A 134,657-nucleotide genomic window follows, 5' to 3' on the forward strand; every position below is an offset into this window, starting at 1 on the left:
GAAGCAAAACGTGCTCTTTCTTAGTATCTGTCTGCAGAAGCAGGTCATCTACATATTGTACCAGACAATCGGGTCGGGAAAAGTTTGCTAAACCATTTGCCAGCTGTCGGTGGAAAATGGAGGGGGAGTTGTAGAAGCCTTGTGGAAGGCACATCCACGTACATTGCTGTCCCTGGAATGTGAATTCAAATTTGTATTGGCACGCTTTATTCAATGGAATGGACCAAAAGCCATTGCTAATATCCAAAACCGAATTTTATTTTGATTGCAGTCCCTATTTGAGCATGGTCTCGGGACTCGTTGTTACGGTGGGGGCTGCTACTGGGATTACTTTGTTTAAAGCCCGATAATCAACGGTCAGTCGCCATGATCCATCGCGTTTCCTGACAGGCCAAATTGGGGCATTGTTCGTGGAGGCTACTGATCGGAGTATGCCTTGGTCAAGCAGACTTTGTATAACTTTTGAGATTTCTCCCTCTGCTTCTTAGGGAAAACCGTACTGCTTTTGGGATCTGGTGTCGGGACCTGTAATGTTCACTAAGCCAGCAATCTTGCCACAGTCGTGTTTGTGCTGTGCAAATGCTGCTTTGTGTGGCTGCAGGGCATCCCTGACTTGCTTGTCCTGACTAATGGCTCGAGGGTCGAACCAGAAGTCTCCCACTGCGCAAATTGTATTTTCATAGTCTCCAACTGTGAGCGTGGCGGAGGATCGTGCGGCCTCTGCCATTCTCCACACACATTTGTTTCCGGGGTCAAATGATAGATTGTGGGAGCTCATAAAATCAATACCTAAAATGTGTTCGGCTGTCTGAGGTAGGTCGACCAGAACTACGGGGTGCTAGATATGGTGCAAGAGGGAGGGATTCAAATTCCTGGGGCATTGGGACCGGTTCTGGGGGAGGTGGGACCAGTACAAACCGGACGGTCTGCACCTGGGCAGGACTGGAACCGATGTCCTGGGGGGGGGTGTTTTCTAGAGCTGTTGGGGAGGGTTTAAACTAATGTGGCAGGGGAATGGGAACCGATGCAGAAAGTTGGAAGGTAGTAAAACAGGGACAGAAGCAAAAGGAAGTAAGGGGAAAAGTGCAAGGCAGAGAAGACAGAGTCAAAAATCTAAAAGGGCGACAGTACAAGGTACAGTGACTGAGGGGAGCTCAGTGAATAGGCCCAGTAATAACAAAAGGAATAAAACTGGAGATGTTAAGATACAAAACAGAGGTAAAAAAACCAACATAAGTGTCCTTTACCTGAATGCTCGTAGTATTCGGAATAAAGTAATTGAGTTGATGGCACAAATCATCGTAAATGACTATGATTTAGTGGCCATTACTGAAACATGGTTAAAGGATGGTCACGACTGGAAGTTAAATATCCGAGGGTATCAAACTATTCGGAAGGACAGAGTGGATGGTAAGGGAGGTGGTGTTGCTCTGTTATTTAAGGATGACATCCGGGCAATAGTAAGGGATGACATCGGTGCTATGGAGGATAAGGTTGAATCCATTTGGGTGGAAATCAGGAATAGTAAGGCGAAAAAGTCACTGATAGGAGTAGTCTATCGGCCACCAAATAGTAACGAGATGGTGGGGCAGGCAATAAACAAAGAAATAACTGATGCATGTAGAAATGGTACAGCAGTTATCATGGGGGATTTTAATCTACATGTCGATTGGTTTAACCAGGTTGGTCAAGGCAACCTTGAGGAGGGGTTTATAGAATGTATCCGCGATAGTTTCCTAGAACAGTATGTAATGGAACCTACAAGGGTACAAGCGGTCCTAGATCTTGTCCTGTGTAATGAGACAGGATTGATTCATGATCTCATAGTTAGGGATCCTCTCGGAAGGAGCGATCACAATATGGTGGAATTTAAAATACAGATGGAGGGTGAGAAAGTAAAATCAAATACTAGTGTTTTGTGTTTAAACAAAGGAGATTACAAGGGGATGAGAGAAGAACTAGCTAAGGTAGACTGGGGGCAAAGACTTTATGGTGGAACAGTTGAGGAACAGTGGAGAACCTTCCAAGCGATTTTTCACAGTGCTCAGCAAAGGTTTATACCAACAAAAAGGAAGGACGGAAGAAAGAGGGAAAATCGACCATGGATATCTAAGGAAATAAGGGAGAGTATCAAATTGAAGGAAAAAGCATATAAAGCGGCAAAGATTGATGGGAGATTAGAGGACTGGGAAATCTTTAGGGGGCAACAGAAAGCTACTAAAAAAAGCCATAAAGAAGAGTAAGATAGAGTATGAGAGTAAACTTGCTCAGAATATAAAAACAGACAGTAAAAGTTTTTACAAATATAAAAGACAAAAAAGAGTGGCTAAGGTAAATATTGGTCCTTTAGAGGATGAGAAGGGATTTTTAATAATGGGAAATGAGGAAATGGCTGAGGAACTGAACAGGTTTTTTGGGTCGGTCTTCACAGTGGAAGACACAAATAACATGCCAGCGACTGATAGAAATGAGGCTATGACAGGTGAGGACCTTGAGAGGATTGTTATCACTAAGGAGGGAGTGATGGGCAAGCTAATGGGGCTAAAGGTAGACAAGTCTCCTGGCCCTGATGGAATGCATCCCAGAGTGCTAAAAGAGATGGCTAGGGAAATTGCAGATGCACTAGTGATAATTTACCGAAATTCACTAGACTCTGGGGTGGTCCCGGCGGATTGGAAATTAGCAAACGTGACGCCACTGTTTAAAAAAGGAGGTAGGCAGAAAGCAGGAAATTATAGGCCAGTGAGCTTAACTTCGGTAGTAGGGAAGATGCTGGAATCTATCATCAAGGAAGAAATTGCGAGGCATCTGGATAGAAATTGTCCCATTGGGCAGACGCAGCATGGGTTCGTAAAGGGCAGGTCATGCTTAACTAATTTAGTGGAATTTTTTGAGGACATTACCAGTGCAGTAGATAACGGGGAGCCGATGGATGTGGTATATCTGGATTTCCAGAAAGCCTTTGACAAGGTGCCACACAAAAGGTTGCTGCATAAGATAAAGATGCATGGCATTAAGGGTAAAGTAGTAGCATGGATAGAATATTGGTTAATTAATAGAAAGCAAAGAGTTGGGATTAATGGGTGTTTCTCTGGTTGGCAATCAGTAGCTAGTGGTGTCCCTCAGGGATCCGTGTTGGGCCCACAATTGTTCACAATTTACATAGATGATTTGGAGTTGGGGACCAAGGGCAATGTGTCCAAGTTTACAGATGACACTAAGATGAGTGGTAAAGCGAAAAGTGCAGAGGATACTGGAAGTCTGCAGAGGGATTTGGATAGGTTAAGTGAATGGGCTAGGGTCTGGCAGATGGAATACAATGTTGACAAATGTGAGGTTATCCATTTTTGTAGGAATAACAGCAAACGGGATTATTATTTAAACGATAAAATATTAAAGTATGCCGCTGTTCAGAGAGACTTGGGTGTGCTACTGCATGAGTCACAGAAGGTTGGTTTACAAGTGCAACAGGTGATTAAGAAGGCAAATGGAATTTTGTCCTTCATTGCTAGAGGGATGGAGTTTAAGACTAGGGAGGTTATGTTGCAATTGTATAAGGTGTTAGTGCGGCCACACCTGGAGTATTGTGTTCAGTTTTGGTCTCCTTACTTGAGAAAGGACGTACTGGCGCTGGAGGGTGTGCAGAAGAGATTCACTAGGTTAATCCCAGAGCTGAAGGGGTTGGATTATGAGGAGAGGTTGAGTAGACTGGGACTGTACTCGTTGGAATTTAGAAGGATGAGGGGGGATCTTATAGAAACATTTAAAATTATGAAGGGAATAGATAGGATAGATGCGGGCAGGTTGTTTCCACTGGCGGGTGACAGCAGAACTAGGTGACATAGCCTCAAAGTAAGGGGAAGTAGATTTAGGACTGAGTTTAGGAGGAACTTCTTCACCCAAAGGGTTGTGAATCTTTGGAATTCCTTGCCCAGTGAAGCAGTTGAGGCTCCTTCATTACATGTTTTTAAGGTAAAGATAGATAGTTTTTTGAAGAATAAAAAGATTAAGGGTTATGGTGTTCGGGCCGGAAAGTGGAGCCGAGTCCACAAAAGATCAGCCATGATCTAATTGAATGGCGGAGCAGGCTCGAGGGGCCAGATGGCCTACTCCTGCTCCTAGTTCTTATGTTCTTAGTTATAATGTTCCCTATCTGAATGGCTACAGGGGCTGTGATGTGTCCCTGTTGTAAGTGCCCTGTAAAACCGCTGAGAGTAACTGTGTCCGTGGTGGGTCATGTGTCACGCTGAAACATTGTGGAGGAATTTATCATGGTACGGGACCCTCCTGTGTCCCAAAGAAATTCCACGGGGTGTCCTCGGACTGTGCCTGCCACTACCGGTCTCCCGGACTTGTCCCAAAGGGTGTCGCAGACCCAAGTTGGGGAGTCCGAACACCGTCAATCGGTGCCGTTCATATCTGCGTTATCAGAACGGGAGCTAATACTGTGGATTTGCTTTGCCCTATTCTTATTTAGGGTGCCTGTCTGCTGGTTTCTCTGCTGCTTCTGGGGCGCATTGCACTCTTGTGCGAAGTGTCCTAATTGGCCACAATTATAACACTCCTGGGGTTTGGTCTGCTGTGGGCTGTTCCTTCCCTCATTTACCTATGCGGGGTTCTGGTGCGTCCTACCTGGATGTCTGCCTGCTCTTCCCCTGCTTTACCATACGCTGATTTACCTTGGATGGACTGCTCCCAAGCGCGGGACAATCTTTTCAAAACCCATTTCTCGTTGTGGGCCTCGTCTGAGGGGTCATAATTTGCGCAAGCTCTCTGTCCTGCCTCTATCGCATGAGAGACTATGATGCGGGTCCATTTGGCCATATTATCTGGGGACAAATGGGCGCGGGCTAACTCTCCAAACACCGCTGTAAAATGTATCCACAAGCGTCCAGCAAACGCTGTGGGGTGCTCTGTCTTCATTTGCCTACACTTGTTTCGGCCTTCTACGGGATCTCCTTTGTTATAGCCAATCGCGTATAGGATCGCTGTGTGCATTTCTTGGAGTGTGCCTCCTCCTACATTTTGTGGGTCGGGAAGGGCTGCCATGACTGAAGGGTCGAGGCTTAAAACTGTGAGCTTCACGCGCTCTTTTTCATCCAGGCCGTACATGGTCACCTGCTGTTTTACTCTTGCAAAGAACTGGTGGGGGTCCGATGTAGGTAGGAACGGTGTAATCTTATCCCACACGTGCTATAATTGAGTGACGGTTAATGGGGTGGTGTATAGGAAATCTGGGTCCCCTTCTGCTGTGGCTCTGCACTGTGTGGTTACAGGTTCATAGGGGTGTGTTCTGCCTGTGCAGTCGGGGTTGGGGTGCTTTTATCTTCTGGGGTTTGACCTGTGTACATGTGCCATGTACATATCTGTGGGCAGTCTCGTTTAACTCCTGCCAATCGGGGCCATTTTCTTGGTCTAATTGGGGTCCAAACGCGCTCTAGAACCCATTTTGGACAGAAAGCAGGGATTGCAGTTCTGCAGTTTGCTTCTGGCATTTTGCGTGATCTACCGCAATCTGCCTTTGTTCCATCGTGGAAGTGTAGGGTGCTCGTAGGGCTGCTTTTAAAGCGTTACACTGTTTTTGTAACTGTTCTGTTTCCTGTCTTACCAACACTACGCGTTGCGTGTCTTGGTAGGCCTTATCATATTGGGACTGAAAGCTGCTCAAATGGGCGAGACAAGATTGGTGTGCCCATTTGACATCCTCCATCTCCTTGTCGTTCGCCGCTATCTGCTCTCTCAGTTCCCTGTTTTCTTTCTCATACTCACTCACGTTTCCTTCACTATTCTTATCTCTCTCTTCAATCTCTCTGCGGAGCATCTTCACAACCTCTTCTGTGCCTCGTAATTGTGCCAAGCAGGACACGATTGCCATCGGATTGCAAGCTTTCCCTCAGCTCTTCTTATGAATCTCTGTCAGGTTCTCCCACCAAGTATGCCCTATACTTCCGGGACCTGTTTCATCATTCACGCAGAATTCGCTCCAAAGGGGACATCCTTTCCCTTTGAGGCATTTTCTGATTTCCTCGTCCCATACGGGACACTGTCCGACTCTACTGGTCGCTGCGACCTTGAATTCCTGGGGGTTCATAAGGCGTTACATTGCCTTCATTGCCATTTTTCTCACTATCTCTGGGGTCTACTGAATTTGGAACAGGGGGTGATAAAGTGGTGATGTAAACACGGGTAAGGCTGACACTAATTTCCAGCCTACAAAATTCCCAACAGTTTTACGCAACAAAATCTCTCAGGTTTAGCTTATATCCCTGTTAGCATGCATGCAAATAACACACTTCCAAATTTTGATAGTTTGATCAGTATTCATCTTGCGCTTGTGGTTTTTCTTTTTCCGATTTTATTCTAATTCAAATTTGGGTTCTCTCAGAGTGACGAGGCCACTTCTAGGTCGAGTCCCACCAGAGTCGCCAGTAAATGTTGCTATATTTATTTGGTTATAAATATGGAAGTCAATATGGTCGCCTTCCTTAATCCTGATTATGTTTACACTTCGCCAGGTCTCTTTCGATACTGCTACAAGGTTCAAACCCGAATACTGATCAAAGAGCCAATGCACCAGTTAGTTAGTTCAAAGTCAATACTATTTATTTACACACACAGTAAGATCTACTCATGCACAAAGTACTACAATCTAAACCATCTCTTAACGCTAACGCCTATACTTAACTTCGGGTGCCCAGTCAGTCAGAGGAACAATGGCCGTGGTTCGGATCTGAGGTCTTTGGGTTTGAAGTGGTACAGGAGAACAGCTAAGGTCATCCGTCTGGTAGCGAACATTGACCTTGAACTTACTTGCTTCTGGTGCAGCTGGTGGAAGGGTCTCTCCACTTTGAGAGCCAATTCCAAGAGAGTGATTCTTTCTCAGGGGTTTCTTCTTATACCCGAAAGGGCTTCACGTGCTTTTGGGCAGGCCTCGAACTTGGCCCCACTTAATTGGGCCGCATCTTGATCACTGGTATTGATCTTGACCAATAAAGGGGTAGGTGCCCTGATGGCTGGGCGTGTAGTAGGTGGCCGTTGGCCTTGCTTTGTTTACGCTTTCGGTTTGGGGAACTAGCGCCGGGATGTTTGGAGCTGTATCGGTTGCTTGAGTGTCTTTCCTTTGTTCCCGGAAATGGGCCATCAGTATGTTAATTGACCTACAGTTTCAGTCTCGTCTGGGAGCTGCCTTCTCCAATATGCATGCAAGCTCTGTGCCTGCTTGCTTTTCTAACATTGTCCACAGTTCCCTACATTCTTTGCGAGTGTCCATTTTGTATTCTGGAAGTGGCCATCCCAGATGGCTACACAGTGCCAAGGTGGCATTAGGGATGCCAGGATATCACTCTGCTTCTTAAAAGTAGCCATTAATTGGGCATTCAACACTTCATTAGGCCTAAGGGCTGGCAGGCGAGTTAGCACCTGACCCACCCTCCTGTTTTACGGGCAGCCGATCAAGAATGAGTGAAACAGCAGTGGGGTAGCTGCCAGACACAACAAAAAAAGTGTTAATGGTGGCATTAAGGACCAAAGAGATGCTAATAGTGACATATAGGTAAGGTAGCAAAATTTGTAAATAGAAGAACAAATGTCAGTGCTCACTGAAAGCAAAACTGAAAAACAAGGTGACAAAATGGCCCTGTTGGGTGGCAATTTGCATTGGGACAAACCAAGGAAGCAACAAACAAAAAGGGGGGTTAAGATGAAGGGGAAAGTTGATGTAAAATCCTGTCTAAATCACCTGTTGCCTGCAGGATGTGCACACGCCATGATTTTAATCCGATTGAAGGAATGGGAGTAAGCATTGTCAGAAGCACCATTTAAAAGATTAAAAAAGACATCAGCGGAGGCTTATGACAGCCTCTTGATTTTAAAAGTAGTGCGTTTATTGTGCATTGTTACAAGTGTCAGCAAAAAAACCACCATTTAAAGTTCTCTACTGGATATTACTGACATTTGATCTCACAGCGTGGGAATTACTCACACTGGAGTTTTAAATGAACTTCCAGAAAAATAATTCCACAGGATAAATTCTGAACCCGCTCGGTCTGATATACTTGATAAAATATTCTTCCAATAAGAAATGTACAGTTGAGAACCACACCTTACGTCGTAAAGTAATCCAGTAGATGCAGTGCACAGAATATTAGTTTGTTTAGAGGGGAATCTTTCTCCACAAAAGGCAGCAGGAATGGAGTTACTATTTTTTGGGCTACTTCAGTTGCTTTTATCAGTGATCAATCTTCCCCATTGTTAGAGCTGGATGAGCAGAAAACACAAAACAATATTATAAAACGTCAGCCATCTTGGGCTGTCTGCGCAATAGCAGGGGAAGGTGGAGCAAAATTGAGGGAACATGAGTTTTCCGTCTTCTGTTAAGTGCCCAACAGCAATTTAAAATTATTTGGATTCTTATACTTTTATACCCACCACCACAAATGCAATTTAAGGGTTATTTATTCAATTTGCCTCCGCAGCACAGTGTGCCAATTATCCATAGAACTCGGCAGTGTTACAAAACTGCTCGGCAATATAAAACTGATTTTTAAAATACTTCTTTGTATTTTATACATTGTACTCCTTTTCGGTCGATAAAGTAGATGTTGTAGCTATCTCAGATGGCCACCTGCAAAGGACCATGGGAATTATGGCCAACCCAGGACTGGCAGCACCCCCCCACACCCCATGAATCCGGTCACCACACAGCACAAGTCATCGGATCTGGAGGAGCCCGATTGCGTTTACACCACCCTTTATCCATCACCTAATTGAGAGATGCCTGCTCGAAAATTGATCCATTCGAACCCACCGCAGACCCACATAATTTCTTTGAGAGAGTACGCCAGCAAAAGGTTAAGTACGGTCTAGATGAACTAGTTAAACTTATAGTACTGAGCCTTGACCTGTCCGTCAGCTCAGCTTTGCCAGAACCACAGAGTGTAGGAGGAGGAACCCTACAGGAGTTGAAAATTGCCATTTTAGATGCGATCGGGTACAACAAGGGAGACCCTGGAGAAGGTTTAAACCGCTGTAGGCAAAAGAAGGGAGAGCATCCAACCGCATTTGCAGGTCGCCTCTGGATCTATTTTAAGGCAATATTTGGGGATTTGAACTGCGCACACTTAAATGAAGACGACACCACTAAATGGACCCGCACTTTAGTCTCCCACGCCACAGAAGCAGGTGTGTGAATTACGACCCTGCAGACCACACAAACAATGAAGTGTGGGTATTAAAGAGATTCTCCAGAGCTTGGGAATAATCCTTACACAGGAAGGCAGATGAGGAACAGATAGAAGCAAATATGCACCCAGTCAGGACTAAACAGGACCCAGCATGGGTAAATGAGGGTAGACATGAAGGACAGCACCTCATAGCAAAGACACCACATGGTTGCTATAATTGTGGACACATGGGACATTACGCCTGTGAATGCTGACAAAACCCCCCGAACCAGCAATCGAACGCCCCACCTAGGAACAATGTTAGGCCCATACATAGTGTTAGCGCCCATTCAGATAATTCAGCAATCGACACCACAGACTGACGATGTTCGGACTCCCCAACTTGTGTCTGCACCACACACTCTGGGACAAATCAGGCCTAGCAGTAGTCACAGGCACAGTCCGGGGACATCCAGTAGAATTTATTTGGGACACAGGAAGGTCCCGCACCACTTTAAACTCCTCCACAATGTTTCAGCATGACAAATAGCCCACCACAGACACCATCACCCTTAGTGGATTTACCGGACACGTACAGCAGGGATACGTCACAGCCCTCGTAGATATTCAGATAGGAACCATAAGCACCAGACACCCCGTTGTTTTAGTCAACTTGCCCCTAACAGCTGAGCACATTCTAGGAATCCATTTTATGAGCTCCCACAACCTTTCCTTTGATCCCGTGAATAGATGTGTATGAAAAATGGCCAAAACAGCGAGAGCCCCCTCTACGCTCACAGTAGGGGACTATGAACATAGGATTTGCTCAGTAGGACACTATTGGTTTGATCCACAACAATTAGTACAGACCAGATAATTAGATAGGTCCTCAGAAAACATAAAGCTTCCTTCGCCCAACAAAACTGTGGGAAGATCCCAGGAAGGGTCACGTCCCTTGGGATCAGGACGTGACAATTTCACGTCCCGATCCCAAGCTACAGACGCAATATGGTTTCCCACAGCAAGCCGAGGGTGAGATTTCAAAAGTCATCAATAGCTTATTAGATCAAGGAGTAATTCGGCCGGTAGCCTCAACAAATAATGCCCCAATTTGGCCTGTGAAAAAACCCGATGGTTCTTGGCGACTGGCAATCGACTACCGAGAAATTAACAAGGTCACCCTTTTGCAGCCCCCAACATTGCCACAAGTCCCGAGATCATGCTCAAGCAGGGAGTACAAGCAAAGTACTTCACAGTGCTGGACATCAGCAATGGCTTTTGGACCATCCCACTAGACAAGACCTGTCAATATAAGTTTGCTTTCACATTTCAAGGGCAGCAGTACACATGGACATGCCTCCCGCAAGGATTCCACAACTCCCCTTCCATCTTCCACCGCCAATTGGCCAACGGACTTTCCAAATTTTCCCACCCCAAATGCCTTATAAGTATGTGGACAATTTACTCCTACAGACTGACACAAAGGAGGAGCATATAAAGCTTATTTCGGAATCACCAAGTCGTTTGTAATCCATTGATGCAAGGTCAACCCAAAAAAAGCCCAGATCTTAAAAGAAAAGGTCCTTTATTTATGCGCCAGTATCAACCACGGGAAGAGAGAGATCAAACAGAAGTGAATTGAGTCAATAGTTAAATTGCCCCTGCCCCACAATACCACTGCACTCTGGTCATTCTTAGGATTAGTTGGATATTGTGGGAACCATATAGATATATTTGCCACAACAGCCCCACTCTCAGAGATCCTTAAAAGGAACACCCTATGGGAATGGCTTCCTCAGCACACAGACACTATCGATGAATTAAAACGCGCCCTAGGCACAGCCCCCGCTTTGCAAGTTCCAGACCCACAATCTCCCTATACCATAGAAGTAGCAACCACCGACCGAATCCTTTCAGCAGTACTCCTACAGGAAAGACATGACCGCCTCGGACCAGTAGCCTATGCCTCACAAATTTTAGATCCCGTAGAGTAAAGATTTTACAGCCTGCGAATGGTACTTGCTTGCAGTCTTTTGGGCAGTACAGTATTTTGCATACATCACAGGCCTGAACCCAGTAACGATTTTAACCGAGCACACCCCAATGCAGCTAGTGTTAGATGGTAGGTGAAAGGACAGTTCAGTCAGCCCGATCAGCAGCTCGCTGGACACTGTTGTTACATGGAAGGGTCAAACATACAAAGACCCACACATTTCTAGCAGATAACCTTCAGTATGCAGGGACCCCACGTAAGTGCCAGATCATAGCAGCTCAATACCACACAGGACCCTTTATTCTGAAGTCAAGTGTACACACGAGTAGGAAGTAAAATGCAGAATCAACACACCATAGACAATGCTTTAAAGATTTATGTAGACGTTCCTCCATGATAGAAAATGGAAAGAGAATAACTGGTTGTGGAATTTAAGTAGAAGACGCACAGGGACACGCATTAGAAGAAATATCTTTAAAATTACCCAGTCACCTAGGATCACAAGCAGCAGAACTAGCAGCCATTGCATATGTAGTGCAGCACCCCGGTTCCTTTCCAACCCCGCAGACATATATTCGGACAGTTTATATGTGTGAAATATCTTGACAGAATTCCTGCCCGTGGGAATCTCGAGGATTCATATCTGGTGATGGTAAACCCTTACCTCAGCCCCATTGTTGAAACACATTCTTTGGACAGTTAAAGACCACACGTACAGTATTACTAAAGTGAGAAGCCATCGTCGTTCCTCCCCACCCGGTAAGGTAAAGGCGCCTTAGCTAAGTCAGGATCATGCCATGGTTACTTTTGGCAACCGCCGAAAGTGAACCGATACACGCAGTCTAGGTTTCTCAGACCAATATTGAGGATCTATCGCAGGCCCAAAAGGCAGATGACACTCTCAAACAAGTTTTAGACGGTAACATCCCAGCCCCCTACGACAAACGCAAGGACTCACTGACGGTACAGGACGGTATAATTTTGAAAAATAGAATTCATGTGGTCCCCACCTGGGACGGAAACCAGATAATTTGCCAGTTTCATGACGGACACAGACATCAGGGGCAGGGGCAGCAGGGTAGCATGGTGGTTAGCATAAATGCTTCACAGCTCCAGGGTCCCAGGTTCGATTCCCGGCTGGGTCACTGTCTGTGTGGAGTCTGCACGTCCTCCCCGTGCGCGTGGGTTTCCTCCGGGTGCTCTGGTTTCCTCCCACAGTCCAAAGATGTGCGGGTTAGGTGGATTGGCCATGCTAAATTGCCCGTAGTGTCCTAAAACGTAAGGTTAAGGGGGGAGGTTGTTGGGTTACGGGTATCGGGTGGATACGTGGGTTTGAGTAGGGTGATCATGGCTCGGCACAACATTGAGGGCCGAAGGGCCTGTTCTGTGCTGTACTGTTCTATGCTCTATCAGGGGACAGGCAATACCATTGCCCATTTAAGACCTTTGTGCTGGTGGCCCGATTTAAAATCCGATGTAAGACATTGTTGAGAATTGTTCAATCTGTGCACAGAACAATCCTGAAAGGCGCAACAGATATTTACACGCTGGGGACTCCCCCGCATCATTGAGTCAGACCAAGGTTCCCATTTCACCGGCAGTCATGCAAAATGTCCTAACGATTTTTGGAATCAAACAAAAATTTCATATCGCGTATCACCCCCAATCTAGCGGCATTGTTGAGAGAATGAATCGCACTCCCCGCATCGACCACCAGCTGTGAGAATCTCTGCACTTAAAGAATTTTTTTTTCGGCAACGTCTGGTCTCTCAAAACGTTATTTAAAAAACAAAATGAGGGAGTCACACCTGGTGACGATCATAATGGGAAATTGGATTAAGGAGAGAAAGACAAGTAAAATGAGGTATTAACCTCAGGTAATAACATATTATGCTTGCACCCCCAGGATCACATGGAACACAGAAGAAGACAAGATGAAGCAAGGACTGAAGACCTACATTGTAGTCATCGCTGGACTCCTACAACTAAGCGCGTTACAAGCCTCTGGACCACACACACCAGCCCCGAACACCACCACACAACATGACCCCAAAATGCATCCGGTCAGTTAAGCTCAGGTAGTGGAGCCCGGACACCACACCACACATAGAGATAGACACTGAAACCCCCACTTGGTGTGAAAACATTGCCAAATGGTACCCCCTTTTGAAATGAAATGAAATGAAATGAAAATCGCTTATTGTCACAAGTAGGCTTCAATGAAGTTACTGTGAAAAGCCCCTTTTGATACACAGTAGAGGCCCTTCTGGTAATTGCAATAATCTGAAGTGTCATCCAAACACTGAAGACTCCACAAATTGCGAAAAAGAGCCTCCTGCTTCCCTATATATACACTCCGAGCCCCCTTCCTTGGAATTCCTCCAACTCAACAAATGTTGTAATCGCTGATAAAAATAAAGACCGTATACCTCTCTAACTTTGATAGATTAAGTAGGAATGTGATGCTGCTGTTTTAAAATCTTGTATTGTACACAAGTTCTTTTTGATATTTGCCAGCAGCATGAGAGTAGCTTAGATAGTGTTAGTTAGATATTCAATTGTGCGGAACAGTGAAATGTTTTATAGCGACCCGTTAGAAATTATGAATGCATGATGTGTTAATAAAAATGTTAGGTAAATGCTCCAAAAACATTGGACAGAGTAGTGTAGAACCTGTCCTTGACCAAGGGCAACCGGCACACCAGGGATGGATAAGGGATCAACAGTGTTCTCCACCATGCTTCGCGTTCAGGATCAAAAGGACGGGATGTAGCCATCTCAGATGGCTATCTGCAAAGGACCATGGCAATTATGGCCAACCCAGGACTCAGACAGACTCAGAGCTTGTGTGTGCATTTGCAACCCAGATAGCTAGACGCAATCGAAACCCCCACTCGTTTGCATTCTAATGGCCCATTTCCCATGAGCAAAAGAACTGTACTCAGGTAACCGATACAGATACAGAATAATCGGCGCCACTCCCTTTACTCAGGAAGCCCAAACAGCCAAGGTCAATGACCGCTAAGGACACGCCCAGCCATCAAGGCACCCTCCCCTTTATTGGCCAAAATCCATGGCAGTGATCAAAGCCTGTTGAATTATTGGGTACAAGTTAAGGACCACCCCAAAGAGCGTGAAATCCCAGAGAGATAAGAAGAGACACAGCCATGTGCTTGGTCTCTCCTGGATCTGGCCTGTGCCAACCCAAGTGCAGCATAACGACCAGACAGACAAGTTCAAGTCCAACGATCGTTACCAGACGGATGAGCCCAGCAGAAACAGAACCACTTCTTCTACCCAGCCATGCAAGATCCGAACAAAGGCCTTGTCCATCTGCATAGAGCCGGTTGCCCTGAAGTTAAGTCCAGGTTATTGTAGTTGTTAGGTGTAGTTTAACTTGTAGTGTTTTGTGTTGCATGTCGAAGTAATCCTTGTGTGTAAATAAACCACCTTTGAACTTGAACTGACTAACTGGTTGTGTGGTCCTTTGATCGATATCCGGTAAAGCCTTGTGGTGGTATCATTTGATACCTGGCGACTCTAAAGAGCATCATTATTAATTGGCAACAATGTGCAAAGATTTCCCTCCCAATTAACAGGGGTATGTCACATTACGTTATGCCACCGTTGCAACTTTGCTCCCTGTTTTATATGAGCAGCTTCAGTAAATGCATCGACTGGATATCAACGGAAGATTCTGGATCATCACACTTTTTAAGTTGGATTCTCTTTATTCCACTTTATTAAAAAAATGTAGAAATAGTCATGTTTACATCCTCCTTGACGAGAACAGGATACCCATATGAAATTAAGGCAATAAAGGTGTGGAAATGAAATGGATTTAAAATACATTACCATCAGTTATAATGATGTGTTCGGTATGTAAAGGCAGAGACTAAATATGGTTTATGAATATGCCCGCGTTTAACTTAACAAATGTTTAGCTCCAACGTTTCAAATTGCAAGTCTACCAGACGACAACTGAGGGCATTCAGCACAGTGAACTAAAAGGGCCACTAAGGTTGTCAGGGTGACAACAGCAGATCCTGGAGCGAGAATAAGTGCTCGCTCATTTAGGAAGAATGAGGATATTTTAAAAATTACATTTTTATTATATTTACCACAAACTGAATGTATAGGTAGATAGTACTTTAAGGATTTATTTCTACTAACAACTTCTATCCAAATGATCAGGCAGATTATTGCTTAATTGACAGCCAACGAAGGCTAGACTATGCATCATTGGTTGGGTCTAGAAGCCGGAATGGATTTTATATTAAAGCCATTTATTAGCTTGCATTGGACTGGACCTCCTAAGAGGCAACACTACAGCAGCAGGCATAATTAATCCTCTGTTTCGGTCGTGCTACAACATTGCCACTCAAATAAAGTTCCATTCTTGAACCAGCCTTCATGCATTACATCTTGATACTAGAAGGTGCCGAGGGAGGTTTCACCCAGTGGTGAGTTCCTCTTCTGTAGGCAAGCTGTCTATTGTCTCTGGCACTTGGGTTATCAGAACCCAAACAAGTCATCTTTATCTGGGGCTCCAGGATCACTTTTTTCCCAGTCCGAAGGAGATAAGAATTCTTCTACCTGCATGTCCTGAGGGCTCAGCCCAATATCCAGAAGCTGAGGATTTGTCCGAGACTGAGCCAGCCTTAAAGAGAAAGAGGGAAAAGAAGAAACAGAATTTTACATTGCGCCTTTCATTTATCAAACTGTGAGATGCTATTTGTGCACCAAGTCACCAGATCTTTCAAAATTCAGTATATCTTTTGGAGGGATAATTCTTAAAACAAAAGCAGCACTTCTGATCCAGAGTGGGATGCTTACAATGATGCTACAGCCAATGTGACTCCAAATGAATGTGATGAACTCTTTGTCTCAGATTCCAAAGAAAGTCAATTTGAAAACACTTACTGTGGTTAAAAGGCATATTTGTACGATGACTTCTTTCAATAAACCGTGCCACATTAATTTAATATGAATTATTGACATTGTGTTTCTTCCCCCTCACAGTTCAAAATGGCAACCACCTACATGCATGCTTCACATTTTATTGTCACCGCATAAGTCAACCCCAGTTTTTAGAAGGATTTTTGAAAGCTTCAAAGGTCCACTTAGTTTTATTTTTATTTTGAGTTCATTTCTTCCAATTAAGGGGCAATTTAGCGTGGCCAATCCACCGAGCCTGCACATCTTTGGGCTGTGGGGGCAAAACTCACACAAACACGGGGAGAATGTGCAAACTCCACACGGACAGTGACCCAGAGCCGGGATCGAACCTGGGACCTCAGCGCCTTGAGACAGCAGTGCTAACCACTGCACCACCGTGCTGCCCTAAAAGTCCACTTTATAAGCTGTGATCTATTTACAAGACTGGCACAATGTCACCATGACTACAGCTGGTTTTGCACTGATGTAGTAGACTACTTTGCTCTCTCAATCAGTTGCATGAATATGGCCATTGATAGAAACGTTGAGGTGGGGTCATTTGGGACTGATGGTCACAGCAGCGGCGGGAGCAGTAAATAGAGATTAGAGTGTCGAGGTGGGGAAAAGGTGGGCACAGATTTAAGAGACAAGAACATGTTCAAGGGCTTTGGAAGGGGAAAAGAATAGAAGATGGGGCAGCTATTTGCAAGAACAGAATTTTTTTTTTGAGGTGGAGATTAATAAAGCTGTTTGAAAGTGATTCCAGTGGGCAGAGTAAATGGAACTATTCACAAAGTCAGTGGGCATGGAAATCAAGGAAGTGATTGTGGAGGTGGTGAACAAAGCGAAAGGTGCCGATTGGCTAAGTTTCAAGGGAGAGGAATTCGGGAGAAAGCAGTTAACTGCTATATTCAAAGATGTAGTAGCACTGGATGGATCTTGTGAACTGCTGTCAGGTCACCACATAAAATGAACAAGCAACATTCGGAATTCTTCCCTTTCAGCAGTAGGTGTCACATACCAGATAAGAGGAAGGAAAATAAAAAAAAGAGCATATGCCGCCTCAGTTGCTGGTGGTGAGAAAATGAAATTGTGTCAGAGAATCGTAGAACCCCCACAGTGCAGAAGGAAGCCATTCGGCCCATCGAGTCTGCTCTCACTCCCTGAAAGAGTGCCACTCCATCCCCATAACCCAGTAACCCTACCTAACCTTTTTTGGACACCAAAGAGCAATTTAGCCTAGCCAATCCACCTAGCCTGAACATCTCTGGACTGGGGGACGAAACTGGAGCACCCGGAGGAAACCCACGCAGCCACAGGAAGAAAGTGCAAACTTGGGCAGCATGGCGGCGCAGTGGTTAGCACTGCTGCCTCACGGCACCGCAGTCCCAGGTTCGATCCCGGCTCTGGGTCACTGTCTGCGTGGAGTTTGCACATTCTCCCTGTGTTTGCATGGGTTTCACCCCCACAACCCAAAGATGTGTAGGCGAGGTGGATTGGCCACGCTAAATTGACCCTTAATTGGAAAAAATGAATTGGGTGCTCTAAATAAAAAATAAAAAAAGTGGAAACGCCAAACACTTACCCAAGGCCAGATTGAACCTGGGCCCCTGGTGCTGAGGCAGCAATGCTAACCACTGTGCTACCATTTCGTCCCTGGTTCTTTGTATTTGCATTTCTAAGAAAAACTCCTTATTCTCCCAGCTGAATTATACACACATTGTCACTGTCATCTAGACAAAGGAGTTAGTTTGTGCAACATAAACACAGAGTTAACGCACACATTGCTCTCCCATAACCCACCAGTAGCCCATGCGAAAAGCAGCCGATGTGCTCCTTAATCCAAGCACAGGGGAATACAATCTGCTGCCCCGTTGCCTTCTTCACTGTAACAACCCTCATAACAGAACATACAGTGCCGAAGGAAGCCATTCGGCCCATCGAGTCTGCACCGACCCACTTAAGCCCTCACTTCCACTCTATCCCCATAACCCAATAACCCCATCTAACCTTTTTGGTCAGTAAGGGCAATTTTGCATTACCAATCCACCTAACCTGCACGTCCTTGGACTGTGGGAGGAAACCGGAGCATCCAGAGGAAACCCAAGCAGACACAGGGAGAACGTGCAGACGCCGCACAGACAGCGACCGAGTGGGGAATCGAACCTGGGACCCTGGCGCTGTGAAGCCACAGTGCTAGCCACTTGTGCTACCGTGCTGCCCAAATAGAGTGGCTTTCAACTTGTTAAAGTCCTCCACCAACAAAAAGAGATTGGACTGCTGTCAAAATTATTTATTGCAATATGCCACGGCAAAATCACAATAGGAGGCCATCGGGAAACAAAACCCATTTAACAGGAAGGTGTATTTGAAGTCTTCCACATTCAGTATTTATAGCTCATGGTTCCTTCAAGCACTGAACTATTTTGTCTAAGTCACTGATCTAGAATTAAATCACCCCCTCCAGATTGAACAATTTTTAAATTAATGAATTTTGAATATTTATTATTCAATACATTCCTAGGTTCAAATTAATAATTTTTCTAAAAATTAGTCAAAATGATGCATTGCACTCCTTCTGCACAACAGGATAAATTAGTCAGATTGGCAACAGGCAATTGAACTCAGCAGGGTGACAGCATTCACAGTGTGAAGCACAAGTACAGAGAACCGGAATGCTTTACAGATGTATTAGTTGCTATACACAGTGCAGAGACGATCATCTGTAGAGGTGGTGGGCTGAAAGTCTGGAACCATAGAATCCCTACAGCGCAAAAGGAAGCCATTCAGCCCATCAAGTTTGCACCAACCCTCTGAAAGAGCACCCTATCTAGGCCCACTCCCTCCCCCTATCCCGCAAACCCATAATCCCACCTAACCTACACATCCTTGGATACTCGGATCAATTTATATTATATAATATACAATCACTTGTCACAAGTAGGCTTTAATGAAGTTACTGTGAAAAGCCCTTAGTCGCCACATTACGGCACCTGTTCAGGGAGGTTGGTACAGGACATGAACCTGCGCTGCTGGCATTGTTCTGCAATACAAGCCAGCTCTAGCCCACAGTGCTAAACCAGCCCCAATTTATCACAGCCAATCCACCTAAACTGCACATCTTTCGACTGTGGGAGGAAACTCAAGGCACCTGGAGAAAACCCACGCAGACACGGGGAGAAAGCGCATATTCCATACAGACAATCAACCAAGTTCAGAATTGAACCCGGGTTATTGGCGCGGTGAGGCAGCAGTGCTATGCATTGATACATTCACTATGATTACCTGTAACTGGGTTAAAGCTATCCAAATTGCAGTTTGCAAAAGTCAGAATGAGAGATCAGATTGAAAAGCAACAAGAATGAAACTGATGACTATGAAAAGGCATTCAAAATACATGTAGGTTAGAAATCTGAAAAACAAACAATTTTACCTTGAAAAGGCTTCATCCAGGTCATCATTCATTTCCTGGAAGTAAATTAAAGTCACACTTTTACACCAGTGAATGCAACCAGTTTACTTACATTGAGCGAATATACCCAAACATGGGAGATAAAGCACCACAGCACAATCCATACAACAAAAATCCATAAAACTAGGTTTGGTTAATTGTAGAATAAAAATGTCTATCTACATGATCCAGTCAACTGCATGGCAGGTCAACAGTAAAGCTTTGCAAATGTCCAGCATCCATCCTGCTTACAGAGATCTGGGATAAAAGGGGTTGCAAATGATCATCCCCTTCTGGGGCGGCATGGTTGCACAGTGATTAGCACTGTTGCTTCACAGTCCCAGGGTCCCAGATTTGATACCCAGCTTGGGTCACTGTCTGTGCAGAGTCTGCACATTCTCCTCGAGTCCACGTGGGTTTCCTCTGGGTGCTCCAGTTTCCTCCCACAGTCCAAAGATGTGCAGGTTAAGTGGATTGGTCACGTTAACTTGCCCCATAGTGTCCAAAGGTTAAGTGGGGTTGCTGGGACAGAGTGGAGATGTGGGCATGGGTAGGATGTTCTTTCAGGGGCCGATATAGACTCGATGGGTCGAATGGCCTCCTTCTATAAATGTTGTCACTCTTCAGAAATATCTCTTTGATGTCAGCTTGGTGGCAATCAGGAGAATGTCTCATCCACTTCAAACACTTGAGCTCATCACCCTTGCTACCACTGTGGCAAAGTGGTTAGCACTGCTGCCTCAGAGCACCAGGGACTCGGGTTCAATTCCGGCCCTGGGTAAATGACTGTGTGGAGTCTGCACTGTCTCCCCGTGCCTGCGTGGGTTTCCTCCAGGAGCACCGTATTCCTCCCATAGTCCAAAAATGTGTAGGTTAGGTGGGGTTACGGGCAAAGGGTGGGGAGGTGGGCTTGGTCGGTTGGTCTTTCAGAAGGTCGGTACAGACTCAATGGGCTGAGTGGCCCCCTTCTGCGCTGTATGGAATCGATGACACTTCAGTGCAACACCGAGGAAGTGCCAATGGTGCCAGCTTTATCGAGCTGTGGCGCATGCCATTTTACTATTAAAAAATAGAGAAGCACAACACTTTTAATTTTCTGGTCAACAAGTCTTACCCCCACAACCCATGTGTTTGGAGGAATGACTCATTTGGTTTGAGTCACAATGACATTTTGTTGCTGAATAGACAGGTAGATAGGATGACATTTTAAACAGGGGCGGTGAATAGGGAGGGGAAATGTTCAATCTAATCTGGAGGAGTTAGTGGCAGCAATGACAGTATTTGAATTTAGCAGGAAATTTAGCTAGCACATGGCGACTTGGTTACTGAGGGAAATTTTATGGGAGGTGACTGGGGGGGGCGGGGGGTCTAGAGAGCTGGTAGTGGCCCCTTATAACCTCCTCCGGCTTGACCCGCAGGCTTTACCTGTTAATCAGGCAGGTGAGAAATCAAGGGTGGGCCACCCACCAGATCGGGGTCCTGGAAGCAGGAAGATTCGCCCAGAGGGCTGCCGGCGAATCACAGAGGGACCACAGGCCCGGGGGTAGGTGATGGTCCGAGGAGTTTTGAAGGGTTTGGGAGGGGGCTAGCGGTCAGTAGTAAACACATGCCTCTCAACACTTCCACTGCTTCTCAACGCCAAGTTCCTCAATCAGACACCGGAGGGTCCTTGAGTGAAATCCTTCCACCCCTCATCCAGAGGGACCACAGGCAACCCACAAAAGTTCGTATGTCGTCTTCCCCAGATGGCAACAGGCCCACCCATCCCAGGATTAAGGTGGCAGAGTCCCCACCTGGCAACATCCTTCCCAATTAACTGCCCTCCCTACCTCCAAATTGCCCAGTTTTCCTGATCCAGCCACACGCTTGAAACCTATGGGTATGTGAAACCTCAACAAATGGTTTTATTTAGCTAGCATCACAGTGTACCCTATGTACCACAAGGGTTATTACAAAGAACTGCTCAGGGTTGATGATGTTGATATAGACATGGTGGGCCAAATGGCATATTTTAGTGTTGGCTGATTCTATTTGAAGATGTCAACAATTGAATTTGGGCTAAATCATTGACACAACAACACTAGGAGGAGCACTTTCCACATCAGCTTTGCATGCGCCACAGCTCAATAAATGAATTAATAATAATAATAATCTTTATTGTCACAAGTAGGCTCACATTAACACTGCAATGAAGTTATTGTGAATTATTTAGATATCTTCGTGTATCAATTTGGTTCTCGGGATGCTGTGAAACTCAGCACCAAAACTGCAAGCTTTTAACTGCTGGAACATATTTCAGAGAATTCACGGTCATGTAGTTGTGCCGTTTTGGCGAAGAAAACAGAATTTCAACCTGACTATCCAATAAATGAGAAGGAAAAAAAAAGTTTAGAACGTTCCATTTACATGATTAAAATTGCAGTGTTAAACTGGCCAAAAGAATTTGCACCCTCCAACTTGGTGGGGAAACTCACACATGTGCTGGCAGCTGCAGTGCAGGTCAAGTGTGCATTTGCAAATGGTCTTGGCATCTGGATTAAGTGTTGAATGAAGGTAATCAAGAAAACCTCATCGACTCATTCCAGAAACACTATTAACACGCATTTCCTCCACACTGGTTACACTTACCCATATGAAATTGTTGTTTACTGAACAATTTGTATCTGCATCGTGTCGATGGTTTGTCGATAATGAAGATATTGCCTCTTCAGTTAAATCCAACAAATTTGCTGTGGCTACCTCTGCATAGAATTTATAAACAAAAACAAAAAAATTCATTTAATGAGAATCAATTATATTACAATGCACACCATCACTCAAAAGATTTGATTTAATTTAGTTCATGCGGTAAGGATTCTAATTTTCCTCAGATAACTCGGGCCACAAGTCTTGTTGCTACAGCTTTATATGCTTTAACAGGTCAGTAATACTTCTCAATATGGCCCGAGGGAATACCTTCAGCAACCACCACCCAAAATCGGTACAAAAACAGAGGACGCAGGAAAAACTCAGCAGGCCTGAAATTGGTGCCCATTTCTGCTTTAAGTCAGTGGCAAATACAAAAGAAAACACAGGCACACCAGGCGAATCACACAAATATACCGTCTTCAGCAAACGCCTCCATTAAAATTCAATTTTACAATAAAGGCAGAAAAAAATGACTTCCCGTCACAAAAAAGATCACTTTATCGTATTGTAGAATGTGGATAAGTTTAAACTGGAGTTCTTTTGGCTCCATTTCTTTTTTTGAATTGGAAACTTTATTGGATTCCTTAATTTTACCTCCGTTCCTGTGGTAAGGGGTGAATATTTGAATTTTGTCTCTTTGTAGGATTGAGTCCTCACGGAGAGGAAACTACTGTGGCATGATCATTGTGAACATTTTGAAACAAGTTGCGCCTTTAAAGAGGGCAAAATATTTGCCTTGCTTTTAAACTTTATGGCTTAAAAAAATAAAAACATGGTGCGCTTTTATCAGATAGTGAAATATAACTTTTAGAATCTCTACAGTGCAGAAGGAGACCACTCGGCCCATTGTGTCTGCACTAACCCTTTGAAAGAGCACCCCTATCTAGGCCCATTTCCTTGCTATATCCCCACAACCCCACCTAATCTGTACATCCCTGAACACTAGGGGCAATTTTCTATCATGGCCAATCCACCTGGGCTGCACATCTTCGGACTGACTGTGGGAGGAAACCAGAGCACCCAGAGGAAACCCGTGCTTACACGTGGACCAAGTGCAAACTCCACACAGACAGTCACTTAAGAGGCCAGAATTGAACCTGGGCCCCTGGCACAGAGACAGCAGTGCTAACTTGCGCTGCTTGCATACAGGGCAACCCCAGTGTCCACTGGCATGTCGCCGGCTCAACTCCTAATGAACAGGGACCTGCGGACGACACTTCCAGTCATACACTTGCCCAACCTGGATCACCTCCCGGTGCTGCACAAGGTGCAGCAGCTCCGAAACCAGCAAAAGTAGGGCTGTGATGCTCATGCCACCGATTTGCCACCGTGCCACCCCTTTTGTACCTCTTGCTGCAGGAAATACAGAAGACTTTATTTAAGAACGTAGTATCTACAGTGCAGAAGGAGGCCATTGGGCCCATGGAGTCTGCACCGGAAAACCCAACCCAACTAGGCCCACACCTCCACCCTATCCCCACAACCCAGTAACTCCACCTAACCTTTTTGAACACTATGGGCAATTTAGTATGGTCTATCCACCTAACCTGCACATCTTTGGACTGTGGGAGGAAACCGGAGCACCCGGAGAAAACCCACGCAGACACGGGGGGGAACGTGCAGACTCCGCACAGACAAGTGACCCATGCCGGGAATCGAACCTGGGACCCTGGAGCTGTGAAGCAACTGTGCTACTGTGCTGCCCTCTAACAATGATCTTTCAAAAATTATAAGCCGCCCCAATCTCACCACCACCCAATGAATGACGTCTTTCAAGAATTAAACCTGGGCCATGAGGTGGCAAAGCCGGCATAGGAACTGCTTCCAAGTTGGAGGGAAGGAAGAGGGCACGACATGGATATGAAAGAGCAAAAGCTGCAAGACATGAGAATGCAGTTTAGTTAAATCAGAGTGTGGAGTGTACAACACAGAATTGGGTCTACAATGTTTTAGCCCCATCTCCGAGCCCCACTTGCGGCAAACTGGACTCGATGTTAGCAGTGAGGTCTCATAACATTGGACCTGTACACTTCATGGACAGATTTACTGTTCCTTTCTCATTTCAACGAAAAGGGCATGAACTGGTCTCACCTGTTTTGAGGCGGCTATTGTTGGTGTGGATTTCTGTTTGGCGTTCGCTAGTGGCTCCACTGTTGGACGGCTCAACCGCTGTCCTTTTCCCTTTCTCTGTAAAGGATAAATGTTTTAAAAAGTGTTAATCAATGAATGATTCTCTCATTGATAAAATGTAATGATTTATAAAGGGACACTCAATATTTAGTTCAGAGGCACCACTAGATATTTCACTCGAAGCAGGCATTATTAAGGACTGCCAGTTAAGGAAAAGAAAGAATTTCTCCTGAAGCACAAAACAAAACAGACAATGAAATTATAATTTGGGTGAGAGAGGGGGGAGAGAAAATAGATTCCAGACTCACAGCCCACACAGACTGCCACTCTAATGGAGGATGTGGTTGACCACTGACTCCACAAAGAACAAAGGATATGGACGCGATCTACCGGCCACGTGCTGCCGGAATCAGAACAGGGTGCGCCGGTAAATGCCAGGGTATGCCTCTCCCAGGATTCCCGATGGCCATTACGCCTCATGAGACCCAACCAAATCTGCTAGACATTGCGATCTGGGTCCTGCCCACAATGAGCGGGGCCCAGTCAAGTGGGTTTCAGAACCCACTTAAGCGTGCTGACGCTGGATCGAACAGGCACCTGGCATCTATTATCCTCCCCAAGGAGACTACAGCCGGGGGCCTATTAGTAATGGTCCACACCACCATAGACCAGGTGGAATGGAACCTGGGGGGTCTCCCAGGTCATTGGAGGTCCATGGGTGGTCAGGGACAGGGTAGGGTGGCACCCTGGCTCTCCCCTTGGCACCCAGGCACTGCCGAGCTTGCATCTTAGCACTGCCAAGGTGCTCAGGTGGGACTGCCAGGCTGCCACTGCCAGGTGTCAGAGACTGAGGGGGGGCCATGCTCATGAATGTGGGATGAAAGTGGAATGTGGGCCTCTTGAAGATGGAGGGGGGGCAAAGGGGGTGAAACCCCCCACCCCTCCGAGGGCCCCTTATAGGTGAGTTGGGGTTTTGGGAGGGTGAGGAGGCTCCTGATCACTCTCTGCACTGAAGTTCTGGCGAGCAGAATTCCTCAGTGTAGGAAACAGGGCTAAGTGTTGGCTTGGCCGCGTGTTCCCCGCAGAGGTCCAGTATCTAACCAGAATTGCGTTAAGATAGTGCTTCTTGGTGCTTGCAGCACCAAGAAGCACGCGACTAAACGTGCGCGCTATGGGACTCTGTTCCCATTTAGTTAGATCAGGCTCAATGTCTCAGAGTAGAGAGCATGTTAGAATTGGTTGTAAAAACAGGACGTTAAATTTGCACATTAAAATCAGCTGATTCCAGAATAATGTGTTGAAAGTAGATACTAATAATAAATCACCGTGTACAATGAGAAGGTCTTAAGGTTGCCGATCAAAATGGATTCATGATATTAAATGTGTTACCATCGAAGGGCAAAAAATACAAGAGCAAACTGCAAGCTCAGTTCAATCAAAGCTTTGCTCTTCCGATTGTATGGCAGCAAGCGCATAACTGTTACCAAGTGTTCTTCACACCCAGCCCCACCCTCTCTCTTGTGGTCTCTCAATGCCCGCTTGCCTGCCTGCCCTGCCTGTGTCTGAGCGGATGGGCTGAAGATCCCACCATTACCAGTGGTGCTAGCTAAGCTGGCTGAAGCAACGGTAGGATTTGCTTCTCCATCCGGAAAAGTAACTCGCATGGCAAGTAATAAAGTGGGGAATGGAGGGACAAGCCTGCTACCCACCAAACCATGACACACCTGCACAGCTTTCAGATGAAGGTGACCGTGCACAAAATCCTACTTAAATCGGAGTTATTGTTCGAGCCGAAGATTGCTTTCCCCATTCCGAGCCAAGTCACACAACCCAAAACAAACTTCACTACGATCAAAAAAAGCACATCTTTCTATCAATTATGTGTTGGCAATGAGGATACAAAAAGGGAGTGCAAACACTGAATGCAAAAAAAAAAGGAGAAATAAATCTCTCTGATTTCTAAAGTGCATTAGCTAAAAATGTAATAAATTGGAGCAATGGAATCAGCTTTAACCCATTGTGTTTATTAATCAACAAAGTAAATTGCAATAAAACTAAACCTATTTCACCCACTAGAAACAGAGTCAAAGTGTGAAAGACGTTCAAGAAACAGAATACATATCTTGGGTCTCCAGAGGATGTTACCACAAGATCCTCCTCCGAATTTAAATTGTAAAGAACAAACCTTCCTGCTGATTTTGTATATTTTTTAAACTTGAAGTTAAATGAGCACAGATAAAATTTGCACAGCTGATGGTAATTTTTGTCACAAAGAAATTGGAGGACTTGTTGCCTTAGAGGCCAAAATATATACAGGGCCAGTTATGGTAGATCAGCATAGTTCATATGAAACACGCAAAACAGGAGCCAGGGATCATGTATTGGGAATATTTTTGTGGCTAAATGGTTTCTCCTATATGATGGATCCTAGAACCCTAAAAAGGTCAGAGCGGCACATACTCCTTGTTCATCTTTATTTCAACATATCCCTAACTGCAATGGCACAGTGGGAAGCACTGCTGTCTCAGAGCGCCAGGGACCTGGGTTTGATTGCAGCCTCAGGTGACTGTGTACATTCTCCCCATGTCTGAATGGGTTTCCTCTGGGTGTTCCAGGGTCCACCCACAGTCCAAAGATGTGCAGGTTAGATGGATTGGGCATGGAAGTGTAGAATTGGAGGAATGCCGATCTGTCAGAGGGTTGTGAGGCTGGATCAAGTGAAAGGGGCATGGAGGAGCAAGACCATGGAGAGATTTGAAAATGAGGGATATAATTGCAGAATGACGCTCCTTGAGTGAATCCTGCAACAGATGGCAGCTCCCAATATTCTGATTGATATTCTGTGGTCAAATAACATAGTGGTGATTTCTGTCTGGAGTCATACAGACCCACACGTGCATAAGAGCCGCTATCTGAACTCTGCACCTGCACGTGACTTTTAATTCTTCCTACCCTCTTCTAAAGGTTGATCAGTAAATAATTTCTGATGCTGTCAGAATTGCTACATTTACTGACATAATGGGCATGATTCAATAGCCGCGTTGCGCCTGACTTGGTGTCGGTAGAATGTTCTTTCAGTGGGGTTGGTGCAGACTTGATGAACCGAATGGCCTCCTTCTGCACTATAGGGATTCTATGGATACATTGGGCGTAATTCAGCCGAAACATTCCCATGTCCGGTTTTGCCAAGTGGATCTTGGCGCCTGCAATGGCAATTTGCCGTTTTTGGCCTTAGTGAGAAATACACTGTCGAGGCCGCCCTTACGTCATTTCCTGCACTTGTGAGTTGCGGATCGGGGAAACTCTTCGGACCCGCTTCAGCAACTCCACCACTGCCTCTGGATCCTCAACTGCACCCGACCTATCTCTTCCGGGGTGCTCGAGCCCCCCGCTAACCCCACCTTTTATGGACAAGACACCCCCGGGCCCGATCCCTGGCATGGACAGCCTGGCATCCAGCCAGTGCCCCAACAAGCCTGACAGTGCCAGGGTGGCACAGCAGGATCTCTAGATGGCAATGCCAAGATGTCAGGATGCTGGGATACCAACCTGTCCAAAGCCCGACCACCTGGGAGTCTTCAATGGCCAAGGAGACCCCCATGACTTGTCCACGTTTGTGTGGACCAGTACTAAACAGCACCCTGGCGAGATCTCCTAGGCATGGCTGGTGAATCCTAGGCCCTGGGAGAATCTGGCGAATACATATTTAAATGAGCCTAATGACTCATTTAAATATGCTGATCTGGATTGTGCCCAGTGTGGACCCAACATCTCGCGAGACACCTTTAAATCTTGCCCTGTTAAATCTAGACATTCTGAGCATCGCAAATCTTGCGAGGAGGCCTCTCGTGAGATTCAATGGGCTTGCACCGACACCAAGTCAGGCGCAACGCGGCTATTGAATCATGCCCATTATGTCAGTAAATGTAGCAATTCTGACAGCATCAGAAATTATTTACTGATCAACCTTTAGAAGAGGGTAGGAAGAATTAAAAGTCACGTGCAGGTGCAGAGTTCAGATAGTGGCTCTTATGCACGTGTGGGTCTGTATGACTCCAGACAGAAATCACCACTACGTTATTTGACCACAGAATATCAATCAGAATATTGGGAGCTGCCATCTGTTGCAGGATTCACTCAAGGAGCGTCATTCTGCAATTATATCCCTCATTTTCAAATCTCTCCATGGCCTTGCTCCTCCATGCCCCTTTCATTTGATCCAGCCTCACAACCCTCTGACAGATCTGCATTCCTCCAATTCTGGCCTGCTGTATCTTCCCCAATCATTTAAAAAGTTTTTTTTTTTTAAAAAGAGTACCCAATTATTTTTTTCCCCAATTCAGGGGCAGTTTAGTGTGGCCAATCCACCTACCGTGCACATCTTTGGGTCGTAGGGGTGAAACCCATGCAGACACGGGGAGAATGTACAAACTCCACACGGACAGTGACCCGGGGCCGGGTTCAAACCCGGGTCCTCAGCGCCTAGGCAGCAATGCTAACCACTGCGCCGTGCCACCCATTTCCCAATCATCATTGGTGGCTGTTGTGAGCTGCCTTGGCCCCAGGAACTTATCTTCCACCACCTCTGTATCTTGCTTTCCTCTTTTTAGGCACTCCTTAAAAACTGCCTTTTTTCTCTCTTTTTTCCATAATTTAATTTACTTGTTCATGGGATGTGGGCATCATGGACTAGGCCAGCATTTATTGCCTTTCCCGTTTCCTCTTGAGAATGCTCCTGTGAATTTGCTTCGGATGTTCGAAAAGGCACTCCATGATTATAAATTGATGTTACAAAAAAAAAGCAAAGACTAACTTGTACCATTTGCATGTTAACTTACAATAGCTTGCAACACTCGTCACAGATGCTGCATAAATCGAACATACATAGAACATACAGTGCAGAAGGAGGCCATTCGGCCCATCGAGTCTGCACCGACCCACTTAAGCCCTCACTTCCACCCTACCCCCGTAACCCAATAACCCCTCCTAATGGGCAGTGGATATTATTCGGGCTGGAGGAATATTTGCAGGAGTCCCCCAGAGGGTGGGCTTGGGACCCTTTCTTTCCCTGATCCCTGATCCCTATCATTCTGACAGTACAGAATGAGGTCATTCAGCCCATTGAGTCTGCACCAACCCTCCAAAAGAGCACCTGTTCCATGTTTTCATGTATAGAGCAATCTATCTGGACTGTACGCTGAACGATACTTTTCACTGTGGTACAGTGGCAATAAATCTAAATCTAAATCTTCCGAGGCCCATTCCCCTGCCCCATCCTCATCCCTGTAACACCGCACACTGATTTTGACCAATCCACCTAACCTGCACATCTTTGGACTGTGGGAGGAAACCGGAGCATCCGGAGGAAACCCAGAGACGGGGAGAATGTGCAGACTCCACATAGATAGTGACCCAAGCCGGAATTGAACCGGGTCCCTGGTGCTGTCAGGCAGCAGTGCTAATCACTGTGTTGCCCAACAAATATATGTATAATAATATATAGTAATCATCTAGATGTTGGTGTGCAGGGGACAATTTCAAAGTTTGTGGATGACACGGAACTTGAAAGCATTGTAAACTATGGAGAGGGCAATGTAAAGCTTCCAAAGTTGGTGGAATGGGCAGAAGGGTGGCAGATGAAGTTCAATGCGGAGAAATATTCATATTCATAGAATTTACAGTGCCGAAGGAGGCCATTCGGCCCATCGAGTCTGCAACAGCTCTTGGAAAGAGCACCCTACCCAAGCCCACACCGCCCTATCCCCATAACCCAGTAATGCACTAATCAACACGAAGGGCAAGTTTGGACACTCAGGGCAATTTAGCATGGCCAATCCACCTAACCTGCACATTTTTGGACTGTGGGAGGAAACCGGAGTACCCGAGGAAACCCACGTAGACACGGGGAGAACGGGCAGACTCCGCACAGATAGTGACCCAGTGGGGAAATCGAACCTGGGACCCTGGCGCTGTGAAGCCAGTGCTAGCCACTTGTGCTACCGTGCTGCCCACATATGAATTGCATATGCTAGGTTTTCCCAAATGTTTCCAGCTGTGGAACTAAGAGTACTGAAGGAACCTCAGAGAACCATTTTTATTATATTGAGGAATGAGACCACGAAAAAAATGATTATTGCACAATAGGTACAAACATACAGAAATCAAACTTGAACGATGGTTCTATGTTGTATATGTACACATTTATTATAATTAAATAGTTCTGTTCTTCAGTAAATACTTTCGAGTCTTACCTTTTTATTATTTCTAATGGGAGCACCCACTCAGACACACACACACTCCCTCACCCCCCTCTTCAGTCCCCGCGGCACTGGCTCCTCTCACTCCATTTTCCCTATCTATTCCCTATTCAAGTCCTATTGGCTAACTGGCCGATAGTTTTCTAGTTTGTTGCTTTCTGTCTCCTTTCTTTTTTTGAATGTAGGTGTGTGGAATTTTGGAAGATTATAATCAATGCCACCACTTTCTCTACATTCGCTTCTTTAAAAGATCCAAGGATGTAGGTCTTCTGGTCCTTGGAGACGTTCCAGCCTTTTAGGTCTGAATATTTTTCCTGCTCTCCAAGAAAGAAGGGAGGCTTTAATGCTGGAAACCATAGGCCAGTTAACCAAACATCTGAAATAGGGAAATTGTGAGAATCCATTGTACACTGGAACAGTAATTCTGCTGAATTTAATATAGAGCATTAGATTTCAATTTAATATATAGAGTATTAGATTTCTAAACTTTTTCCACATTTCAAGTTGGTTTTGTATGTAATGCTCAGTATGATTAAGGTGTTGACATCAAAACAAACCTCTCAAGGTCAAAAGTTTAGTTTAGGCGGGTTTTTTACCAAACAATTTTGTGGTAAGTCTCGAGCTGTTTAATCGCAAAACCAAAAAGAGTCTGTTTAACATTGATGACCTAGTCACAGCAATTAATTAGCAACACAGTAACCCACCTTCTTTGGCAGCTTGCCAGAACTCAAAAGCTATTTTGAAAGCCTGAGCCACTGTTAGCGTCACTGCTTGAGCCTAGAAAGAGAGCACAAAAGTTACAACATTTGGAACAAATGGCATTTCTAACCAAGACCAGCGAATGTTTGGAGAAATCGGATCCATATCTTCGGGCTTTTGAATTAGAGCACAGCTTTTCTGAAGTTTAAAATAATGGATTTAGTTAACTTACAATGGACAAATTTATTATTTAAATTTAGTGCTGCTACTTTCTGACGAGCCCAAACCAAACAGGAGCTGGAATCATAGATCCAAGTTCCAATATCTTTTTTTGCGAAATGGGAAAATCCATTAAACATGTAATTAATGACTGCCAAAATGAGACACGAAAAACAAAAAAAAAACATGTTTCTATTTGTAAAATTGTGTCAGGTTTATATTTTAAGTAGTTAGAGACTAGAAGATAAAAAGTGAAAATACTCAGGAAGCTTGATTACATCATAAGAGCGAAATAAAAAAAGACAGGCTAATGTTTCAAGTTTATGCCTTGAAAGGAATATTTGCATTTATATAGCACTTCATGACCACCGGATATCTCAAGTGTTTTGCAGTCAAAGTTGTTATTTTTTAAAAGGTTAGTAATTATTATGTCGAAGTCTTGTGGTGCAGTGGGTAGCATCCCTGAACCTGAGGCAGAAGCTCCAGGTTCGAGTCCCACCTCAGGACTGGATGGCCATGGAAGTGATGTCCATAATGTGGCCAAACAGGTTCCTTCCAACATTCCATATGGCAGGCAGCCAGAGCTGGACAGTTTCCTTGCCAGCCACACTACAATTCTTTCACAAGCATAATCATCAGTCAACATACATCAAAATGGATGCCCATGGTTGCCAAATCTCTCTTAGGGCATGGTACATGAAGAGAAAGAGTCACTGCAGTAACCCAACAGCCAATATGCACACAGCAAACAGCAATGCTATAATGACCAGATAATTTGTGATGTTGTTTAAAGGATAAATATTTGCCAGGACACTGGGGATTACTCCCTTACTCTTCTTCAAAATAGAGCCATGGGATCTTTTACATCCACCCAAGCAGATGGTGTTGCATTTAATATCTTATCCGAAAGAACATAGAACATAAGAACTAGGAGCAGGAGTAGGCCATCTGGCCCCTCGAGCCTGCTCCACCATTCAATGAGATCATGGCTGATCTTTTGTGGACTCAGCTCCACTTTCCGGCCCGAACACCATAACCCTTAATCCCTTTATTCTTCAAAAAACTATCTATCCTTACCTTAAAAACATTTAATGAAGGCGCCTCAACTGCTTCACTGGGCAAGGAATTCCATAGATTCACAACCCTTTGGGTGAAGAAGTTCCTCCTAAACTCAGTCCTAAATCTACTTCCCCTTATTTTGAGGCTATGCCCCCTAGTTCTGCTTTCACCCGCCAGTGGAAACAAGCTGCCCGCATCTATCCTATCTATTCCCTTCATAATTTTATATGTTTCTATGTTTCTATAAGATCCCCCCCTCATCCTTCAAAATTCCAACGAGTACAGTCCCAGTCTACTCAACCTCTCCTCGTAATCCAACCTGCCAGGGCAGCACTCCCTTGATACTGTATTAAGTACCAGCCATTCATGCTCAAGCCCCGAAGAGGCACTTGAACCTGGAACCTTTAACTCAAGAGAGCAGAACAGGTGCTAACACAGCCACGGCCTCCAGTGCAGCTCCCGGAAATAATCAATCTTTCTACACGGTCTTTAAACTTTAAGTTACGTGTTTGGTTCAGTATCTTAGCTATTGCTGAGCGCTGACCAGGCATCCGTAACAATTCTCCAACAATGGAATGGCAAGTGGACTGCTTCCAAACCTCCTCAGTGCTTGCTGGCCCCATTTGCAGGCATGTCTAAATCCTGATCTTATCACAAGGATCCCATTGATGATAATATTGTGATCTTGTGAAATATGCCACACTATTCAGGTATTTGTTTTTTTTAGGAAAAAAGCTTCTCCAGGAGGATCAGCTTATGAGGGAGTTTATAGAAAAAAATATTTCAAACATTTTTCTCATCACCATTAATCTTAGCTGTTTGGAACCTGAGCTTCTGGTGTTTGGGTGCTTTTGGTGATCCCTGGAAGCAACAATAGGGCAAGAACTGTTGAGAGACTGTCTCGATTTGCCTACGCACTAAAGATGGGGTGTGAATGCTGCAAATGCTGAGAAATAGGAGTACTGTAGTGTGAAGCAATCAACACAAACTCTTATTGTAAGGAAAACAAAAGGTAGTTTTAAGGGATTTATATTTGTATTAGTAAACATCAGCAATAAGGTATAGTTTTAAGTGGATTTATTTTAATGTTTCTGCGCCTGGAAGAGTAAAACCTACAGGGTTAGATTTATGCTGGACAATGGTGTTTGTATGTGTGGGGGTTGTTTCAGTTCCAACTGTAATTCCGTTGTGCTTAGAGAGGGTTATGGCGTGAAGTAGTAAGCCGTTGCTTAGTAACAGGAAGCCACTTTCCAGGGGGAAAGGTTTCCTTTGTTTTTCGTTTTAATTGGAAACCAGAGCAGTTGGAGACATGACATAGGGGAGTGAACAGCTCTGCTCCGCCAGGAAAAGCTGGGCAAGAGAAGGGCGTTGCAAAGATGCAAGTTTCCTACAGATAACCAGGAAACTGGGGCAGAAGGAATGCTTAATACCACTGAAGTTAAGAGAACAGGGACCAAGTTATTGTTCAGAAGAATTCAAGGAAGAGTAAACAAAGTGTTCTGAGTTAGAGAGAACATTGCAGTAACCAGATATAAAGTGAGACGGCAGACTTCAGAGGTAAATGAAATGTTTGATGACATTTTATTAGTGTCTGGGAAATTAAGAGTAAAAGCAATTGTGAACAGTTTGTCCAGCAGTCAAGACAAAAAAATGCTAAAGGGGTTGGTGTAAAATTATGGACTACATTCGCTGTTAAAAGTGGAGAGGAAGCTTTGGTTAAAAGAGTAATTCCAAACCCTGGACTGGATTTTGGAATACAAAGAACAAAGAAAATAACAGCACAGGAACTGGCCTTTTGGCCCTCAAAAGGATGCGCCGATCACAATGCCTGTCTAAACTAAAACCTTCTGCACTTCCAGGATCCGTATCCCTCTATTCCCATCGTATTCATGTATTCATCAACATGCCTCTTAAATGCCGCTATCGTATCTGCTTCCACCATCGACCCCCGCAGTGCGTTCCAGGCACTCATCACCCTCAGTGTAAAAAAACGTGCCTCGCACATCTCCTCGAAGCTTTCCCCCATGCACCTTTAAATCCACATCTCTTGTATCCCGGCCCTGGGTCACTGTCCATGTGGACTTTGCACATTCTCCTCATGTCTGCGTGGGTTTCACCCCCATAACCCAAAGATGTGCAGGTTAGGTGGATTGGCCACACTAAATTGCCCCCTAATTGGGAAATTTTTTTTATTGGGTACTCTAAATTTATATTTTTAAAAAATCCACGTCCCCTAGTTGACCTTTCTAATCTGGGGCAAAAGCATCTGACTCTCCACTCTGTCCATGCCCCTCATAATTTTGTAAACCTCTATCGGGTCGCCTCTCAAGCTCTGCCGTTCTAGTGAAAACAATCCAGGTTTATCCAGCCACTCCTCATAATGAATACCTTCCAGGCAACATCGTGGTAAACCTCCTTTTGTACCCTCTCCAAAGCATCGGTAGTGTGGCGACCAGAATTGTACGTAATATTCCAAATATGGCCCAACTAAGACTCTGTACAGCTGCATAATAAATTTAGAGTACCCAATTATTTTTTATTCCAATTAAGAGGCAATTTAGCGTGGCCAATCCAGCTAACCTGCAAATTTTTGGGTTGTGGGAGTGAAACCCACGCAGACATGGGGAGAATGTGCAAACTCCATACGGACAGAGACCCAGGGCCGGGTTAGCTGCAGGATAACTTGCCAATTTTTAAACTCAATGCCCCGACCGATGAAGAAAAGCATGTAAATTAGGAGGGGGGTGTGTGCAGCGGGACCTGGGTGTCTTTATACACCATTTGCTGAAGGTAAGCATGCAGGTGCAGCAGGCCGTAAAGAAGGCTAATGGTATGCTGGCCTTCATTGCGAGAGGTTTCGAGTATAGAAGCTGGGATGTGTTGCTGCACGTGGCCTTGGCGAGGCCACACCTGGATTATTGTGTGCAGTTTTGGTCTCCCTCTCTGAGGAAGGATGTTCTTACTCTCGAGGGAGTTCAGCGAAGGTTTACCAGACTGATTCAGGGATGGTGGGACTGTCACATGAGGAGAGATTGATTCGGTTGGGATTGTTCTCGCTGGAGTTCAGAAGAATGAGGGGGGATCTCATAGAGGCTTATAAAATTCTAACAGGACTAGACAGGGTAGATGCAGGGAAGATGTTACCAATGATGGGTGTGTCCAGAACCAGGGGCCACAGTGTGTGGATTCAGGGTAAACCATTTCGGACAGAGATAAGGAGACATTTCTTCACACAAAGAGTGGTGAGCCTGTGGAATTCATTGCCATAGGAAGTAGTTGCTAAAACTTTGAATATATTCAAGAGGCGGCTGGATATAGCACTTGGGGAGAATGGGATCAAAGGCTAAGGGGAGAAAGCAGGATTAGGCTATTGAGTTGGATGATCAGCCATGATCGTGATGAATGGCGGAGCAGGCTCGAAGGGCCAAAAGGCCTCCTCCTGCTTCTATCTTCTATGTATCCATGCATGCCTGCTTGACTACCTTTTCAGTCATCTGTAGAGCTATATGCCCAGATCTATCTGCCTGTCAATACTTTGAAGGGCTCTGCTGTTTACTGTACATTTCCCACCTTATTAGACCTTCCAAAATGCATTACCTCACATTTGATCGGGTTAAACTCCATCTGCCATTTCTCCGCCTAAGTCTCTAACCAATCTATATTCTGCTGGATCTTCTGACAGTCCTCTCCATTATCATTTCCCCATGACAAAGCCATCCTGCCTATCACTAATAACCACCACGGGAAAGTGTTATTATGAGAGAAGATTATAAAGCGTGTGTTTGGTAGTGAAGTTTGAAAACTCAAGTGACAATCATGTGGGAGGGATTGGCTTCGGAGGAGAAATCAGCAGACACTAACTTGTGCGTGGCACGGTAGCACAGTTGGGCGGCATGGTAGCACAGTGGTTAGCACAGTTAGCTTCACAGCTCCAGAGTCCCAGGTTAGATTCCCAGCTTGGGTCACTGTGCGGAGACTGTACATTTTCCCCATGTCTGCGTGGGTTTCCTCCGGGTGCTCCGGTTTCCTCCCACAGTCCAAAGATGTGCAGATCAGATGGATAGGCCATTCTAAACTGCCCTTAGGTTAGGTGGGGTTACTGGGTTACGGGGATAGGATGGAGGCGTGGACTTAAGTAGGGTGCTCTTTCCAAGAGCCGGTGATGACTCGATGGGCCGAATGGCCTCCTTCTGCACTGTAAATTCTATGATTCAGAGCACAGTGTGTTTATTTGACCATAGGCAATCTGTGTGCTTGAAGTTGTACTTTGTAATCCGTGTAAATCTAAGGGGACAAACAAGGAATATTGTATCATAATCCTACTTTTTCATGTTTGATTAATGGTTTTACTCTTGTTGTTAAAACTAATTAACTGTCCTGTGATTCAGTTCCTCCTCGTTTTAATAAAATAAACTTGAAAGGATGGTCTTTTGAGCCAAGGTTCAATTTGGGAATATTCCCGTCCAGTTATATCAACTGGAGTCATAACACTCACCAGTTTTCTCTTTGTACACAGGAAGGCATGGCATTCCAATGTCTCATTTAACTGGCTCTGAGCAATGTAGGCAAAAACTTTATCGTGTACTTTGTCTGCCGTACAATACGATATCCTGGTAAAGGAAAAAGGGCATTGTTTAAGAACAAAAATAAAGACAATAAGAAACACATCTGAAATATCACCAGTGGCAAACACCTGCCTTCAATCCCAATTTTCATTGAAGTACAATTTAGTAAAGTAATTACATTTTAAAAATAAATGGCACTTAGTTGTGTGGTAATTGGATGACTAACCCTCCAATCAGAATGATTGGAGTCCCCGTCTCAAGTGGACTCCTGCAGCTACTTCTACAACAAAAAATACTCTTAGTAGTTCAAGCTACAATAGAATCGTTATTATCGTGCATGCCCAGCGTCAGTTAATCAAAAATGTTGGTTATGGGAAGGCAGTGGTGGCAGAATATATCAGGACATCGGAGCAGGATTGGCAAGAACGCATGCGGCATTTAATAAGGCCAAGGCAACACTCCAAAAGAGCAATCTGTGGTTTGGGATTGTGTACCTGGCTTGTCTCCGGGTTACCTTCAGAGACAGGGACAACAATTTTGACGCGCCAGAGGAAGCAAATCACTTTATTAAGAAGCACAGAATGTTTGAAGACTATGGTCTTGCTTGGTCATTCTGAAGTTCTTCTGTATTTTTATTGGTGTGTGGGATGGTTGTAAAGTCAGAGAGGGTGTGGTGTTGTTTATTGTTGAAACTGTCTGGGGGCGGATGGGGATTTGGGTGGGTTTTTTTTGTTTTCGTCCTATGCTGTTTGGTATTAAAGTTGAGTACGAGTTGGGAGACTGTTGATCCATGTTGTGAAATACTTTGATTTTTACCCGAGGTGGGGGTCACCCTGCTAGCAATTTAGCTAGTTAATGGGAGAAGTTAATGGGAGCAGAGTGGGGAGATGGCTGGAGCTGGTTACCTTTGGGGGGTGGGGGTGGGTTCTTCTGTTTCTTAAGGTAACAAGCTTAGGTTTTTTTCTGTTTGTTTTGCTAGGGTTGGGGGAGGTAGTTTGCTGATGGTGTATGTTCCTTTGTTTTTGAACTGGCTTGATGGGGGTGATGGTGGCCATCTTAGGTGGGCATGGAGCTGGTTGGGGCCCGACTGGATTGCCTCACTGGGGGTGGGCAGCGGTTGGTTACATGGAATGTAAGGGGGTTAAATGGACTAGTTAAAAGGTCTAGGGTATTTGGCCACCTGAAACGTTTTGAGGCTGATGTGTTTTTTTTCTACAGGAGACCCATTTGAGAATTAGGGATCAAACAAGATTGCAGAAAGGATGGGTGGGGCAAATGTTCACTTGAGTTTTGATGTTAGGACACAGGGGGACCATGGCGTTGATTTTTCTGTGGGTAACATTGTGGTGGACTCAGGAGGGAGGTATTAATTGTTAGTGGGGTGTTAGTGGGCAGGCCGGTGGCTTTGGTTAACATCCGTAGAGATTGAACATGGTGCTGCGTGCTGATAAGGGATTTTGCGAGCGGGTATCCTCCACTATCGGGGATTATGCGCATTTCAATAAGAACAAGGCGATCTCGCCCATCACACTTTGGGAAGCACTGAAGGCAGTTATTAGGGGAGAGATGATTTCTTATAAGGCACGTAGGGATAAATCTGGGAGGGTGGAGTAACAGAGTCTGGTGAATTCTATCTGGAGGTGGATCGCCAATACGCAATTGTCCCACCACAACAGCTTTTGTCAAAGATAAATAAATTACAGAGATTTTGAGTTGTCAATGGTCAAGGCAATGGGCCAACCTCGTCGCTCAAGAGGGACGTTTTATCACTATGGGGAAAGGCCAGCCGTCTGTTAGCTCACCAGCTAAGGTGGCAGGCTGCATTGTGGGAGATAGTTCACGTTAGCGATTTGGGCGAGGGGTTGGTTTCTGCCCTAGGGAAGGTCAATGAGGTGTTTAAGGCTTTTTACCAGGGTCTATACAAGTCTGCGCCTCTGGAGGAGGATTCAACAATGTTACAAATTTTTAGTAGGTTAACCTTCCCAGAGGTGGAACAGGAGAGAAAGCAGGAGCTGGGGATGCCAATTGGATCGGCGGAGATCATGAATGATACGCAGATGGATAAAGCATTGGGTCTGCATGGATTTCTTATAGAGTTTTAGAAAGAGATTGCTGGTCTGCTGGTTCTACTTCTGCGGGATATGTTCAATGATTCTCTGTCGCAGGGGGTGTTGTGCCCACATTTGCGCAGACATCAATCTCCTCGATCTCGAAAAAGTACAAGGATTCCGCAGAGTGTTGGTTGTTTTGACCCATTTCTCTGTTAAACGCTAAGCTGTTGGCAACTCATTTGGAGCCCTGCTTGCCGGGGGTGATTTTGGATGGTCGGACAGGATTTGTTAAGGGCCGGTAGGTGTCGGCCATCATTAGGAGACTCTTGAAAGTGGTGCTGTTGCACTTCTCCGTGACTGAGCCAGAGGTGATTATCTCAATGGACATGGAAAAACATTTGACCAGGTAGGTACCTTTCGAAATTATAGGGCGATTTGCGTTTGGGCCAAAATTTATTACTTGGGTTAGGCTTTTCAAGAGGACATCCACCGAGTGTCTGTACCAATGCCCTGAGCCTGGGATACTTTGAACTGAACGTGGGTACAAGGCAAGGATGTCCACTATCCCAGTTGTTGTTTGCCTTAGCAATTGAGCTGCTGGCCATTGCGCAGAGATAGTCTAAGTGGAGGGCGATAGAGCAGGGAGGGAGGGAGCAGAGGGTGTCTTAGTATGCGGATGATTTGTTATTGTACATCACGGACCCTCTCTCTAATGTGGGGGAGATAATGGAGGTGCTCAGGAAGTTTGGTTCCTTTTCAGGGTAAAGGTGAACTTGGGCAAGAGTGAATTTCTTCTGGTGAACCCCCAGGGAGGGAAGCTGAACTGTGGAGGCTGCTGTTTCGTCCGGCCAAGACTAGTTTCCGGTATCCGGGTTGCCCGTGACTGGGCAACAATACATAAACTTACCTTTCCTATTCTGGTGGATGGGGTGAAAGCTGATTGGAAGAGGTGGGATGCCCTTCCTTAGACCTTGGCGGGAAGAGTTCAGATGCTGAAGATGAATATTCTACCAAGGTTTTTTGTTTTTGTTCCAATGTCTCCCAGTCTTTCTTTCTCAAGTTATTGTCGATTGGGTCAATAAATTCATATCTAACATTGTTTTGGGGGGGGGGGGGGGGGGGGGGGGGGGGGGGGGTAAGACCCTTCGGGGTCATAGGGCAATTTTGCAAAAGGATAGACAATCAGCGGGGGGTGCCACTACCTACTTTTCGGTGTTATTATTGGGCGGCAAGTATTGAAAAGGTGTGGGGTGGTTCAAGGATCCAGACTTTTATATTGGGGCGGCTGGAGGAGGCTCCTTGAATAGGATTGAGTCTGAGGGCTCTTGTCACTGTTCCTTTCCCGTTCTCTCCGGTAAGATTCCCGTTGAGCCCAGTGGTAACAGCCTCTGAGAATTTGGAACCAATTCACGCAGCGTTTAAAATTAGGTTCAATGTTGCTATTGCCGCTGATTTGCAGGAACCATGGGCGAGATTCTCCGAAATTGAGGCCAAGTGTTTGCTCCGTCATGAAGCAACGTCGTGAAACGCGACGGCGTGAACAGGGCCCGGGCACGACCTATTCTGGCTCCCACAGGGGGCCAGCACAGCGCTGGAGTGGTTCATGCTGCTCCAGCCACCTTGCGCGGTGCCAAATGGGCGCCGCGCCAACCTGCGCATATGCAGGGATCTTCGGTGGGGGAAAAAAAGAGGCCAGCACGCTGATCGGTGAGCCCCCATCGCGGGCCAGACCCCATGGGAGGCCGCCCCCCCCCGGTGAAGGAGCCAGCAGTAACCACGTGTAGACACCGCCGTCGGGACTCTCATTTTTTACGCCGGCCGCTGGTTCCATCCGGGCCGGAGAATCGGCGCTCGCTGTTTGCAGCGATTCTCCGAGCGGCCCGGCGAGATTCTCGCGCCGCTGGTGTCGGGGGGGGGGGGGGGTTGGGAGAATCGCATGCGGGTGTTGGGGTGGCGTGGAGTGGTGCTTCGCCGCGGCGATTCTCCCACCCAGCGTGGGGGGGAGAGAATACCACCCGAGGTTTGTGTCATCTGGTCTAAATGCAACGTTCCGGGCATGGGAGAGAGAAGGGTTGGAAAGTTTAGGGTAATGTTTCTGGACGATAGAAGAGATTTTAGAGAAGTTCCAGGTCCCGAAAAGGAGTGTATTCCGATACTTGCAGGTCCACAATTTTGTACATAAGGAGCTTTTCTTCACTTCCCAGATGTTCGCGCCTTTGCTTACGGATAGGGTCCTGTCATTCGACGAATTAGGGGAGGGAAGACTTTCAGATATTTATGGGCAGGTGTTGGCGACGGAGCAGGCTTCGTTTGAAGAACGGGAAGTGAGAGGATGAGTCGGGTTGGGTCTTTGAGGGGGAGGTTGTGGAGTGAGGCCCCTCACAGGGTCAACTTCACCTCCTCATGCACAAGGTTAAGTTTGATACAGTTCAACATAGTGCATAGCGTGCACATGACCAGGGCGCCTACGAGTCGGTTCATCTCAGAGGTGCAGGATAGGTGTGAGCAGTGTTCCAGGGGGCCAACGAACTGCACGCACATGTTATGGTCCTGCCCCAGCTTGTTGATTTTTGGGTCTCCTTTTTCTGAAACAACGTCAGGGATTCTGGGTGTTAGGGTTGAGAAATGCCCGATGGTGGCCATATTTGGGGTGTCAGACTTGTGGGTGCTGCAGAAAGGGAAGAAAGCAGATGCCTTGGCCTTCGTCTCTCTAATAGCCCGGAGGAGAGTCTTGCTTGGATGGAGGGCTCCAGGCGCCACCTAAGGCTTTGGCTTGGTTATGAGACCTGATGGAATTTTTGCACCTGGAGATGATCAAATACACCATGAGAGGGTTGGTGGATGGGTTTTATTCAAGGTTGCAGCCGCTCATTATTTTTTTTAAGCAACTGGTTACCGTCAGCTGCTAGGGATACGAGGGGATGGAGGGATTGGTTAGTCTTGCAGGGTCTTCTTTGTGGGCAGGGGGACTCGGTGGAGAGCAGTATTCTTGATATGAAACTGGGTTAGGATGGGTGATGTTGCGTGGGGGATATTTTTGTAATAATCAAAAGTCAACTTGAATATTTTGTTTGATTGAAAAGAAAATTCTAGGGTGGCATGGGGATGCAGTGGTTAGCAATGCTGCCTAACGACGGCGAGGACTCGGGTTAGATCCCAGCCCTGGGTCACTGTCCGTGTGGAATTTGCACATACTCCCTGTGTCTGCGTGGGTCTCCAGAACCCAAAAAGAGTGCAGGGTAAGGATAGGTGGATTGGCCACACTAAATTGCCCAATTCATTTTTTTTTTAACCAATTAAGGGGCACTTAAATTTTTTTTTTTTTTAAAGTGTGCATGGGGATGTCATTGCCCGTGGGTGGGGATGTGGGGAACGCTCAAGCTCACTTAGAGAGCAAGGCATCCTTTCAAAATGGGGGCCCGATCTCAGAGGAACCAGTCTGACCAGTGAGTTCAGCTCCTCAGTGATGCAAAAATTTCCAAGTGTTGGCTAGTCCGGAGATCAACTCCCCAGGGGTCTAAAAAGTGGTGGTTAGATAGCTGTGGGGAACTCGCTGACAGAGCCGGGGAGAAACCCCAGCGAAACCCCCCCTGAAATGACGCTTTTAAACTTTTCTGTTAGATCGCGCCTATTGTTTCAGGCCTGTATAGGGCGGATTCAAGACTGATATTTGGAAGTTCTCCTTCCTAAAAATGATGAATATGAAGAATGAACATTAATAGAGTTGCAGAGGCAGATACCTCAAATCGGAGGTATTGTGACATAGGTGGTAGCATCCCTATTAAAGAATTATGTCAGAAGCAGGAAGATGGAATGGGAGTGTGGTGGAAGCAGAAAAAGTGGAGACTACTGGGATTCTCTGAATGGATGAATTAAGAGATTTAAGTGGTCTGTCTCATTCGTGAATATCTAGGGATTTAAAAAGCATGCAGTCAGGGGGACGGACAACTCACTGACACCAGCCTCCCAAAATCTGAATTAAAATATATCAATGCAAAAATGTGGCCAATGAAAATAGAGCTACGGTTGTGAAATAAACATGTGGTTTTGGAGCGAGAATTGCAAATATAAACCCACATCCTGACACTCCTTAGCACAGCAAGTTTTTGATCTAAAATGTGTGGCACCTTGATTTTAATTCAATATTTTAAACATCAGAAATGCAGCTTGGCATAGAATTAGAGAACAGTGACATGTGCCAAGCTGTCAGAAACAAGATGAAGAGTCCCTGTAGTCTGTCTCTCCCCAAAACCTATGTTCTTGCTATGTCTAAATATCAGTGGGTATTCCACCGCAGTGAAAGCAGACCATTATTGTTAGAATTATAGAGTCCCTACAGTGCAGAAGGAGGCTATTCGGCCCATTGAGTCAGCACCAACTCTTCGAATGAGCATTCTACCCATGTACACTTGTCCATCCACCCTGCCCTATGCCCATAACCCCATAACCTAACTTGCACATCCCTGGACACTAAGGGGTAATATATCATGGCCAGGTCGCCTAGCCTGCATATCTTTGGACTGTGGGAGGAAACCCTCGCAGACACAGGGAGAACTTACAGACTCCGCACAAGACAGTGACCCCAAGGCCAGAATTGAAGCCGGGTCCCTGGAGCGGTGAGGCAGCAATGCTAACCACTGTGCCACCGTGCCGCTGGTGGATTATGGTCTCCAGTTAATTTAGAGACGTCCGCAAAAGGTTTGGAATAATTAACAAACATGCCATGCTTGCAATGAATACGTTAACCATGCAGCCACATTTTGCGGACAACAGTGGAAGCGGAGGGAACAAACATTTTTTAAAACTTGAAGCTTTAAAATGCTATCCTAAAATTCCCTGCTATCTGAAAGCCGAGATGCCAAGTTGCATCCACAGGGTAGATTCAGCAGCTCTCCAGTGTGATTTTCTTGGGGGGGGGGGGGGGGGGGGGGGGGAGGAGGAGGAGGAAAAACAACTTAGTTCTCACAGCCTCTAAGCCACTCATTGCATATAGCAGAAAGCCGGGAGGTAGTGCCGTGGAGAAATGTAAAAACACACAGGTATGCAACAAGATTAGAATTATTCATTACTAAAAAGTTAGCTTCCAGAGATTTCCAGATAGTTATAACATTTACACATGAGCAGAAAATATGAACAGATTGCCAGACCATTTAAACCTCCAATTTATTTTTCTTTTAGGATTCCACACTGGCTTATGTTTGTTTCCAGTACTTAACAGCAGCTTGTATTTGATCTTCCAAATCTTCAAACAATCATCAAAAGGAGACTGTTTTCCATTACTGAAGATCAAGAGTTTTATCCCTTATGTTTTGTCATGATTAAGACATGAAGGCTCCATAAACAAAAGTTTTTGTTCTATAAATGCAGCCACCTTTTCAGTAGGGACTGTTGTGAAGAAGGGTAGATGCACAAAATGTTAACTGATCCAATCTCTTTTCAGTGGTTGCCAGTAGCACCGAGTGCTCCCAGCAATTTTCTTACTTAAAAAAAAAATCTCAGGTGGGAATGAGAGTTTCACATCAACCTTCCTATCTTGCACCACTCAATATTTGTGTCTAAATCAAGTGTTGGATCTGGAGTGCGTTGTACCTGTAGATGGAGACGTTCTCTATTAGTTCATTACTTGTACCATCATGTTGAATTATTCCTCGTGGCGACACAGTCAAAGAGACTTTCTGAAATTTTTTCCCACCTGCTTTGGCCTGTGTGAAAAATAAAACCTTAAATTTAGATGCAGCATCCAAAACCTGTACAGGATCAAAAGGTGGCTATTCTCTTGCATGCACTAGAAACTCATTCTCTTATCAATTATAGATAGGTCAAACTGAAGTAATGTGTGACAGCATACCATATTTATTGATAAATGCAATTTCCAGGTGCTCACTAAAACTGCGAATTTTGTTTTACTGATAGGGTCTTCGGCATCATCTTGAGTTCTTAGTACTTTGATTGCAACCAACTATTTCTCTGCATAGATGTTTGCGGGGGGGCGGGGGGAGATTTACCACCCCCATTCTCGGCTGAGTAATGGATTGGGAATCCCAAAATGGCTTTGACACCCCCCACTCCACCCTGGCAGTCCCCCCCCATATTGGACTGTCCATTCTTCGGGTCAGTGTTAGAATGTGCAGGGGGGGGGGGAATGCTGGGGTTTGTATTGCCATTCAGGTGGTGAGGATTTCTCTTTTCTGTCTTTATCATTTTCCCCCTGCCTAATCAGGGTGCCCTTTCCTAATCTTTCAGGAGCCAAAGGTGCTAGTGTGACAGCATGGGACCTGCCTCCTTCATTTCTTTTGACCGTGTCAAAGAAAATGGTGGAAAAAACCGGCAGTGCAGCCAACGGGGTGCACCCCGCTTTCCCGCCTAAGCTGACAATAGCAAAATTTCGCCACTTAAATTTCAATAATCATAAACTGAAGCTTTGCATTAGCCACACACTGAAAACAGATAAATGTGGCAAAAAGAGTTATTCATTTCACAATAATAATTCCTTGTGGACACAAAAAACACATCTTCCCTTCACTCCATTCCGCAGAGACCGTTCCCTCAGAGATAATCTAGTCCACTCCTCCACCATACCCAACACCTCTCCCATCACCCATGGCACCTTCCCATGCAATCGCAGAAGGTGTAACACCTGCCCCTTTACCTCTTCCATGCTTAACATCCCAGGCCCAAAACACTCATTCCAGGTTAAGCAGCATTTCATTTGCACCTCTTCCAATTTGGTCCATTGCATTCATTACTCCCAATGTGGTCTCCTCTATATCGGAGAGACCAAACGCAGATAGTGATGATCGCCTTGCTGAGCATCTTCGGTCTGTGCGCATTCAGGACCCTGACCTTCCTGTTGCTTGCCATTTTAACACAAGACCCTGCTCCCATGCCCACATGTCTGTCCTTGGCCTGCTGCAATGTTCCAGTGAAGCTCAACACAAACTAGAGGAACAACATCTCATATTCCGGTTAGGCACGCTAGCCTTCCGGTCCCAACATCGAGTTCAACAACTTCAGATGATTAGCTCCAGCTCACCTCGACCCATTTGTTTTCATCCTATTTCATTTTAACTGTCTTTTACCATTTCTTTCCTTCTTTATATATATTTATCCCACCCCATCTTATCCACCTTTCCTCACTCTTTCTCCCCTTTGCTTCCCCCTTCCCCTCCCCCCACATTTACATCTGTCACAGTTTACCCTCTGATATTAGTTTCTCTGCAGTTTGGCCTTTCACATCTTTTGTTCTCTCCCTGGGTTTCTGTGGCTATGACTCCTCTTTCATTCTCACTCCACAGTATAAATATTTCCCACTTTCTCTATCGTTAGCTTTGACAAAGGGTCATCTGGACTCGAAACAATCGCTCTTTTCTCTCCCTACAGCTGCTGCCAGAATTGCTGAGATTTTCCAGCGTTTTCTCTTTGATATTCATTTCACAATAACTGATAACTGACTGTTGGATGTATTGCAAAACCAAAAAAAAACAGAACTCAAAACCGTCAGTAGCAGGCCACTTCCACAAATTATTTTTCAATATTCAGAAACCAAATTATTGTTCTCCTGTTAGCACTGCACAGTGACAGTGAAGATCAAGTGTAGTCCCCAGATGAAGTAGGTTGGTAAGAGCTATCATGAAGTAGGTTGGTAGGGGCTGTTATGTGGCCAGGGCAATAATAGAGTCCCTTTGTTAACACCGCAAATAAATGTTCGTATTTTTAATATTTCCGTTGGAACATTTTATCTGCATATTTAGAAAGGAAATGGACAACGTCAATTTGTCATGCTCCAATTCCACCAATGTGGGTTTATTCTGTGGGCTTTTAGGTTCACAACGGTTTGAGAGGAGCTGAATCATTTTGGCTTGTGTCAGTAATTCAGTTACCATTGCCATTATAAACAATTTTAACGATAGGTTTCAGAACAATGAACAATAGAGCACGGGAACAGGCCCCTCGACCCTCCAAACCTGCGCCGATCACGTGTCCTATCTAGACCAACCGCCTGTATCCTGCTATACCCAGTCTGTTCATGTGCCTTAAAGGTCGCTAACGTATCTGACTCAACCACCTCACTTAGTAGTGCATTCCAGGCCACCACCACCCTCTGTGTAAAAAAACATGACCCGCACATCTCCACTGAACCTTCCCCCCCCCCCCCCCCACCTTGAACCTGTGTCCCCTTGTAAATGTCATTTCCGCCCTGGGAAAAAGCCTCCAACTGTTCACCCTATCTATACCCCTAATAATTGTATAAACTTCTATCAGGTCGCCCCTCAGCCTCCGTCTCTCTAGGGAGAATAATCCTAGTTTATTCAATCTCTGCTCATAGCTAATACCCTCCATAACAGGCAACATCCTGGTAAACCTTTTCTGTACTCTCTCCAAAGCCTCCACGTCCTTCTGGTATCGTGGTGACCAGATTGGACACAAGTATTCCAAATGTGGCCTAACCAACGTTCTATATAACTGTAGCATAATTTCGAGCTTTTATACTCGATACCCCATCCTCTGAAGGCAAGTATGCCATATGCTTTCTTCACCATCATTTCCACCTGTGCTGCCACTTTTAAGGCTCTGTGGTGTCTCTATGCTCCTGATGGTTCTGCCATTTATTTTATAGCTCCCACCTGAATTGGATTTACCAAAATGCATCACTTCGCATTTGTCCGGGTTAAATTCCATCTGCCATTTCTCTGCCCAATTTTGCAGCCTATCTTTATCCTGTTGTATTCTCTGACAATCTTCATCACTATCCGCAACTCCTGTAATCTTAGTACCCTACACATCTTTGGGTTGTGAGGGTGAAACCTACGCAAACACAGCGAGAATGTGCATACTTCACACGGACAGTGACCCAGAGCCGGGATAGAACCTGGGATCTCGGTGCCATGAGGCAGCAGTGCTAACCACTGTGCCACCATGCTGCCTTCTTGGACACACTTAACAAATTCCTCACCATCCTGTTTATCCTGTGTTTGGGCCTTGATGAGATCTTGTACAGCTGACGTCAATCCGGGTTGAGCTGAATTTGAGCGCCCAAATCTGTCAAAGCTGCTACCAATTGCTTTCAGCATTAATATTGTACCCTACACCAAACATTAAAAATATAGACAAAATATTACGTTACCATAGCAACAATCCTTCGGACAGCAGCAGATGACATGTCTTCCCCTTTTGGTTGTTCCACGAGCGTCATACCCAAATACTTGAGGTTAAATACCATTCCTTCCTGGAGTGATTCTCTCGTATCAGTCCAGTTTTCTGGCAATTCTTGAAGAAAAATTAAAGAGTGTGCATTAAGGAATGCTAGATGGAAGTTGATATCAGCACATTGGCATGACAGGGCAGATTCTGCTATATAGATTTTGGCTTGTAGCTACAGATTTAATAATAATAATAATCTTTATTATTGTCAAAAGTAGGCTTACATTAACACTGCAATGAAGTTACTGTGAAAAGTCCCCAGTCGCCACATTTTGGTGCCTGTTCGGGTACACAGAGGGAGAATTCAGACTGTCCAATTCACCTAACAGCGCATCTTTCGGAACTTGTGGGAGGAAACCGGAGCACCCGGACGAAACCCACGTAGACACGGGGAGAACGTGCAGACTCCACACAGTCAGTGATCCAAGATGGGAATCGAACCTGGGACTCTGGCGCTGTGAAGCAAGAGTGCTAACCACTGTGCTACCGAGCCACCCATAATACATCCTCTCTTTATGTTTAAGCAGTAGAGTTTCCATCTGATTATGTGGGCTGTCTAGCTGCAAATTGCTTGAAATCAGCATAAACCCAAAACAAATTGCAGAATTTTGAATGAAGTTTCGACAACCATTTACAGGTGAGAAAACATCATGCTTCAAACCAGCTCCATGCACAAAACTGGCATATCCCCAGGCAACTTAGCAGCCATTACGAATTTCAGCCAACTGCACTCTTCGAGGAGTCCACTTTCTTTCTTCAATAGTAGGTCAGTGATGTTGGGCCGCTTCTTGATATGGCCCCTGGGCATCATCAAGGCCTGTCCTGCCATGAAACATGGTGTGAAACACCCAGGTGCATCATTAATGAAGTTTGGGGTGGAGGATTTGGCATGTTTTCCCGCCAGGATCGGGAAACACTACACAGTTTGATGGTTATCTTGGGAGAATGTCTCCTTAGAAAGAATGTGATTGCACTGAGGGGATGCAGAGGAGATTCACCAGGATACTATCTGGCATGGAACATTTAAGTTATGAAGGGAGGTTGGATAGACTTGGCTGTTTTCTTTGGGAGGAGTAGATGGAGGGGCAACCTGATTGAGGTGTACACGATCGTGAGGGGCATGGACAGGGTGGATAGGGAGCAGCAGTTCCCTTTTGTTGTAAGGTCAGTCATGAGTGGGCACAAGTTCAAGGTGAGAGGCAGGAGGTTTAGTGGGGACGTGAGGAAAACTCTTTTTACCCAGAGGGTGACAGTCTGCAATGCACTGCCTGGGAGGGTGGTAAAGGCAGATTGCCTCACATCCTTTGAAAAGTACTTGGATGAGCACATGAGTCATAACATTCAAGGCAATGGGTCAAGTATGGGTAAATGGGACTAGGTAGGTAGGTCAGGTGTTTACCACGTGTTGGTGCAGACTCGATGGGCCAAAGGGCTTCTTTTGCACTGTGTGATTCTGTTTCATCATCTCCAGTTGGGCCACCTGTAGACAGCAACTTACCTGTTATTTCCGCAGCAGACACCTAGTAGAAGGCGCAGAATTGCACCAAATGACAATCCCAATGTTACTAACTGGCACAGACCCTTAGAACAAATTTTTAAAAATCATTGCATATCAGAACACAGATGTAGGACACTGATGCAATGTACATGTTGCAAGCGTGCATTAATTTCTAACCTCATTAACTTCAAGCAAGGTTGAAGACATGGGCGGGAGGGGCAGGAAAAGACTGGCTTTTATCAGATCCTCCCTTCCTGATGCCAAGTCTCACGATCAGGGACTTACAACAAGGGAGCGCCCCCAGGGAGCCTGAAAGCAAAGTGCACAAGGGTTTGCTTTCCAGGGTTCCTGAGCGCCAACTACCCCATTTGCCGTTGGATGAATAACCAGCAGCGGCAAGATGACACCTTTAACCAGGCATAAGTCGGATGGAGAGTACCCCACCGAGCACTCTACCAGCTCAATTAAGTCATGTCACCTCCAAGCTTGCCAGGGGGTGGGGTCACGGGAAGAGGCATTAAATTCCAATGATCAGGAACCTTTTTTTTAAAAAGAGATCAAGTGTCATTGGAGTGTTTTACCAAGTTGGATTGTGTTACAATAGCATCCACTCCCAATGAAGGAAACAATGCCAGTCGATTCTACTCTATGAACTCTTATCCGGAGAGTAATATTTCTGTAACAAGCTGTTCCAAGAATTTGTCTCAGGACGCAAACACAGCGGGATTGAATTTCAGGCAACAATGGACATAAACAAAATCCACACCATATTTACGTTGAGCTTTAAACCTATAGCGAAGCGAACAGAATACACTGCTTCTTGAGATTTCCCAAGTAACTCAGAATTCATGAATTCAAGAATATCAGAATTAGAAAAGCAGAAGTATGAAAATAATTGGGTTTTAAAATGACTGGTCTATGGTGCCGAGGACCCGGGTTCGATCCCAGCCCTGGGTCACTGTGCGGAGTTTGCACATTCTCCCATGTCTGTGTGGGTTTCACCCCCATAACCCCAAAGATGTGCAAGGTAGGTGGAGTGGCCACGCTAAAATTGCCCCTTAATTGGAAAAATTAAAAAATAAATTAAAATAACTTGTCTAAAGGCAAACCAGATTTTGACCCTGGTTTAATGACAGATTGTTTATCCGATTCAGATTATGTGACAATAATAACAATCCAACATTACTGTTTCTACTGTGCTTTACCACAGAAGAAGAGAAGATCAATTGAGGTCGCAAGTTGTAACAAGAAACCAATTTTAGTAGTTTGTCTTCCTGCTTTCCCAGCCTTCACCCGTGCACAATGTCATTAAAAAGTCAGGCCAACTGCTTGAAAAGTTTGATATTTGGTAACTGAAGCTTGGAAGGGTAAAGTTTAAAGTTCGACCCTCATCCGACTCAACCTTTAAGTCTTTTGATTCATTGCCAAAGTTGCTTAGAGCACCAACTCGACACTGCAGAAAAGAAAAACCCTTTTTATAGTGCAAACCTTGTGCCATGGAAAACATGGGCTCCAATAATACCCACAGATTATTGGAGTCAGCTCGTATCTGACAATTTAGGTCAAGAAACTCCTTGTTTTGGTATATATCCAGAACACAAACATTAGTGAAATGGAAGTGGAGGTGAAGATTTGCATTTTCTTGGAACTAAACACAAAAACCCATGATATGAAACTATTCAACATATTTTGTACTAAACTAGGATTACCATCACTGGATTCCCCCACCCCACCTTAGCAACATTTTTACTTCATATTGTGGCATCTAAAATGGCCGCCCTCAAAGCATAATGGGAATTGTGGTCTGGTTGGGACACAGATAATACACAGCCCCTGTGTATTGTGCAGAGGAAACCAGACCTACACAGATAGTTGCACCTCCCCGATCTCCCCAGAACAATGGAACACAGATTGAAACATAGCAGTAGTAACAGACTCGGGGACACCTATTCACCTTATTTGGGAGTGCATACGTGCCTTGGACAATAACAACTAGGACCTGCTCAGCTATCAAGGTACCCGCCCCTAATTGGCCAGAATCGATTCGGGTGATCAAAATCCTATTGATCTATTGGATCCCGAGTTGGGACCGCCCAAAAGATCAGAGGATAAGAGGAACTGCTCGACCAACATTCTGTCTCTTTTGGGACCGGCCTCTGCCCCACCAACTGCAGCACATCAACCAGCCAAATTCAAGGACCCCGATTGCTACCAGAAGGATGAGCCTCAGCCTAGATGCACCTGAGAACTTCCAGCCACCGCACGTGGGGAATCAGATAAAGGCCTTATCTAACTTGCACAGAGCCGGTCACTTGAAAGTTAAGTAAAGGTCATTTAGGCTGTTAGGTATAGTTTAATGTGTAGCCACATGTATAGAACCAAGCCCATGTTTAATAATAAACAAAAATTGAACTGATATACGGGTTGTGTGGTCATTTGTCCAGTACACGGAATGTACTCGCGTCTTGTGGTTATTATTAAGAAACATAAAAGAGCAACAATCCGGTTACCAGTTATTTTAGGTTTATTGGGTTGATCATTTCCACAAGGCAGGTTTCAGAATATAAAACTTTTTAAGATAATCACAAAAAGAATTAAAAGGTTAGTGCATTTTCTTTGTAGAATGTGGAACACATGATTGTTGAAGCAGAGTCTGTAAATTCAAAGAGAATTTGATAGTTATTTGGAGGGGGGGGGATAAAATAAAAGGCAGTGATGACTTCACAGGAATGTGGGATTATATAAGGTGGCAAACAAAGAAAATTGCAAGTTTAGAGTGGGTGGGCCAAATGGCCAGTTTCCATTCTGTAACACTATACAATTCTATGGGAATAAAAGTTCTTCCAGAGATTAAAAACTGGTTTTCATTGAAGTCAAATGATATATTGTTCATGGAAGGATAAATAGACGTTTTGGGCAAATCTGTTCTTACAACCCAAAATGCTTCTTTTGTACTGCTGAAAAAAAAAGATATGTCAAAGCTTTTCATCTTGCACTCATCAGGGCACTTCGCAAGAAGGCCAGTATGAGAGGAAAACAACAGCTAAATAAAGTAAGTGACAGGCATTCGCAGACCCACTCCCCAGGGCAATACCGTAACAAACCAGGCAGCTGGACCTGAACTGAAATTTCAAACAATGCTTGGCAGTTACCTTTTTTCAAAAATATTGTTGCATTCCTCCTTTTGCACATTTTCATCCAAATATACACCCACCAACAAGCAATCAACGGGAACAAATAAAATGTCAATCCCCTGGCCAACAATTCCTCCCTCCCACCAACTCCAAACATTTTAAACACAAACATCAAAGAAAATAATTCAGGAATCCACCATCCACCCATACATAGTCAGCAACAACATACACAGTCCAACCCCACCTCCCTATGTTCCATGTCATCCAATTTCTGGAAGTGCATAATAAATAAAGTCCATGAATTGTAGAACCCTTTCTTCCTTCCCTCAACTCAAACTTCACCTTCTCAAGTGTTAAAATCTCCAACAGACCCCCCCCGCTACGCCAGGACACTGGGTGGAGAAACTGACTTCCACCCCAACAGTATCCGCCTTCGGGCGACCAGCGAGGCGAAGGCTACATCATCTGCCTCCGCACCCACTTCCAACCCCCGTCGATCCGATATCCCGAATATGGAGTCCAGAGGACCTGGCTCAAGTCTTACATGTACCACCTTCGACATTACCCTGAACACCTCCCTCCAATACCCCTCCAGCTTTGGAGAGGACCAAAACATATGAACTTGGTTTGTGGGCACCCCTGCAAAGTTCACAAACATCCTCTACCCCTTCAAAGAGTCGGCTCATCCCCGCCTTTGTGAGGTGCACCCTTTACACCACCTACAACTGTATCAGCCCCAACCTCGTGCACGGTGTTGAGGCACTTGCCCTCCGCTTGGCAGTTGTCTGTAAGTCACCATTAACTAGTGCATTCTCATGGCAACTGTGCCAGAGTCCACTTGCTAACAAGTCAGTATTCACTTCTCGTACAGTTTTTTAGAAAATAATTTACGGGAGGTGGTGTCGCTAGCCAGCCTAGCATTTATTGCCCATCCCTAGTAAACCTTGAAAAGGTGGTCATGAGCTGCCTTCTTGAACCGTCACAGTCCCCGAGGTGTAGGCATATCCACAGTGCCGTTAGGGAAGGAGTTCCGCAATTCTGATCCAGCGACAGTGAAGGAACAGCAATATAGTCCCAAGACAGGTGATGATGTTCCCATGTATATGCTACCCTTGTCCTTTTGATGGTAGTGGTCATGGGTTTGGAAGGTGCTGCAGTGTATCGTGTAGATGCTACACGTTGCTGCTACTGTGCATCAGTGGTGGAGAGATCGAATATTTTTGGAAGGGGGAGCAATCAAGGGGGCTGCTTTGTTCCGGATGGTGTCGAGCCTCTTGTATTTTTTTTTAAAACATTAGGTTTAAATTTTTTTTTACTAACAACGCAATAAACACATTTTCAATGCAAAACAAATACAGTACAGAAGAATTATAATTCAAAAACAAAAAAAGAACATTTTCCAAATAATACAAAAACAAAGAAAAAGTAAATGACTTAACTCCATCCCTAAAAGCCGATTTCTAGATCTATGAAAAAGGAGATAAACGGATGCCATCCCAGGTAGAATCTCTCAACAGAACCCCGAATGGTAAATTTAATTTTCTTCAAATGCAAAAAAAACGACATCAAGTCCCCTAACTGGTCAGAGACACTCGGCAGAGCGGATGTCCTACACCCGAGCAGAATCTGTCCGGGCTATCAGTGAGGCGAAAGCGATAATGTCCGCCTCTACCCCAGATTGAACTGCCGGAGAGTCTGAAACCCCAATATGGCCACCAGTGGGCATGGCTGTAATTCTAATCGGACAATATTAGACATGGGTAACATGCTTAAATGGGTTAGTCTCCCAGGGGGGTTGACAGGAAAACATTCACTCTAATAGCCAGAGAAGGAGCCAAAGGTATTAAGTGTTTTAATTATGCCATTGATAGAGGGAATTGGATCTGTAATATATAAAAGTTGGTCATCTACATAAAGAGATACCCGATTAATACCCCTCCATTGATTAGAAGTTCTCAATGCTATAGAGAAAGGCTCTATTGCCAGGACAAATACAAGTGGAGAGAATGGGCAACCCAACCTAGTGCCCCTATTCATGGTGAGGTCGTCTGAACATAAAGTACGTGTGTGATCCTGGCAGTAGGAGGATTGTATAGCGAACTGATCCAGGAGACACATTTTTGGCCGAATCGGAATCTTCCAAAAATCACAGGCAAATAGACAAATGCTTCCTCTGCGTCTCGAGATACTATCACCTCTGGTTCGGGTGCAGGAGAGGAAGAAAGTATGACATTTAAAAGGCAACGTTTATTGGCTGATAACTAACGGCGATTTATAATGCCCGTTTGGCCCTCTTAAATTCTGCCTGGAAGGCAACTTTCCAACCGAGTGCCAGAACCTTAGCGAGCAGCTGAACATCCGCGTTTAACAGCGCAATGGATCGGTATGAGCTGCACTCAGGTCCTTGTCATTCTTAAGGAGCAAGAAAACAGAGGCTTGAGTAAGAATCGGAGGCAATGAAAGGTGGCACTTCAAAATGGAAGGCATGTCCCTCTGGGCGCCAATTTTCAGCAACTACAGGTCTGTCCCTGCTGGGTTGGATGGCCTCAAGAGCCTACACAACATGGAAGGGGAGATGGAGTCGGACCTATTTGATTGAATGTAATCATCAATGGAGGTGGACAGGTGCTCACAAAACATTTTATTGGCCAACCTTTTATTGGCTGGCAAAGTAGTATCCAACCTCCAGGGTGGAGGTTAAGTGGGGTCAGACTCCAGCACCAGATCAACAAAGTGCGGGGTGTGGTCAGAAATTACAATTGCCGAGTACTCGGCTGCCACCTGGCGAACAAAAAGGATGTGAAAAAACACTCCGTGTCTACCCCTCCCATCTGAGACATGAAGAAAGACAAAGCCCGGGTCACCTGCAACAGGACAAAAGGTGTGGGTTTTGATCGATCCAATTTCGGGTCCAAAACACAGTTCAGGGTACGATGGCATGTGTCGAGGTTGGGAAGGGAAGATATATTGACCGTTAGGGTCAGCCACAATCTGGGATGAGCAGATAAAACTAGAACAACCCTCAGTCACTGCCCATGTGGAGTTTGCACATTCTCCCCGTATCTGCATAGGTCTCACCCCCACAGGATAGGTGGATCAGCCATGCAAAATTGCCCCTTAATCGTGAAAAAAACTTTAAATTTTATTCTAAAAAACTAGAATGAAATACTTGCCCAACCCATCTCTTGCGCGGATTGGTCTGATCTTTAATGCGCAAATGGGTTTCTTGCTACAACAAAAACAAACAGAATTTAGGATCTTAAGATGCGTGAATGCTCTCGATCATTTTACGTGGCCCTTCAAAACCCTAGCAGTGCAGCTAATCAGTTGGTTTGGAGGTCTCCCACCACCTGTAACCCAGAGTCAGCTAATTGCCAAGGAGGGATGTTAAACAAGGGGCACTGAGAAGACAAAGCAAGATGATCAACCCAAGATGGCCACCGAGCCAAGTTACGTAACTCGACAAAGCGAGACCAGCAGAGACCGTCAGGAAAATTAAACTAAACCCCCCCAACCCAAACACGCTATCAGTCACATATTATTACTGTCAAGCATAGCCACACCTAAAAGCAAATAGAACGGTGGCAAACAATAACTTAACTGAAAACCCTCAAAAACAGAACACAACAAAACTCTCTCATGTTAAAAATAATGAGCTGCAGAAAACTCTTTAATATTGCTGCCATTAACTAACACACCTTAGGTCTTACGAGGAAAGGTTGAGTGTGCTCGGCCTTTTCTCATTAGAACGGAGAAGAATGAGGGGCGACTTGATAGAGGTTTATAAGATGATCAGGGGAATAGATAGAGTAGACAGTCAGAGACTTTTTCCCCAGGTGGAACAAACCATTACAAGGGGACATAAATTTAAGGTGAATGGTGGAAGATATAGGGGGGATGTCAGAGGTAGGTTCTTTACCCAGAGAGAGTAGTGGGGGCATGGAATGCACTGCCTGTGGAAGTAGTTGAGTCAGAAACATTAGGGACCTTCAAGCGGCTATTGGATAGGTACATGGATTACAGTAGAATGATGGGATGTAGATAAATTTGTTCTTGATAGAGGACAAAAGTTTGGCACAACATCGTGGGTCAAAGGATCTGTTCTGTGCTGTATTTTTCTACGTTCTATGTTAGCAGGGAGACTCCCAACTGGGGAGTAAAAACCTGTTTAACTTAGTGCGCCTTAGGGAAGCACAGTGGTGCAGTAGTTAGATCCTCTCTTATTAGATATGATCATTGCCTGCCACTTGTGATCCTCTCTTATTAGATATGATCATTGCCTACCACTTGTCAGCCCAAGCCTAGATATTGTCGAGATCATGCTGCAGTATCGAGTAGTAAATGGTTATGTAAAGTGTTGTTTTCCCCTTATAAATCGGCATTCCTGCGCTTGTGTGTCCTGATGAGTGCAAGATGAAAAGCTTTGACATGTCTCTTTTTTCAGCAGTATTGCAATTCTGTAACAAACTACTACTACTTGTTTATAATAATAATAATCTTTATTATCACAAGTAGGCTCACATTAACACTACAATGAAGTTACTGTCAAAAGCCCCTCGTCGCCACATTCCGGTGCCTGTTCGAGTACACAGAGGGAGAATTCAGACTGTCCAATTCACCTGACAGCACTTCTTTCGGGACTTGTGGGAGGAAACCGGAGCACCCGGAGGAAACCCATGCAGACACGGGGAGAACGTGCAGACTTCACACAGACAGTGATCCAAGCCGGGAATCAAACCTGGGACCCTGGCGCTGTGAAGCAACAGTGCTAACCACGGTGCTACCGTTTACCTTCCAACTACTTCGTTTACTGTTCATGATCTCAGCAGTTCAGGACTCCATTGATGAGTACATTATATCTAAATTTATTATTGGAATCTTCGATCCTACTTATTTATGACATTTATCCAGAATAGGATTTTCTTTTAAATTATAGACCAATGTGAAAAACTCCAAGATGATCTAAACCCAACTTGCCAATTCTAGAATCATGGCTAGTTTAGTCAGGATGAAGCTGATTTTTGTTTAAGTCTGCAAAGAATTGTAGTTATTTTAACTTCCAACTTTAGTTCTGGGATTTTTTGAGCAGACAAAATATTTGCAACAGGTAATTTACTGCAGACAAGATGATAAAATGACCAAACCTGAAACCTTAAATAGACATTAATTTAAAGCACATCCAAACTAGCACAATATTTAAATTTAATCCCAGAATTAGAAAACTGCCCTCATCCACTACACTGTCTGATATAACTACACAACTTTCAAAACCCCTAAGAGCATCCTTTCTTCCAGTAACAGCACATCAGCAGAAAATTTGAATCCATGAATAGAAATTCTGCTTTATATGGACCAGAGTCCACGTAATGCATCCATTATGTGAAATTACATGTCAATTTGAAAAACCACATTAATACAGAAATGTATAATCTCAGAGCGTCTCTGTCTGTACAGAGAACCATTTTACATGGAAAAAGTACAAAGTTTATTTAAAGGTTAACTAATGTATAGGTGTCCCATTCTATGACATCATTTTACAATACAATAAAAATGGAGTATCAGAAGAACTTGTATAAAAGAATGTAAAATGTGCAGAATTGGAGGCAACCTTGTAGCCTGGGAGACAGAGGATGAATTTTATATAAATTTAGAGTACCCAATTCATTTTTTCCAATTAAGGGGCAATTTAGTGTGTTCAATCCACCTCTCGTCCACATCTTTGGGTTTGTGGGGGCGAAACCCACGCAAACACGGGGAGAATATGCAAACTCCACATGGACAGTGACCGAGGGCCGGGATCGAACCTGGGACCTTGTCGACGTGAGGAACGAGTGCTAACCATTACACAACCGTGCTGCCCAAGAAGGCAGAATTTAATGGAAAAATTTCTAAGTTCATTTATGGCTGGTTTTGCAAGAAGTTTCCCATTACCTACCTGCAACATCCCCCCCCCCCCCCCCCCCCCCCCCAGGCCTATCAGGTGGAGGCAGTAACGGAAAGGCGAGCCAGCAGTCGGAGGCCTGCTGGATCCCAGGACCCAGCTGGGTTCCAGTCAGATGCTGAGCTTTTGGATCACATTTACCAGAGCTGATGCAGATGATAGGGTGTGGCTGTGAGATTCAAATGGAGATGTCAGAGACACTCCAGCAGGTCCATAGCCAATTTGAGGAGTCCCAGAGGCTACCAGTGCAGGAGATGGCATCAGCAATGCTTGACACCAAGGCCAACACTGCTAGGGTAGCGACTGCAATAGAGAGCCTGGTGGGTGATGTCAGCAACACGAGTGCAGGAGTCCAAGTCGTGGCTCAGTAGGCGACGGCCATGGCTGAGCGCCTCGACAGCGGGTCCCAGTCACTGGGGGACCTCAATGAGGCACTGCGGAGAATGTCCCAGTCTCGGGTGGGCATAGTCGAGGCGCTGCAGAGCCCCTGGGTGTTCCAATATTGGCCGCTGCATCCATGGGGTTGCTTCCTGCAGTGTTCAGCAACAGTGTCCAGGCATCATGGTCTGATTGGGATGCTAGGCAGTAACTCCCGCATGCTACATGACCTGCCCACCCACAGGGATCCACTTGGGAGATTTGAAGTGCTCACTTTAACTACCACAAAAGCCAATTCCAAATTAGCAATAGTTTTCAGCTGCACGGCCAGAGGCCTCCAAGGGCAGTGGGAGTTATGGATGGTTAGTATTGGGGGGTGGGGGATATCCCTGGAATGGCACCATGTGGTCTATGGCTTGGCATGTTGGACCCGTGGGCGCTGAGACACCCATCCTCATAGAGGCCATGAGCAGCACCCCCCCCCACCCCATCCTCCAATGGCAGCCCACCCCAACTGAGGCAGCCCCCCCGGGGGCTCCCCACCTCCCCTCCAAGCCCCGGTGCTTCGGTTCTCTTTGGCTACTCACCTCCTCGGGTCCCCGCAGCTACCCTTCAGCCAGTTTCACGAAGAGTACCAATCGGCGCCTGCGTGACTACTTGCTGGACATGCCATTAGATCATGGGAGGCCATTAGATGTGGGGTCTTTCCCGTTAATTGTATGGAGATTCGGCATAAGTGGTGATTATTGGTTGCTCACCGCGCTACAGCAAAATCCTGATTTTAGCAATGGGAGCGGGCCAGTTTGATCGCAAACAGATTGGCGTCAGCACAGTTCTCGTTTTGGCCTCTCCGTGATTTAACAGCCTCACTGCGCTCTTGCTCGAACGCAATGTGGCCTATAGATTGCACCCCAAGTGCCGTTAGATAGCGGTGGGGAGCGTGCCGGAAATCCGTCACAAATTACACTTATAGAGGCTGCAATCTGCTGGATGTTCTGCCAGCAAGATATTCCGGTCCTACGCTGGCACACAGGTTTCCCAGCGACGAGGGGTGCAGTCACCATGAAATCCCGTTGTCAGCGGTGAGGTTAGTAAATCCCGCTGGCAGGCCGCTGAAAAAAAACACGGTGTGTTGGTCGGTAAATCACACCCATAAACGTTCCGTTACATCGTGCCCATTGTATTGAAAGCCATTCTGTAATGCAATTTCTCTGATTCCAGCTCTCAAAATCTCCTCCATATAAAACAACTGCCGACTGTCAGATCATTAATCTGAAGAATTCAAGCTGCTGACAGGAGCTAGAGAAAGCCATGTTTATTCTTGATTAAAAGCTATGCTGATCCTTGCAAATATTCTCTTTCTTTCATACGTCACTTGCTGCGAAACCCAAACTTACCTTAGCGTTGAGCTTGGAGGACAGGGACTTCAGCTCCGTACCGGGGAGAGCTGCACATGCACTGTTTTACATTTTTATGTTCTTTGGGACCCAGTGTGCTTGCGCACAGAAAACAAAAGGGTGCGAAAATCTGGGTCAGGTGACTGGTTGAGGAACACCATAGCTAGCAAGTATCCCAGGTAAGCAACAGGGAGAGATCCCAAATAGAAGTCCCAAGTGCAGGACAGAGACAGAGGACAGAAACAGGTGCCAGTTAAAGAAAAAAAAAAGGAGGAGCAGAGAGAGGCTCCAAGTGGCTCAGTAGAATTCCTGAAGAACCCAGGTTGGTGACTCCGTGCTACACGCCATTGGAGTCAAGGTAACCCTTTGGAGCAGTCGTGTTCTGTTCAGTGCGACCAAGGACCTGAAGCTGTGATTGTGATTTGGTGCTCGAGTGTCAACTGGGGAATCCAGGGGAATGGAATCTTGGGAGACAAGATTGTAACCTTGCAACGTGGGCCGTTGTTGAAGCCATCCGAGTGGTGCAACATTTGAAAAGAATTCCAAGATCAGATATTTAAAAGTGAATCCTTCCCAAGAGAGACAGAGTTTCAGTGAAACTGGTTGATTCACCCATTCATTCGGTGGCACAGTAGTTATCACTGCTGCCTCACAGCTCCAGGAACCCAGTTCAATTCCAGCCTTTTTGGTATGTGGAGTTTACACTTTCTCCCCGTGTCAGCGCGAGTTTCCTCTCGGTGCTCCTGTTTCGCCCCACGGTCCAAAGATGCACAGGTTAGGTGGGGTTCGGAGGAAATAGGGTGGGGGAGTGGGTTTAGGTAGGGTACTCTTCGGAGGGTCGGTGCAGACTCAATGGGCTGAATAGCGTCCTTCTGCATTGGGTCAGGTAGGGGATCTATTCATTGCTATTTGCCTGAAGCAAGGCACAAGAGTTGGATTCAAAACTATGTTTTCAATGCATTTGTTTGCCTTTGTTGCACAGTTCCACAGAGTGAAGTCTGAACTTCTCTTTATCACTGTGGGTTATGACATTTCTATTGTTGTGAAATGAAACAGCTCATTCAACAACTTCTCTGGCAGCAGGGACTCACCCACGGTGTAGTTGAAAGCAATAATAATCTTTTAATGTTACTTTTGATTAAATCATGAGGTCCAGAAAAAGTTAAGGAAGTGCTCTGCTGTGTGTGAAAAGAGCCATGCTGACAAGAAGGGAGCACCCAGGTTAGTTGCTTGGTCTGTGCTACTTGCCACTGACAGCCAAGGCTACAGGAGTGGTGCAACAAAGCCATCCTCAACACATCCGGGCCAAGGGAAAATGGGGAAGTGTTTTTCTTTCCCCCGCTAGTTGTTTCTAGTGCAGATACTTGGGTAGCCCAAGATACAACTGTGTAATGATTGAATTTCCCATCAAGAATTAATTTTAAAAAGCACACAAATGATCAGACTGTGCCTGGCATGCATCAAATCCTACATGGGACACCTTCTGGAAAGAAATGAGTAATAAGAACTTCAAAATCTTTAATCCTTGCAGTGTGATTGAATAGCTGCTTATAATGGGTAAACCAGTTCAGGGTGTTGGCATGGTTCCATGCCTACCAGTCTGTTCATTACTTGAAGGTTCCTGCAACTATGCATTGGTAGGCATAATTTCTCACTCAAAGTGAAATGAGAATACAGATGTATGAAATACACATTTAAATATGGGGGAGGGTAAACGTGTATAAAATTCCAACTACATGTATGTATCCTGCAGCTAAAAATTTGAACCATCAGATCACAAGTACTAGAACAAGCATAGTCGAACCACAAATCCTAGAATCTACAGTGCAGGAGGAGGCCATTCGGCCCATCGAGTCTGCACCGGCTCCTGGAAAGAGCACCCTACCCAAGGTCAACACCTCCACCCGATCCCCATAACCCAGTAAACCCACCCAACACTAAGGGCAATTTTGCACACTAAGGGTAATTTAACATGGCCAATCCACCTAACCTACACATCTTTGGACTGTGGGAGGAAACCGGTGCACCCGGAGGAAACCCACGCACACACGGGGAGAATGTGCAGACTCCGCACAGACAGTGATCCAAGCCGGGAATCGAACCTGGGACCCTGGAGCCATGAAGCAATTTTAGAACAGTACAGCACAGAACAGGCCCTTCGGCCCTCGATGTTGTGCCGAGCAATGATCACCCTACTCAAGCCCACATATCCACCCTATACCAGTAACTCAACAACCCCCATTAACCTTATTTTTTAGGACACTAAGGGCAATTTAGCCTGGCCAATCCACCAAACCCGCACATCTTTGGACTGTGGGAGGAAACCAGAGCACCCGGAGGAAACCCACGCACACAGGGAGGACGTGCAGACTCCGCACAGACAGTGACCCAGCCGGGAATCGAACCTGGGACCCTGGAGCTGTGAAGCATTTGTGCTAACCACAATGCTACCGTGCTGCCCTAAATGCTTTGGATGTACCAAACAAATGTTAAATGGTATATGAAAGTATAATTCATAACATTTCAAAACAACACAGTTCAAACTTCCAGGCTTCAATTTATCCATTTCAACATCTTGTAAAATCAGACGAATATTTATTAGTTGCTGCCCAATTTACTTGAAAAACTTTGTAAACCAGGGACAAAGTTCCCCCCCACCCCGGCCCGCTCCAATCATTGGACCAGACAAGAAAACCAATATGCAGTTTGCCAACTTCACAACCAGCTTATCCCTCTATATTTTCCAGCACTCAACATAAAATAATGCTGGAGAAGTATCTCACACCATCACAATCATGGGGCGGGGCCTGATAGAGCCGGAAACATCAGCTCTCCAAATGGCAACCCCTTCTTATAAAAATAAAAGCAAAAGATCCCATGGAAACAGATGCACCACCAACACACACACCCTCCCTCAGGAAATGCAAGGGAACACCCCCACCCGCACGGATCTCACAAAATGAAGGCCCCCCCCCCTCCCAGAACTGCACTGCCCTGCCCAGCTATTTCCCTCTCCATCCCAATGGCTGTACTTACATCTGCACCCCTGGTGGATTCCTTTCGTCTGATTCCCATTTTTAAAGAAGCCAGTTATACACCTCGCTGCGTGAGATCACATTGCAGAGTGAGAGGGGGGGGGGGGGGGGCTAAATATGGCAGAGTTAGACCACTGACGAGACCGTAATATATTGAAATGAGTTTCTCAACTTTTCTGGGTGGGAACTACAATAAGTCACTCATGGGTGGGCAGGGAAAATCAGAACACACGAACCCGTCGGTGATATTATCATTCTTCAGCTCTCAGGGCGTTTACGCCCATGTCGCCATCTGTGTTTGGGACGAACGTGGGTGCGAAATCCACCCCCTATCCCAGGTTTTCATATTTCCATTTGAGTTTGCTTCCATTGTGTGCACATCCAAAATTATTAAAGTTTACAGTTGCACAAGGATATTATAAATACCCCATATGTTCCTAAAATGCAGGAAGTGACAAGCCAAGAATTAATAGATAAGCGTTGTATCATGCTACACAGAAACAATAAAGATTAAAAACACATGTATACAAATTACTGTCTGTGGACTAGGTCTTGTAGCATAATGTTTATATTGCTCGACTGGACTAATAATTGCAAGGTCAAATTCCATCAAAGGGCTTTGAGAATTTGAATTCCGGTTGATAAATATATGCTGGAAATAGAATTGAAAATTGCTATCAGCTGAAAAGAAAAGTGAGCAAAAAATGGTCCTATCAGGAGGTTAAGAGTAAACTCTATCTCACATAGACAGGGTTTACTCTTACCCACCCCACCCAACTTTTGAAATGGCCTTGCAAACTACTCTAATCAATGGGAATGAACATTCAATTCCAACCTTGCCAGCAATGCCCACAGCCCAATAATGAATTTTTAAAAATACAATTGAATTAAAACGTCACACCAGATATCCATATAGCAACTCAGTCTTCAACTCCAAAACTAGCAGGGTGCAATTTCTAAGTGTGCATTCTTCGTACATAACTCTAGACAGCAAATTTTAAATGCCACTTTTTCCATGGAGTTCAGCACAGCTACCTTTGATCGCACCCTTACTTGGCGGCCATGCATACTGAGTCACTATTTAAATGGAAGAGAAGAAAATTTACAACTATATATAACCTTTAATGACTTCATTAAGACCCAAAGTACTTTAAGGTCAATTAAGTGTAGCCGCGGTCATATTGTAGACAAGACAACCTCATTAAATTTCCCTCCCCTCGCAATCAGATATGTGGATATCAATTGTAGCATCCCTCCTACTCCAACCAAGATCGGCCAAAGCAAAAGATAGACATAGAACATAGAACAGTACAGCACAGAACAGGCCCTTCGGCCCTCGATGTTGTGCCGAGCAATGATCACCCTACTTAAACCCACGTAACCCATATACCCGTAACCCAACAATCCCCCCATTAACCTTACACTACGGGCAATTTAGCATGGCCAATCCACCTAACCCGCACATCTTTGGACTGTGGGAGGAAACCGGAGCACCCGGAGGAAACCCACGCACACACGGGGAGGACGTGCAGACTCCACACAGACAGTGACCCAGCCGGGAATCGAACCTGGGACCCTGGAGCTGTGAAGCATTGATGCTAACCACCATGCTACCGTGAGGCCCCAAGATCTTACTGATCTCTAAGGTTACCAAATGAACCAAACGTTTTCATTCAATTTATAGATTTCATAATTTCTAAAGTTCTAGACAACAAGCTAGATGCCAAAACAAATAGTGGGAGGTTGTAAAATCTGTTCCTATTTATCATACTAGCATTTGAGATTTTCGCAAATGATAGAACTTTCGAGGAATGGCATTACAAGTCAGATTGCCACTCCATTCCTTTTTGACTTACCCAGGTTGGGAGCTCACATTTCTCGCCCGATCTTTCACCCCAGGCCTGGTGAGAAAAGTGCAGCACAGCAGCCCCTGGACTCCCTCCAGTGCAGGGCATCAGCATTGGGAGAAATTGAAGCCAAGTCTCCTTTTTACAGCACTAGCTGCCTCAAACCAGCTAAGTGTAAAGGTTGCATTCACTGAGAAGCCAGGGAGAAGGTACATCTGTACGGTAAGTGGGAGAGGAGAGGTGTTAGGGTGGTCCAGGGCAGTGGAGTGGGGTTGGCCTTGGGTCTGTGAGGTGACAACAGCATAGTCAGAGGGGTGGGGAGAGTCAGAGGGTAGTGGGGTGGGGAGGGGTCGGGGTGGTTAGTACCATAGTTACCCAGGAGTTGAAAGTGGTTTTAATCCAAAACCTAGGACTTGGCTCTCCACTCTGCAACTGAATCCTTGATTTTCTGACCAACAGACCACAATCAGTAAGAATGAACACCAACACCTCCTCCACAATAGTCCTCAATACCGGTGCCCCGCAAGGCTGCGTACTTAGCTCCCTACTCTACTCCCTGTACACACATGACTGCGTGGCAAAACTTGGTTCCAACTCCATCTATAGGTTTGCTGATGATACGACCATAGTGGGCCGGATCTCGAATAACGACGAGTCCGAATACAGGAGGGAGATAGAGAACCCAGTGAGTGGTGTAACGGCAACAATCTCTCCCTCAATGCCAGCGAAACTAAAGAGCTGGTCATCTACTTCAGGAAGCAAAGTACTGTACACACCCCTGTCAGCATCAACGGGGCCGAGGTGGAGATGGTTAGCAGTTTCAAATTCCTAGGGGTGCACATCACCAAAAATCTGTCCTGGTCCACCCACGTCGACGCTATCACCAAGAAAGCACAACAGCGCCTATACTTCCTCAGGAAACTAAGGAAATTCGGCATGTCCACATTAACCTTTACCAACCTTTACAGAAGCACTATAGAAAGCATCCTATCAGGCTGCATCACAGCCTGGAATGGCAACTGCTCGGCCCAGGACCGCAAGGAACTTCAGAGGGTCATGAATACCGCCCAGTCCATCACACAAACCTGCCTCCCATCCATGGAGTCCATCTACACCTCCCGCTGCCGGGGGAAAGCGGGCAGCATAATCAAGGATCCCTCCCACCCGGCTTACTCACTTATCCAACTTCTTCCATCGGGCAGGAGATACAGAAGTCTGAGAACACACACGAACAGACTTAAAAACAGCTTCTTCCCCACTGTCACCAGACTCCTAAATGACCCTCTTATTGACTGACCTCATTAACACTACACCCTGTATGCTTCATCCAATGCCAATGCTCATGTCGTTACATTGTATATCTTGTGTTGCCCTATTATGTATTTTCTTGAATTGTGTTTAATTCCCTTTTCTTCCATGTACTGAATGATCTGTTGAGCTGCTTGCAGAAAAATACTTTTCACAGTATCTTGGTACACGTGACAATAAACAAATCCAATCCAATCCAACTAATATTTCCTGGGCAGCTATTCTGCTGAGACAGTCAGAACCATCTGAAGTCTGCAATTAAATTGGATAGTTCCCACTGCAAGGAATCGCCCATTAGAAGTTTAAACTTCCCAGGCAATTCCCTCCTTGCGTGGGGACCTCTGTAGAGTCCCCAGCGCATCTTCTGGGATTCCTTTGGGGTACGACCACCTGGAGATTGGGAGCGCTGGCCTTAGTGTCACTTCCAATTTGCTCATTTTAATACTTGTTTTAAAAAATCAATTCTGCCAAATTTCATGGCAGGAAATGGGTGTGAAAGTGGTCTACCTTAACACTTACAGTACTATAGATTAAAAAACAGATTTAAAACATCTGCCCAACATAGAAAAGATGTGAAGGTAAAAATTATCAGTAGTTGCTCAAGTTATTACAGGTAAGGATTTGAAAACTATCAGCTATGTACTGTTTCATTCTCACTAATGATGGCTCTGTCAAAAGAACCATGGCTGAATGTAGCAAAAGGAAGGATTTGCATTTATGTATTGTTTATCCTCAAAAGCAACCTCCCCCTGCCACCCCGCCAAAAAATAAAATGTCTTGGACAATGACTCATCTCTTGAAATGCAGTCAGTGTTTTGCAGGAAAACACAGAAACATGTTCTCACACAACATCCTCAAGCACCAATGAACAACAAATTGGTTTTGATAGCTGAGGGCTAATTGCTGGCCAGAATCTAGGACAAACCCCACTCTTCAAAATAAGTGCCATGGGGGCTTTGTTTATTATGTCCACCTAACCAGGTGGCTCCTTGGTTTTAGATTTCATTTGATGGTCAGCACCTTCAACAACGCAATACTACCGCAGTGTTGTGCTTCAGCACAGGGGAGTGGTGTCCTCGCAGTCAGTGTCACAGTGAAGCGGTCTGGGAGTGGAAAAAGGGGCAGCACGGTAGCATTGTGGATAGCACAATCGCTTCACAGCTCCAGGGTCCCGGGTTCAATTCCGGCTTGGGTCACTGTCTGTGCGGAGTCTGCACATCCTCCCCGTGTGTGCATGGGTTTCCTCCGGGTGCTCCGGTTTCCTCCCACAGTCCAAAGATGGGCGGGTTAGGTGGATTGGCTATGATAAATTGCCCTAAGTGTCCAAAATTGCCCTTAGTGTTGGGTGGGGTTACTGGGTTATGGGGATAGGGTGGAGGTGTTGACCTTGGGTAGGGTGCTCTTTGCAAGAGCCGGTGCAGACTCGATGGGCCGAATGGCCTCCTTCTGCACTGTAAATTCTCTATCTATATCCATATCAGCTGAGATTTGGTGCTTCCAAGCTCTGAAATGGGTGAAGAGGCAAGGATATAACCACTGAGCCAATCTAATGACAAGGTTGGAGTCATGCAGACAAGGATGAGTCTCAGTTCAGTTCCTGGTAAGTGACCTTGAACAAGATGCTACATAATCAATACTACCAGGCTAGAGGTGATGAAAATATCACTGATCCATTCCTGATCACGATTTGATGACACACTGAAAATGTACTTAAGGTTAAGAACAATACTAGGCTTAGTTCTGATGACTCATTTGTCTAACAAGTTAACTATGCTCATCCTACATGCTTATAGCTGAAGAATGACAAGATATAGGAGAACTGTTTATGGTGTTAAATGATATCAAAACTATATTCCAGCATTAGTTACTGCATCAAGTCACTAAAGGTTTTTACAGTAGCGGTTACAAGAACTTCAACATTGTATCGTAGTGAAATCAGTGGCAGGCGCTGCATCACTTTTAATCTTCAGTGCACCAGCTACCTCATTGTGTTAAAAAAAAATTGCTTCATTTATAGACACACCCTGTACCACTTAAATCCTTGGTTCATTTAACAAAGGGCTTTTTATTTGGCAAATGAGGAGTTATAGCCAGAACCATTTCCATATATATTTTCTTCCCAGAAATTGTGTACAGGCTGTGACATGCTGACCCTGATTTTTACTGAACACCACTTACGAGCGGCCATATTTGAAGTTAATGCTAGCAAGACCATTAAAAGTAGAAGGGCGAGGACCAGCCATGTGGCTCGAAGTTTATTTTAAACTGACTAAATTTGTAATGCTCATTGAGGTAAATGATATCAAATTTTCAAAGCAAATGGGGAATTCGGTTCTCGTTTGCCAGATACAAACAAAGGTTTATTTATACACGAGAAACCAGCCCTGACGGGACAAATGAAACTAAGTAGGTGGATAAAGTAGCTGGCCATTTACAGTGCTGTTTCTGAGGGACAGTTCCAAAGTGCAGACAACCTACTCTGACAGTACTCCATACGTAAGACACAGCATGTAAAATTCATATATATTGTACGTGTTGGGAGATGGTGCAAAGAGGCAGGGTTAGACAAGGCTAATCTTTTTGCAGTTTACATCTGATGTCAAGGAATTGTTCTTGGATCTGAAACAAAAATATTTCAAAATGAAAAACATTCCTTGGCTTGTTTTTACTCCCCTGTTTATATTGATTAACCAGACCCTGTGTAATAAGAATCTCATCACCAGGAAGCAATGGTTAGCAACTTATGAGCAACCATTTCAGTAATACAGTTTTAACTAATCTAACCACCATTCCAAAATATTACTAAAAAATGAAATTAATTCACTGACTCACACACATTGGTGCAGTTTGACAGTTGCTTTTGTTGCATTTGCAATGGCCTACATGTGAAACAATTAGTACGTCAGCACAACTGTACATTCTGGTTTAGGAATGGTTACTTTGTTGGCTGTGGCCTGTACAATCCAAAGAGGTTAGTATAGTGCCTTGTCTAGGGACACCCATACACTGTGCTCACAATTTGTTCAACTAACTGGCATTACTGCTAATGTTGCATGGTTTGCTACATCCAGCATGAGTAAATTATTCTAGCTCTACAAAGATATAATCCAAGTTAAATTTTAAGCTAAATTTCTAGTTTTGAAATAAAATTTGCCACGTGAAATCAAATATTGTTGCAAAAGGCTGAGGAAAAGCCTTTAATACCTTACCATCCATCACATGATTCTATAATCTTTCAGCTCAACTGGAATAATCTTCTATTCGTTAAAGGAGAACTCCAAACTTCCAATTGTGGTTCACATGGAAGAAACTCCAAGTATCTGGATAGAATTTTGCTCTTCAATAAAGTATTTGGCGAGGGAAACACTGAAAATATATGATCTCCGGCATCAATCTCTATGTCATTTGGTCTTCCACTTATGCTGCAGAAACTATTTGAGGCCTTTGTACTCACAGTAAAACAGACAGAAAAAAGATCCATGCTTTGGAAATCAGATTTTTAAAGGTGCAAGTTTATCAAAGATTGTTTGTGCTTCAGTGTCTGTCTCGGGGGAGTACCAGCTCAGAGTGAAACTCCAGCCTTTTGAGGTTAACAACCTAATGTTCAAAACATCACAGGCAACATTTTCAAGGCCCATTTGCCGTGGGCACAAATTCCGTTATGATCACTAACTCCTGACGAGAGGGCCATAACGGGATTTGCGGCAGAGCTGATTGCCATGGATTTAAATGGTTTCAAATATTAATAAACGGATTGACACCATTGATTCTGGGGTGGTACGATGTTCAGTTGCGGCGTGAGATCGCACCTGCGCGAATCACTACTGGTATCCAAAACGGAAACCAGTCGTGATGGCCATACTGGGGACTCTGAGGAGCGTGTAGCCCCTATGTGATCAGGGACATGGCAAGGCCTACGAGGCCCCACTCTGCCCGAGTGATGGTGCAAAACCCCAGCTTTTTTTGACAAAGTGTCAGAAGTTCTCCAAAAATGGGGCGCTGTCCCCATGCCAGCGTAAAAACACTGGCGTTTCACTCTGGACTTTCCTTATGAAAGTCCTGAGCGATTCTCTTACCTGCATGGGGCTGGTTGGGCCCTGGAGTGCTCCTCTCAGCTCTGGCTGCGGATACAGAGCCCTGCACGTCCGGTCGGGAGTCCGCGCATGCACACAGCGGCGGCCTGCAGTGGCACGATGGTGGACTCCGACCGCCATCCAAAACGTGGGCTCCCATCCCCGGGATCGTGCGATTACTCCCCTGGCCATCTATGAGGTCCTCCCCAGGTGATCGATTCTCCACCCCCCCGCCCCCCCACCAGGGTGGCCGTGGACCGAGGCCGCAGCCGCCACCCAAGGTTCCCGACGGCCGATACGTGGTTAGAACCACGCTGTCGGGAACTTGGCCAGTTTTGCGCAGGAACCGGATCGGATCTGCCAATGACCCCCTAGCTGTGCCGCGTAATTGCGCACGAGCAATTCCTGAGCGAATCTCCGGAGACCAGAGAATCGCTTCAGCAGCGCCGGACCCGATTTCCTCGTTCGGCGCGGGGCTACGGAGAATTCAGCCGCTGGAATGAAAACTGACTGTGTTTCTGGGGAGAAACTCGCCGGTTTTCAGTTAGAACCTGACACATTTTTAGGAAAATTCCACCCTACATCTCAAGCTCAGTACTACAACAAAACTAAATAAAATTTTACCAAAGTCTTTAGTTGGCAGCATTATACGCTTGCCTTTGAAGTAAAAGGTTGTGGGTTCAAACCCCAACCCAAACTTGTACAATGCTGCAAGGGCGATGCATTGCTGGGGCTGTCCTATTTCATACAGGATGCTTTTTAAGGTGGACACTTTCCATAAGACCACAAGACATAAGAGCAGAATTAGACCACTCGGCCCATCGAGTCTCCTCCGCCATTCAATCATGGCTGATATTTTCTCATCCCCATTCTCCTGCCTTCTCCCCATAACCCCTGATCCCCTTTCGATGTCCTGAATATCCTCATTCTTTCAACCATCACCCGATAATTTGCTGTTCATGGGATTTTGGGTACATTAATCAGATTATGAAGAAAATTAGGTAAAGGATTGTGCAAATCCTTATATAATACACCTTTAGATATAAACAGGTTGCAAAAAATCTCTTTTTTGCAAATACAGATACAACTGGAACACATGTATTAAATATTCATTCCAGTGAATTATTTTGCAGTTTGAATAGGGCAACTCTTACTTTGTTCTGAGAACAAAGCTAGAGCAGACACGAGCACCCTCCCCATGACATGATACTCAGTATAAAACAATGTAAGACATGGCACATCTCAGTAATCACAGGCTCACGGGAACATTCTGCCTGCTTATTTGAACATATCATTAGCAGAAAGCATGGGATGACATTAGTGGAGATATTTTAGCAATAATGACACAGGGCATGTCCTGTGTCATGCGCAACTGTGAAAATCTGGAGATCAGCCAGAGCAAGAGAGCTAGCATCACACAGGAAAGTACAACAAGTTTCAAGAAGGAATTAGATTTAGCTGGTGGGGCTAAAGGGATCAAGGGATATTGAACTCGTTGATCAGCCATGACCGAAAGGCCTCCTCCTGCTTATATTTTCTATGTATGTTACTGTATCAGATATACAAGTCTCAGTCTGAACACTTCTATAAAGTCGAGAGCACAAATCCAGCAACTTCTTCACCTATAATTTCACGCGTAGTTGATAGGCCATAGTTAATAATTCCTCCAACCTCCAGGCTGTAATATGATGATACTCTGAGAGCAGTCTGACTACACTTGGGGGAGCAGTACCATATTCCGAGTCTGTATTACAGCCTGCATGGTGCCTTATGAACTCCAAATGCCAAAAGGTTTTTAAATGAGTGGGTGACAGGAGCTCGCACTGATCGTGAAAGAACTGAGAGTGTGGGGGCTGCTTCGTGAGAATGTCGCTCAGGGCATTCTTGAAATTCCGTTCAGGGAAAGTCATGAACTCTGATCGCAATTTGCGCTGGTGGAGTGAGACATCAATCTATCTCGCCCGGGGGAGAGGGGTGGAGCCAATCAACTTCAGGGTGGCGCCTTCTAAACAAAAAAGTTTTAAAAAAAATATTAAAAAATAATAATCCTTAAATGTCGGAGTAATCCAGGGCGGATTGGAATCCATACGGTCACAGTTCAAGTGAAACGCAAAGGAAATTCACAAGTGGTGAAATTGACAGTTTCCTGGTCAGTTACACACGTTGACACGTTTGTTCGAGCCGCAAGAGACAGGTTCCCCGGGTCTCCATTTGTAAGCGCGCTCTGCGCTTCTTTCACATTGGACTTCACTGCTGACATTTTTACCTTTCAACACAAGCAGGCAGAATAAGTGCAACTATCCCCAGGCCCGGCAACATCGAGCTCCGGCCAAAAGTCGGAGAGAGACACATTTGTAACAAAGATTCCACGTTAACAACATCCACGAACCGGCAGCTTGCCCAATGCTGAAGCAACTTTTGCCCACTCAAAACCTCAACAACGCCGGCTTGTAAAGTCGGATTGTAAATAAACCTACTTTTGTGTTTGCCACTTCCCCAGCCTTGTTTGGCGATGCTGGGACTTCTTATAATGGCTCGTCCTGCCGACTTTAAAGCGTCCATGTTATAAGTCCCAGCGCCCACACCCCAACCAACCACCCCAAAAAAAGCAAAGCAAAGCAAAACTGCTTTTTACATCAGCCTTCAGCTGCGCCGTCTCTTCTACTCCCTCCTGCAAACTTTCTTCAAAAGAAAAACCCTCTATGGAGTTTAGGGGAGGTGACATTTATGTAAAATACTTCGGTGCAGTCGTGACGTAACACGTCCCTGACATTGCGTTTGTCGATCACCAGTTAAAAAGTTTCCTCAAAATGGTCAAACTTTACAGGTTGATGAGATCACCCTGTGGGCTGGTCCGGCCTGGCTTCGTGGCTTACCAGTGGACAGAAGCTCTTTACAGTGTCAGCACCCAGCAAATACAACTTCACAGCACAGTGGGAGGAGTGGTATGTCTGTGTGGGTGTGAGAGAAAGTTGAGAGACAGAATGAAAGCAATACACACCGGGTGCTGGAAATCTGAAATATAAACACAAAGTGCTGGACATACTCGGCACGTCTGGCTGAATCTGTGGAGAGAGGAACAGAGTTAACATTTCGACTCTTCTACACAACTCGTACTGGAAGAGGAAACATAAACTGGACTGAGCTACAAGGCAGTAGCAATGGCATGATATCCATCTGAACTCCAACTCCCAGAGGCATCTCAGCCTGTGTCTTTGTACATCTGACAGGTTTATTTGACATTTTCATTTCTTTTCTGTACAAGAGGGTGTCACAGTTGTCAAAAATTGTGACTTTTCCATAGAGTTATTAGACGGGGGAATCCTCTGTAAGCCTCAATGTTTCAGCAACATACATATGGGAAATATCTGCTTGAACCTGGACCCTGGTACTTTGCACCTTACTCCCAGCATTGCCCCTTTGACATATTTTCATAGTAACTTCATTGCAATGTAAATGTAAGCCGACTTATGACACTAATAAATATTATTATTGTTCCTCTCCTCTTGCAGCATTGAACTGTATCTCATTGTGAGCTACAATGTGGTAAGAGGAATCAGAAGGAAATTAACCTACCCTGCACATCTTTTGGATTGTAGGGGGTGAGACGATTCTCTTGTATTACGATCCCACCCCAGACCCAATCGTGGCTAGGATGCGGGACAGAACCCCCAATATTTTATTTTAATTTTGTACGGCTGTGAGGAAAGGATACCTCGCTCCAGGAGTGATTTCACACAAAAATAGGGATGTGGTATATTAAAACAAACTTTATTACTAACACAGTATTAAAGTATCTGTAACATCACACAAGAAAATAGCTGATACTTAACCCATAAACTGTAATTAATACATTGACACAATAACCCTATCTTTACTCCCACTCAAACAACAGAACCATCTCGGCTCTCCATCCACTTTCAAATACAGTTAGCAGCCCCTGGGATACTTGCTTAAGAGATGCTCTTTGTGACTGTTTTAAGAGATAAACCTGAATCCTGTCAGAGCATTAAGGATCTCGAGCTGAAGTCTTCAGAAACTGTCTTCATGGTTTGACTTTCAGAAAAGTTGAACAATCTCTGCTTCTCTGCTAAAATGCCTGATACACTAGCTCCTCCCATTAGTTACACCACCCTTCCAAGCTTAAACACAATACATCTAACTAACTACTCAGGGAGCCGTCTTAATCCAAACAAAAATCCATTAGCCCAAGTTTTTATGATGCTTTAATTGCACCTCTGGCTCCCAAAAATATAGTTGACTTTTAAACCAGGATTTTTAAAACACTACTGCAGCAGTCATACACACACTAATCCAGGCTCTTAACCATTGCTGCACCAAATACATTTAATATAATATCTCTGAAATACACACATTCATCTTACTTGGCATGGGCAAAATATTGGCTCTTCCAGATCTGCCACTACCATCACTAGCCAACATGTGTTTAGTGATACAGGTCGAACATCCTCCATCACAAACCCTGAGGCTGATTACATTTGGATTTCAGATAATTCCGATTTTTGGATATTGCATACAAACGTACATTACAATAGACTAAGTCAAGTCTATCTGTAGTCTGAAGTAAACAACATCGCTGGAAAAATAAGATGCATTCATTACTGAATAATAAATACAGGCCCGTCATAAGTTTCTTTTTGACATATTCACCACGAAATTTACAAGATAAACAGTGCAGAAAAACAACTTGACTTCTTGCACTAAAAGTCGAATGAGGTTAAAACAAATTGTGGTTTTTGGGTGTGTGCAGTACACAGATTTCTGGATATCAGTCAACATAGAAATACAGTTTGAACTGCACCCCACCTCACCATATGGTCCATCCAATCAAGCAGGAACCAAAGTATGTGGAGTTGTTTCTCTTGTAACAAATAATTTTTTTAAAATGTGCCTATGTGTCAAGCAACCGGTGGTTCTGCACTGACATAAACTTCAATTGCTGGCCCAGCTGTAATCCAGGATTCTTGTTCCACTCTTACATGGAAGAGTGAAATTCTCACTCTACAAGAGCTCAGAGACACTAAATTTAGATCTCAGGCTGCAAATACATGGTTATCTCCTTCCACTGTTTCACATTATATAAACTATAGTGAATCCACGGATGACACAGTGCTTGGCACTGTTGCCTCACAGTGCCAGGGATCTAGGCTCAATTCTGGCCATGGGTGACTGTCTGTTTTCACATTCTCTCCTTGTCTCCGTGGGATTCCCCTGGGTGCTTCGGTTTCCTCCCACAATCCAAAGATGTGCAGGTGAGGTGGGGTTACAGGGATAGGGCGGGGGAGTGGGGTGCTCTTTTGGAGGGTCAGTGAAGACCCGATAGGCCAAATGACCTCCATCTGCATTGTAGGGATTCAATGGAAGAGGTATATATTTTTTAACTGCGACTCGATTGTCAATGGTTATGTTTCGGTTTATTGCTGTGACCGTTGAAAATGGAATTTAATGTAGTTGCCAGATTCACCCAGGCAAGAATTTAGCATTTTTACACTTGCCAGCATTTCTTCAAGTATTGTTATTCTTATGGGCAATGAATTGTTCCCATCTTTTTCCAATTATAACAGTGAAGCAGAATAATTCTTACAGTATATTTGAACTTGAAGTACACTTGCTAGAATTGTTGCCTGTTTTCATAGAATCCTAGAATCCCTACAGTGCAGAAGTGCCATTCAGCCCATCAAATCTGCATCGCCTCCAAAAAAAATCACCTATCTAGACACATACCCCACCCTATCCCCGTAACCCAGTAGCCACAAATAACCTTTTGGACACTAAGGGGCAATTTATTATAGCCAATCCACCTAACCTGCACATCTTTGGACTGTGGGAGGAAACCAAACCACCTGGAGGAAACCCATGCAGGCACAGGGAGAACTTATAAACTCCACACACAGACAGTCACCCAAGGCTGGAATCAAACCTGGGTCCCTGGCGCTGTGAGGCAGATGTGCCACCGTGCCACTCCTGTTTTGTCTGCAACGTAGCAGAGAAACAGATCTCCAGTGCTAGATACTACTAAAAACTGATTCCAATTAGTTATTTATCTAAAATATATACACATACACAATTCAAGGAAATGTCTGGTAATATTCTTAATGATGTAACATGTTTTGATTTCTCATTTGATAAACACGATTTTGATATTGTGATGACATTGCAAATGGAACTACTTCACAATATTTGTATAAACATGCACTGAATCCAGGTTTCCAGTTGTATCCAGGCTATAGTACTTAGCTTCCTCACCTTGCTTTACAAAGTATACAGAACTTCTTTTTTTTTTTGCTCAGATTAATTTTCACTCCTTTCCTTTAAAAATCTCATTTGTATCTTCTTTGATGAACTGCATGTTGCCCTAATAACTTTAGACCATCTCGCATTAAAATATGCTGCATCAGTAAGTCAGTCTGTCTTGCTGTCAGATGGCATTGGTTAACCCCCATGGATTGCAAAGCAAAATAACATGAAGCAACAAGTATTTTGCAAACTTCAACTTGATTTGAAGAATTGCCTAAAATAATTGCCTATGTTTTTGTTGAACAAAATCGTTATGATGTCAATGTTTTGAAAGTATATTTTTCGTGTGACTATCCACATTCTATTTATTATGTCTACAATATTTTGGAATTGTAACCTCTTCCAGAAATATTTATCTGCAATAATGTTAGTAGCTTATTGCGCAGCTTGAAAGCATTTGAAACCCATAAATCGGTTTCTACAACTCGCTTCTCATGCAGTCACATGTATATTCTGTTACAACTAAAATTATGGACCAGGATTCAGCCTAACAAAGGTAAAATCAACTTCCGGTGACGGAGATGTGCTGAGCAGGTGCACAAAATGTGGCTCTCCCAGTGCCCGATATCAGGCACTTTTAACCCAAAATGGCCCTCTAAACCTGAAAAAACAAATCCCCCCACCCCACCCCACCCTCCTCCAACACCACCACAATGAACAAAACCTGCCAGACAACAACAACCTGAGGAGCCAAAGAGATGGCAAAGGCAGTAAAAGCCTGGAGAGAAAGACTAAGACGACGGTGAACACGTGGGGCGACGAGGGCCCAGCCACATCCCAACGGGATGGACCGCCAGAACATATGCCGGGCTACCTTCCAATGAACGATCTAAGGGAACTCCAAGAGCTCGAGGAAGTCATCAATCTTGAAATGATGGAGATGGTGAAAATGGCAGTGGCGGAGGCACTGGTCACCCTGCAAAAAACGCTGGAAAAGACGGTGCGGCGTCTAGAAACGCAGGAGGTGATGATCAGAGAGCTGGAAAAGGCCACGGCTGACCTTTCCAGAGCGATTGGACAGCCTCATTGGAGACAGAGATGGTAAGGTTGCTGGTAACGCAAGAGACACTAAGAGAGGTCAAGGATCAAGAAAATCGATGGCGCCGCCAGAACCTCCACATCGTTGGTCGACCAGAGGGCAGCAAGGGCAGGAACTATACGGAGTATGTGGCTTCCCCAAACTGCCAGAAGTGGACAGAGCCCACAATTCACCCTGGTCAAAGCTCAAGGCCGGGGAGCAGCCATGGGCCATCATTATCAAACATGCACTGGTACCAAGACAGGGAAAAGATCCTGAGCTGGGTTAGACGTACAGGGTCCTGTTAATTGGAGGGGCTCTGGATCCGGGTGTACCAAGATATTGGGGCAGACCTGGCCAAGCACCGGGTGGAGTTTAACAAAGCCTAGCCAGCCCTTTATAAGAATAATGTGCGGTTCTGTATGCTGTACCCCGCCAAGCTCTGGGTGACCTTCCAGGACAGGAAGTACTATTTCACCAGACCAGCAAAAGCAGATGAATTTGTGCACAAGCATGGGCTAGGAAGGCAATGAAACCAGCAGTGAATCAGACACTTTATTGTATCAGTCAACAGAAAATGTAGAGGCCATTTGTGCAGGACTGAACCTCCTGGTCTTCAAATCTGACGTTTAGTCTCAGAAATGAGGAGGGGCGGAGAGCAGTATGACACAATAAGGGGTGAGGAGAATGAAAGTGGGAACGAGATGCGCACCGGTCAGAGGGAGGTATGGATGGACCCCAGGGGAAGGCCACCACACTAGCGGGTGAGCTAGCACAAGGAAGTATAAGTGAGAGGAGGGCCGTGCCACATCTCCCAATGAGAGTGTGCTTGGCAACAGGGGGAGTGAAAACACTGGGTCGGGGGGGGGGGGGGGGTAATCAGAGGTGGGAAAGCTGGCAGGGGAAACTCATAGGGATGAGGGGGGTGGGGAGGAAGGTGTGTGTGTGTGGGGGGGGGGGGGGGGGGGGGGGGGAGAGACAGACCCAGAGGGAAAACCGAGGGATGGGAGGGGTAATAAGCTGGCTACGACAGATTGCACATGGCAGCTAGAAAAACAAAGGCACTGCAAACAATCACTTTGGAGGGCCCACAAACAAAGGGAAACCCTGGTGCACAGGGGCTCACCCACAAGGCCTACACAATGATGGCGGCCAACATGGTTGTCCCCTGGATAAAAGAAAACAAGGGCACAGCCACAAGGTAAGTATGGCTGATCCTGCAGGAAGGGGGGGAGGGGGGAAACAGAACCCCCCCCCCCCCATCAGAATAGTCACCTGGAACGTCAAGGGACTTAACATCCCAGTGAAAAGGTCCAGAGTCTTCACCCACCTGAAAAGTCTGAGAGACGACACAGTCTTTCTCCAGGAGGCCCACCCAAGGAAGAAGGACCGACTATGGGTAAGAAAGAGCTGGGTGGAACAGACTTACCAATCGTGTTATGGGATGAAGGCTAGGGGGGCTTGCCATACTGCTCAATACGATGACAGCATTTATGATGAGGATGGTTATGGACCAAGGAGGACAGTATGTCATGGTTAGAGGCATCCTGGAAGGGGCACAAGTGGCCCTTGTAAACATGTACACACCCAACTGGGATGATGCAGAACACATGAAGAAATCTATGGCGGAAATTCTCGACATAGACACACACCGACTCATCGTGGGGAGGGACTTTAACTGTGTACAGGACCCACAGACAGACAGGTGCAACTCCAAATTGGGGAGAAAGGCAAACATGGCAAAGGAACTGGGCATGTTCATGGAATAGATGGGGGCAGTGGACCCATGGAGGCTCACACACCCAGGGGAGAAGAAATTCTCCTCCTTCTCCCAGGTATGCAGGGTATATACTCGGATAGACTTCTTTGTAGTGGGGAAAGTGGTGCTTCCAGGAGTAGTAAGAGTGAATGACTCCTCTATCGTAATCTTCTACCATGCTCCACACTGCGTGGATGTGAGGTTGGAGACTGACCATGCCCAATGCCCCCATGGAGGCTGGACACGGCCTTCCTGGCCAACAAGGCATTCTGCATAAAGATATTGCAGGCCATAGATGGGTATGTTACCAACAACCAGAGTGGAGAAGTCTCACCCTCCACATTCTGGGGGACGCTGAAGGCGATGGTAAGGGGGAAATTATTGCATAAAAGGCGTGCAAAGATAGGAAGGAGAGGGCAGCTAGGGAAGAGTTGGTCGGCTCCATACTGGAGGTAGATCGACAGTATGCCTTGGCCCCAACTGTAGAGCTAGTGGCAGAGAGGAAGAAGCAACAAATAGACTTTGTCCTGCTCTCCACTGGGAGAACAGTGCACAAACTTTTATGAACATGGAGACAAAGCTAGCTGCTGCTGGCTCAACAGCTGAGAAAGCAGGCAGCCACGGGGGAGATAGCCCAGGCTAGTGACAGCAGTGACAGGCTAGTTGCCACGCCAGAAAGGGTCAATGAGGCCTTTGCGACTTTTTAGCCGGGGCTGTACACTTCCAAGCCGAGGTGGACAAATCATAGAATTTACAGTGCAGAAGGAGGCCATTCGGTCCATCGAGTCTGCACCGGCCCTTAGGAAAGAGCACCCCACCCAAGTCCATGCCTCCAACTTATCCCTGTAACCCAGCAACTCCACCCAAACTTTTTTGGGCACTAAGGGCAATTTATCATCGCTAATCTACTTAACCTGCACATCTCTGGACTGTAGGAGGAAACCGGAGTACCCGAAGGAAACCCACGCAGACACGGGGAGAACGTACAAACTCCGCACAGACAGTGACCCAAGCCAGGAATCGAGCCTGGAGCTGTGAAGCAACTGTGCTAACCACTGTGCTACCGTGCTGCCCTTCACGGGGAGGGAATAGTTTCTCGATGGACTGGACATGCCAGTTGTGGGGGAAGAGAAGAGATGGGACATGGAAGAACCATTAGAACTGGGAAAAGGCATGGAGGGTAAGTCGCTGGGGCCAGATGGATTCCTGGCAGACTTTTACAAAACTTTGCACCATCATTAACCCCGGGAGATGTTCGCAGACTCGCTAGTTAGGAGTACCGTGTCACCGACACTGGCATACGCCTCAATATCGCAGATACCCAAAAAGGACAAAGGCCTAACTGAATGCAGGTGCTTCAGACCCATCTCACTGTTCAACATAGCTGCAAAGACCCTGACAAACGCCAGCAAAGCAGCTGAAGAGCTGCATGCCAGGTGTAATAGCAGAAGACCAGATGTCAAGGGCAGGCAGCTAACAGTGAACATCAGACGCCTGCTGAACATAGTAATGACCTAATCAGGGGAGAGAACGACAGAAGTGATCATCTCACTGGGCAGCACGGTGGCATGGTAGTTAGCATTGCTGCCGATGGCGCTGAGGACCCAGGTTTGAATCCCAGCCCTGGGTCACTGTCCGTGTGGAGTTTGCTCATTCTCCCAGTGTCAGCGGGGGTTTCACCCCCACAACCCAAAGATGTGCAGGATAGGTGGATTGGCCATGCTAAATTGGAAAAAAATAGTTGGGTACTCTAAACTTATATTAAAAAAAGTGATTATCAAAAGGCCTTCGACAGAGTCAAGTGGAAGTACCACATAGAGGTACTGGAACAGTTTGAGTTCAGACCAGGGTTCACCTCCTGGCTGAAACTATTATACAGTGTTCTATTATACTGTTATATTATACTATTATACTATAAACTATTATGCAGGCAAGCGTACGGACAAATACCACCAGCTCTGTATACTTCCAGCTGTATGAGGCAGGGTTGTCCAGTCCCCTGCAGCTGTTAGCTCTGCAATCGAGCTACAGGCGATTGTCCTCAGAGTGGCGGAGGGGTGGAGAGGTATCCAAATGTGGGACAAGAAGCATAGAGTTTCACTCTACACGGATGATCTGCTCCTCTACATCTCGAAACCCCGGCCAACATGGAATGGATAATGAAACTCCTAAAGTTTGGAGCCTCCTCGGGTAACAAACTTAACCTGAGCAAAAGTGAGATCTTTCTTGTGAACCCACAGCGGGTGACGGACAGAGATGGAGGGACTACCATTCAAACAAGCCCAGACCAAATTCCACTACCTGGGGATCAAAATAGCGCACAACTGGACACCGATTCACAAATGGAACTTGAAGAGTCTGGTGGAGGAAGTCAAAAGGGACCTGCAGAGGTGGGCCCACTCCCACTCTCCCAGGCAGGGAGAATACAGATGATCAAAGTGAACGTACTGCCCAGGTTCCGCTTCCTGTTCAGATCCCTCCCGATTTACATCCCCAAGGCCTTCTTCAACACAGTAGACAAACTAATCATGGTGTTTGTGTGTGGGGGGTGGGGGAGAAATCAGAGGATCCAAAAAAGGGTCCTGCAAAAGAAGCATGGGAGGCCTGGCCCTCTCAAACCTACAGTTCTACCACTGGCCGACCACAGCAGAAAGAGTGAGGGGATGGGTGAAGGGACCGGGAGCAGAATTGGTGAAGATGGAGGAGAGTTCCTGTGCAGGGGTGTCCCTCTGAACCCTAGTCACAACCGCACTCCCATCCTCCCTGACCAAGCATTGGAGAAGCCCAGTGGTAGTAGCCACACTCTGGACGTGGTCATGAGGCAACTCTTTGGCCTAACCGAAATGTCCACCATGGCCTCCCATCTGCAACAATCACAGGTCTACTCCTGAAATAATGGATCCCACCTTCACAAGGTGGAGACAGGCCGAGGGGACACTGACGGTTAGGGACATATACAACAGAGTTGCACCCCTGGGGGAACTTATGGAGAGATTTCAGTTGCCACAAGGAAACGAGCTGAGACACATACAGGTCAAAAGCTTCCTCCATAATGAAACGTTGATGCACCCCCAGATACCAGGACATTTGTTAGTCGAAGAACTGTTGGATGTGGGCGACCTAGGGAAGAGAAATTATGGGGACCTGTATGGGTGACTGTTGGAGAAGGTACACTCCCCCGTGGATGGGATAAGGAAAAATTTGTCGAGCCTTCGGTGGCGGTCATGGAGTGAGTAGTTGCACATTTGGTGGCTACTACGCAAGGTGAATTGTTTGATCTTCCCCACCCGATTTAGGAGCTGTTTGCTGGTGTGACGTGCATGAGCACTGAGGGATTGAAATACTCCACCAGTGGGGTCGGTTTATGGCTTACCAGACGAGGAGTGCAACAAATAAGAGGCAGCAGCTTGACCGATTTTATATTCGAGGTGCAACACAGGAAAATATGGCGGGGGTGCAATGGCGTCGTTGCCTACCCAGTTCTACTGAACAGCTGGTGAACTTCTTGGACTCTAAGTTTCAGCAGCAGAGGCAGGAGGCCTCAGAAGACCTGGTAAAGGTGGTGGAGGCACTTGGGCTAGCTATTGAGAGAGGAGCAGAGACTGGAGGCGCAGGGTCTGGCACTCCAGAAAGTGAATGGGGAAGCATAAGAACCAGCTGGCCTCACCGGAGGTGGAGATGGTGCTTGTGGCAGACAGCCAAAAGTGGTTGAGGGAGAAGTTGGTGGACCTTGAGGACCGTTCCAGGAAGCAGAATCTCTAGATCGTAGGGCTGCCTGAAGTTATTGAAGGAACACGTGCCGAATATGCTGGAGACGTTTTGGGGCGGGGGCGGGGGGGGGGGGGGGGGGGAGTCTTTGACACCAGCCCCATCCCCCAAGGTGAATCGAGTGTACAGGGCACTGAGGAGGACAACGAGGGTGCTGGTGGTGAGTGTGCATCGGTTTCCTGACAGGCAGAAGATAATGAAATGGACAAACAGACAAAAAAGTGCACCTGGGAAGGAAACATGCTGAGGATCTACCAGGACCTGGGTGTGGGGCTGACCAAGCGCCAGGCTGGTTATAATCGGATCAAGGCTGCCCTCTACAATGAAAGGGTGAGGTTTGGGCTGTTGTACCCTGCTCGTCTGTGGGTCACACGCCAGAATCGGGAGTTTTATTTTGATACGCTGGAGGAGGCGAGTGAATTTATGAGAGACCATGGACTGGGAGGTGTATGAGGACACTGAACTGTGGAGATGTTAGAATGGGGAATGTGGGTTCACACGATGGGTGGATTGTTGTATTCAATGAATATGAGTGTAGAGTGGGTGAGTGAGTATTGTTTTCTGTTTGTTCTGGGTGGGGGGAATGGTGGGTAAGGGTCGACTGTGGGGAAGGGGGGTAGTCGGAGGCCTCAGGTGGGGACCACCAAGCTGGCTGGTTATCGGAAGTGAAGTGGGGCAGTCAACTAGAGGAGGGAGTGGAGGAGGGGGGGCCAGGTATGCTTTGTTTTTGGTTATGGGGGGGGGGGTGCTGACGTAGGTGTTGTTGATGTGGTGCAGTTGGTTAAGAGGGGTTGGCGGCGGACATCTTAGGGAGGGCCCAAGGGACAGTGAGGTGTGGACCGGGAGGAGCTGGCTCAAGAAGGGGGACGGCTGACCGACAAAGGGGGGAGGGGGGGGGGGGCAGGGGGCATACAGGGTTTAAATGGCCCATTCGCACATTTTTGCACATTTAAAGACCTTGAAGGCAGACGTAGTGTTTCTTCAGGAGCCACACCTGAAGCTGGGAGACCAGATGAGGGTGAGGTAAGGTTGGTTGGAGCAGGTGTTTCACTTGGGACTGGATATGAAGACGAGGGGGTAGTGATGCTGGTTAACAAGAGAGTGACCTTTGAGGGCGGCAGTATTGTATCCAATCCTGGAGGTAGGTTTGAGATGATTTGTGCGGAGTTAGAGAGACACCTGTGGTGCTAGTGAATGTTTATGCACCAAATTGGGATGATGTGGATTTTTTGAGGTGGGTCTTAAGGAAGATCCCAAACGTGGACATGCATTGGCTATTTATGAGGGGGCAGAGTTCAACACAATTTGGGATCCGAGACTGGACCGGTCATGTCCTAGGTCCCTGAAGGTTTTGGCTACAGTGAAGGAGTTAATGGGGTTTATGGAGTGTACGAATCCATGGCAATTTAAGGGGAAGGTGTTTCCGTATTTTCCGCACTTGCATCAGGTGTACTCCTGGATTTATTTCTTTGTGTTAGACAAGGCGCTGCTGGCAGGGGTGGTTGGATCGGAGTATTCGGCAATTGTGGTCTCTGACTGTTCGCCACAATGGGTGGATATGCGGGTGGTGCAAGGAGAGGCTCAGCGGCCACAGTGAGGTTAGATGTGAGATTCCTGTTAGACAAGGGTGTATGTGAGAGGGTGGCCATTCAAAACTATGTGGAGTTAAATTATACGGGGAAGATCAGGCCTCCACATTGTGTGAGGCATTGAAAGTGGCGGTGAGGGGGGGGGAATTCATATTGATTTGGTGGCACCTGATGAGGCTTAACTAAAGGAGAGGCGGAGGCTCCAGATGGAGTTTGGGCTGGTATCCACGGGAAAGGCATCAGTGGTGGCAAGAGAGATTGGAAAGATGCAGGATGAGAAGAGTGTGGTGGTATTGGAGTCAGAGGAGGAGAATGGGGGTTTTTGAGGCCTTCCTTTGGAGGTTGTTTGAGTCGGAGCCACCGGTGGAGGATGAAGGGATGAGGCAGGTCTTGGATGGGTTGGAGTTCCCGAAAATTGCGGCGGCAGAGGTGCAGGGATGGGGAATCCAGATTGTGCTAAGGGAGGTGATGGACTGTGTGGGTTTGATGTAGGCAGGAAAGGCCCCGGTTCCAGGTGGATTTCCAGCCTAGTTTTATAAGAAGTTTGGGTTGGAGCTGGGATTGGAAGGTATGTCACTGTGGGCACCAATTTGCGGCAATCATATGTTGCGCCGGTTGAATGCGCGGTTCCAGGGGTGGCAGAAGGTGGGGGTAGAGTACTTAAGGGATTTGATCGTGGGAGAAAAGTTCACGGGCCTGAAGGAACTCGAGGAGACGAATCAGCCACCAAAGGGGAATAGGTTCAGGTAGCTGCAAGTTAGAAACTTTGTTAGTAAGGAGGTGCCATCCTTTCCGACGCTGCCACCCCTAGTGCTGCTGGTTACACTATTTTCCGAGGTTGACATTGGAGAGGGTAGAGTAGCAGTTATATAAAGGGAGCTGGTGAAGAGTGAGGGGCTCCCATGGAGGATGATCGGCACAAGTGGGAGGAGGCGTTTATGGCGGCAGGAGTGTGGAGGGTGAATGCGTCCTCGTTGTGTGCTCAGCTAAGTCTTATCCAATTTAAGGTGGTGCACAGAGCACAGATGACAGTATCCAGGATGAGTCATTTTTTCTCGTGGAGAATAGGTATGGGCGGTGTGCGGGAGGGCCGGCGAATCATGTGCATTATGTTTAGGACGTGTCCGAAGTTGAGGGAGTTCTGGAAGGGATTTTCAGATGTAATGTCTAGAATTCTGGGGGTGGAGGTGGCCGTACTTGGAGTGTCGGAAGATCCATGAGTTCAGGTGGGGAGAGAGGTTGACGTCTTGGCTTTTGCCTCCATGATAATCCGGAGACAGATTTGGTTGTGTTGGTGGGACTAGGAGCCACCAAAGGCAGGGGTATGGGTGAGTGATCTGGCAGAATTCCTGTATCTGGAAAAAGTTAACTTCATCATTCGTGGGGTAGAAGAGGGGTTCACCCCGAGGTGGAAGCTGAGCAATGAAAATCAGGTTGCTGAACAGAGTTTCTTTTTTCTGTTTCATTTTGTTTGGGGGGGGGGTTATGGGCTGAAAATGGAAGCAGGCTCTGGGGTGGGTGGGGCTGGAGGGTGAAGGCGATGCAGGGAGGGCGGGTTGGCTTTCTAGTTTTGTTATGTATATATGAAAAATGCCTTCAATAAAATATTTTTAAAGAAAAATAAAATAAAATTTGCCATTCGAGGGTCGGAAGGGGGCTTCCACAGGAGGTGGAAGACGTTCACCAACTTGCGAGGGGGGAGGGGTGTTGGGGGAAGCGGTGGGGAACACAAGTGAGTCATGGATAAAGATGTAAAGGAAGGGGGGAAGGGGAGACAGGGAGACGGGGGAGGACATGCACAGAAAATGTAAGGGACAAGGGACCAAGACTGAAGATAAGATATCTGCAAATACGCGCCTGGACCAAAATAGGAATTGCAACAAAGGTACGCCAACCAAAAGTGGGAACACGGCCACAGCAGGAGGGAAAGCAATTGTATGTAAATACCTGTGCTGATGTCTTTTTGTCTTTTTACCACCTTTTATTTCTCACTTTTTGATGCACTATCAATTACCACAAAGACGAGAGTAGTGGAATAATCGAGGATTTATTGAGCAAAGATGTTGTGCCAACTGTAGCTGCTGCCAGAATGGCTGCAGCACCGGCGAGCACACACATTTATACACCGCCTACTGGGCGGAGCCAGCAGGCAGGGATTTACCCCTGTACCTCTAGTATACATCTGTTACCGTAATACATATAATACTGCTAGTGGTGACTACCACACTTTTTCTCCTCTTTTTGGCGTGCTTATGCAAAGTGTAACATACAAGTTGTGAAATACAAAATGTGAAACCCACCCCCCCCAAAAAGGCACTTTTAAGAAAAAAAGAAAGGCAAATCCATAAATCTATTGTTCGGGATAGGTGGTGGTCAATTCAAGCAGCACTATTTCCCTCTCATCACCTGCCCATAAACTGAAGGTGGTTTGAATTAGTTTACTTGAAAGAATAAGTGGTCAAAGGCATCAAAAGCCTTGCTAACTTATGTATTAGTAATATTTTTGTTTCCTTTGACTCTCTCGGAATTACGGGGCCAGATTGTCCATTTCTGTGTCTAAGTGCTGATTGAAAATCCGTGGACTTTCATGTCAGAAAAATCTGCACCGATTCTGCTACCAGTGAGGGGATAGCCGGCACCGCATGGAACACCATTGAAACCCATGAAAAACTGTGCGGGTCTCGGCGGGTCAGTGATGGACACTCGCAGGGCTGACAAGTTGCAGCCAGACTTAAATACAGCCCCCCATGCACACACGCGCACACACCCATACACACACAAGGTTGTGCTGGAGCGCCTATACAGCTGATGGATTTAAAGCGGGCTGTCAGCGGCATGCACAGCTGCATGGCTGCCTTGCCAACTGCGGTAATGGTGTTTCAACCCCGTCCACCCTTCCCCCACAGCTCACCGCCTGGCAACCCCACTACGCCGCCCGGCCCTGGCAGAAGCCCCCCAGCCAGCAGCACGATGCCAGCGAAGTATGGCAGTGCTGGACACTGTCGGTGCGCCCTCTCTCTCAGCAGCCACCACGCCAGGTTCACGATTTGTGAGAGCACATGTGCCATCAGGAACTCGGCCCATCAGAGGCAGAGCATCGCGGGTGGGCCCACTAACCATATGTGAATGGTGTTTCAACTACGCCCGCCATGCGTCACAGTGACGCAGTTTGAGGAGGCGGAGCATCCCGATTCAGTGTCAAACCAGCACCTGCCTCAATTTCGGCATCGGGGACTATTCTCCGCCTGATCACATGGACCGATTTCGGCGTTGGCCAACGGAGAATCCCGCCCATGATCTTCCCCGCACATTCTTCAGTCACTAATAACAAATTAGAGATATTGTGTACAAATAAATTTCTGCTCCTAAGCACAATAGATATATTAGAACAAAATCCTTTGAGTTTCATTTCCAAATTATAATCTCTAGTCTTTATATTCTCTGCCCTTTGCTTTCTACTTCAAGGGAGCAAGATTTTGATTCAGGCTTATCAGAAGATAATTCTCTCTCATGTACATTGTTCATCTGTATGTGCAATACACAGGTTGCTATCATTTAAAACCTTACATCTTATCTAAAAATCCAAAAGATTTATACAAATGTTGATCTTACCAGTATAAATGTCATACTGCCCCAGCCTCTCTAACTCAAATGGACTTGGTGATCCTAAATTGGCTTGGTTTTGGTCCAAAACCTTTACATCTCATATTATTAATAGTAACATTGAACCTTCTCATTACATCATGCTTTGGATTGGAACCCCTCTTACAAGAATTCAGACTGATAACTTTTCAACATTATTGGCTTGACGCATTATTCCATTAAATTGCAAGCGTGCCCCACGATTTTTACTAACTGGATCCATGATCTTATGCAAAATCCCAAACTTCAAAAAATAAAGTACACTATAAGAGACTCCACTAATGGATTTTATGGAGCGTGGCAACTTTTCCTGTATTATTTTGAGGAAATAAAGTGCTCTACTTTCATTAACTCTAATTAATAATGAATTAGGGTAATAATGTCATGTGAAATGGTACACGCGATTTAATGCAAATGAAACAGCATCCCATGTCGAGTGCATTTATCCAGGTGTTTACTGGTGCTGGCAGCGCCGAGAATGACCCCGCTATTAAACAGGACTCGTTATCGTATCGGGCCTCGGCGAGGAACACCCTCCTGAGGCTGTACTTAGTCCCTAAGGGGCTCCGCTCAGTTGTGCAGGAATGGAGTCCCGATCTCTAGCGCCCCACAAGGATCTCCAGACCCCCCCCCCCCCCGGCTAACAAGAGGGTCATCGAGCCCTCCACACCCTACCTCATAAGAGCAGGGCAACCCTGAGCCCAATCCTGGCACAGGCATGATGCCACCTGGGCACCTTGGCACTGCCAGCCAGAGCCCGACCACCCAGGAGCCCCGGTCGCTGGGACACCTGTTCCATGTTGGTGGTGAACAGTGCAAGACGGCGTTTGCTTGGGGTCGCCGAGGTACAGGGGTTTGATCGCACGCCTTGGGTAACTGGTGAGAACATACTCAAGTGATCCTGACTACACACTGTGGGCAGGATCTAAATCACAACGCCTTGCGAAATCCCATTAGATCTTCTTAGGCGTAAAGAGCTGGGTAAATCTCACAAGCGGCCCCTTGTGACATTTAACAGCCACGTGCATCCAGAGTCAGGTGTGGCACGACATTGGATCACGCCCCATACCTGCCCTATGATTGCTGTTGATTTCCTTCTTATTTATTTTTTGGGGGGGGAGGGAGATTTTTTCATCTTTATTCCTTTGTTTTTTTTTCTTTTTTCTTCTTCCTCCTCCTAATTCTCTCTCAATTTTTCATTTCTTTCTCTTCTAAATGGAAGTTTATTAAATTATTGCTGCACTGCAAGTTATTTTCTGTACTGTTATTCATTAGATTGTTGTTAAACCTTAATAAGCGGAAATAAATATAGATAGAATAATTGTTGGCTTATTTTTCCAATGCCTCGATTTTTGCGTGATTAAATTTTACTAAAATTCCACAGCAAACTTGATGTCAGATTAACTCGAGTATTAGTATATCTCACATTTAAAATTTGCGAAAGGTGTGCCTGCAAAGTCCCCCTCTGCATTCAATCAGTAAAGTGGGGGTTAAAGATGGCTAGGGAAATTGCAAATGCACTAGTGATAATTTACCAAAATTCACTAGACTCTGGGGTGGTCCCGGCGGATTGGAAATTAGCAAACGTGACACCACTGTTTAAAAACGGAGGTAGGCAGAAAGCGGGTAATTACGGGCCAGTGACCTCAACTTCGGTAGTAGGGAAGATGCTGGAATCTATCATCAAAGGAGAAATAGCGAGGCATCTGGATGGAAATTGTCCCATTGGGCAGACACAGCATGGGTTCATAAAGGGCAGGTTGTGCCTAACTAATTTAGTGGAATTTTTTGAGGACATTACCAATGCGGTAGATAACAGGGAGCCAATGGATGTGGTATATCTGGATTTCCAGAAAGCCTTTGACAAGGTGCCACACAAAAGGTTGCTGCACAAGATAAAGATGCATGGCATTAAGGGTAAAGTAGTAGCATGGATAGAGGATTGGTTAATTAATAGAAAGCAAAGAGTGGGGATTAATGGGTGTTTCTCTGGTTGGCAATCAGTAGCTAGTGGTGTCCCTCAGGGATCAGTGTTGGGCCCACAATTGTTCACAATTTACATAGATAATTTGGAGTTGGGGACCAAGGGCAATGTGTCCAAGTTTGCAGACAACACTAAAATGAGTGGTAAAGCAAAAAGTGCAGAGGATACCGGAAGTCTGCAGAGGGATTTGGATAGGTTAAGGGTAAGGTCTGGCAGATGGAATACAATGTCGACAAATGTGAGGTTATCCATTTTGGTAGGAATAACAGCAAAAGGGATTATAATTTAAATGATAAAATATTAAAACATGCTGCTGTGCAGAGATACCTGGGTGTGCTAATGCACGAGTCGCAAAAGGTTGGTTTACAGGTACAACAGGTGATTAAGAAGGCAAATGGAATTTTGTCCTTCATTGCTAGAGGGATGGAGTTTAAGACTAGGGAGGTTATGCTGCAATTGTATAAGGTGTTAGTGCGGCCACACCTGGAGTATTGTGTTCAGTTTTGGTCTCCTTATTTGAGAAAGGACGTACTGGCACTGGAGGGTGTGCAGAGGAGATTCACGAAGTTAATCCCAGAGCTCTAGGGGTTGGATTACAAGGAGAGGTTGAATAGACTGGGACTGTACTCGTTGGAATTTAGAAGGATGAGGGGGGATCTTATAGTAACATATAAAATTATGAAGGGAATAGATAGGATAGATGCGGGCAGTTTGTTTCCATGGGCGGTTGAAAGAGAACTAGGGGGCATAGCCTCAAAATAAGGGGAAGTAGATTTAGGACTGAGTTTAGGAGGAACTTCTTCACCCAAAGGGCTGTGAATCTATGGAATTCCTTGTCCAGTGAAGCAGTTGTGGCTCCTTCATTAAATGTTTTTAAGATAAAGATAGATAGTTTTTTGAAGGATATAGGGATTAAGAGTTCTGGTGTTCAGGCCGGAAAGTGGAGCTAAGTCCACAAAAGATCAGCCGTGATCTCATTGAATGGCGGAGCACGCTCGAGGGGCCATATGGCCTACTCCTGCTCCTAGTTCTTATGTTTAGATTTTAGAACAGTACAGCACAGAACAGGCCCTTCGGCCCTCGATGTTGTGCCGAGCAATGATCACCCTACTCAAACTCACATATCCACCCTATACCCGCAACCCAACAACTTCCCCCTTAACCTTACTTTTTAGGACACTACGGGCAATTTAGCATGGCCAATCCACCTAACCCGCACATCTTTGGACTGTGGGAGGAAACCGGAGCACCCGGAGGAAACCCACGCACACACGGGGAGGACGTGCAGACTCCGCACAGACAGTGACCCAGCCGGGAACCAAACCTGGGACCCTGGAGCTGTGAAGCATTGATGCTAACCACTATGCTACCGTGCTTCCCATGTTCTTCTGTAAAGAAAAGATTTATTGTATAAGGACCAAAGAAAAACTGAATATTGTTTCTCATGAGTTCCAGAATCCCAAAGTCAGAATCCCTAATGAGGAATTCTTCCATGTAGGCGTTTTGTGTTTGACTGGCTGGAGACCAGGTGTTGCAAGATTCATCTCTCAGGTGGTGCTGACGACACAAAATGAAATAGGCACACAAAGTGATTGAATCGGTTCTACAGGCGATGGTACAAACTCGTCCAGCAGAATCAGGTTAGATGGGTGGTTTTCATGGCTAGACAAAGTAGGCTTCTCTGTGGCCTGCCAGTTGAAGGTAAGACAACAAACTGAGTGTGCAGCCCAGAAAGGTAATATTAAACTGGTCAAACAGCCATGTGACCTCCCTTCCCCATATTGACTTCAAAGGGGATTTTTAACTAACATTTGGAATTTGGACTGATAATATCTCGGCCATTATGGGTTGAACAAGGTGCCATTTATGTTGAGGGACTGGCGTTTGGGAAGCCACGACTCAGCTAGCAAGATTGGCTTATCAAATCCTAATGGACTTCCTGTAGCTCTCTGAAATTGGTCTGACCAGTCTCAGGTAGGCATAATGTGACATTCCTGAAAAGGAGGTGAAGAATTATTTTGCCCTGGAGACTGCTGGGGGTAATACCCATACAGAGGGTCTACCACCTTAATGGTCTTTGTCCAGAAAAGTCCAGTAAAACTGAGAAATAGCAGTGGGGATATAGTTTTTAAATACATGCACTGTTGGGTTTCTGTTCCACGTCGGCAAAAACCCAACACTATCCATTATCAGCATTGTACAATTTGATGTAAATAAAAGGCCATACCTATCCTCGTGTTTTTCTGGCCATGGTTACTGGGGAAATTGGAAGATATCATTGCTAGTTTATAAGGCAGTCTGGTCAACATGGCTGCTGTTTCTAGTATCGCCTCTTATGTTATGTGAGACCAATTCCAGCGTAACTGGACCCTGATCCTCAGGTTTTTATTCAGCCTGGCTGTACACTGGAAGTAAACTTGCCGAGATTCATTGATGCCGGCAGTCAAGAAAGTCCAATATTAAGCAGCGTCACCAAAGTACAAAGTACAGTGTTGACGTTGAAAGATGAAATAGGCATACAAAGAGATTGAGTCGGTTCTACAGGCGATGGTACAAAATCTGCCAGCAGAATCAGATTAGATGGGCTGGTCATCCTAGTCTTAGTAGAATATAAAGGCAGCTAGTCTTTTTGAAAGAAACACTCCAGTTGAGGTGATAAATTGGTTCTTTGGTCTTCAAGAGACAACTGCATTTTTCATATACTTTACTGTTGTACAGACTATAGCAGGGCAGTCACTGCATGCTTCAGTCCAAATTGTCCGTTGCGTTTAGTTATACTTTTGGTGCCTTCATTTGAACTCATAATTTGAATGCATTAACATGAGTTTAAGCACAGGTGGCACCTTGTTTTTCTTTCACCGTTGGTTCTCCAAAATGTCATCACCAAGATGTTTCTGGGCCTGTGCAGATAGTGAAAGGGACTGTTTAAATTTCCATTGTGGACTTCCGGTGGCGGTGATGCGCAGTTGAGCCGCACATTCGGCGGCTCCCGCGAATAACGGACTTTGGGGCTCTTTTCAGGGCCCCCAACGGAGCTGAGGCGGCGAATCCCAACGGGGGAAGAGCCCAGGAGTCGACCCCAACGGTCCCATGGTCCGGACCAGGAGTGGGGCAGCGAGAAAACCGTCGGAAACAGCTAGGAAAAATCGGGGACAGAAAAACAAAATGGCAGCCGGCGAAGGCTTCGAGGAGCTGAGGAAGTGGGTCCAGGAGCAGCAGACGATTCTGCTGCGCTGCTTCCAGGAGCTGAAGTTGGAGCTGCTGGAGTTCATCAAGGTAACCAACAGGGAACTAATGGAGACCCAGACAGCCCAGGGGGCTGCGATCCGGGAGCTGCAGCAGCAGGCTTCCGAAAGGGAGGACGAGGTCGTGGCCGTGGCGGGGAAGGTGGAGATGCACGAGGTGCTCCATAAAAGATGGCAGGAGCGGTTCGAGGAGCTGGACAACCGGTCGAGGAGGAAGAATTTGCGGATCCTGGGCCTCACGGAGGGGTCGGACCTAGCGGCCTATGTGGTGATGATGCTAAACTCGCTGATGGGGGCTGGGTCCTTCCAGGGGCCCCTGGAGTTGGAGGGGGCCCACAGAATTCTGGCTAGGAGGCCCAAGCCGAACGAGCCGCAGCGGGCGGTGTTGGTGAGGTTCCACCGGTTCGTGGATCGTGAGTGTGTGCTCCGGTGGGCCAAGAAGGAGCGGAGCAGCAAATGGGAGAACACGGAGGTGCGGATCTTCCAGGACTGGAGTGCGGAGGTGGCGAGACGGAGGGCCAGGTTTAACCGGACGAAGGCGGTGCTACACAGACGGAGGGTGAAGTTTGGAATGTTGCAGCCGGCGCGTCTGTGGGTCACCTATAAGGATCGGCACCATTATTTTGAGTCCCCGGAGGAGGCGTGGGCCTTTGTGCAAGCCGAGAAGCTGGACTCAAACTGAGGGCCCCCCTGATGGGGGATGCTGTATAATACTGTATTTGTATTTGCTTGGTTTAGTGTAAGATGTGGGGTGGCTTTAGGGTGGGTGGGGTGATGTCGTACGGTTTTTTCTATATGGGTTTTTAAGCAGGGGTCAGGTGGACGGGTTCGGGCAGAGGGGTAAACGGGGAGTTCGGGGAGCTGGTGGGGGGGGGGGACTGACAATGGGAGTGGCCCTGGAGGAGGCGGGGCCCGGCAGGGCGAAAACGCGGGCTTTCTGCAGGGTTCCCGCGCCGTGAGAGGGTGGGGGCGTGTTTTCTTTTCCCGCGCAGGGAAGGTGGACTCGTTGACGGGCACAATGGAGGTGGGGCGGGCCCACGTTGGGAGGAGCCGAAAGTAGGGTGGGAGTCGCCGGGGTCAGCAGACGTTAGCTGGCCCACGGGAGTGCTGTAGAGGGGGGGCGCGGCTAGGAGGGGTCCTAGCCTGGGGGGGGGAGGGGAGGAGGGGGTACCGGGTTGCTGCTGAAACGGTCAGGAAGGAGCTGGAGGATGCAGGGGAGTTGCCGCCGTGGGAAACGGGCAGAGCGTGGGACTCTGGCCGGGGGTGGGCAAGGGATGGGGTATGGCTAATCGGCAGGGGAAGGGGGCAGGGAGCCCTCGGATCCGGCTGATAACTTGGAATGTGAGGGGGCTGAATGGGCCGGTCAAAAGGGCCCGAGTATTTGCACACCTGGAGGGACTGAAGGCGGATGTGGCCATGCTCCAGGAGACACATCTGAGAGTGGTGGACCAGGTCCGGCTGAGGAAGGGGTGGGTGGGCCAAGTGTTCCACTCAGGGCTGGATGAGAAGAGTAAGGGGGTGGCGATCCTGGTGGGGAAGAAGGTGTCGTTTGAGGCGTTGAAGGTAGTGGCTGACAGTGGCGGGAGATATGTGATGGTGAGTGGCAAGCTGCAGGTGGAGCGGGTGGTGTTGGTGAATGTCTATGCCCCAAATTGGGACGATGCGGGGTTTATGCAGCGTATGTTGGGCCGCATTCCGGACCTGGAGGCGGGGGGCCTGATCATGGGGGGGGACTTTAACACAGTGCTAGATCCCCCATTGGATCGATCCAAGTCTCGGAAGGGTAGGAGGCCGGCGGTGGCTAAGGTGCTGAGGGGATTCATGCACCAGATTGGGGGGGGGGGGGGGGGGGGGGGTGGACCCCTGGAGGTTTGCGAGGCCAAGGGCCAGGGAATACTCGTTTTTCTCCCATGTACATAAGGCCTACTCGAGGATTGATTTTTTTTGTCCTGAGCAGGGGGCTGGTGTCGAGGGTGGAGGATGTGGAATACTCCGCCATTGCCATTTCGGATCATGCCCCGCACTGGATGGAACTCGGGCTGGGGGAAGAGAGGGACCAACGTCCGCTCTGGCGCATGGAGGTGGGGCTGTTGGCAGATGAGGAGGTGGCCGGGAGGGTTCGGGGGTGTATCGAGAGGTACCTCGAGGCCAATGATAATGGGGAGGTTCGAGTAGGGATGGTCTGGGAGGCATTGAAGGCGGTGATGAGGGGGGAATTGATCTCCATCCGAACCCATAGGGAGAGGGGGGAGCAGAGGGAGAGGGAGAGACTGATAGGGGAGATGGTGCAGGTGGATAGGAGATATGCGGAGGCCCCAGAGGAGGGATTGATGGGGGAGAGGCGTAGTCTTCAGGCCAGATTTGACCTACTGACGACCAGAAAGGCGGAAGCTCAGTGGAGGAAGCACAGGGGGCGGTGTATGAATACGGGGAGAAGGCGAGCAGGATGTTGGCGCACCAGCTGCGGAAGCGAGACATGGCCAGGGAGATTGGGGGAGTGATGGATAGAGCTGGGAAGGTGGTGCGGAGGGGGGTAGATGTCAATGGGGTCTTCAGGGACTTCTATGGGGAATTGTACCGGTCTGAACCCCCGGTGGAGGGGGGTGGAATGGGGCGCTTCTTGGACAAACTGCGATTCCCGAGGGTGGAAGAGGAGCAGGTGGAAGGACTAGGGGTGCCGATCGAGCTGGAGGAGGTGGTCAAAGGGATATGGAGCATGCAGTCGGGGAAGGCGCCGGGGCCGGACGGGTTTCCGGTGGAATTCTATAAAAAGTATTTGGACCTGTTGGGCCCCCTGTTGGTCCGGACCTTTAACGAGGCGGGGGGGGGGGGGGGGGGGGGGGGGGCTCTGCCCCCAACTATGTCACGGGCGCTGATTTCCTTGATCCCGAAGCGGGACAAGGACCCTCTGCAGTGTGGATCATATAGGCCGATTTCGCTGCTGAACGCCGATGCAAAGCTGCTGGCAAAGATCCTGGCCACTAGAATAGAGGATTGTGTGCCTGGGGTCATTCATGAAGACCAGACGGGGTTTGTGAAGGGAAGGCAGCTGAACACAAACGTTCGAAGGCTCCTCAACGTCATTATGATGCCGGCTGTGGAAGGGGAGGCGGAGATAGTGGTGGCATTAGATGCGGAGAAGGCCTTCGATAGGGTTGAGTGGGAGTATTTGTGGGAGGTGTTGGAGAGGTTTGGGTTTGGGGAGGGGTTTATCCGGTGGGTGAGGCTGCTCTACGAGGCCCCGATGGCGAGTGTAGCCACAAATAGGAGGAGGTCGGAGTACTTTCGGCTGCATCGGGGGACGAGGCAGAGGTGCCCCCTGTCCCCCTTGCTCTTCGCGTTGGCGATTGAGCCCCTGGCCATGGCATTGAGGGAGTCAGGGAACTGGAGGGGCCTGGTGCGGGGTGGGGAGGAGCATCGAGTGTCGCTGTACGCGGACGACCTGTTGCTGTATGTGGCGGACCCGGTGGGAGGGATGCCGGAGGTGATGAGGATTCTTAGGGAATTCGGGGGTTTCTCGGGGTATAAGTTGAACCTGGGCAAGAGTGAGGTGTTTGTGGTGCATCCGGGGGATCAAGAGGAGGGGATTGGTAGGCTCCCATTGAAGCAGGCAGGGAAGAGCTTCAGGTACCTAGGGGTCCAGGTGGCGGGGAGCTGGGGGGCCCTGCACAAGCTCAACCTCACAAGGTTGGTGGAGCAGATGGAGGAGGAATTTAAGAGGTGGGATATGTTACCGCTGTCACTGGCGGGGAGGGTGCAGTCCGTTAAGATGACGGTGCTCCCGAGGTTTTTGTTCCTGTTCCAGTGCCTCCCCATCCTTATCCCGAAGGCCTTTTTTAGGAGGGTCAACACAGGAGTATCACGGGATTTGTGTGGGCGCATGGGACTCCGAGGGTTCGAAGAGTGTTCCTGGAACGAGGCAGGGATGGGGGGGGGCTGGCGTTGCCCAACCTCTGTGGGTACTATTGGGCTGCCAACGCAGCGATGGTGCGTAAGTGGGTAATGGACGAGGAAGGGGCAGCATGGAAGAGGATGGAGGCGGTGTCTTGTGTGGGCACGAGCTTGGAGGCGCTAGTAAAGGCGCCGTTGCCGCTCCCGCCAACGAGGTATACCACAAGCCCGGTGGTGGCGGCTACTCTCAAAATTTGGGGGCAATGGAGACGGCACAGGGGAGAAATGGGGGGCTCGATGGAGGCCCCGATACGGGGGAACCATCGGTTTGTCCCAGGGAGCATTGATGGCGGATTTCTGGGCTCGCACAGGGCAGGGGTTAGGAGGTTGAGGGACCTGTTTGTGGAGGGGAGGTTCGCGAGTTTGGGGGAGTTAGAGGGGAAGTTTGGGCTTCCCCCGGGGAACATGTTTCGGTACATGCAGGTTAGGGTGTTTGCCAGGCGGCAGATGGAGGGGTTCCCCTTGTTGCCCCCACGGGGGGTACGGGACAGGGTGCTCTCGGGGGTGTGGGTCGGAGGAGGGAGGATTTCGGACATATACCGGGTAATGCAGGAGGTAGACGAGGCCTCGGTGGAGGAACCGAAGGGTAAATGGGAAGAGGAGCTGGGTGAGGAGATTGAGGAGGGGACGTGGGCGGATGCCCTGGAGAGAGTGAATTCCTCCTCTTCCTGTGCGAGGCTTAGCCTCATACAGTTCAAGGTGCTGCATAGGGCCCACATCACTGGGTCGAGGATGAGCAGGTTTTGCGGGGGAGAGGACAGGTGTGCTAGGTGCTCGGGGAGTCCAGCGAACCACGCCCATATGTTTTGGGCGTGCCCAGCATTGGGGGAGTTTTGGAAGGGGGTAGCAAGGACGGTGTCAAGGGTGGTGGGATCCAGGGTCGAACCAGGCTGGGGACTCGCAATTTTGGGGTTGCAGTGGAGCCGGGAGTGCAGGAGGCGATAGAGGCCGGTGTTCTGGCCTTTGCGTCCCTAGTAGCCCGGCGGAGGATCTTGCTCCAATGGAAGGATGTGAGGCCCCCAAGCGTGGAGGCCTGTATCTCTGATATGGCGGGGTTCATTAAATTGGAGAGGGCGAAGTTTGCCCTGAGGGGATCAGTACAAGGGTTTTTCAGGCGGTGGCAGCCTTTTCTGGACTTCCTGGTGGAACGGTAGGGAAATAGGCCGACAGCAGCAGCAACCCGGGAAAGGGGGGGGGGGGGGGGGGGGGGGGTAAGGATTGGGGGGAGGGAGAACTGTGACATGGGTTTGTGGAGGGTGATATCTCTTTCCCTTTCCTTGTCTGGGTGCTCTTTTGTTTTTGTTTTTGTTCTTTCCTTTTGTTTGAAGTTGCTTTTGAAGCTGGGGGAGAATTGTTCATGGGGTGTTACCGCGGGTTGTTGTTAATAGAGTTAAGATGTTTATATTTTGTATTTTGTCAAAATTTCAATAAAAATTATTTTTAAAAATAAATAAATAAATTTCCATTGTGACTGTGATACAACAGGAAAGGCAAGGATTGAGCAATAAATACTAGCCTTGCCAGGAACACCCATATCCCATAAATTAATTTTTAAAAACATTTTTTTAAAAATCAAAAAGCATTGCTGAGAAAGCAATATTGGCAGGTCACAACTTGTACACAGAAGTAACATTTGACTCTGAATAAGTTCTGGCTTGCACTTGAATAGACTTTGAGAATTGTTTATATAACCTTAGGATTTGATTAGCACAGCAAAAGGAAAAGGCTGATTTGAAGATTGCACGCAACATCTATGGCAGTGGTGCAAAATCTGCTCTCTCCAAATCATTCTTGGAATTAAATCTTGCCCAATGATGAACTTGCTTTCTGCCAAGATTGACTCAGTAAGGATTCACTGTTTGTACATGGGGTGCGATTCCCCCCAAAGATTTCTCTGTTAATTTGTGGCGGGTTTTTCAGGGAGTTTCCCTCCGGCTCTGCCGGCAAGTTCCCCACTGCTATTCAATAACATTTTGATACTTTTTTGAGCCTTGAACAGTTTCTCACTGGTTTAGCCCACACTCAAGAGACTGGGCTGCCATTTTGAAAGGGTGCCCCAATAAAGTGAGCTTGTGCGTCCCCCACACCCCCCACTCATGGGCAATGTCACCCCCCCACACATATCGGCACTACCCCTTACCCTCCCCACCCCCCCAAGTGAGGACACCACGCTATGGGGCACTGGGGAAAACCCATTCTTCAGAAACCCTCCAAGGCATCTTAGAGCACCCCCTCCCTTCTAGGACCCCCACCCATCATCCGCCCAATATCCCAGAAGCCCTTACTTCTCTGCCCTGCACACCCCCACCCTTCAAACTCCTCCCTCCACCCTCATTTCATGGGAAGCGACCCCTCACCTCCCGACCCTTTGCAGTCACACCCTGGCACTCGCACACTCTTGCACTGGCACACAGGCAGTGCACCTGCTGACTTGGCAGTGCCATCGTGGCACCTTGGCAGTGCCAGCTGGACAGTACCAAGGTGCCCATGTTGTGGAAGAGGGCCAGGGAGACACCCTGCATTTACCTGACCACCGAGGGGTCCCCGATGGACCGGGAGATCCCCCGAATGCTGTTCCACGTTTGTGTGGACCAGCACTGATCGGCGCCTGGCTGCAGCCTCCCTGGGAAGCCCGAAGAATCGCGGGAGGCCGGTTGGTCCCAGGCAGGTAGGTCATAAGTTGGTTTACCAGTGTTCTTCAAACTTTTTTCCGGGGACCCATTTTTACCAACCCAGCCGACCTTCGCGACCCACGCCGGCCTTCCTTCGCGACCCATGCCGGCCGACCTTCGCGACCCACGCTGACCGACCCACCATTTTCTCTTACCTTGTTTCCTGCTGATAAAAATGGAGGAAATGGTTTTGGGTCTCTTTGACACTCGCACACGCTCCTCCAATGGAACCTGTTGGATGAAGGTGAAGGCATCCGGTGTCGGATAGTATGGAGTCTCCATCTGTCCAAAGTTCTGCATTTTTCTTCCTGTAAAATCTTATCAAATAAACCCCCCCCTCCTTGTAAAACAAAAAGCTGCGACTGTTTAAAAAAATAGCGGCAGCACTGCGCATGCTCACCTGATCAGCGGTGCCGCATGCACGTAGTTTTGCGCATGCGCCGATGTTCGTGCGCGCATGGGCAATGCGGCTGAATTTTTTTTACATGCTCGCGGCCATTTTAAAGGCCGCTTGCAGCTGGCGTTGTTAAAAGCCGGCTGCTGCACGGGGATTCGCGCGAGCGGGAGTGCCGAGAAGGACGGCTCCGCGACCCTCCCGACACCCGCCCGTGACCCACTTGTGGGTCGCGCCCCCGAGTTTGAAGAACACTGGGTTTACGACCTACATCCATGTGTGTCATTTGATCCCGCCCATTTGGGGCAGGGTTCCTACTCCGATGTCTAGCGGGACTTCAGAGAATCCTGGGAGGTGCGGAAGCTGTCGGGAGGCTCGCTAGAGGCCTCTCCCGACATTCTCTTGGCCGCGTTACGCTCAAGCGAGAGCACAAATGAGGCCAGAGAATCACGCCCTTTCCAACCATCTATTTTGTGCACTGGGAACCAGTGTTTCCAGAGTGCTAGCCACATGTCAGCGTTTTCCCAAAAAAATGACTGGTGTTGTGCCCTTAGATTCCTGGGATCTGACTGGCCCAGAGTCTCCTAAAGATTTGTGAGCGGGTACAAATTGTGAACACGTGGAGTTCCCAAATTTTTGAGGAACAGGGAGGGGAGTGATGTTGGGGTCGGAGGTGGGTCTTGCACTATCTTACCTTGGAATCTGGTGTCACAAATGCAACATAATGTACATCCAAAAGCAAAATACTGTGGCTGCTGAAAATCCTAAATAGAAATAGAAAAAAGCTGGAATTACTCTGCAGGTCAGGGAGCATCTGTGGTCAGAAACACAGCTAACCTTTATTTCAGTTCTGTGACTTCTAATGAAAGGTGATCTCTCACTGAAATGTTAAATTTGTTTCTCCCTCCACAGACGCTGTCGGGCCTGCTGAGTATTTCCAGCCTTTTCTGTTTTTATTCAATATGACAATCTGCCAGTTGAAAGTGTTTCCATACGGATAACATTTTTTGTTAACATGTCAATCAGATCTGACTGTTAGTGCTTTTAGCCTTACTGCACCACATCAGGTTTAAAATAAAAGTTGGAGACCGTGGAACAACTACAATCAGAGAAAAAAGCAACAGGACTGAATTTTTAGTAGCGTAAAGTATTGTGACGGGTCCTTCAGGTAATAATAACAAATGATAATGCAGCACAATGGGGTTTCTATGCTTAGACCACTTGGCAGGTGATGATCAGAGAATTTTAAAAATCCAACAGTCTTCAAGGAGTTGAGAAATGGTGGCCGGCTGCTTGGTTAGCTGGAAGATCATAGAACCATAGAATCCCTACAGTGCAGAAAGAGGCCATTTGGCCCATCGAGTCTGCACCGACCCAACAAAAGAGCACCCTACCCCCACCTAGTGTCAAGTTAGCGTGGCCAATCCACCTAACCTACACATCTTTGGATTGTGGGAGGAAACCGGAGCACCCAGAGGAAACCCACGCAGACACGGGAAGAGTGCACAAACTCCACACAGGTAGTCACCCAAGGTTGGAATTGAACCCGGATCTCTGGCACTTTGAGGCAGCAGTGCTAACCATCGTGCCACCCTGATCAGCTGGAGTTCTTTCTGGTTTGTGCTAAATCAGCAGACTTGAGCTGTGAGGCTGAAAATACAATGTCAAAATGGTCCAAAAGGGGCAGCACAGGGATTCTATGATCATCATTGTAATAGGGAAAATGGAGCCTCAGAGGTATACTTAGGGCAGCAAGGAAAAACCTGCCTGGAAAGAGTTAAACCGACAGTCTCCAAGACTCTAATCAAATTAGCACAGTACAAGCCAGCATGCCACAGGTTTTCCATAACTAATAGGACAGCGATCAGCCTGGCTCCGGCCTGTCCAGGAAAGACATTGTACAGCTAGCTAGATGCAAATAGCAGGGACATGGAGCAGATTACCACCCCATCACAGACCGATTGTTTAGACATGGTCCTTTTGTATTACAAAGCAGGTGGACAAAAGGAACCTCCGGAACGATTAGGAGCAATGTACGTAAATCCGCGTCATCTAATTGGGAATTACTGTAATCCCATCAAGTTGCCGGGTACCGATAATCGGTTGCATTATACTATTTGAATCACTCATATCATGTTGAATCACTTTAAATCACTCTGTATCGAGCCACAATAGTATAAAGAATTTTGTGGGGGCTTTGTTCGGGGTGAGCTGCTTCGACCGAGCGACAGTTAAGACGGCTGCGTTTTAGTTCTCCCACATGCATATGGTATTAAAAGACATTTTGTTAGTTTTGTATGGTCTGAAGAACTTGACTCATTTAACTCCGCTAACAATTTGGTGAGCCCGACGTGAAACTGCACTGAATGACGGGCGAGTGTGTGGCTCCAATTTGGGTGAGTACCTTTAGCTATAACTTCACCCACAGCTAGGGGAGCGATTCCACACGAGTCGTTGGCCAGCCGTAAGTTGCGGTACAAATGTACCATATAGCGGAAGGGTTTGACTGTGTGAGCTTTAAGAAAATTGTATAAGGATATATAAGTAAGGGTGTATTAATGCTGATATACATGCATAAATAGGGGTTAAAAAGGTACCGATTTTATATATATATATATATATATATATATATATATATAAATAAACGATAAGGGCATATAAGTACGGAAATATAGTTACGAAATAAGACAACTGATTAGTGTTTCTGGAAAGCTACATAAATTCCGTGACGGAGCTATTCAAGGGAGGAAAGGTTGAAGGGCCTTGCTTATAGCGAGGAGGAGCAGCTGGGAGGGAAAAGCCTGCGAGGAGAATCCCGCGAGTGTGGAAGGAATAAAGACGGCTGAGATGGCCGGGAGTAATAGGAAAGACCCCAGTGTAGGAGATCCACATTGGGGGCCCGAAGGATCTATCGAACAGACAATAGTAAACCAGGACACAAAACAAATCAAAAAAATGAGACACAAGGGATATGATTCGGATGCATCTGCAGCCAAGCAAAGGGCCTGGTGGATGGGTCAAGATAAAAATAAGTACGAGAAAGCAGTAGTAATTGCAGGAGCCCTATAAAGGAACTATGGGGTAAAAGGAACAAAAGGAAGTGAGAATTGCAGCTGTGAGGCATGCGCAGGAGGTGGACAGGAACACCCCACATGGAAAGTTTGTAATGACAGTAACCTCAACAGCACCAAACCTAGCTGAGGACAAGGATGAGTGTTGAGTGGGGCAGCTTGGAGAAACCTACAGGGGAGGATATTACGGGGGTGAATATGCATCTCCCCCTTACGAGAAGAGTGAGTCGCAGCTCATAGCCCCTGGACGAGTAGTAAGAAAGGCGGCAGATGGACAGACCACCGAGCAACAAATCCAAACGCCCTTTACAGCAGGGGCACTACCACGGGGGCCTCGCTTCCATCCTGGTTGAGGACACCGGGCCCTGTCCTCCTTCGGAAGCGCGTCCGGACACATAAAACAGACCCCCTGGTAGAGAGGGTCCTGCTCCTGCACTCAAACCCCCACTACGCGTTTGTCGAACACCCCGACGGCCGACAGGACACCGTTTCCCTCCGGGTCCTGGCACCTGCAGGATCTACCCGTCCCCTTTCACCCATCACACCGGTCCGCAGGAACGAAGCTCTGGAAGAACCACCCCTGGATTCGCACCGAACATCTGTCCACAGCCATCTGAAGCGCTGCAATTCCAGTGCTCCGTCGATCTCAACGCACGATTCAAGCGCCGGACCGACTGAACTTATAGACCCGTCACCCCCACATTGCCACCAACTTGATTTTTTTAACAGGGGGTGAATGTGTAACCACTATAAATTCACACTATACATTACTGTGTTCCTGTGGGCTCCATCTGTGAGCCGTTGTGCGGCTCTGCCCACAGGGGGAGATGAGGTGCATGTATAGGGCTCCACCCCCAGCAGGAAGTATAAGTGCTGCGGTCCTACGAGTCCGCCCTCAGTTCAGTTTAGTCACAGGCAGGCTCAGTTGTAAGCCGATTAAAGCCACAGTTTACTTCACTCGTGTCTTTGAATGAATTGATGGTCGCATCAATGGGCAACCATCATGAGCTGTCAGCAACTCAGAAGGGACAAAGTTAACACCCTTGTACCCACTCCAGTTGCATCCCTCCATACCCAGGAAGGGGAAAAATCAGGAGCTGATGATTACAGCAGGATTGTTTAGAACACTTTCCGTGATCTGGAAGGCCGGCCACCCGAAAGATCTGGTACCGTGTCCTCAGCATAAACTAAGGCAGGAGGGCATCCACAAGAACCGGCAGTGATATCCACACAATAGAAATGTTTAGTAACGCTTCCGGTGGCGGCGATGTACGAGTGAGCCGCACATTCGGTGGGCTCTCACTCCGGCGGGGCTGAACAGCTGATTCCCCGCGATAACGGGACCACGGGGGCGGCAAAAAGGCTGCCGGGAACAGAAGAGGAGAGCGGGCTGCAGCAGATGGAAGTGTGGGAGGCCAGCAGGTGAGGAAGAAAGAGAGAGAGAGAGACGGAGGCAAGGAGGAAGCTGACCTGAAGGGTAAGATGGCGGACCCATGGACCTTCCTTCCTCCAGGACAAAGGGAAAAAAAAGTTTGGAGTTGCTGAGGAGGGACAGCTTGGACCCACTTCAGATGCCCAGGAGGTAAAATTCAAGGAGCTGGGTGAAGGAAAGCGGCAGCGAAGGCGCTGAGGAGCGGGCTGCGGCACATGGAACAGCGGGATTCCAGAAGGCAGAAGAAGAAGGAGAAAAATGGACAGAGACAAGGACCTGAAGAAAATTACCTGGGACCTAAGATGGCGGACACACGGACCCCGGACTCAGCAATCCAGCTGGCGCTGGATAACATGCTCCAGGTAATGAAGTCCAGTTTTGAAGCGCTGAAGCGGGACAGCTTGGACCCAATCCAGAAAGCGGTGGATCAGCTGAACCAGAGGCTGGACGCCCAGGATGTTAAAGTTAAGGAGCTGGGAGAGGCGGTGGAGGAGCAGGCGGATGCACAAACGGTTGCAGCGCTAGAAGTGGACGGCCTGAAAGAGCGGCAGAGAAGACTGCTGGACAGAGTGGAGGAGCTGGAGAATAGAGTCCGCAGGAACAATCTGAGGATGGTCGGCCTCCCGGAGGGGGCGGAGGGAGCTGATGCTGCAGCGTTTGTAGCAGACCTGCTGAAGCAGCTGATGGGGGCCGAAGCCTTTCCGCGACCGCTGGAGCTGGAGGGGGCACACAGAGTGCAGGCAAGGCAGGGGCGGCCGGGCGGACCCCCCCCGCCCGATGGTGATTAGGTTCCACAGGTTCGTGGACAAGGAGCGGGTGCTGCAGTGGGCAAAGAGCGCCAGGAGCAGCACGTGGAACAACAGTGTTCTCCGCATTTATCAGGACCTAAGCCAGGAGGTGGCTCGGCGGCGAGCAGCCTTTAAGAATGTCAAGGAGGTGCTGTTCAAGAAGCACGTGAAGTTTGGTCTGCTGTTCCCAGCTCGGCTATGGGTCATGCACCAGGGTCAACACCACTACTTCTCCGAGCCCGAAGAAGCGATGGATTTTGTGAGGGACCTGGGGCTGGTCCCGAAAGGAGGCCCCAAGGACGAGAGTTAGGGCCCGAGGATTTCTGTGGGAAGGAACGCCGAATGTGCCTGGACTGCTGCTCAACGGTTTGCTGGGCCAAGGGGGCCAAGCGGAACATTTGAGACTCTTTCCTTTGTTCATGGACATTTATGTGCTTTTTCTCTTTTTTCTGTGGTTTTTTCTTTTATTTTCCTGTTTGGGCTGGTTTGTGCTTTTTGTGCAGCTCGCGGAAGACACTGGAGCCGGCTTGCCCCAGTGGGTGGGGAGGAGGACGGGGAAACAAGGGGAATGGGACAGGAAGGTGCCGGAGAGTTGAATCACCGGGCTAGCAGATTGGCTAGTCAAGGAAGTCAGATGGGGGGGAAAGCTATAGCCAGTAGATGGCAGGGGTGGGGGTATCGGGGGATGGGGTTAGGGGAGGGGGGGGGGGGTTGTTCTGCTGACGGGAGAGGGACTTGAAATAGGCACTGGAAAGGAGGTCGAGGGTGGAGGCAGCCAAAGGGCGGGCCAGGAATGGCGCAACGCACGGGTCAGGGGCCGGCCCAAGAAAGGCTATGGCTGACCGGCGGGGTGGGGGGGGTGGGATGTGCCCCCCGACCAGGCTGATCACCTGGAACGTTAAGGGACTGAATGGGCCGGTTAAGAGGGCGCGGGTGTTCGCGCACTTGCGGGCCCTGAGGGAATTATGTTGCAGGAGACACATCTGAAAGTGTCAGGCCAGACCAGGCTAAGGAAGGGCTGGATTAGCCAGGTCTTCCACTCGGACTTGGACTCGAAGTCCAGAGGGGTGGCAATCATGATTAACAAGCGCGTGCAATTTGAGGCAGAGGGCATATCCGCAGACAGGGGGGGGCAGATACCTGATGGTACGGGGCAGATTGGAGGGGAGAAGAGTGGTGCTGGTGAATATATATGCCCCGAACTGGGATGACGTGGACTTCATTAAAAGAGTGCTGGGGAAGATCCCGGACTTAGATTCTCGCTGGCTAATAATGGGAGGGGACTTTAACATGGTCCTTGACCCGACTTTGGATTGGTCGTGTCCCAGAACGGGTAGACTCTCAGCAATGGCAAGGGAGCTGAAAGGGTATATGGAGCAAATGGGGGCAGTGGACCCCTGGAGAGAGGGACAGCCAACAGGAAGGGGCTACTCGTTTTACTCGCACGTCCACAAAGTATATTCCAGGATAGATTTCTTTGTACTAACCAGGGACTGTATGGGGGAGGTAAAGAACACGGAATACTCAGCAATTACCACTTCAGACCATGCCCCGCATTGGGTGGACCTGCAGTTCGGGGGAGCGAGCTATCAACGCCCGCAATGGAGGCTAGATGTGGGACTGCTGTCGGAGGAGGGGATCTGCGAGAGGCTTCGGAAATGTATAAAAAATTACCTGCAGGTGAATGACACTGGGGAGGTCTCAGCGGCGACCGTGTGGGAGGCGCTAAAGGCAGTAGTGCGGGGGGGAGCTGATTTCAATTGGGGCCCACAGAGCCAAGGCAGACCGGGCAGAGATGGATAGATTGGTCAGGGAAATGGGTCGGATAGATGAAGAGCACGCAGAGTCCCCGGGGGAGGTTTTACTCAGGGAGAGGCAGAGACTACAGGCGGAACTGGGGGCACTATCCACGAGCAGGGCCGTGGAACAGCTTAGGAAGGCGAGGGGAGTGGTGTACGAGTATGGGGAAAAGGCCAGCAGACTGTTAGCGCAGCAACTCAGGAGGAGGGAGGCGGCCAGGGAAATAGGTAGAGTGAGGGACGAGGGGGGGCGCAAAGTGGAGGATCCGGCAGAATTGAATAGGGTATTCCGGGACTTCTATCGTAAGCTGTATACTTCGGAGCCGCCGGAAGAACCGGAGGGGATGAAAAGGTTTCTGGACGGGTTAACATTCCCAACAGTTGGGGGGGGGGGGGGGGGGGGGGGGCGAGTGGAAGAGCTGGGGGCCCCGATTAGAGTAGAGGAGGTATTGGGGGGCCTAAAGGCCATGCAGTCGGGGAAGTCCCCGGGGCCGGATGGATACCCAGTAGAGTTTTATAGGAAGTTCTCCGAGCTGGTGGGTCCGGTCTTGGCGAGGGTTTTCAATGAGGCAAGGGACAGAGGGACCCTGCCGTCGACAATGTCACAAGCCACCATATCTCTGATATTGAAGCGGGGTAAAGACCCGGAGGTGTGCGGGTCCTACAGGCCAATCTCCCTGATTAATGTAGACGCCAAGCTCCTGGCAAAGGTACTGGTGGGTAGAATGGAGGACTGTGTACCGGAGGTGATTGGGGAGGATCAAACGGGGTTCGTGAAAGGTAGGCAGCTGGCGGCCAATCTGAGGAGATTGCTCAATGTGATAATGATGCCCCCGGCGGGTAGAGAGGTGGAGGTAGTGGTGGCAATGGACGCCGAGAAGGCCTTTGACCGGGTGGAGTGGGACTATCTATGGGAGGTGCTCGGACGGTTTGGGTTCGGGGAGGGATTGGATTAAATTATTATATCAGGCCCCGAGGGCCAGCGTCAGGACCAACAGAGAAGTGTCGGAGTACTTTAGGTTGTACCGAGGGACCAGGCAGGGCTGCCCGCTCTCCCCGCTGCTGTTTGCGCTGGCCATAGAGCCGCTGGCGATTGCGCTGAGAGCCGCAGAGGGTTGGAAGGGGATGGTGAGGGGCGGTGTTGAACACAGGGTTTCTCTTTATGCAGACGACCTGCTCCTGTACGTGTCGGACCCAGTGGCCGGGATGGGAACTATACTGGGAATGCTGAGGGAGTTCGGCCAGTTCTCAGGATACAAATTAAATACGGTCAAGAGTGAAATGTTTGTGGTCCAGGCAAGGGGCCAGAACAGATTGAGAGGGCTACCGTTTAGGCTAGTTGAGGAAAATTTCCGGTATTTGGGAATCCAGGTGGCACGAGACTGGGGCAGGCTGCATAAGTTAAATTTGGCCAGGGTGGTGGAGCAAATGAAGGGAGAGTTTCGGAGATGGGATGCACTCCCGCTGTCGCTGGCAGGGAGGGTGCAGACTGTAAAGATGACAATCCTCCCTCGATTTTTGTTTATTTTTCAGTGCCTCCCGATCTTTATCCCACAGTCCTTCTTCAAAAGAGTTAACGGGCTGATCATGAGCTTTGTCTGGGCGGGAAAGTCTCCGCGGGTGAAGAAGGCGATGTTGGAGAGGAACCGCAGGGAGGGAGGGCTGGCTTTGCCGAGTCTGGTCAATTATTACTGGGCGGCCAACATCGCTATGATAAGGAAGTGGATGGTGGGTACGGGGTCTATTTGGGAGCGGGTGGAGGCGGCTTTGTGCAGGGGCTCCAGTTTGGAAGCCCTGGTCACGGCTCCTCTACCGCTGCCGCCGGCCAAGTACACCACCAGCCCGGTAGTGGTGGCGACCCTGCGGATATGGGGCCAGTAGAGGAGGCATGTGGGGGAGATGGGGGCGTCTGTCTGGGCGCCAATCTGCGACAACCATCGGTTTGCAACCATTTATTGACTTCTTTGCGGGAGAGTGAGCATCAGCAGGGGGGTGGGGGAAGAGTAGAGTAGGAGGGAAAATATGGCGGGTAGTACCGGTGGGAGGGGAGCGGGCTTGTGCAATATGTTACGATGGAAGTATTGAAAGTACGTGGATGTTTGCACACTTTTGCCTTTTTTGCTTCCTTTCTGATGATGTCTGTAACTGTTTTTTAAAGCCAAAAACTACCTCAATAAAATTGTTTATTAAAAAAAAAGAAATGTTTAGTAACAAGAAATACGAAAAATCAAATAATATCTGTTCGTGACGCTCTTGGATGTGACTAAGAGCCGTCAGTTGCGAAAATGGAACCTCAGAGGTACACTTCGGGCAGCAAGGAAAAACCTGCCTGGAAAGGGTTAAACCAACAGTCGCCAAGAACCTAATCAAATTAGCACAGTGCAAGCCAGCAGGACAGCGACCTGTCCTGCGATTGTCATCTCGGACCATGCTCCACATTGGGTGGATGTGGTCTTGGAGAAGCGGCTGGTACCGACGCCTGCATGAAGGTTGGATGTGGGGTTGTTGGCGGATCCAAATTCCCACCAAAATGGGAATGGTGATTGAGGATTATGTAGGATTTAATAGGAATGGGGAGGTTTCGCTGTCAGTGGTATGGGAAGCATTGAAACCAGTAGTGGCGGGGGCAAGGTCATCTCGTTTAAGGTTCTGGTGGACAGCGAGGCAAGAGAGGAGCGGCAACAGTTGGTAGAGGAGATTTTGGAGGTGGATGGAAGGTATGCGAATCTTACTCCGGATCTTCTGGTGAGGAGGAAGGAGCTACAGCGAGGTTTGACCTTGTGTCCATGGGAAAGGCAGTTCGGCAGTTGAGGCGGGTAAGGGGGGCTGTGTATGAGTGTGGGGAGAAGGCCAGCTGCTTGTTGGCGGGCAAGGTCAGCCGGTAGGCGGCTGCGAGAGAGATTGGGTACGGTATGGAGCAGGAGAACTGGTGGTGGCACCGGAACAGATGAAGAAGGCATTTGAGTTTTATAATAATTTGTATAAGTCAGAGGAGGATGAGTCAGACATGAGGGATTTTTCGTGGCGGATTGGAGTGGCCCGAAGTAGGAGAGAAGGAGAGGGCAGTGTTTGGAGAAAGAAAAGGTGACAGGTGGTGATAGGGAGGATGCAGATGGATAAGGCACCAGGGCCGGCTGGATTCCTGGTTGAGTTTTATAAGGCATTTTTGGATAAGCTGGTGCCACTTTTGGTGGAGATGTTTGAGGATGCAATATCTATGGGGTTACTGCTAGAGACAATGGGACAGGCATCCATTTCATAGTTGCTTAAGAAGCACAGTGACTTGGTGGAGTGTGGGTCATATAGGCCTATAACTTTGTTGAATGTGGATGCCAACATCCTGCCAGGTGTCAGGATTTGATACTTGATGTATCAACCTCAGTTTACGATGTATTTTAGCCATAACTTTACCACCATAAGACGAGCAAAGGTGAAGGTAGCTGTTTTCTTAACAGAATAACTTGGTGATTGCAACCGTTTGCAGTGCAGTTCCCAAGATATTAATGTCTGTCTCAATCTTGTTCCACAATTATTATGGCACCATTAATCCATTCATCAACTTAATGTTATTCGCTATATAAAAATGGAAAATGCTGAAAATATTCAAAAGATCTGTAGACAGTGTTCACACTACATGTCGATAACCTTTCACCAGAACTGGGAAAAGTTGGAGACGCAATGGAGTTTGAGGAACTTTAAGGGGAGTGTGAGAAAAAGAACAAAAGGAAAGGTCTGTGTCTTTTAACCTGCACAACTCCACACTAGCAGCAGTTCCATGGTGCCAAGTCAAAGTGATAACCAGACAATCAAAATGGTTACAGCATAAAAGGAGGCCATTCGGCACATCACATTGATGCAACTGTTTTGCAAGAGTAACTCCGCTAGTCCTGCTGCCAATCCTTTTCCCTGCAGTTCTACACATTGGGCCGTAACTTCCGTGCTGCCCAGCGTCAGATTTTGGAGGGTTGGGGGGGATATCACAAAGATGCGCTGGGAAATCTGTCTTGGCACTTGCAAATCAATTGCCCAGCAGTGCTAACTTGCCCTGGGTAATTGAACTGCACTGTGAACCATCCAAAAATTCGATTCAAATGACAAACTTTGGATGTTTCTGCCAGGGTTACACTCATAGCTACTCTAAAAGAGTCAATAAAACCTCTTCTAACTTCTGCATAACTATATTAAATACCCAGAATGATTCCTGCACAAGACCCCCCTCCACAACCCAACACAACTAACCACTACCCCACAGAACAACCCCCCCCCCCCCCCCCCTCCACCCATCATCCCCACTCTCATTCTTGACCGAACCTGACCCCCCAACCCAGCTGGATTACTCCCTTCCTGCCAACACAACTCCCTGACCCAGCTGATTCACTCCCAACCCCAGACTGGACCACCCCCACTCCCTGACCAACCTGGCTGGTTCAACCCCCCTTCCCGGCCAGACCACCCCCCCACTGACTCTGGATATTGACCAGCCTGAGTCGGAAGATCACTTGGGACAGGCACAAAAGGAATTTGCCACAGTTAAGTGAGCACAGAGCGGCAATCCAACACGGATTGCCACGCCGTGGAAGTTATGGCCCTTTCCCCCTTCATATAATGATCAAATTTCCTTTTGAAAGCCATGATTGAAATCAACCTCCACCATGCTCTCAGCAAGACATTCCAGATCCTAAACACTCACCATGTCGAAAAAAGGCTTTTCCTCATGTTGCCCTGGTTCTTTTGCCAATCAATTTAAGTAAGTATCTTCTGGTTCTCAACACTTCCATAAATTGGGAACAGTTTTGCAATGACTATTTTGTTCAGACCCCTCTTAATTTTGAATAGGTGTCAAACCCCCCTCAATTCTTTACTCTCAGCAGGAAAGACTCGGCTTCATCAATCTATCCATGTCACCAAAGACACGCATTCCTAGAACTAATTGTCCAAATCTATTTTGCACCCTCTCTAATAACTTCATATCCTTTATCAAACACCTTTTGGAGGCCCATATACACCACATCATCTGTATTCCCCTCACAACCCTCTCTGTTACTTTGTTGAGAAACGCAATCAAATAAATTAAACAAGATTTGCTCTGAAAAGATCCATGCTGCCTTTTCTAAGAGGTTAATTTTGTCCTGGATTATCGTTTCACAGGGGACAAGTTAAAGAAACAGCAGATTTGTCTAGATGAGGTGTGAATTTCAGCATCCTGAATAGCAGCTGCCCAAAAGTGCAAGGGAGAAAAAAAAAAGCAGAAAAGAAAAACATAGCAAGATGAGGGCAGAAGTTCCGATCTACAATTGTTGAACTTACTGTCGAGTTCAGAAGGCTACAAGGGGCCCAATCGAAAGATGGATGCCCAATCCACCAAGCTTACATTGAATTTTATTATAACATTTCAGGAGGCAAGGAACAGAAAGAATGCCTTCCTCAATGCAGTCACCAAGTCTGTATTTAGTGTCCCCAATCTAGAGGCGATCACGTCAAATGTCATGAATACTAAATTGAAAGAAATACAAGTTCATCGCTGTTTAATCTGAAAGTGTTTGGGCCGTGGAAGGTGGTAATGGAGCAAAATAAAAAAAGGGCAGATGTTGGAATGAGAAGTACATGAGACAGAACAGATAGGTTCCTGACCCCTGGAAACCAGAGGGGGAAATCTCAGTTGAGGAAAAAGATCTATCGGAAGATGTTATTAGGAATGCACTTGACAGAGACAGAGGAGAAGCTGGTCAGCAAGCACAGACTGGTGTCACAGATCTAGCAGCTCCTGAGTCAACAGTAATTAATAATCGTTAATCATAGTTGTTTGTATTTAGCCATCATATCCAACTGTAATCTTATATCATAGAAATCCTTTAGTGTTTTAGCTAATTAATAAACAGTTCTGTTCATATACAAAAAAAGCACTTTATTTTCAAACTAATTATATCATTGGATACATTGGGCGGGATTCTCTGACCCTGCGGCGGTCGGAGAATCGTCGGGGGGGCGCGCGAATCACCCAACGGCGTTCGTTCGCCGATTCTCTGCCGACTGGAGAATCGGCGCCAACACAGTCGCCCTCCCCACCCCCGCAATGGGCCGAGTCCCACCGGCGTCGTTCTCATGTGGTCCTACCCGGCAGGACCTCGGCATTCATGCTATGGGGGGGGGTCCTCCACGGTGTCCTGGCCAGTGATCAGGGCCTACAGATTGGCGGATAGACTTATCCCAGTGGGGGCCTATGTTCCTCTGCGCGGGCCCCTGTAGGTCTCCGCCACGTTGCGTTGGGGCCGGCGCGGAGAAGGCAACTCATGCGCATTCGCGAACCCTCGGCGCCCGTGCTGACGCCCGGATCGGCAGCTGGAGCAGTGCAAGGCTCTCCAGTGCTGTGCTGGCCCCTGCGCGGTGCAGGATCACTGATCCTAGGAGCCAGGTGACACGTCGTAAAACGCTCCTGAGTTTACGACTGCGTCAACACTTAGCCCCAGGATCAGAGAATCCCGCCACTATCTTGTAATGCAAATCTTCAAGCTTTTTGCTTATCAAGTCTTTTACATGTAGAGCATGAGGCATGTTGATGTGAAGCTGTGGTTAGTAATTTAAATGTGTTAAGTACTTTAATATTGCTTTATTGTAGTGTACAATACTGTATATTTCATGATAGTGGTAGATGTAGTGGGTTCCCTGACTCACTGACAAGGTAGTTCATTCAGTCGCTCTGCAGCTGCTTAAACACTTGTGCTCTGCCCACACTGCCGGGGATAACTTCTGCACTCCTGTCATGTGACCTCTTTTGTAACCGCCGCATCACATTCTCACATGTCCACTCTGTCGACAGTAGATATAACCATGACCAACAACATTGGAATCCCTTCAGAGTCTAGAAATTTCTCAGTAACTGTACTTTATTTTGTATGCAAATTACATTTGAATAGGTTTTTCATATCCTTTTCCATACCATGTATATTCACAACATCATAGACAGTGGTTTATAATACATAGAATACATTTCCACTAAAAGCAAAGCGTCTGAATAACTTGCTCTCTTTAGGTTGGAGACATTAGAATCATAGAATTTACAGTGCAGAAGGGAGCCATTCGGCCCATCAAGTCTGCACTGGCTCTTAGAAAGAGCACCCTACCTAAATCCACACCACCACCCTATCCCCATAACCCATTAACCCCACCCAATACTAAGGGAAATTTTGGACACCAAGGGCAATTTAGCATGGCCAATCCACCTAACCTGAACATCTTTGGACCGTGGGAGAAAACCAGAGCACCCGGAGGAAACCCACGCACACACGGGGAGAACATGCAGACTCTGCACAGACAGTTAACCTAAGCCACGAATCGAACCTTGGACCCTGGAGCTGTGAAGCAATTGTGCTAACCACTATACTACCGTGCTGCCCATTTCCTGGCATTTGTTTGACATAAATATTACTTGCCACTTCTGAGCCCAACCTAAATGTTATCTAGGTCTTTCTGCATGTGATGCCATGATGTGGAGATGCCGGCGTTGGACTGGGGTGAGCACAGTAAGAAGTCTTACAACACCAGGTTAAAGTCCAACAGATTTGTTTCAAACACGAGCTTTCGGAGCACGGCTGAAGAAGGAGCCGTGCTCCGAAAGCTCGTGTTTGAAACAAACCTGTTGGACTTTAACCTGGTGTTGTAAGACTTCTTACTTTTTCTGCATGTGGGCACTGCTTCGGTACCTGGGGAGTTCTCAATGGTGCTGAACCCAGTGCAATCATCAACAAACTTGCACACTTCTGAACTTATGTTGGAAGGGAAGGCCACCAATGAAGCAACTAGATGAAAACAAATTACTGCGGCTGCTGGAATCTGAAACCAAAGAGAAAATGCTGGATACTCTCAGCAGGTCTGGCAGCATCTGTCGGGAGAGAAAAGAGATAAGAAGAATAACAATCGCTTATTGTCACAAGTAGGCTTCAGTGAAGTTACTATGAAAAGCCCCTAGTTGCCACATTCCGGGGAGGCTGGTATGGGAATTGAATCCCCGCTGCTGGTCTTGTTCTGCATTACAAGCCAGCTATTTAGCCCACTGTGCTAAACCAGCCTCAGCCCCAGATAATGTTTCAAGTCCAGATGACCACTTTGACAAAGGGTCATCTGGACTCGAAACGTTAGCTCTTTTCTCTCCCTACAGATGCTGCCAGACCTGCTGAGATTTTCCAGCATTTTCTCCTTGGTCGATGAAGAAACTAGATGGTTTGGCACAAGCCTAAGGAACTCGAGCAGCAAGACATTGGGATTGAAATGATTGGCCTACAACATGTACATCCATCTTCTCTTGTCTTCATCCCTTTTGACATTGACTGAACGATATTGTGACTTTTGCGGGCTGTGATTGACTCATCTGAGGGACAGTTCTCACAATTTTGGTAAGAGTCCTCAGAAGTTAGCATGGTCAACTGGGCAGGATATGCCACTGTCGTTTCTGTTGCCAAGGTCAATGCCACCTGACCTATTCAGTTTTATTCTTATTCAACTTTTCTGTACTAGTTTGATACAACTGAATGGCTTACTTGGCCCTTTCAGAGACTCTGAATAACTATCTCTCTTTAGGTTAAAGCTGATTCAGTTGCTCCAGTATCTCTTTTATGAAGGTCAGCTAACTCAAACCATTGAATGGACCTGGGATTTTCTTGATTGGTATGGCTTAGCTATTCACCGCCATAATCACTTAAACCACTACAGGATGAAAATGCTTCTTGATCATATCTGTGAAAGGTTAATGTACAACTAATTGAACACGGGCACAATATGCTTTTAGTTTGAAACACAATTCAAGGTCCAGTAGTATTTTTGGATTCATTGGCTTCTTGAAGGCCTTTTGGCAGATGCCTAGAAATTAAGATTAGGAGGCAGAACTACTTATCAGTTATAATATTGCGACCATAGGGAGATGCTAGGAAATGGGATCAAAGATGTACTGGGCAATTTAGGGGTTAACATTCGGGGGGGGAGGGGTAAAACTGCTGGCACGGAATCATTGATATATGCCTACACCTAGCCTAAGATACATTTTTTTCATTCAGACTTAAACTCATTAATTGGAAAAAACAAGATACCCTCATGCAGCCAGGATAAATCACTCCAGATCAATTTTCCTCTGGGACTTGTGTAAACGGGAATGGACAATCAAAAGCCCAGATAGCAAGGGTCAGTTCAAGTCTGGACACCCCAGAGTAGAACCATTGTTTGAGGGGCTGGGTGGAGCTCAGAGAGAGAAAAAAATCCTGTTCAAACTGATGAGTAGAAAAAGATTTGGGAAGCCACCGAGACAGCCTTTGGAAAAGGGGTCTAAAGGAGCTACTATAACAACAGTTATATAGTCAATAAATGCAAGTATCAGTGTTGCCTACTTGCCTCAGGGGCAATTTAGCCTGGCCAAGCCACCTACCATGCACATCTTTGGGTTGTGGGGGCAAGACCCACGCAAACACAGGGAGAATGTGCAAACTCCACATGGACAGTGACCCAGGGCTGGGATCAAACCCGAGAACTCGGATCGAACCTGAGAACTCGGCACCGTGAAACAGCAATGCGAACCACTGTGCTGCCATGCCACCTGCGAAGGGACAATTTATCATGGCCAATCCACCTAACTTGAACATCTTTGGACTGTGGGAAGAAACCGGAGCTCCTGGAGGAAACCCACACAGACAGAGACAGAAAGGGCAAACTCCACACCGAGAATCACCCAAGGTCGGAATTTAACCTGGCTCCCTGAAGCTGTGGGGCAGCAGTGCTAGCCACTGTGCCGGATCAGAAGCTGAGGGACCTTAATTGATTGCACTGAGAAAGTGGAAATGAAATATGATGCTGACAAGTACAAAGGAAAAAGTTGAGAAAACTATAAACATTTGGGCTATAAATTAAATTGTATTAATTTACAGCTCACCCCAAAGTACCAGTAGACAAATCATTATCAATTGCATTCTAGTGTATCACTAAGTAAAGCAAACAGGAGCGTGGTTGAACTGAACATGGCCTACAACACAATCCTAGGAGAGGGTATTGCATCTGTGCATAGCAATTCCTTTTGTATATCTAGTTGGAGCATTTCCTTCAGCTCTACTCACCCTATTACGACACCTGGGTCAAGTGCGCAGTCAATTCCAGCCCCACTGGTCCTGGAGTCACAATACAAGTGAATTAACCAATAATTCTCAGAAAAATATCTGAAACCTTTGGCTGCCCAATAATTACAGTCACCAGGTTTGTAAGTTTAAACACAATTAGTTTATTTATAACAAGAAATATAATTAATTATGCAGCAAATACAACTGGTTAACGATTAACTAATTCTTAGCTCCCCACTTTAAATTGCACTCCCCCCCCCCCCCCTACCCTCTACACACATATACAAGGCAGACAAACAGAAAGGGGTGGAAAGGGGTAAAATAATAAGCGAACTGAAAAAGAGTCTCTGTTTCAGATGGGTTTTAGCACACCTTTCTTCCAGCTTGTTTGCAGGTTAAAGTTTTTGTTTGCAGACTGGAATGGTCTCTTCTGTAGATTAATTGATACAGATTCTCTGAAGTTTATAAATACAGCACTCAGCTTTCTGGAGAGAGATGGCAATCACAGGCTTTCTGGAGAAATACAGCACTCACAGCAGGGTTTCTGGAGAGAGAGAGAGATAGTCGGCTCTCCCTCTGCACTGCCAGAATCAAAATGGAAATGCCTTAGGACTCTGAAAAGCATATCACTGAGACAGGATCCAATCACCACTTGTTACCAAGCAGAGTATGGCCTTTTGGGTCAATTCGTTGGCCACCAGCCAATCAATCAAACTGAATCCCAAAGCATCTCTCTTACTGGTGCCGAAGTCTGTCGTCTCCTGTTCAAACCAGCACAGGCTAGCAAAGTGATCTCTCCTGTAACTTTTGGATTATTCTGCTTGAATTACAGATACAGCCAGTTTTCCTTAAAGAGACATGTCCATTCATCACCCATGGATCAAAATTAAAATGGCAAAATGAAAAACAGGGGAAATAAGGGGAATAAACAAGATGGACCCTTCTAACCCTATTGGAGGACGACATTCTGGCACTGCTGTTCTAAAGGATGACATGTGATGTCAGGCATCACCTTCAAGAAGTGGCAAAAGCAGAGATAGTTTAAACTTGAGAAAAAAAGACCTAGAGGAGATCTTATTGAGATATTGAATATCACTAAAAATATCCACAAATTTCACTCTGCGTAACTACGCACCATTGCCCCAAAGTCTAAGAAACTTGAAATGAAACTTACACAAGGGAAGAATAGCAACCATACAGTGCAGAAGTGGCCCATTTGGCCCATCAAGTCTGCACCAACCCTCCGAAGGAGTACCATATCCAAGCCTACATGCCCCCCCCCCGCCCCACAGTTTCCATCCCCATAACCCTTTTGGACATTTTGGGCAATTGATCGTGGCCAATCCACCTAACCTGCATATCTTCGGACTGTGGGAGGAAAAGGAGCGCCCGGAGGAAACCCACAGAGTCACGGAGAGAACATGCAAACGCCACGTAGTGAACATGCAAACGCCACGTAGTCACCCAAGGCGAGAATCAAACCGGGTCCCTGGCACTGAGGCAGCAATGCTAACCACTGTGCCACCCAAAGTGAATGGACAGGTCAGATATAGACCATAATGCGAATGACATATGGTTGGAGTGCTCTACCCAGGGAGGAGATTAAAGATAAGATGCACAAAACCCAATGTGAGTTAGGGGTAAAAAGCTGGAAAACTGCCCCACCTAAATCAATATTATGGAATTGGAAACAAAAATGAATTGTGATGAAGAAAAGTTGGGTTCAGACATTCAGGTCAGATCAAATAAGAAGCAGAGATTTGCAAATATCCTGATTCAACCCGTGTTCGATACTAGGGAGGGGAATGAAATCAATGGCAACGGAATAGAGTTTCTGTTAGTTGCCAATGGTGAGTTTCATATCGCCAATTGGAGTAGGTGAAGTAAACTGTAACTCATTAATAACTGGCTGCAGGACAGACATACAGCATAAAAGATAGTGGAAGGGTCACGTTAGGTGGTGAAGTAGCACTGGGCATACAATTGAAAGTTAATCCCTTGTCTGCATGTAGACATGCAAGAGGAAATGCAAACTAATGAATTACTCATCATATTAACCTAGTTTTCCCCCAGTGCTTTCTTTGTAAAAAAATTGAGAATACACATCACATTTACAATTCACTAATTTAAAGGAGGTCTTTTCCCAAATCCTTTTTTAAAATAAATTTAGACTAAAGGGACTAAACTAAAGTTAAAGGGACTTTAACTTTCCAAATATTGACTGGAAACGCTATAGTTCGAGTACTTTAGATGGGTCCGTTTTTGTCCATTGTGTGCAGGAGGGTTTCCTGACACAGTATGTCGATAGGCCAACAAGAGGCGAGGTCACATTGAATTTGGTACTGGGTGATTTGGATGTAGGTGAGCACTTTGGTGATAGTGACCACAATTCAGTTACGTTTACTATGGCGATGGAAAGGGATAGATATATACCGCAGGGCAAGAATTATAGCTGGGGAAAGGCAATTATGATGCGATGAGGCAAGACTTAGGATGCATAGGATGGGGAAGGGAACTGCAGGGGATGGACACAGTTGAAATGTGGAGCTCGTTCAAGGAACAGCTACTGCGTGTCCTTGATAAGTATGTAGCTGTTAGGCAGGGAGGAAGTGGTCGAGCGAGGGAACCGTGGTATACTAAAGTCGTTGAATCACTTGTCAAGAGGAAGAAGGAGGCTTATGTAAAGATGAGACGTGAAGGTTCAGTTAGGGCGCTCAAGAGTTACAAGTTAGCTAGGAAGGACCTAATGAGAGAGCTAAGAAGAGCCAGGAGGGGATATGAGAAGTCTTTGGTAGGTAGGATCAAGGATAACCCAAAAGCTTTCTATAGGTATGTCAGGAATAAACGAATGACTAGGGTAAGAGCAGTGCCAGTCAAGGACAGTAGTGGGAAGTTGTGCGTGGAGTCAGAGGAGATAGGAGAGGTGCTAAATGCATATTTTTCATCAGTATTCACGCAGGAAAAAGACAATGTTGTCGAGGAGAATACTGAGATACTGGCTACTAGACTAGAAGGGCTTGAGGTTCATAAGGAGGAGGTGTTAGCAATTCTGGAAAGTGTTAATATAGATAAGTCCCCTGAGCCGGATGGATTTATCCTAGGATTCTCTGGTAAGCTAGGGAGGAGATTGCTGAGCCATTGGCTTTGATCTTTATGACGTCATTGTCTACAGGAATAATGCCAGAAGACTGGAGGATAGCAAATGTTGTCCCCTTGTTCAAGAAAGGGAGTAGAGACAACCCCGGTAACTATAAACCAGTGAGCCTTACTTCTGTTGTGGGCAAAGTCTTAGAAAGGTTTATAAGAGATAGGATTTCGAATCATCTAGAAAGGAATAATTTGATTAGGGATAGTCAACACGGCTTTGTGAAGGGTAGGTCGTGTCTCATAAACTTTATTGAGTTCTTTGAGAAAGTGACCAAATAGGTGGACGAGGGTAAAGCAGTTGATGTGGTGTACATGGATTTCAGTAAAGCGTTTGATAAGGTTCCCCACGGTAGGCTATTGCAGAAAATACGGAGGCATGGGATTCAGGGTAATTTAGCAGTTTGGATCAGAAATTGGCTTGCTGTAAGAAGACAGAGGGTGCTGGTTGATGGGAAATGTTCAGCCTGGAGTTCAGTTACCAGTAGTGTACCACAAGGATCTGTTTTGGGGCCACTGCTGTTTGTCATTTTTATAAATGACCTGGAGGAGGGCGTAGAAGGATGGGTGAGTAAATTTGCAGATGACACCAGTCGGTGGAGTTGTGGACAATGTGGAAGGATGTTGCAGGTTACAGAGGGACATAGATAAGCTGCAGAGCTGGGCTGAGAGGTGGCAAATGCAGAAAAGTGTGAGGTGATTCATTTTGGAAGGAGTAACAGGAAGACAGAGTACGGGCTAATGGCAAGATTCTTGGTAGTGTGGATGAGCAGAGAGATCTTGGTGTCCATGTACATAGATCCCTGAAAGTTGCCACCCAGGTTGATAGGGTTGTTAAGAAGGCGTACGGTGTTAGCTTTTATTGGTAGAGGGACTGAGTTTCGGAGCCATGAGGTCATGTTGCAGCTGTACAAAACTCTGGTGCGGCCGCATTTGGAGTATTGGGTGCAGTTCTGGTCGCCGCATTATAGGAAGGATGTGGAAGCATTGGAAAGGGTGCAGAGGAGATTTACCAGGATGTTGCCTGGTATGGAGGGAAGATCTTATGAGGAAAGGCTGAGGGACTTAAGGCTGTTTTCGTTAGCGAGAAGAAGGTTAAGAGGTGACTTAATTGAGGCATACAAGATGATCAGAGGATTAGATAGGGTGGACAGTGAGAGCCTTTTTTCCTCTGATGGTGATGGCTAGCACGAGCGAACATGGCTTTAAATTGAGGGGAGATAGATACAGGACAGATGTCAGAGGTAGGTTCTTTACTCAGAGTAGTAAGGGCATGGAAAGCCCTGCCTGCAACAGTAGTGGACTCACCAACATTAAGGGCATTTAAATGGTCATTGGATAAACATCAATGATAAGGGAATAGTGTAGATGGGCTTTAGAGTGGTTTCACAGGTTGGCGCAACATCAAGGGCCGAAGGGCCTGTACTGCATTGTAATGTTCTATGTTCTATGTATCCAATTATTTTTTCCCAATTAAGGGGCAATTTAGCGCGGCCATTTCACCTAGTCTGCACATTTTTGGGTTATGGGGGTGTGACCCATGCAGACATGGGGAGAACGTGCAAACTCCACATGGACAGTGACCTGGGGCCAGGATCGAACCCGGGCCCTCAGCTCTGTGAGGCAGTAGTGCTAACCATTGCGCCACTGTACTGCCCTTTCCAAATCCTTTTTAATGGAAAAGCAGTCAACACTTCCAAAAAAGGTGACAGCATGTATGGTATTAAATACCCATTGGCGTTTTGCCTGTCCAAGCTGTGTTGTTACATTTACCTCTTTATCCCATTGCCGAGCTAGATTGATTTACATATTATACCAAGAAAAGGAGTGAAGTGTAGGCCACTTGCAACTTTGCATCACCTCCAAGTTTGGAAATCATTCACATTCACAGCTCTACTTGGGTTATTTTAGGCAAGTCCTCAACGTTATATAAGAAAACATCAATGTGACTGTAGGAAAAGAAGTGAACTAGTCTTGTTGAACGGGATATTTCAATAAGCTAGACAAAAAATACATTTCATATTAAAAATGACCAACGTCCTGATAGCTTGCGCTTAAATACTTTAAAATCCAACTGTTTACTTTCAATTTGAGCTCGTGTGTTGTGTCATCTGCAGTTTTTCATTAAATGAGCATCAATATAGTCTGCTAGCTACTGCTCAACATTTTGCCCTTTTATTCTTTTTTAAAGGCAGCATCTAATTGTTTGCTTCTATAGGGACTCCGGTCATCTGAGAGTTTGTCCAAATAGCTATTGGCAGGATTTCCAGCCATGTGGAAACATCACAGCTGCTCTTGAAAGCAGAAATCCATACTGAATTTTCCTTTTCTTTTATTTGTTCTTGAAACTAATCCACATTCACAGCTTTCACCTTCACATACAGAGCATTTTAGGGAAATCTTCAAGGTGATTTTTTTTTTTAAAATCACTCTGTTGGATAATAACTGGTCACACTGCATGGAATATTTCAATAAGAACATAGAACATACAGTGCAGGAGGCCATTCGGCCCATCGGGTCAGCACCGACCCACTTATGCCCTCACTTCCACTCTATCCCCATAACCTCTCCTAACCTTTTTGGTCCCTTAGTGCAATTTATCATGGCCAATCCACCTAACCTGCACGTCTTTGGGAGGAAACCGCAGCACCCGGAGGAAACCCATGCAGACACGGGGAGAACGTGCAGACTCCACACAGACAGTGGCCCAGCAGGGAATTGAACCTGGGACCTGTGAAGCCACAGCGCTATCCACTTGTGCTACCATGCTGCCTTAATGTGGTTAAAAGCTCCCAGATATCATGCAGCAAGAATTTAGGGAGTTAGTTGGGAGATTTAAAAGCAAGACCTCAAAGGGTGTAATCTCTGGATTTCTACTGGTGCCGTGTGCTAGTAGTATAGGGGTAGGAGAATAGAGCAGATGAATGACTGGCTGAAGGGATGGTGATGGAGGGAAGGCTTTAGTTTCCTGGATCACTGGATCCGTTTTTGGGGAAGGTGAGACCTGTACAAGTCAGACAGGTTGCACCTGAACTGGAATGGGACCAACAACCTTGCGGAGAGATTTGTTAGTACTGTCAAATTGATGTTAATCTCAGCCATGCTGGTGGTGGGTACTACAACTGGCCCCTGTCACTCAACTCAGAGGACAGTAACATATTGGTAATGTTACTGAACTAGCAATTTGGAGGTGCAGACTAGGGCTCTGGAACCATGAGTTTAATTCCTAATTGGGCTTGAACTAATTTTGCAGGGGGGTGGTTCACAGTGTGGAGGTACAATGGGATGTAATGCACAACCAAATGTAGAAGAAAAGATAAGCCAGTCTAGAAGACAAGTCTGCAGATTGTGGTGAACTCAGCCCAATTCATCACACGAGTTTTCTACCTGCACATTGATTCTGTCTACACCTCCCGCTGCCTCAGGAAGGCAGACAGCATTATCAGAGACCCCTCCCACCCAGGCTTTGCCTTCCAGACCCTTCCATCAGGCAAAAGACACAGAAGTCTGAAGGCCCACACATTCAGACATAGGAAAAGCTTCTAAATGACTCTCCCTCGGACTGATCTGCTCCCTATAAAATCATTATTTACGACGTCCTCTGCTGCTCTTGCTCATGTATTTGCCTTGTTTGACCCCTTGTTTCGCACTGTAACCAATAACTTTGTTGCTGTACCATTTAGCAATGTACTCTGTCGATTATTCTTTTTTTGTCTACTACGTACGCCGTGTACATTCCCTTGGCCGCAGAAAAATACTTTTCACTGTACTTCAATACATGTTACAATAAATTAAATCAAAATCAAATCAATGCAGAGAGTGACAGGTTAATGCACTAGGGGATATGGCAAGGCTAGATGGCATTTATTTTAATGCAAGGACTCTTACAGGTAACGAAAGAGAAAATGGTGGAAAATCTCAGCGGGTCTGGCAGCATCTGTATGGAGAGAAAAGAGCTAATGTTTCAAGTCCAATGACTGTCAGAGCTAACAAAGCTTTGACAAGCTTTGACAAAGGGTCATTGGACTCGAAACGTTAGCTCTTTTCTCTCCCTACGCATGCTTCTGGACCTGCTGAGATTTTCCACCATTTTCTCTTTCATTTCAGATTCCAGCATCCTCAGTAATTTGCTTTTAATCTTACAGGTAAGGCTGATGAACTGAGGGCGTTGATTAACATATGAGAATATGATATTATAGCTATCACAGAGACATGATTGAGTGAGGAGTAGGACTGGCAGCTCAATATTCCGGGGTAAAGAATCTTCAGGCAAGACCGGGTGGGGTAGGGGGTGTAAAAGAGGTGGCGGCACCACAACATTGATCAAGCAATCAATTACTGCAATGAAGAGGGGTAATATCTTAGCAGGCTCCTCAATTAAGGACAAATGAATGGAACTTAAAAACAAAAAGGAGCATTCACATTGTTGGGGGTGCAGTATAGGCCCCCAAACAGTCATGGAGAGATAAAAGAGCAGATATGTAGACAAATCTCAGAGAAGCTTAAAAAAAATAGGGTAATAATAGTAGAGGATTTCAACTTCCCCAATGTTAATTGGGATAGGCAAAGTGTGAAAGGATTAGAGGGGGCAGAATTCTTAAAAGTGCGTCCAGGAGAGCTTTTTGAGACAGCACATAGATAATCCTACAAGAAAGGGACGTCACTTGACCTAATTTTAAGGAATGAAGCCGGGCAGGTGGTAGAAGTGTCAATGGGGGAGCATTTTGGCGATAGTGACCATAACTCGGCAAGATTTAAGGTAGTTATGAAAAAGGTAGAGAGCATGGTGATGCAGTAGCTAGCACTGCTGCCTCATGGTGCCGAGCACACATGTTTGATCCCGGCCCCGGGTCACTGTCCATGTGGAGTTTGCACATTTTTCCCGTGTCTGTGTGGGTCTCACCCCCACAACCTCGGGTCTAACACTGAGAAATTCTGCAGATAATGCAGCTGTCTTCTAACTTACCTGCGAGTTGAATGTTGTTGTTATCCCAAATTTTGGTCTTTTGCGTACCTGCTGTCTCAGATATACAAATAGTCACTTGCTAGTGCAGAACTTGAGTTTTGCTACAAAAAGAAACAGGCGTTGAAAATTTCAGTTTTACACTCATCAGGGCAGATACAAGAATGTCAAATTTCAAAGGAAACTGCAAATTATATAGCATGAGAAAAAAGGTGCCGATTGGTGGCAAGGCAGCTGATTGGTAGAGATTGGGAATCCATAAAAGTTGCTGTCACCAGTGGTAACTTTTATGCTTTATAAAATCTACATAGTCAGCAATGAAATGCTGTTGTGCTAAATTAATGCAAAGGCAGAAAATTCCCATATTTTGCTTACTGACTTCCGATGGTGCAAATCCTGTACAGTACATTTACTATAGCACCCAAGGTAACCCTCAAAATTTATCCAACCCTCTTTGATGGATTGCAACATTGCATTTGCAATTGAGGAAATAAAAACAGCTCAACTATGAATATGTTGGGTGTGTACCTCTGTTCACGCTGAAGAGTTGTATTATCAAGTATTCTCATGTCAGGAAAAGCAGACATTCAGGCACAGTATCAACTTTCTTTTTATTTAAAAGTTCAGTTGTACATAAAGTGCACCCAAAATGACTTGCTTTTGGTAAATTTCAAAGTCACTCCACATTACTTGTGTGCACAATACAATTCCAGTTTCTGAACACAACTTTCTCTTTGCAACCTAAAAATCTTGTTTGCTGCATAAAACTTTAATTTTAAATATACAATTTCTCCTTTTCCACAATCATACTAACCATTGACATTGTGTGGCATGGATGTCACTCGTCATTTATCAGCCCAAGGCCGAATGTTGTCCTGATTTTGCTGCATTCATTATCTGAATATTACCCGCCCCTGAATTCAAAGGACCTTTGGCTGCTCTGTCAGAGTTTCACTTCACGCCTGCGAAAATTCCTGTCATGGGGTGACACCTGCAAATCATGGAATCTACAGTGCAGGAGGTGGCTATTCAGCCCATCGAATCTGCACCCGCCCTTGGAAAGAACACACTACTTAATCCCACGCCTCCACCCTACCCCTGTAACCCAGTAAACGCACCTATCCTTTTTGGATACGAAGGACAATTTAGCATGGCCAATCCACCTAACCTACGCATCTTTGGACTGTGGGAGGAAACCGGAGCACCCGGAGTAAACCCACGCAGACATGGGAGAACGTGCAGACTCCACAAAGACAGTGGCCCAAGCCAGGAATCGAACCTGGGACCCTGATGCTGTGAAGCAACTGTGCTAACCACTGTGCCTCAGTGAGTAGGTGCCACTGGACTGCACTGTTAACAAAACCTCCCACCATTTTTCTGATGGCTGCCCCGATTCTAAACTCCCCAGCTAAGGGAAACATATTGCCTGCATCTACCCTGTCTATTCCTTTAACTATTTTGCAGGTTTCAATAAGAACACCTTTTTCTTAGGAACTCTAGAGAATACAGGCCCAATTGCACACAGTACTCTAGGTTTGTGGTCTAACCAAGCTCCTATGCAATTGAAGCAAGACCTCTTTACTACTGTACTCAAATCCTCTTGCGATAAGGCTAATATTCCATTTGTCTTCAGAGTCGCTTGCTGCATCTGCATGTTAGCCTTCAGTGACCGATGGAGAAGGACATCCAGGTCCCTTTGTACATCTACACATGGTTCAAAATGCTTTCCACTTTAAAAGTGTCGCATGACTTACCTCATTTCCTGGAATTCCAAATACTACTCACATTCGTTATTTGAAGTTTAATTTTACATTCATTGGCCATAGTAAATGATGTTATCAAATATATATGAAAGGAATCATCTTCACACAAATATATATGAAAGAAATAATTTTTGCAAAAAAATCTTCTTGAATGGTGTCCTTTTCTAATGTGGGCAAGTTTGATGAGGGATTTTAAGTAAAAAAAAACGCAACCATTTTCATGCTGTGAATCTGCCATCACTTTTCAATTGAAAGTTATTCAATAAGAAGATCTCTCAACTTTCCCATGAATATATTTTGGACAAAATCTTCTGAACTTTCATGCATTACATGGAAAGTCTCACTAGATGGCAACCTTCACCCTCACAACTACAAGTGTCCAATTAAAGAATAAATACTCAAAGAGCACATATCCCTCAGCACAGAAGATTGTAATTCACCCACTTAAATTATTTTGCAATTATATATTTTAACTCTTTCATTTTAAAAATATGGTTTGACACCTGTGCTGTCATCCCACATGTTTAAAAGAACAAACGCAAAAATATGGCAGGTGCTGGAAATCATAATGTAATGAAAGGGGTTAAGACCACACTCTCTATTTTTATGCAATGCATAGATATCATTATTTTAAAAATATATTTTTTATTCTCCTTTTTCTCATTTTCTTGAAAGCTTACACCCACCAACAAACTGTAAACGGTAGCAGATACAATGCAAATCCCCTTCTTAACAACGATCCCATCCTCCCACCAACCCCCAAACAACAACCCGCATGACAACATAAACATCAAATAAAAAACAAAATGGAAGAATCGTCCATAGTCACCATTAATATATATAGTCCACCCTCCCCACTCCCCCACTAATATTCAAGGCCATCCAATCCCCAAAAGTGCACAATGAATGACACCCATTGTGGTAGTCACCACTGATGTCTATGTTGAATATATAGAGGATGTCGGTGTAGGTGTTTTGTGATAAGGACCTGTACTTTAGTTACGGGGGTAGTTCCCTGCCTGCTGGCTCCGCCCAGTAGGCGGACAATAAATATGTGTGCTCCCAGTACAGCAGCCACTTCGCCAGCTGCTGTAGGAGGCCACACATCTTAGTGCAATAAAGCCTCGATTGCATCCAACTCTGTCTTTGTGTAATTGATCGTGCATCACCCATGAATTGTAGAACCCCCCTCCCAGGCTCCTCCCCTCGACTTCCTCTCAAAAACACCTCACCCAGTATCGGTCCACTCCCCCTACTTTTCTCTCCTCCAAGGCTCATAAAAACCTGTTCTACCAGGCTCTGATGGCCGCAACACCTCCCCCCACCACACTCCCGTTCAATAGCCAGCTTAAACCAGCCAGTGTGGAGGCCCCTGTCCCAGCCTCACTCCCCTCCTCCAATCCCCTCTCCACTGCCTGGTCCCAGGAAAACAAAGAAATCTCCATTAACACACAACTCCATGTAAACACACAAGCCCCAAAGAACCATCATTGCAAAAGAAAATCTCAACTCTTACCTTGTCCAAATAGACTACGTCTACTCATTTAGCACATAAACCAATATGCAGTGAAAAAAATAGAGCTACATACACTCCTATAAACCCCCTACCCTCAGTCCAAGACCAATCCTCAGTCCCATTTCTCAATTCTGCCCCAGCCCTTCTGCCTTCACAAACACCCCCGCCACTTCCACCGTCTCAAAATAAAAGTCTTTGGATTTGTAGGTCACCCTCAACTTAGCTGGGTACACTATGCTGCACCGCGCCCTGCTGTTATACAGTGCCATCTTGAACTTCCGGTTGCGGCTATGCGGAGCGAAGTCGCACGTTCAGCAGCTCCCGCTTTAATAGGACTTGTGGGCTCTTTTAAAGGCCCCAAATGGCGCTGATTCGACGATTCGCGGTGGATAAAGGGGTCTGGAGCAAACCCCCCGGGATTTATGGTGTGGACTCGAAGTGAGGCAAGGAGAAAAATGGCAGCAGCTCCCCTGGAAAAGCGGGGGAAGGTGGACAAAATGGCGGCCGGTGGAGCCCCTGAGGAGTGGACGCAGTGGGCTGAGGAGCAGCAGGCGGCCCTTCTGCGCTATTTCACAGAGCTGAAAGGGGAGTTGGAGGAATCCCTGAAGGTGACGACGAGTAAGCTGCTGGAGACACAGACAACCCAGGGTGCAGAGATACTTGAGTTGCAGCAGCAGGCTTCTGAGCGCGAGGAGGTGGTTTCGGCCCTTGTGGGGAAGGTGGAGATACACGAGGCGCTTCATAAAAAGTGGCAAGATCGGTTCGAGGAGATGGAGCTTCGGTCACGGAGGAAGAACCTGTGGATCCTGGGCCTCGAGGAGGGGCTGGAGGGGTCGGATCTGCTGGCCTATGTGGCCATGATGTTGAACTCGCTGGTGGGGGCAGGATCCTTCCATCTGCCCCTGGAGCTGGAGGGGGCCCACAGAGTACTGGCCAGGCGGCCTAAGGCGAATGAACCCCCGCGGGCAGTGCTGGTGCGGTTCCATCGGTTCAGTGACCGGGAGTGTGTTCTCCGATGGGCCAAGAAGGTGAGGAGTAATAAGTGGGAGAATTCGTTAGTGCGTATCTACCAGGACTGGAGTACGGAGGTGGCCAAGCGGAGAGTCGGGTTTAACCGGACGAAGGCGGTGCTCCATGGAAAGCAGGTGAAGTTCGGCATGCTGCCGCCTACGCGCCTGTGGGTCACCTACAAGGACCGGCATCACTACTTTGAGTCCCCGGAGGAAGTGTGGGCCTTTGTGCAGGCTGAAAAGCTGGACTCGAACTAGAGATTGGGGGCTGTGGGAGTTTTTCTATTTCTGTATCACTGTTTATGCTGTAGCGGGTTATTCTGTTTGTTTCTGTTTTTTCTCTCGCTTTCGGACGATGTGGGTTATGGTTTTGTGTTCTAAGGGGGGGTACTGGGGTTTGTGGTTGATCTGTGTCTTTGTTTGTACGGAGTTGGTGGTTGGGTTGGGACTGCAGTTTGGGAGCTACGTTGGTGGGGTGGGGCAGTGTGAAAGTGCGGGCTTTTCTCTGGTTTCCCGCACTGCAGGACGAGGGGGTGGAGCTGGTGGCGAGGGGCATGGTTATTAGACCGGGTTTCCCGTGCTGAAGCGGTGCCAAGGAGCTGATGCAGGGGAGGAGGGGGGACCTCATATCGGGAGGGGTCGGAGTTAGAGCGGGAGCTGCCGGGGTCAGCAGAAGTCAGCTGGCTCACGGGAGTACAGTGGAGGGACAGTCACGGCTAGGAGGGGTCCTAGCCTGGGGGGGGGGGGGGGGGGGGGGGGGGGGTACCGGGTTGCTGCTGGATTGGCCAGGGAGGAGTCGGTGCGGGTCGGGGTGAGGTTCTATCGCCGTGGGAAACGGGCCGAATGGGAGCTGGCCAGGGGTGAGCAGTCGATGGGCTATGGCTAGTCAACGGGGGAGGGGGGGGGCAGGGTGCCCACTGATCCGGCTGATTACGTGGAACGTGAGGGGGTTGAATGGGCTGGTTAAGCAGGCCCGGGTGTTTTCGCATCTGAAGGGGCTGAAGGCAGACGTGGCCATGCTCCAGGGGACCCACCTGAAGGTGGCGGACCAGGTCCGTCGGAGGGAGGGGTGGGTGGGGCAGGTTTTCCACTCAGGGCTCGACTCGAAGAACCGGGGGGTGGCGATCCTGGTGGGGAAGAGGGTGGCTTTTGAGGCATCTGAGGTTGTGGCTGATAGTGGCGGCAGATATGTGATGGTGAGCGGTAAGCTGCAGGGGGAGAGGGTGGTGTTGGTTAATGTGTACGCCCCAAATTGGGATGATGCTGGTTTCATGAGGCGTATGTTGGGCTGCATTCCTGGACTGGAGGTGGGGGGCTTGATCATGGGGTGGACTTCAATACGGTGCTGGATCCCCTACTGGATCGTTCTAGTTCAAGGACAGGCAGGAGGCCGGCGGCGGCCAAGGTGTTGAGGGGGTTTATGGACCAGATGGGAGGAGTGGATCCCTGGAGGTTCGGGAGAACGAGGGCTCGGGAGTACTCTTTTTTCTCCCATGTGCACAGGGTTTATTCCCGCATTGATTTCTTTGTTTTGAGTAGGGGACTGGTCCCGAGGGTGGAGGACGCCGAGTATTCGGCTATTGCGATTTCGGACCATGCTCCGCATTGGGTAGATCTGGAGATGGGGGAGGTGCGGGACCAGCGCCCGCTTTGGCGTCTGGACGTGGGGTTGTTGGCCGACGAGGTGTGTAGGAGGGTTCGGGGATGTATCGAGAGGTACCTTGAGGTCAATGATACTGGGGAGGTCCAGGTGGGGATGGTGTGGGAGGCTCTGAAGGCAGTGATTAGGGGGGAAGCTTGGTTAGGAACTTCAACGAGGCATGGGAGGGGGGTGTTCTGCCCCCGACGATGTCTCGGGCGCTAATCTCCCTGATCCTGAAGCGTGATAAGGACCCCTTGCAGTGCGGATCATACAGGCCGATTTCACAGCTGAATGTAGACGCAAAGTTGCTGGCGAAGATCTTGGCCACTAGAATTGAGGACTGGGTGCCAGGGGTGGTACATGAAGATCAGACGGGTTTTGTGAAGGGGAGGCAGCTGAACACTAACGTGCGAAGGCTGCTAAATGTGATAATGATGCCGGCAGCAGAAGGAGAGGCGGAGATTGTGGTGGCATTGGATGCGGAGAAGGCCTTTGACAGGGTTGAGTGGGGGTACTTGTGGGAGGTGTTGGAGAGGTTCGGGTTTGGGTTTATTAAATGGGTGAGGTTGCTGTACGAGGCCCCAATGGCGAGTGTAGCGACAAATGGGAGGAGGTCCAAGTACTTCAGGCTCCACCGTGGGATGAGGCAGGGGTGCCCCCTGTCCCCCTTGCTTTTTGCGCTGGCAATTGAGCCTCTTGCCATGGCTCTCAGGGAGTCGAGGGGGTGGAGGGGTTTGGTGCGAGGTGCGGAGGAGCACCGAGAGTCGCTGTATGCGGACGACTTGTTGTTGTATGTAGCAGACCCGGTGGGGGGGAATGCCGGAGGTAATGGAGATTCTTGCTGAGTTCGGGAGTTTCTCAGGATATAAATTGAACCTGGGCAAGAGTGAGCTGTTTGTCGTACACCCGGGAGATCAGGAGGAGGGGATTGGTAGGCTCCCGCTAAAGAGGGCAGTGAGGGGTTTTAGGTACCTGGGGGTCAGGTGGCTAGGAGCTGGGGGACTCTGCACAAGCTCAATTTTACTAGGTTGGTGGAGCAGATGGAGGAGGAATTTAAAAGGTGGGACATGCTGCCGTTGTCGTTGGCGGGTAGAGTACAGTCCGTTAAAATTACGGTGCTCCCGAGGTTTTTGTTTTTGTTTCAGTGCCTCCCCATTTTCGTTCCGAGGGCTTTTTTTAGGAGGGTGAACAGCAGCATTCAGGGATTTGTTTGGGCGCACGGGACTCCGAAGGTAAGGAGGGTCTTTTTGGAGCGGGGCAGGGATAGAGGGGGGCTGGCGCTGCCCAACCTCTCTGGGTACTATTGGGCGGCTAACGTCTCGGTGGTACGTAAGTGGGTGGGGAGGGGGCAGCATGTAAACGGATGGAGATGGCGTCCTGTGGAGGCACGAGCCTGAAGTCACTGGTAACGGCACCGCTGCCGCTCCCTCCAACGAGGTACACTATGAGCCCGGTGGTGGCGGCTACCCTCAAAATTTGGGGGCAGTGGAGGCGACACAGGGCAGGAAGTGGGGGGCACGGTGGAGGCCCCGCTGCGGGGGAACCACCGGTTTGTCCCAGGGAACATGGATGGCGGGTTCCTGGGGTGGCACAGGGCGGGCATTAGGAAGTTGGGAGACCTGTTTATTGACGGGAGGTTCGCGAGCCTTGGTGAACTGGAGGAGAGGTTTGAGCTCCCCTGGGCAATATGTTCAGGTACCTTCAGGTCAAGGCGTTTGCTAGGCGACAGGTGGAGGGGTTCCCTTTGCTGCCCCCGCGGGGGGGGGGGGGGGGGGGGGGGGTAAGGGATAGGGTGCTTTCTGGGGTGTGGGTCCAGGATGGGAAGGTGTCTGACATCTACCAGGTAATGCAGGAGGTGGGGGAGGCGTCGGTAGAGGAGCTGAAGGCTAAGTGGGAGGTGGAGCTGGGGGAGCAGATTGAGGAGGGGGCATGGGCGGACACCCTGGAGAGGGTGAACTCCTCTTCTTCATGTGCGAGGCTTAGTCTCATCCCGTTCAAAGTGCTGCACCGGGCCCACATGTCCAGATCTAGGATGAGTAGGTTCTTTGGGGGCGAAGACAGGTGCGTCAGGT

At 47.0% G+C, this 134,657-nt stretch overlaps 1 protein-coding gene across 1 annotated transcript; it reads right to left on the reverse strand.

Annotated features, from left to right (window-relative positions):
* Nucleotides 1–14,864: 14,864 nt before the first annotated feature.
* On the reverse strand, nt 14,865–73,739 carry ldlrap1b (low density lipoprotein receptor adaptor protein 1b). The gene is made up of 9 exons (XM_038799438.1): nt 73,501–73,739; nt 48,336–48,478; nt 44,801–44,913; nt 37,091–37,205; nt 31,323–31,395; nt 24,323–24,418; nt 22,172–22,284; nt 19,526–19,560; nt 14,865–15,814 (listed from the first exon to the last, which is right to left on the reverse strand). Exons 1-9 carry the CDS (start codon nt 73,583–73,585, stop codon nt 15,670–15,672), a joined length of 918 nt encoding a protein of 305 aa, XP_038655366.1. The 5' UTR covers nt 73,586–73,739; the 3' UTR covers nt 14,865–15,669.
* Nucleotides 73,740–134,657: the final 60,918 nt, after the last annotated feature.

The sequence above is a fragment of the Scyliorhinus canicula genome, chromosome 1 (assembly GCF_902713615.1).
Source record: "Scyliorhinus canicula chromosome 1, sScyCan1.1, whole genome shotgun sequence".
Lineage (NCBI taxonomy): Eukaryota > Metazoa > Chordata > Chondrichthyes > Carcharhiniformes > Scyliorhinidae > Scyliorhinus > Scyliorhinus canicula.

Coding starts and splice junctions, on each gene's coding strand:
- ldlrap1b (XM_038799438.1), bottom strand. CDS start 73,585: ATGGACGCTTTAAAGTCGGCAGGACGAGCCATTATAAGAAGTCCCAGC. Junction 37,206..44,800: donor GAGAACGTCTCCATCTACAG/GTACAACGCACT, acceptor TTCCTTTACCAG/GATATCGTATTGTACGGCAG. Junction 22,285..24,322: donor CAATAGCCGCCTCAAAACAG/GTGAGACCAGTT, acceptor AATTCTATGCAG/AGGTAGCCACAGCAAATTTG.